The 137239-nt window shown below is 45.8% G+C and overlaps 2 long non-coding RNA genes across 2 annotated transcripts; both read right to left on the bottom strand.

Moving 5' to 3' along the window:
• Positions 1-8560: 8560 nt before the first annotated feature.
• LOC127215499 (uncharacterized) lies at positions 8561-16592 on the bottom strand. Its single transcript, XR_007833968.1, has 3 exons — positions 16468-16592; positions 9960-9983; positions 8561-8627 (listed from the first exon to the last, which is right to left on the bottom strand). It is a non-coding gene; the product is annotated as an uncharacterized LOC127215499 (long non-coding RNA).
• Positions 16593-71044: 54452 nt separating this feature from the next.
• LOC127215498 (uncharacterized) lies at positions 71045-131644 on the bottom strand. Its single transcript, XR_007833967.1, has 3 exons — positions 131411-131644; positions 71763-71837; positions 71045-71130 (listed from the first exon to the last, which is right to left on the bottom strand). It is a non-coding gene; the product is annotated as an uncharacterized LOC127215498 (long non-coding RNA).
• Between the last annotated feature and the right edge of the window lie 5595 nt (positions 131645-137239).

Genomic DNA, 137239 nt, shown 5'->3' with positions numbered 1-137239 from the left:
CATGATGTGATACATTCAGTAGAATGGTCTAGTATGATGAATGTAGATAATAACAAAATATAAAAGTTTGTGAGTATTTTAAGAGCAAAAAATGACATACAAGGTTGTTTTCATTCCTAGTTCTAAAATTCCCATTTGTTAACACATTTTCTGATATATTTTTCTTGGGTGTAAAATTATTGTTGAGTCCAAGACTTGTGGGAGAGCCAGGTTACACCCACAGACTTAAGACATGTGACCATCATGTGCCCCAGAGGGGCTAGAGACAAAGGGTGAGACTTCTAAACCAAGCTCTCAAAGCCTGTTTATCCTATGGGAACTATGGATTACTAAGCATTGCATTGTTCTGCCAGTATTCAGTGAATCTGAGAGGCAATGGCTTTTGAGTGTAGAGCCAAGCATACTGGCTATCCATGGCACTGCTAAATAGGCTGGGCAGTGGCCTGCCAAGAACAGCAGCCAGCAGGTATCTCTGGAGGAAAACATTTGTATCACACTCCACATCCAGGGATTTTCTTCATGTACAAAAACCAGGGCTGAAGAACACTTGACTCCCAAATCCCAGAGAGTGAGGCAAGGGAGGAATGGAGCAGCTGGGTCTCAGCACAAATCCACAATGACCATGAAGGGATTTCGGGATGATTCAAACTTGAAAAGTCCCACAAAGGGGACAGGGAAGCAAAGCACACCAGGAAACAATACATGCTACCTCCCAGCTGTCTTGAAGCTCTGAACACCAACCACAGTCTAGACTTAGTCCTCAAACAGAGCAAGGCTTTGTCTGCAGGCAATCTTCTTAGTGATGTCCATGCAGGGCAAGAGACTTGCCATAGACCCAACCTACTTAGTCTGAGGTAGGTCCAAATGCCAAGAGTCATTTAGGGAGTTTCAAAAGTATCCCAAAATAAGGAAAGAGAATACAGGCACTTCCTAGGACAATGTAAGGAGCAGAAAAAGACAGTTACGAGGAAGCAAAGCAGTAAAGCACCTCAAATCACATCCAAGGAGTCACTTATGCCAAGAGCACCAGGACCCAGAACCCTAAGTACAAGATTCCTGCACAGGGCAAGGTCACCTTCTGTCATCGCACATGTCAATTTGGAAGAAGATACAGGCCAAGAAGTAAGAAGACAAAACAAACATTAGGAAGGACTGGGCACATCACATCACACAGCAAGTCAGGAAACCCAACTCTTTCTTAGTTTCATTTCTGCCATAATGCTGAGTTTCCAATTCCCCTGTTAAACAGACTCTGCAAGAGTATGCAACTTGAAGCAAAAGAAGAAACTGTGAATCCATACCATTAGTGGTGCCTCATCCAGGGTCCAGGACCGTCTAAAGACCTCCAGTGCCTCCTCCATATAGGCATGTCCCTACACACTTTCCTTACACTCGCTACTGCTCTGTGAACACAGGAGTAGACACATGGCCATGTTATCCTGATGAGAAATAGTGCGAGGAGTGCATCAAACTTAAGATTCTAAGACTCCTTCCTGCATCCCTACTTTCAACCACCTGGAGAAAACCCTCCTTAGTCCAATACTTCAAGGCCAGGAGAAAGTCTAATGCTCCGTAACTGAGTGGTTAAATCAGAATGGCAGCAGCACTCCCTGTAACAGCAGCTCCCAAGACCTTCTGGCAGCAGTGAGTCCTTCCAAATCAAGACTCTGGCATGATCCTACCATCCGTCAGAGGATAGTTACCATCTGCTTATGGGGAGAAATGTTAGTACTTCCCAATTGTAATCAAATAGGCAAATCACTTTACTGAAGTACCTATTAACCAACTTTAATTAACAATGGAACAGCCCTGTACAGCTCCCTGTCACCCACGTGGCCCATTAGGGCCACAAGCACACATCTCACTGATAGATGAAAGAAAGTCATTGATGAAGCACTGATGGCATTATGGGAAGTCCAAGCCATGTTTCTTGGCTCCTTGCTTCCCTCTAGCTTTCCTCCATCCATAGGCTTTAATGTTTACAGAAGTGCAAATGAATGACAGTTTTTCAATCTGGGGGACAAACAGAGACTCCTTCTACTCCGCGTGTCCCCAAAACCAGGTGTCCCAGGTTGTCCAAATAGAGTTACTAAGAGGCAGTTTTGAAAGCCATGTTCAAAGGGTATGGAATTCAAAGATAACTAGATAAGGCACTGAAAGAAGCAAGCTGGTCTGTTCACCATCCAGCTGCATTACCCAGACCTTCCTAGTTCCTCTGCACTCACTGACTCTATAAGGAAGCAGAACCAGGGGACCTAGGCAGCTCTAGACACTGGCTTCCTACTGCATGCCTCAGATCTCAGTTTCCTCATCTGCACAATGGAGGCATTTCTCATCCTAAGGGAGCCCCAAATCTGTTTTCCGTTATCTGAAACTATTTGACTGCTTTCTCTGAGGGAACATCAGAAAACAGTTTAGGGAGTTGACACTTTAATTATCTCTGAACCTCAAGTGGTCATGAAGGAAAGAAGCAGAAGGTGGACACAGTTCCTCTTGAAGTGATTTCAGCTCATGTGGAAATCAGAGGTGTGTTTCATTATTGCTCAGGCAAGACAGCACTTTACCTGGTTGGTGTTCTAACAAGAATGTGACATGAAGATGCCAGGTGCACTGGGAATGCTCTCATGAGGGCAACTGACACAAAGGATGGAAGCTGTAGAGAGGGGTTGCCCTAACCAACCACCAGAACGTCAGCTCTCTTTTCTCTGAGCCATGGTTCCTCCTGACATGGGAACCCAGCCAGATCATAGTCCCAGTCTCCCTAATATCTAATTTTAAATTGGTGAGGACAAGCTTGCCATACATTCTGAACTCTCTCTCTCTCTCTCTCTCTCTCTCTCTCTCTCTCTCTCTCTAATTCTCTTGTATTTCTGTGCTTCCAATAAAGAACAGCTCCTGCCCTGAGCCCCCACAGTACTCACCCTAACCAGCCTGGCCACCCCAGGATTTGGCAATCAAAGAGTGAAGGCCAAGCACAGTGGGGAGAAGGTTCCAAGAGCCATGCTCCAGTAGAGGTCTGTCTGATTGGTTCTGTCCCAAGCCACATAGACATTTCTCTCACAGATCAGCTCCTGCCAGGCTGAGGCACTGTGCTTCATCAGTAGCAGCAGAGAGAAACCCCTTGGGCTATGCTCAGCATCATTTAAACCCTTATGATTCCAAAAGAAGATGAGCTCTGCTCTCTGAGGCCAGACTTTGATGGATGAGCTGGAAGTCATTAAAGAGGGGCTCAGACATTACACTGGGTCAGGTCTAGCAATACCTGACTAAGATGCTCATCGTCCATAAAGTGGGTACCGTCCGAATCCATTTAGGGACACCTGGTGAATCAGTAGGTAAAAGGCAGCTGAGTGAGAGGAAAAGCATGCATTTAAACTAAACACACAGAGCAATGCATTTCTGCAAATATACTCAAATATATGGCAAGTATAAGTCTACATGGGGTATTTACAGAGATGTCTACATGTAGTCTTACACATATATCTGGAAATATAGAAATGAGCCTCTAAACAGTGCTATAAGTTAGTGGGAGTACTCTAATTTAGCCATCTAAAAGATATGGAATTTTTTGGGGAATTGGCCCTTAGCAGAAGGGTTGGTATTTAAAAAATAGCAGCAACGGGGCAAAAGATAACATACACAGGGAAGACTGGGATGAGAGTATTGGCAGGTGGGTGCTGGGCCTAGGCCAATAGGGCCACCCATGAGAAGGGTGGGAACAGGGTCAGAGGTGGTAGTGGACATGGTGTTCACATATCTGCCATTTCTAATCTGTCCTAAGAATAAAGCACTCAATGAAATATAAAATAAAATCCTAAATAGTTTAAATAGTAGGAATGTGTGTGGTTTCATCCATTTGTCTGTGCATTTGTCTGTACATCTTATTTCTCAGAAGGTAATGGAGATCATTTCAATTGCTTCTCCAGTATCAATTGTGTGCTATTGCCTGTTGCCCTCGGGGCACAGATGGCAGGGAGTTGTGCGTGAGAAGCTTCCACTTTTCTCCCACTTGAAAAGTCCTCAGACTTCTAAATTAGTCTAGACTAGCCCTTTACAGAGTTAATAAACTGTTTTTTCATTATTCAAACTAAAATAAACAAGGCCTGATAGATTACAGAACCCAGAGGCTAGAAGGAGAAAAGTATGGATTCAAAGACTGTCTGGGTTACATAGCAAATTAGAGTCTAGACTGGGCTACACAGAAGACCTTCAAAAAAAATTAAGCAAATGAAATGCATAAAATGGATGCTGCTCATTTCTAAGTTCAAGCATCAGTCTGTCATGGTTTCTTGGATGTGGGCTGAGTGATTGCGGGTTCTGCCATGTCGTCCAGTCTAGGAGGACAGACAGATGAAATGTGAGGAAAAATGAGAGTGTACTGTAGGCAGTGTGTAAGTAGGACACTTTTACTACCGCATACTATCTGAAACAAAGAGTCGGGGGCTATATTTCCGAAAGGACATTAAAGGGGGTTGTAGGAAGGCTAATACATTAATAAAAGAAATAGGAGGGAAATGAAAGACATGGCAACCCTTCCTAATGCTGTCCCTAGGATGTATATCCCAATGTCCTTAAAGGTAGTGTACTATACGCTTGGACACCAGCCTCTGGCACTAATGGTAAGTGGCAGAACCTTGATGGGGTCAAGCCTAAAAAGGAGGAAGCTAGGTCAACAATATGACTTGAAGTAGATATTGGGATCTCAGTCTCCTTCTGTCTTTTTGGCTTCCATGCCACTGTGAGGTGAGTACCATGCTCTCATCACAATGATGACTGAGCATCAGGAATTAAAATCCTCAAAACCATGAGTCCAAAGTAACTTTTCCTCCAATATGTTGATTCTCCTAAAATATTTTGTCAAAACAGAGGGAAGCTAACTAACTCAGCCAATTACCCACATATCACAGCACTCCGCAACCCTAAAGCTAAGTAAAGTATTTTTAACTTACACTAAAGAAAATAGAGAGGCTCTGAGAAAGTAAGGGAACCGATGTAAGTCAATGAGAAAATATGGATTCCCAATTTCCAGAATTGTAATTTCAAGCCTGAAAAGAGAGTGTATGTAAAGAGATGTGGGAGCCTTCAGAAATGCATGCTGTCACTTCCTCCTGGGACTATGGCTGTTCAGTGGCATAGCTCTCTGATACAAACTTGACTGGCTTTAGAATCACCCAAGAGATTGAGGCCACCCTTGATGTGTCAGTAAATATGTTTCAGAAAGAACTGAGGAAGAATAACCCACTTAGAATATGAGTGACATCATCCCATGAACTGAAGGTCTAAAAAGAGGGAATTAATATCTCCATCACAGTGAACTGAGAGGTAAGGGGCCCCTGCCATCTGTTCTCACCCCCATGAATTCTAAGTCAGAGCCTCCAACCATGATGAACTTCAAAACAGTAATAAAAAAAAAAAATCCTTTGTTAGTGATCTGCTTGTGTAGCAATTAAAATTAAGTGTAACGCTCATTGACAATTAAAAATGTGATAAAGATCAGAGAGATGCAAGATTAATTCTAAAGTGTACCAGTCCTGAACACACCATTTCTCTCCATTTGCCTCTAGCTGCGAAGTTGCCTATTTTAGAAAAAGGAGATGTTTTATTTCCACCTGTGAGGACACATCCTCCTTGACACACAAGACTAAATACGACAGCTCATCCTGGAAAAGGAGATCAGGGGCTGGGAGATGGCAAGGACAGCTGAGAGGAGGCACCGCTCTGGAATGGCTGCCTAACCATCCGACATGGGACACACTGTTTCAGAAACAGGGTGACAATTAATAGGAAAAATCTGCTTTCACATCACTGCCAAGCCTGTTTCAGGGTCTCAGCTGCTGGTATGCCTCCTTGGGTGAAGAACAACAATGCCCTATTCTTCCTTTCAGTCCACATCCTAATGTTTTCTGTGGAGAAGAAGGAAAAGGGTTGCAGAAAAAATATATAGTATCAGTGCTCATAGCCAAGGGCCCAAGGATTACCCAAGACAGAAGACTTTGAGTCACTCAGCAGCCATCCCATCTAAAACCTGGGGAGCTCTCATTTGACAAAATGGTAAGTGCTGGCAGAAAAAGTGTCTTCAATCAAAGTGCCTGAGAGTAGTCTGGACTTATTTGAGCCATTAAAAAACCTATTTCCTCTTTGGAAATTACCAGCATAGTATTTCTCTGGTCAAATATTCAAATTATCATAAACACCGGATGTATAATTCAAAGGTAGAACCATTCCATGAGACCTCTAAAGTTCAATCCTGAATGCCACAAAATAGGAAGAAAGGAAGGAGATGAGGAGGAGGTAAGGGTAGGGAGGAACAAGAGGAGAGGAGGGAAGAAAAGTTAGGAAATGAGAGGATGAAGAGAGGAAGGCAGAGAAGGAAAAAAAAACTGGCTTGCCTTCATCCATGACATAACCCAACTCATCAAAAGCAAGGAGTTCAGAGGCAGAAGACTCCAGGACCACCAGTCTCCTCTGGCCCCACATTTCAACCTTTAGTCATCTCTGGGCAGCTCTATATGCTAGCGCTCCTAATTTTAAGGGAGACCTAGAATCTTGAGAATATAATTAAATCTAGCTCCTTCACCAAGTACAGCCACTCAAACATTTCCTTTTGCACTTGAATCCATGAATGCTGTTCCTGTGAATGTCACTCATGTTCTCTGTTTTAACTCATGAGCCCCAAGGCCAGCACTTTGCCACAGAAATCTAGCTTCTAGTATTAAAGCCTTAGGAGTTCCTTTATCTGGATTTCATAATGTCACCAGTAAACATCAGCATGAATGTTAGCTTAGGTAACCTTTAGATTCTCTCTCCCTGCCCACCTCTGCCAACATCAGCCATGCAGTGGCAGCTCCAGCTGGGAAGACATCTTGAAAATGTGGTTTCAATTTTGATATCAGTAGTACCCAGTTTCTTTCAAATCATTTGGCGACATCCACTTGAGACTATGCAGGTGGATACCAATTCGCCTGTTAACTCCTTTCATGCCAGACGTCTCACAGGAGCTTTGGCAGAACACTACATCAAGGCACTCCACATCTACCATATTGGGGTCCCATACTCTATACGTGGAAGCTGGCTAGCAGATTTACAAACTGTGTTGTTTTGGCATCCATTCCCGTCTCTGTGAGAATTATGGCTAAGCTCCAACAGCACAGGCAGCTTTTCAATACCAGAGTTCACTGCCCTGCATCTCACTGTGCTAAGTCACAATATGATTCTAAAGATAGGTACAGGACAAAAGATTTCTCAAATGTGGTGTCCCTTAGATTTCCACTAGTGAAAAGAAATTGCCATTTGCCTCATAGCCAACTTCCTGCTCAAACTGTCCTCATCACCAAGTCCATTTGAGCAACCAGTTTTCAGCATCCCTATTTGGTTCCCATAGATCCTAACACGTCTTCAGCCCATAATTACCCAGAACAGGGTACAGAGAGTGATCTCCACCGGGACTCCTGGAGATACAATGACCAGAGACAATTTCAGAGAAGATAGAAGTGAAAACAGCATCTTGATGAAAAGGAGCTATGTTTCCACTACGGAACTTTTGGAACTAAAATGTGCCACCTGCACCTTCATTCCAAATCTTCTGACCGTGTAATGTACTTGTTGATCATGATAAAGAGAACCACTAGAGCACACAGGTAAAGGCAGTAAGTCCGACTGCTATGGATACCTATTAGGAATCAAACAGAGATGGTCAGGAGCAGCGAAGGAAGCCTCTGAGCCTCTAAAGTAATGCATGTGCCCAAGAGAAACAGTTTCAGCAGAATAGGGTCCCCAAAAACATTTGCTACTGAGGTTCTTTGCAACTTGACATCTAAAGCCACAGGTAACCAGGAGCAACAATGCATAGAATAATGCCATGGCAAATAGCAAAATATTGGGCAACTCTGGAGGGAACTCTTAGAAGTGGTATGAGACTCTAGAGAACTTTAAGACTTTTCTTAAAAAGTAAATGAATAAGCTTGGTTATGGGAGGTTCCCTGATTCAATACTTGAGCCCTTCTTACCTGGAGACTATTCTATGAGTACAGCAGAAAGCTGAAAGAAACTTCTGTCTAGGGTTTTAATTAGCAAGAAATTGGGTATCTTTTACACTGAAATCCTCATGTAGTATTTCTACTCAGAGAGGTCTAGGAGTTTTGGAAACAACAGACCCTTTCTTCTTCTCCCCAGGAAAACCTCAGACTTGAGACACACACGGGAAAACCGTATCCAAAGAGATTCTCTGAGTAATTTGAGGTGGTGTAGAAGGTTTGCCCAGTCAGTAGGCCTTGCAAGCCTGCTGGGCCCGGCTCACAACAGACTGGGAATTTCAAACTGTTCTCTTCCAAGCCCTAGGGCTTTGAGCTGGTCCTTAAAGGCCTCTTCAAACAATGAGGCACCCCCATCAAACAAGAACAGTTCAAACCACCTCAAAGGAAATTATCCTCACTGTGCTTTTCTTTCTACCACTGGTACTGAGGCTCCAAGTAGGAGACTTATGTGGGAAAGTTAGCACCTGGATTGAAGCCTGAAGAGGGTTCTACCCTTCAGTATTTTCCTCTTAATCAGGAAGAAACTCACCCCAAAAGTGTCTTCCTCTGGTTTGTGGGTCACAGTGATAGGGGGTGTCGGGCTCGTATCAGACTCTGAAAAGAAATACAAAGGAGAAGATGGCAGTTAGCTTACCACCCTGCCCCTGTCCTGGGAGGCAGGTCCCTAGAGCCACCCTCCTAGCTGAGCAGTCACCCTCGGGGACTGAGGGAGTCCCAGGATAGCTACCTGCCCTCCATGTTTCAGTGCTACCAAAACATCTCAAAAGAATGCAGACCTCCTAATCCCGGCCCAGAGAACACACCACCCTGAATTGCATGACAGGAACGATGAAAATGGCTTGGAATCCTAACTAACATGGTGATTAGATTTTAACAGTGGCAGCAGCCATCACTGACATTGTTACTCCTTGTTTAGGGTACCTCTTCCATTTTCCCCTTCCTGTCTCATCCCTTCCTTCTTTCACTCTAACTCTTCAGTGAAAGCCAGACTCACATCTTAATGAACAGTCCTCTAGCCATTCCCCCTAACACTGATTTCAGAACACAATGGCAATTAGAATTGAACAACATTCAATGGACCAGAAAACACCATTGGGGGTCATCCTCTATCTGCCATCACATCATGTAAGAAACGGTCCCAGCTCTGATTCTCTTAAGGGACACCTGTGGGATTATACGATGCTTTTCATGACCAAGAACAAGTGAAGGAGTCACAGTTGGCATTTACACTTGTGCCAAATGGCCAGGCTATTCCTAAATAGGGTTGTTCTACCATTTCTGTCCAATTTCAGGCCCAATTGAACAGAAATGGCAGTGGCTGCTACGGCTCCTATCATGGGGGAGTAATCAAGAAGAAAGAAAAACCCCAACTCCTTCAAAGATTGTCCAGAGTTCTCCTCAACTCTATTATAAACTGGACTTCAATGATGCCATTCAAGGACATGTGAGCTCCTGAGAAACACTTCTACCCAAGGTAGGTTCTAGCCAAATGCTTGATCTCTTAAGGCGGGTGAGAAACATGAGCAAGTTTACAGGCTTTACGTTTTCTCTGAGGGGTGACCAGTGGGGGTCTACCTAGGCACTGAAATCTATTGGTCACCTTCTGCAGCCTCTTTTCAGCCAGGTAGAGAGATTGGCATACCTTACAAAAATGCCCAGAGTGGGGCAAAGTGGGATAGAGTTCAGCTTTAGAATACTGCCTAACCCTGTATTTAATCCCTAGTACAAAATGAGGAAGTTGGTAGTCCTCTAGGAAAAACTATGATCCAGGGAAACTACCCAGGAAAAGTGGGCCTAGAACTTCAAGATATGCCAACACCTTCAACTGCCAAGGGGCTGGAAACATTAACTAGGCAAAGGGCAATCTGAATTTCACAGGCCCCAAACTATCAGGACAAAAAGAGTTTCAAATCCAAGCAGACTTACCAAAGTCAAAGAAATCTGTGCTTTCTGAAGGAGGGAAAAAGAACAAAGAGGTAATTAACAAATATAATAATAACAAAAAAAATCAGTTGTAGTATAGGATAGCCTTCTAGCTATGACCTCTCCCACTTACAATTCCCATTCCCACAGCAAGGGACACCTTAGAAATCCTTCCTAAATCACCCTTTCCAGCCACTGCACAACCTCTTCAGAATATTCCTCCAAATGGAGGCTCTACAGATGCAGCTGGTGGCTTCAATGAAGGAAGGCCACCTGCAAGCTAACAACCAAGCTAGTTTCAGTGTGAGGCAGAGAGCTGAAACCCTAGCCACTTCCCTGCCCACAGCTGTCCCTCCCTTCAGGTACTAGAACACTGGAGATGGCACTAGGGAGCAGCTCCAGCTTTAACACTAAATTTCCTTCCCTCAATATGTGGTCACTAAGAAGCTTGGGGAGACCACCCCGCAACAGCCACCAGAATCTTATCATCCATGTGGACATGTGTTATATGCACTTTGACTCAGAGAAATGGCTCCCCCCAGTAATGAAAGCTAACCCTCAACTGGGCATTAATTATGAGCCAGGGCCTGTGTTCAGTGCTTCCGGTGTTACTGTCCTTCAAGCCTTATGAAGAATACCCGAGTTGTAGAGATTAACTAATTGAGTACCATTCATCTAGAAAGAGATTGGAGTTGATTCTAATCTAAGACTAGGCTCTTAAGCACTCTACCAGCACTGCTCATACCTTGAGCACAAAATAGAACGAATCACCAGGGAGGTGACTGGGCACCACCCTCCACTAAAAGGAATGAGAATTTCTTATAGGAATGGACAATTTCATATATGGGACAGGAAAATAAAAGATGTGCTTCACCAGAAACAAAGTGCTTGAAGATATATGGTCCTGGGAAGAGAAAGTGGGCAGTGATGCATGGGTGAAATGTTTGCTAACATGGTGTGGTATGGACCGGCATCATGTTGCCTCACAACACATATGACTAAGTTGTAACTCCAGTACTTGAGGATGTTACTGTATTTGGAGATGAGGTACATAAGTGAAAATGAGGCCATTTGGGGTCCATATAAGAAAAATTAGAGCACAGATGTGCTCAGAGGGGAGGCTTAGTAAAGATGCACGAAAAGACACACCTACAAGCTAAGGAGAGAGGCCTTGGAAGAATGCAAGCCTGACAACAGTTGCTGTCAGATTCCCAATCTCCAGAACTGTAATAAAGTGGACCTTTTTTTGCTATTTAAGAAACACAGCCTATACCACTTTGCTATTACAAACCCAGACAACAAATACAGGAATCGCAAAAAAACACCCACAAGTGCTTTATATATAACAATGTGTAATTGAACAAATGAATGGGGGGAATCTCTTCTCACAGTAGAATTCCAGCTAATAAATGGAAGGTTGGAAGCAGAAACCACCATCATTTGCCAAATCTATAGTAATAAATGCTAAGGCATGAATCATCAATGAATGTTAAAAATTGTTGTAGTGAAGAGATGAGAAACAAGCTATTTGTGTCCTTTCAAATCATTATTCTGATAAACTAAGGGTAGAAATAAGGCACTGTGCAGTGGAGGACTTTGGCAAACATCATGTTGACCAAGCGATAAAGTTGACCTCACCACTGATAAGCCCAGTGTCAACATCCTACATTCTTCAACTGGATGGACCAAAAGAGGTGGAGAAATACTTCCATGTGTGTGGGGGGTAGACAGGAATAAAGAAAAGGAAAGTGGAAAAACTGGAATTTAATCATGAGAAATAGATAAGAAAAACTCTTGTAACAACTAGAGACTTTTCTTTAGAGATCACTGAGGGCCTATCACAGCATCAAAGGAACTGAGGTTATAGTGTGGAAACTAAATTTGATATCTAATCCTAGGTGTGATCCTACAAAACACGGGCACTGATGGGGCCTCTGACCACCTGTCAACAGTCTATAAATTAGATAATGCTGCTAAACCAATATCCTGGTTCTGAGACCCAGGTTGTGGCTGGATGGAGACAGTGACATCTGTGGAGGCCCAGTGAAGAGAAGAGGGAGTACTTTGCAGCGGTTTTGTAACTCTTGCCTTTTTTAGAGCCCAAGTTATTTCAAAGTGAAGTGAAATCACATGAGGACTAGGTCCTTAACCCAGAGTTTCTGATTCATGAAGTCTGCCTGCATCTTGAGAGATTGTAGTGTGTTGCTGAAGATGGAAGGCCTCACACATGCTAGGCAAGCTCTCTACCACCAAACCAAGTTCCCCATGGCCCTGGTGCTATCTAAAGCAAACCCTCTACTGCTGAGTCATATATCCATCTCCACACTGATGCAGTCTGAACAAGACCTCTACCACCGAGCCATGTCCCTAGCCCGGAGAATTTGCCCCAATTCTCAGGTGATAATGAAGTTGCCAATCCCTCTGGAAGGGAGCAGCCCCACACTACCACTTCCTGTCACAAGCCTACCAGGCCCTGAAATATAAGAACAAATCATTTACTGGCTGGCTCATCAGTTGCTTCGCTGATTCACTTGCTGTGGTCCTACCCTTGGTCAAGCTCCCTTTTTAGGAACTGTAGCCATATGAACTAGTAGGTACTTGTCTATCACTATTTTCAGGCAAGGGGTTGCTTCTGTGTAGTCCATCAGGAAAGGTTCACTTTCAGCAACTGTTGTCTGGCTGGATTTTTTGTTTCCTGTTCTGTGCAACTGTGGGGAAGATATGGCTTGGGGGATAATAGAGGAAATGGGGTTTTGTGCATAGGCTTCAGAGCATGAAAAGAAAGACGAGCCAGATTAATCAACAGTATCCACCTACTTTATATTTCTCAGCAGGCTCTCATTTATCAGAGAATATTTTTCCAGCAGCCAAATATTTTGGCCAAGTGTTTGAACCCTGTGAATCTCAAAGTCAGCCTACGATTTTGAGCATAAATCACAAGTCCTTTGCTAGAGCCAGGCAGCATACACACATGCAGTAAGCACATGAATTTTGGAACAGGGAGACATGTTGGCTGCTCTCTAACCTTAGCAGGAATTCCCACATTTATACAGGGGGAAAAAAGATACTCAAAAATTGTCTTCTTATGACCGCTACCACAGGCTGGAACAAGGACAGAACCAGCAGGATCAGAACCTGGGCAGTGGATGGATGCATATGATTGCTATAGCCCCAAACAATAACTCTCCAAGAAACTCTCTCTTTCTCTCTCTCTCTCTCTCTCTCTCTCTCTCTCTCTCTCTCTCTCTCTCTTTCTCTCTCTCTCTCTCGTGTGTGTGTGTGTGTGTGTGTTTTACACACATGCATGCATGTAAGAGAAAGAATGCATGGCATGTGATGGGAGATGTCAATGTGCATGTATATATGATCTGTGTGCACAGTTGTGTGTGTGCATGTGGAAGCTAGATGGCTCGCTGAACAGGGAGCCCACCATTTCAGCTGGGGGTGGACTGCTCAGCAAGCTCAGGATCAGTCTGCCTTGTCGCTGCCTCCCCCATGCTCTGGGGTTATAGTCATGTACATCATGTCTGGTTTTTTAAAATGGGTTCTTGTATAGCTAGGGCTTTTTCCATTAGAGTAATTCTCCAGCCCCTCATCAAAACTTTTCTTAAATAAGATTTGTTTTCATTAGGTTTGTTTTTGTGTGCCATAGAGGCCATAAAAGGCCATCAGGTCCCACCCAGGTGGCTTTGAGACATGAGATGTGGGAGTGCAACAAGAGCCCTTAACCACCAAGCCATCTCTCCCGACACCTCCATCATAACTTTTGAGGGAGAAGCAAGTGAAATAGCTTGTCTAAGGTCACAGCTTACAAGTAATTGTACCAGCACCTGAACTCTGGTTTGCTGGTCCATAGTCACTACCCTAACCTACCCTGGAACTACCTGTTAGAATTTTCTACCTGGACTAAGAATGACTACTGACCTGGAACTCCTGAATTCTCCCTCATCTCTGCACCCCAAAACCATAACAAGAGCCAAAGCAATGAAGTGTTTTATTTGTCCCAGTATACTGCTGAATGAACGTCTTTGTTCTTCAGTGCAACCTAAGCAGGGGCTACTGTAATCATTCCCATTCACAGGCAAAGAAGCAGAGGCATTGAGCAGTTTCTCCCTTGCACAGAACCCAGAGAGCTGTCCATGTGCTAAGCCAGTCTAGCATCCTGGGTTACCTATCTGAAAGACTAACAGATGTATGGGACTTGTATCTAAATCTGCCCAACCTCAGAGATCTGGCTCTTAGCCATAGCACTTGGCTGCTTGGGAATGAGAAAAATAAACACATGATAAATAAGATGCCTTAACACTCTCAGGCCAACAAAGAAGAGTGGGATCCACAGGCTGCTGTTGCCGCTAGCACAAGGTTGAGCTGAGAGGGCTGTAGGTTATTCCTGCCTGCTCCTCCAGATAATTTACTCTTCTGAACACTGAGATATCTTGTCACTTGACATGGCTGGCCCATCTTTTCTGCCACTGCCCTTTCAATCATCCATCAATTCCTTTAGCACAAAGGTTCATGAAACAAGCAAACTTCTCCCGCAGAGGGGTTCATCCTGAATTATGGACAAGCTAAGTGTGCCACTTTCTTTTCCAGCCTCTCTGGGGTTCTGTCCTCACTGCTTCCCTCCTCCTGGGGTTGACTTGCCAAGAGGGCTAATAGTAGCTGACTGCGAAGGAGGGATTGCCAAAGTCACCTGGGGAACTGAAAACCCTTCTCTACAGGACTCACCCCTGAGTCTCTGATTCATGAGGATGAAGGGAGACTGAGAATTTGAATTTAACTCATCCCCAGGTGTTACTGACTCTGGTTGTCCAGGAACCTTGATAACCAAGCCTGGGACACATTGACAACCAACTATGGTGAATATACCTGTGGGCAAAGGAGGCTGCCTACATGGCTGGAGGATACTGAGGTACTGCTTTCTCCTGAGAGAAGAGAGGGGTAAAAGGAAGACTACACCCCTCACATCACCCATTGCCCCTGCTGCCCTGTACCTTTCAGAACACTCTCTGCAGGAAGGAGCTCAAAGTGGCTCACCACCATTTTTAATATTCTTGAGCTCTCTCCATGTCCCAGGAGCTTCCCTTGGGAAACAGAAATGCTATTTCACTTTACCCATCGTGGAGTAGAGATGCAGATAGGTTATAGGGGTCATACTGGCTCTTGGTGTCAACAACTTGTGGGCCTTGAAAGCAGATTATCTCCATACAGAAAAGCCACTAATGCCACATTGCAGGCCAGGACTCTTCTTCCAGCCAAAAGAGAGCCCTCTGTGGTCCCTGGTGGGAAATGTCTTTAGGTGAGCACACTTGGGTGGTGTTGGGAAGATCAGGGCTTAGAGAGTGCTAGGGTCTCAACAATCCGCCCATTACCAACCTTTTCTGAGAATTAGATCATCATTCCCTGGACTCAGTGATAGGCCTTGGGGACACCATTTAGCCCCATGTCTCCCATGTCACTTGTGGGGCACCAATTTTCCTTCCCTTACATGTGATAAATAAGCTCCCCCACAGCCAGCACCCTGCAGTTATTTGTAACTATAAAATCATGTTCCTCCAGACAGACATCGTATGGTGATAGCTTTTGAGCCTCCCCACTTTGGAAGTGTGCGGTTCAGTCCTTATACTTCTCTTTGTCCCTTTAGGACCTCTCACCTCTGAGGATTGAGGATCAGGTAGTCACATAGTCTGTTTCCAGCACAAACCACAAAAGTCACCAAAGACACACAGCTGTGTGGGGCATCAGCTCCATAACCCACCAAGCAATGCTGCAACCAGCCTTTCTTTTCTTGTTTTGGACTTTTCTTCTCCTCCAACTTCTAGGAAGGTGTTTGGACAGATTGAAAGAGGCAGAATCACCTCCCCAAGTTCAGAGTCAGGGTGTGACATTTGCACCATCAGTATCTGGTAGCATCAGCAACTTCCCTCCTAAGTTACCATGGAACAAGAGGCAATTCCCAAGGCAAGCCTTGCTGCTGACTAGCTGACTGGAGCTTGAGAGAGTGATCTGTTAAATGTGAGGTTGATTTGAACCAACTCTGAAGTTCACTGCGATGAAGAATCACTGAGCTATTATAGCATATCAAGCCTCCATCTTAACTCATTCAAAAACCATCAAACACTTAGGGGAGCAATGCAGTCACTCTTGTGCCTATTTCACAGCTGATGGCATTGAGGCTTCAGACAAGCCCACTGTCAAGCCCAACATAGCATGCTCAGGTAAGACACTGAGTCAAAATTCATTACCATATTATCCATCTCTAAAATCCCTGGTTTCTCTACTATAAACAGGACATCTCTATATGTACAGCAGGTTTGGGGGTGGAATCCTGGAGGTAGTTGTGGTAGCCATGGAAAATGGAGGTTATCCTAGTTAGCACAAGGTGCAGATGATGTCTGCCCCTATCCCAGTGTGAGTTCAGTTAGTTAGGTAACTGTGGTCATCAGTGCTGCCTCTTCTTTCAAATTGCACCCCTTCCCCAGCTCCGAGAAGAAATGGGTGCATGTCTCACCTGGAAAGGGCTCCTTAAGGAAGTGTCCATTGATGGTCTGATTGGCTGTGCCCAGGGCATTCTTAGCAATGAGGGTGTAGTTGCCATTGTTGTAGTGGGTGGGCTTGTTGAAGAGCAGGCAGCCCCTCAGAGACCTCACCACTCCTGGTAGTAGTCCATGTGAATGATCTTGGACTCCCTCAGTGGCTGCCCATTGTACAGCCAGTGCAGCGTGGGTGTCGGAGTTGCCACGCACCACAAACTCAATGCAATGCTCCAGGCGTACCTCAGGCTCCACCAGGCTCACCACACGTGGGGGGTCTGTGGGGAAAAGCAAGCTGAACTCGAGGACATAGTCTCCTATGCACTGAAGAAGCCTTCTAGGAAGCAGGATGGGATCCCACTTCTCACCCTCCTCTGAAAAGGCTGGGTAAAGCCAAGTTCCCACCACCAGCCAAGAGAGGAGAAGAGACGTATGTCTTTATCTAAGCTCCCTAGATCTATCTTAGCTGGAGCTCCCCTCTTGAGTCTTTTCAGGGATGCCAACTGTAGAACTGAATTGCAGAGGTATACCATCCACTGAGGGTCAAAGAAATTCTTTCCTGGGTTTATTGTCCCAGAACTTATTTTTCAGTTTTGCCTTATGAAACCCTTACTGCCTTTGTTGAAAGACTAGGGTTGGGGTTCTAGATCAGGACCTACCAATGGACCTGCCCCCATCCCCAGCCTCCTCCTGGTACCTCTCTGTCGTCCATGATGGCATGCACTTACAGTAGACAGTGAGAGCAACACTGGCATTGCTCATGCCCACCACGTTCTCTGCAATGCACGTCAGGGTGAAACCATTGTCCTCGCTTGTCACATTCACCAGGGTCAAGTTGATGGCGTGTACATTGGTCCAGTTCAGATTGGTCTGAAAACCCCCAACCAGAAGATAATAACCAAACCATTTGTCCAAAAATGGCTTCCCTTTTCTAACCCCTAACACCTCCAGAAATCAAGCAAAGGGTGAATGAAATCTAGCTAATGAAGATACATGACCATGTTCTAGATTCTTTATAATTCAGTTGATCCTCACATTAATACTAGGTAGTAAGTGGGAAAATTGTTTTTTTTTTAATTTTTCTTTTGCTAAAGAAAAAACAAAGTACCAGAAAGTTGAGTACCACAGCAAAGACTGAAATGACAAGAAATCATGACATCTAGATAGAATCTGAGGCTGGGTTTCTTCCCAGAGGGACAAGGATCACAATTTCCCCCCTCGTCTTTTTAACTAAGGGGACCCGGTTCTTCATTCTTGCTGTCCCTGGTCTTATGATGCCTACCTGGTGGGTGTTGATGGACTGCAGACCAGTGACTATCCAATCCACATCAGGCAAGGGGGAGCCAGAGCCATTGCAAGTGATTACAGCATTGTCTCCTTCTCGGACGGTCAGGTTGACGTGGCTCAGCACTGATCTCAGGGAGGTCTGGGAGGATGGAGAGGAGAGGGAGGAAAAAGTCAGAAAACAGTACACAGAGAAGCTTCGCCCCTGAGCCCTTCTTGCCTTGCCCCGTGACAACTCTAGCACAACTTGCTTGAGCTCATGTGATAGTAACCTCCTGACCATTACTATCAATTTGACAAGCTCTAGAATCACCTGAGGGAGTCATGCCTGAGGGAATATCTAGGTTAAGTTAACTGAAGTAGGAAGACACCATATTACAGGCTGGGTCCTGAACTGAGTAAAAAGAAAAAAGTGAGTTAAGCACCAGTATTCCTTCCTCTCTGCTTCCCCACTGTGAATACAAAGTGGTCAACTCCTCGAATTCGCTAGGTGGCCTGATTTCCCTGCCCTGGTGGGCTGTACTGTCAAACTGTGGGCCACAAACAAACTCTCCCTTCTTTAAGTTGCTTTTCTAGGATCAATGTGAAAAGTGATGACCATAACCCCATCCCAACCCCCTCCCGCGCTGGTCCACAGACCCTCCTCTGTAGACCTCAGAATGAAGCACATACACTTCTACACAGCGGGCTGTGAGTGCTGCACCTATTCATGGAATGCCATTGCAGCAACTGAACCTAGAGTTTCAACCTGTTGGGGCACTGAGTCTCACAAACTGGTGTGTGTCAGGATCCTGTGGGAACTAGGGATTCAATTCTCTAGTGTCTAGTTGGGCATAGGAGCTAGGCCTCTAGAAAACAGCTGGGAAGCTCCTGGTATGGGAACACCAGAGGCTGCACATTAAGACATGCAACTTCATGTTTGATTGGCAGGTGACTCGGAGAGAAAGGGAATCTGATCTGTGGACTCCTTTCAGCGTTCCCGCTAGCCTTCCCGCAGCTGGCTCAAGACAGTAACTATGACCAACAAGGGAAAGGTCAGTCTGATCCGTACCCACTGCAGAGGTCAAGGCTGGAGATGGCTGGGAAGGAGACCCTGGCAGGCCAGCCTCAGGCCCAGCCCTTTCTCTGGGGTGTATGCTGGCCAGACGAGGCAATGCTGCTGCTCACTCACCACACTGACTGATGTTCATGCGGAAGAGAGGGAGTTGGGAGCCATCAGCACTGATGCAGTAAAGACTCTGGCTGTCCAGCCGGGCCTCCCCCCCTGCTCCTGCCACAGCTGCATCCAGCGGATGTCACAGCTGCAGTTGAAGAAGTTCTGCTCCAGTCTCCTGTGGGCAAGAAGAGAGGGGAAGGAATCCCTGAACGGTGGATGACCTAGCTCCCTCCCAGGGCTGAGGCCAATGGGCCCCTACTGTTCCTCCTTGAAATAAGCCAGACTCAGACAATCACCAAGTTTCCTTGCATTCATGAATCCTAGACTTCATATAGATGCACAAAACCATGAGAGGGAGAAAGAGACAGGGAGAGGGGGAAGAGTAAGAAACTAGCTGGAGGAACAAGGGAGAAAGAGAAGGACATCTGGGAGTGAATATGGTCAAATGTATGTTACACCTGAACTAAATTATCTTAATGGGAGTCCATCACTATGTACAATGGACATACCCCAATAAAAAATTTAAAAATAGTAAAGGAAAAAGGCTGGGGAGGTAGCTTAGCTGATAAAGGACTCGACATTCATACATGAGAATGGGAGTTTTGATTCCCAGCACCTATAAAAATGATGTAAATGCCAAGTGGGCAGGGTGGCCAACCTGTAATCCCAGCACTCAGGAGGTAGAGACACCAGATTCCTAGAACAAACTCACTAGTCAGAATAGCTGGCCTCGGTGAGCTCCAGATTCCACCAAGGAAAGCAGTCAACAGCAGCCTCAGCACTCACAGGCAGGTGCACACATCCTCACATATGCTTATGCCCACATACATACACATACCCGTGCCGTGCATGCACACACACACCACACACACCATACACACACACACACACACACACACACACCACACACCATACACACACACACACACACACACACTCACACTACACATGCATGCAAATGAAATAAAAATAATAGCAAAGGAAAGAGGGGTTAAATGAGTTCACAAAAGAAGCAATAGAAATAACAAATAATAAATACATAGCATTAAGTCCATGCACTTAGTTTCAAAAGTAATAATTTCACTGAAAAGACACATTTTATCCTCCTTGAAATCACTGGACAAAGAGGCCTTTCTACATGTGTCAAGCTGAGATGCTTGTCTTCATCTTCTTAAAATCTCCCAGTGGCTTCCCTTTTTGCTGGAATTAAAAAACCTATGAAACCTGAGTTTCTCCATCGCCTTCCTGATGTCATCTGCTCCTTATCATCAGCAAAGCCATACTCAACCTATGCTTCTCCATCATCCTGGGATGTCACCTCCAACTTATCCATGCCCCTATCCAGCCACACACCTCCTGACTCACCTCACATCCAACCACACTAATCTTCATATGCTAACTAGTGTGACTGGTTTGGACCTGATTCAGGGCTTCTATCTGCCTGCCAATTTCTCTCCCAACACATCTGCAAGACTGGTTCCCCTCACTTCATTAAGAAACTGTAGGGCACTCTCTGACCACCATCTATATCAAAAGCTGCCACAACCCTGAAAAAATACTATTCACCCCCTCACCAGATGCATTTACCTGTCTAGAATTTATTACTATTTCATAACACTTTAAATATTCATATTAGTTTGTTTCTTTGTCTTCCCAGATAAAAAGTTAAGCTCCACAGAGGCCAGAGATGTAACGTGTTTTTGCATGGCTGCAATCACAGTACCTAAGACTGATCCCCAGACACATTTTCCCTGGGGGAATAGGTAGTTAGCTATTTCCAAGACATATTCCAAGGCCATTTTGGGACCAGCTTTATTCCTCCAAGAATTCAATGGGTCCTTAATGAGCACCTGTTCGGTATCTGGCCATGTTTGAATGCTGTTAATAGAGAGATGAATAAGGTAGTCCTTGTCCTCTGAGAGCCTTCACCCAGTGACAAAGAATGGCTGCTGGGGAAAAGAGTCAAGTCCAAAGCCCTTGTTCTCTGCAGAGTCTCCTAGTGCCTTAGAACAAGTCACATCCTTCCCTTCATTGGGTTGTTAGGAGAGTGATGAACAGTGCTAATCAATCCCCCAAACTCTCAAAGAGCACAAGGTAAATCTGAATGCCCAGATCATTAGGGGAACATGATTCTCTCACTGGTCTATTGAGGGATTGATCCGTTGGCACCTGGAGGAAAGGCACTTGGATCATTGAATATTTTTTAAGCACTGGGTATTTTTGACAACTGGCAAATTCTAAAATAGTTAGGCATACATCAGCATTTGTCAGCTTGCAGGAAAGGGAGGGTGCAGAGAGAAGAACTCTGTTCCTGGTCACTAGGACAGCACAGGTAGCATGTACAAACAGCCACACAGCTTATCATCCTCTTGGCCTGCAAGCATCCATGACTTCTCATTCTTTGGGATCTTTTGGGAAAAAGGCAAAGGAAGGAACCCAACCTTTACTGGGCATCTGCTTCTCACAGAAATCTTGAGAGGTAGCCAATATTGTCCCCGCACAAACAAGGAAGTCCATCTAATAATGTCTGAAGGGTTTAATGGTTAATCTTTTCTGTTAGCTAGATGAACAGATTTTATAGACAATATGGAGACACACCTCTGGGCATATAAGGACATAAATGAACAGGGGAGCCCCTGCCCTGAATATGGGTGGACTGAGAGAACCTGAACTGAGCTAAAAGGAGAACCGCAGGTTTAGCATCACCACTTGTCTGTTTCCTAACTGGATACAGTGTCACCAGCTGTCCTGTGATCCTATCATCCTAGCTCCCCACCATGATGGAATATACCTTCAAACCACAATAAACCCCTCCTTAAGTTGTTTTTGTCGGTTATTTGATCACAGAAATGAGAAACATAACGAAGACAGGGAGTTAGGACACATACTCCATGTTCCAGCCATCACACAAACCTGTCTTTATACTTCCCACTGCCTTTTTCCTGGGCAAATGCTGTAGAGCCTGGAGGCAGGGGAGGCACCCACAGTGCTCCCTTGACTCCTGGGGCTCTGTCCAAGGAGACAAAGAGGTAGAGGGAAGCTGTCAAGGAGAGCAAAGGGCAGCAAGATACAGAGGTCATGTCCAGGAGCACCTGAAGTGGAAATAGAAGTCAATGGTAGAGGAGTTTTGCCAGCACATTGGGGAGTTTGGAGTTTGTGCACAGAGAGGAGAGGAAAGCATGGGGCCACCAGTTATGATGTTTTATAAGTGTGGGGTCACCATGCACAGTTGTGTGGTCTGTGCACTTCTCAGAGTCCAGCCAATGCAATGCTGGAATTCAGACGCAGTGCTCTGAAATGGAGCTACACCACTCCTGAGAAAATACCTTCTCTATCTTGTGAATAAGGGCATCAGCTGGGTTGGCTGGTAGGTCCTAGGCCTGTGTTCTTGAACTTCTATTCTCCTGACTCCAGTTAACAATTAAACTTCCCCTGGGTGCCCCCAGTAGTGTTTGTGCATATGGGCTTTATCTCTCATTGTTTGCTATTTTAGAAATTGAAGCAGTCATTTTGACAGGTGAGATGAAATCTCAAAGTTGTTTTAATTTTTATTTCACCTTTTGAGATATTTCTTAGCCATTTCTTTTTCTTCTATTGAAAACTCTTTCAGTCCACAGCCCATTTTTAACTGGATCCTTTACCTTCTTGACTCTGTTGTTTTCTAATCATGTTCTTTGTTTATAACAGATACTAATCCTCTGCATGATACATAGCTGGCAAAGATTATCTTCCACTCTATGTGTTTCTTCTTCACTTGATTGATTCTTTCCTTGTCTACACAGAATGTTTTTGTTGTTGTTGCCTTTATGAGATCCTATTAATTGTTGGCCTTAATTCCCAGACTAACTAATGGAATCCTACTCTGGAGAAGAAAGAAAGTTCTACACCTAGATCCTGTAGAGTACTGCCTAATATTTTCCTAGCAGCTTTAACATTTCATGTTTCAAAACTCAGGTCTCTGGTGCTCTTGGAGATATTTCTGCAGGGTGGTAGATATGGGAATAAATTCATTCCTCTAAATGTGGACTGAATATTTTCCCAGTACCATTTTCTGAAGATGCTGTATTTTCTCTAATGTATGTTTTTGGGCTCATTATCAAATATCAGATAGATATAGTTATAAGTATTCATGTTTGGTCATCTATTTTGTTCTATTAGTCTACATGTCTGTTTAAATTCTAGTATCACGTTTTTATTACTATAGCTCTATAATATGCCTTGTAATTTTCAATAGCCATCCCTTCAGTATTGCTCTCTTTGCTCAGAATTGCCTTGGCTATCCAGGATCTTTTCTGAGTCTATGTAAATTTTAGAATTTTGTTCTATTCTTGTAAAGAATGCTATGGGTATTTAACTTGGGATTGCATAGAAACTGCACAATGTTTTTGGTAGGATGGACATTTTCACAATAATAATTTTACTAAGCCATGATCACAAGGTGTCTTGCCGTTTTCTATCATCAGTCTCATGTCTTTGGGAATTAGAAGTTTTTGTTGAGTTCTTTCACTGAACTCCTTGGTTAGGTTAACTTCCAGACATTTAATTGTCTGAGAATATTGTAAATTTGAATGTGTTATGATGTCTTTCTCAGCCTGTTTGTTGTTGGTAGATAGAAAGGCGACTAATTTTTATAAGTTGACTTTGCATATTGTCACTGTGCTGACAATTATTTTTGCTGATAATTGCTTCTAAAAGTTTTCTGATGGAATTTTGGGGACCTCTTATATATAATATCATGTCATCTGCAAATAGGGAAATTCTTGCTTTTCCTATTTGTATCCCTTTAATTTCTTCCTCTTGCCTTATTACTTCAGCTAGTGCTTTGACTATTATATTGGAAGGGAGTGAGGATAGTGGGCAGCCCTCTTATTCTTGATTTAGATGATTAGATTTAGATTATTTCACATGCTTTTTTCCATTTAGGATAATGCTAACTGTGCATTTGTCATATATACCCTTTATTGTGTTGAGGTGTGCTCTCTCAAGTTCTACTCTCTCTAGAACTTTTGTCATGAAAGCATGTTAAATTTTGTCAAAGGATTTTTCTGCATCTATTGATAAGACTACATGATCTTTTTTGTCTCTCTGCCTGTGGTAAGAAAGTTAGAATGGCTAAAATCAACAAGATGATTGACAACAAATGATAGCAAGGGCGTGGGGAAAGGGGAACTCTCATTCATTGTTAGTGGGAATAAAAGTTTGGAATAGTATTCTGAAATTAGCATTAATAATCACCAAAAGCTAAAAATTAAATTACCATATGACCAAGCTATACTATCCTTGGCATATGCCCAAAGGACTTGACATTTTGCTTCACAGATACTTGCTCAGCCATGTACAAGGCTGCTCACTTGACAATAGCTAAGAAATGGAAATAGCCAAACTGTCTTTCAACAGTTAGATGGATAATGAAAATGTAATATATAAATACAATTGGAATACTACTCAGCTGTAAATGAAAAAAAAAAATGAAAGTTGCAAGTAAACTCATGAATCTACAATGAATGTTACATTGAACGAAGTGACCTAGAGTCAGAAAGGCAAAGCCTTTCTCATCTGTGGTCCCTAGCTTCAAATCTTCAGGTGTGATACAGCACAGAGTAACTAAAAAAAATCAAGAAAGTATAACAGGTCATGTAGTAGGAAAGGAAGAGTTTAGAGGTAATAACGGGACAGAGGTGATATGAAAGGGGATAGGGGAAATGGGAAAGAAGCTGTAATTGCAAAACAGTATCGGAGTCAATACAGCAGGAGAAGGAAGGGGGAGGGACAAATAACACCCAAGCAAAGAATCATATCATTTTTCATTTACCCAAAATAATATATGTGTATGAAGTGAAGTTATGTCACCTATGCTGACAATACTATCCACAAGAGCTACAGACTATCTGGCAAAGCCCCCAGTAATAGGCATGAGAAACCCCATTAGAGTTGTTGATCAGAGACTCCCAAAATAATATAGACTCCTGCTGTTGCCCTTGGTTGCCTCTCAGAGGCTGAAGTTAAGCTCCTACTGTGGAATACACCAGACACTTAAGGCTCAGGACTTGCATTATTGGAGAGAGATCTAGTCCAGTGGTTCTCAGCCCTTTGGCGGGTCACATACCAGATATCTTGCCATCATATATTTGCATGACAAATCCTAACAGTAAAAAAATTACAGTTAGGAAGTACAGTGAAATAATTTTAAGGTAGGTGTTACCACATATGAGGAACTGTATTAAAGGGTCTCAGCATTATGGAGGTTAAGAACCACTGCCCTAGGCTGAAGGCCTCCTTCCTGTAATCTAACTAACATAATACCAGAAAGTTCTATGCAAGTTACCAGAGTAGGAAATCAATCAATAATCCTATACAGCTGTGATGCCTATCAATTACAACAGTAACCGGCATGACAAGATATCCCTAAAGATGCAATAGTGGCACTCATCTATTGGTAATAACCAGCAGCTGTCAAATTGGACTTAAGACCCACCAATCACAGGAAACATTGCCTAGTCCAAGAAACCTAGCTAACTTCCTGCGACTAATGAAGTCATAGGTCTTAGAAGGGAACCTACTACCCTTACTTTCTTAGGCTAGCCTAATTTCTAACTACATTCTAAAGCTTATCCTTATACCCACAGATAAGTATAGCTCACTCCTCACCAAAAAAAGCTCTTTACAGCAAATGGAGACCAACACACACACACACACAAAAAAAAAAACCCACAACCAGACACAATGTAGAAACCAATGAATCAATCCAACAGACACATATACAACATGACTCCTACACCTAAGGCCCATTACAGAAGAGGGGGTGCAAAGCAATTGTAATAACCAGAGGACCAGGAAATCTTCTGTGAGGTTGTGTCTCCTATAAATAGCTGTCTAAGCAAGACTTGAACAATGACTGTATGTATATACATATGTATATGTATGTATGAATGCATATATATACATATATACACACATACACACGTATGTACATACATACATATTAAAGCAAGAGGGAGAAATCCACCAGGCTCAATCCCAAGACAAATAATGGCAGGCAATTCACGATTGTTGAGAGAAAGGGAGAATTAGCCTCTCCTCCCCAGTTGCTTATCTAATATAGAGTGCTCAGATCTGAAATCACGTATACATGTAACAAAAATAGACTAAGCGGGTTATATCTATATGTTTGTACATGTACAGGAATATGTAACAATAATAAAAGACTAAGAGGCCACCAATGTAAGAGGGAGTGAGGGAAGGATCATGGGAGGGGTTGGGAGAAGGAAAGGGGAGCAGGGAAGTAATAGGATTATATTTTGTTTTCAATATTTAAAATAAATTATTGAAAAGAAATTGAAGGAATATGTACAGCACCATACTACATTATCACAGATTCTATTGCTCATCAAGGCAGTGTTGCTGCCCCTCAGAAGAGGATAAGAGTGGAGGGGACAGACAATGTCTCAGGGATATTAAGAGTAAACATTACCTCACCTTATACCTTCACTGAGAGGATCCTGGGGACTCTGCCCCAAGTCTCCCCTGGCCTACCATTTAAGGCCCTGGACTACAGTGACAAAAACTGGGGAGAGAGACCACAAGTCAGCGTCCTGCAGACAACACAAACGTAGCAAGAAGGAAAGGAAAAGAGTAGAAGTCAGAGGAAAGGAACGGTGAAGAGGAAGGAAACGCAGTATGAAAGATGGGCTGTTGGTCTCCAGAGGATGGAAAACCAGCAGTGAAAGAAATGGTTTGGAAGCAGAGGAGGAAGCATGAGTAGACAGGGAAAGATGGAACACAGCAGAGATGACAGTCAGGGCAGGGAAGGGGGGCTCAAGGGGCAGGAGAAGGAAAGGGAAGGGTCAATCAGGAAGTCTTGGAAGAACTGGACTCAGAGCCACATAAGATGCCTGCATAGCTGAGAAATGAGACAGAGAAGAGAAAAATGTAAACGAGCAACAAAGCAAGCGTGGAGTGTGGGGATGTGAACACGGGTCAGCAGGTGAAGGGTGTCTCGTGCAATCATGGTAACCTGAGGTTGGGCCCTGGATCCATGTGAAAAGGTGAGATACAGTGAGTGCTGAGCACTGGGAATCCTAGCACTGAGGTGGCTGAATCTGAATCCCTGGAGCCTGATTAGTGACTGGTGAGTTCCAGAAAATTGAGAGACCCTGGTCCACAAAACAAGGTGAGTGACACCTGGGAAATGACAGGCTGACCTCTGGGCTCCACGTGCACATTCAATATACGTGCACTTGATTCTACATGTATGCACACATGAAGAGAGTAACTACAATAGCATGTGTGCTATTCTTGCCATACTACCCTACACATATGACTTTGTTTAACCTTCACAAGGGAGCAGTGTAGGGAAGGCAGGGACATCGGATGACATCCTTAGGAAAGCAGAAAATCAAAATCAGTGTTGATTCAAGGTGAAAAAAAGGGTAGTGTTGGAATGGTTTGGGTTCTTCTCGCAGAGACCTGAGGAGAGGCCTGCAACCCCGTTGAATGGCGTTGAGAGTCCAGATGTGTCAAGATGTGCAAACTGAACCAGGTCAGCCTGGATTTCCCCCTGCTGCTCACTTAACACGATGCAGCCATTCATTATTAAAAGGATGTAATTTAAAACTACAAATTATTTACCTGCCTTGGGAAGGCTAGACAAGTGGGGAGTGTTACCAGTGTTGCCTCAAGCCACATAGAGCATAGTACAGCCCATCTTCTTGTTGGAATCCATGTGTGGGCACAAACCAGCATCCCAGTGGCTCAAAAGGCAAACCATGCCAAAGTGCCCCGAGGCTGGCACGAGAGTCAGCTGACTGCCTAAGATGTGCCACAGATGCTGCCAGGCACTGGCTCAGTAACAGCTCATATCTTTCCAAACTTTCTATCCCAGGCTTTGCTTATACAGCCTGGTCCAGCAGCAGAAGGGATGCACCTGAAGATCTGGTGCCTTGCTGTTAACCAGCATCTGTTAGGGGCTGCACAGGGGCCCAGTGGGCTCCTCTTCTTAGGAAGACAAACCTAGCAAAATGCATCTTAAGTTCCAAACAGAAGCATCCTGCATGTTCCATGGATCCAATCCACAATCACCTTTATGTCCAGACCCCCCCCAAAAAAATGTTGTCAAAACACAGATAAATGAGAGCCCTAGTTCTTAGCTGGACACTGTAGCTCTCCCATGCAATCAGGACTCAGCAGAAGAGTCTCAGCCATAGCTACAGGGACAGACTTGCCAAGCTTAGAGACCTGCTCTGTGCTCCTTCAATAATGCAAGAGGCCCCATGAATAATACAGCAGCAACAGCTTCAGGATACAGTTTGCTGGTGCCCAGCCCTGGCCTCAAGATGGCCCGAGGCCTAATCGCAGGGCCTTGGGGAGTTCCTGCAGATTAACTCAGCCTCATTCAGTCACAGGCAAAAAAAAAAAAAAAAAAAAAAACACTTTGCAGGATCAGCCAAAGCCATGACTCTGTGTTCAGAAAACATTGAATTGCCCTCCAGTCATCATTAGGGAGGTCTCCTTCTCCCCCCCTGTACCATCAGTACTGCCAGGTACAATCCTGGGTCCAAGCTGGGCAAGAGAGAGAGGAGACTCGTGTGAGCAAGGGCAAGGCCACTGCCACCAGACAAAGGCCACAACCTAGCCTTCCTCAAGAAAACAGACTTGTTAAAAGTGCATAAATAAAAGATGCAAGTTGAGCTAACTCAGTTATCCTGAGCAATGGGTTGAACTGTGCCTTCCAAAGAGCTATGTCCAAGTGCCAACCCCAGGACTCATGAATGTGACCTCCTTTGTTGACAGGATCAAGGTAAGATAAAGGACTGGGATCATTTATATGTGAGGTAGGTCCTGAACTCACCCAAAGGGACTGGGATCTTTAGAGAGGGTGTGGAGGGGGGCAGAGGAACAAGGAAGCAAGGAAGTCAGCCACAGGGGAGGTGGTAGAGGCTACAAGGGATGCTGCCACAAGCCCTAAAGCACCAGGAGCAGCTGGCAGCTGGCAATGTCAAGAAGGCTTAATTCCCAGAGCCTCGGAAAGGAGAGGGGCTCTGATGACATCCTGACTCAGACTGCTGGCCTCAGAAGGATGAACAAAAATATTTCTTGAGAAGGCAGCTATCAGAAATGGGACTGCCAGCAAATCCTCCCAAGACTCACCTTTAAAATCTGTAAGATAGGGATGAGTGTGTTCCATAGTGTTTCTCCACATTTGTGCCAATATGTGTCTCCATGTTTTGTGGATTAAAAGGGAGTCATAAAAAAAAGTCAGAAATTACCACAGCAGCAATAGCATTGCTGATGCAACTGCTTGGTATCTTGTCTGAGAGTTTTCAAACTGATCACAGCCAAGACTGGGAGGAAGGACAGTGCCAGGATCAGCTCAACCTTCTTCAACCCTGAGTTAGTATTTACCAAGTGGATTAAATCTGCAAATTATAATAGGTAATTATCACTTTGCTTTAAGAAAAGGAAATATTCCAGTCTATTTTAATCATGTTTGTTCCATGACTATGGGGTATGAAGAGAAGTCTGTTTAAGATATATTAATAATCCTCAGAATGTTTCTAGAGGGTTTCTATGTTGTGGGCTAAGGTGCACCATGGGGATTCAGAACCCAAGCATCTTTTCTTCCTAATTCATCCTTTATCTCAAAATCTTGCTGATTTTAGGACAGACAGTTCCAGTTTCAGGGGAAAGAAAATAGTAGCCTTTACCAGAAATTCCTGGGTACAGTACAAAGCCAAGCCAGACTCAATCAAATATACCCTTGAACTTCTGCTGGCTACTTCATAGCAAAGCTCAGAAGATACTCTCAGCTCACTCAATAAGAAGGGCTCTTCCTGAGCTGGAAGGAGACTGAGTCAGGCACTTGCCAAAAGCCCTCCCTCCAATCTAACACAAATAAAAGTACAAGAAGGATCTTGGCACACAGCTAGTGATCTGAGATGATTTGGGTTTTCCTATGACTCCAATCAGGGGAGCCAGGCCATCGTGGCTCCTGGAAGGACATGCTGAACATTCAGGTTATAACACTAAGTTAGGGACTAGAGGAGAATAGATTTTGGAAACAGTACCTTCAGGTGGTGGCCATCCTAAAAATGGTAATATTAGCCTCCGGATGACCAATTTTGCCAGCTATGTGATCCTGGTCTAGTTATTTGACTTGGCTCAGCCTTGATCCCTTTTGCAAAACAGGTTATAATAGCAACTCCCTTATAGGGAAGCTTCAAGGATGAGCCAGAATCCTGTATGAATTCATTACTCAATAAGTGCCTTCCTTCTACTTCCCTGATGGAATGCAGTACATATCCAACCCTTCTAGTGAGGAGTCTCAACTATGTCAACTATAGCATCAATTGTTACATCAAAGATCGTGCTTTGGGAGAGAGGTTGTTGGGGCATGGCAAAGACCCTCAAAAGAGCCTTCATGGAGAAAGGAAATGTCCAAGAAATAGCTAAATACCCCATTTACCCTGTCTGTTTCTGCAGACACTTACTGAAGCCTCGCCCACCTGGCTTGTGACTCTCCTGGCTACCACAGAACATTGAGTCCCTCTCCTGCCAGGCCAAAACTCTTCCTGATAACACCGGACACATCCCCAAACCCCATTCCACAGGCTCCGTTAAGCAGATCCTGGCAGTCTAGATGGCTCATGGCAGATGGTGCCATGTGGACTAATCAAGAAGTCAGACAAGAGAATCCTACCCCCTCTTCCATTTGCCAGGAAAAGCGATTGTTTGGATTTTAATCATAGCCACAGCTAAGAGCCAATGTGCAGCCCCCCTCCAGCCCAAAGATAAATTTTCCACTTTCAACATTCAATTCTTCCTCAAAAAATAGACCCCCACCAGGCTGATTGCTCCTTAGGGAAGGGCTTCTTCATCCACCAATATCATTTTTTTCTGATTTAACACTATGACAGAAATAAAATACTGTTTGGATATGGTGGCACTCACACACTGACTCACTCTGCAAGGAATGTCTTCATTCCTCCATAAGTTACGTCTAGCTCACTGGTATATTGATCCCAGGCAAAGATGAATGCAGAATCCCATGATCCTCTGGGAGAAATGTGACATTTTCTTTAAATATATATCCACAGAACAACTGTTTCTAAACCTCCATGAAGCAGGTCACCAGGCCAGCACACCATTGATTTCACATCCAACGATTTCTTGGAAAGAACACTGAACATTTTCTCAATAATTCAGCCTCTACCAGACCCTGACATCGTCTTGGGGGACACTGTCTCTGGCCTCCCCTATGTTAAGGGGCAAGGATTGTAGGGGAACTAGATGCAAAAAGACAGACTCTTTAAATCAGTTTGTGGTCATTATGCTCTGTGGTGGTTTTAAAAGAGGTGATTCAGGCATTTAAAAACTTGGTCCCCCTTTGGTGGCTGTTTGAGAAGAGTTAGAAGGTATGTCCTTGTAAGAAGAGGTGTGTCACTGGGATAGGGTTAGGTTTCAAAAGGCCACTATCATCCCCAGTATGTCCTCTTAGCTTCCTGGTGTTACTCTAGCGCTGTGGCTGCCTGCCTGCTCTCATGCTCTGAGCCATGCTGGTGATGTACACCTATCCCTCTGGGGCTCTAAGCCCCCAGATAAGCACTCCTTTTATAAGTTGCATTGCTCATAGTGTTTTTCTCAGAAAACTAGCTAGCACCTGCTTCATCTTCATTTTTAATTTGGCTGGATTCAGAATCACCTAAGAAACATGCCTCTGGGTATATGTGAAGGAGTTTGTAGATTGACTTAGTTGAGGAGATAAGACATGCCCTAAATGTGTACGGCACCATTACATGGGTTAGGGTCCTGGGCTGAGTAAAAGGGAACAATAAGTGGGCATCATCATTCATCTCTAGTTGCTTCCTCACTATAGAAGCATCCTCACACTCTTACTGCCATGACTTCCTCACCATGATGGATAATATCCTCTCAAGCTGTAAGCTGGCACAGACCCTTCCTCTCTTAAATGTATCTTGTCAGTCTTACTTCTACCCACTGGTCTGAAAAAGCAAGGTCATATTACCCATGCGACAGCAACGGAAAATGCAACTGATACAGAGAAACACTTAGCAAAGACTCATAGCCATTCACTTTTTGCAGAATATATTAAATAGGGTGAAAACGGCGGAGGACAGTTATGCACAGTGGTCCAGGCTTTCAGTCTGCACACCCCTGCTTATCTAATGGGTGACTTGAAACAAGAGTCTTCCCTTGCTAGGCAATTCAATGTCCTCCAATGTGGCATGGTAGTGAGAATTCCTACCTTACAAAGTTGTCTTAAGGATTATGTTAAATAGCATACAAAATTTAATAGATTACTGTCACAGTGTCTGGCACAAAGGAATAGTTTGGAAATCAGTGATAGTAATAATTATAGTGGCCATGCCAACTTACCCCTAAGGCTCTCCATTAAGTTACATTGAGTTCAAGATGGAATGAATAGAATGCAACAAGTACAACAGTCCTAACATTAAAGATCTGCTTGGGAGAATGTTTTATAAACATGAATTTATTTACCTTCCTTTTATTATAAGAGGTTTTCGGTGTCCATCTCAATCTCAACCAAATGGTACTAAGAACTCTGATCACTAGGCCTACTGATGCCCATGCCAGAATATCAGAGTAGGAGCCTGGCAGGGAGGTACACAATTATAAGAAGGGAAAGGAATATACAAAAATATTGTCCATTTTTTTAGACTAGTTCTCACTGTGCAGCCCAGATCGACTAGCCTGTAACTCATGTATCTCAGGCTAAACTAAAACTGTTGATCCTTCTGCTTTTACCTTCCAGGCATTGAGACAACCACAAATCCCAGTTAGCAACACCTTCAAAGTGGCAATCATCCCTGGGATGATTCTGGAAAGGATTCTGTGAACAGTCAGGCCACAAAGAGAAGGACATATGCTAAGTTTGTCAAGGGTGATGAGTTACTGGTATGCAAATAGTCTCTTTTCTATCAGGTGGTCTGAAAAACCAAGGTTATAATGTATCCATGAACATAGATCTGGGCAGGTGAAAAGAGGGGGTTAAAGGCCCATAGTCAAGGCAGAAGTCCAAGATCATTGCTTCCTGATAAATGCTAACTAAGATCACATACAAGAAATCTGGATCTGAGTCACCAAGTAAAAAGGAACACATGAGCAATCTCTCCAAAACTCATACTCCTTATCTCCATGCATGCTGAAATTTCTTTTCAATGTATTCCTTGATTTGTTTCCTCAACATAATACACTGTCCTTCATGCACAGAGATGACCCTGATGACTCACACAGCAACTTGAGTTATGTTCTCCAGTCTCCAGCAGTGGTCACGAATTTGCACTCATCCAGCCAACATCTGTTTGCACAAAATGGCTGGCTGGGGTAAGAGTGCATTGATCAACCTTGGAATGCAACAAAGCTAAGTAGTCTACACGCAGAGAAAATAAATATAAGCCCTCTCCCAGGGCCTAGACTTCAAGCGAAATAAGTTGATAGGATATCGTGAGCACTGTAAGGGCCGTAGTCTGAAGCTGGAAAGCCATGCTCAAGAATCAATTACTCAAGTCCTTAACAATGCAACTGTGGATGATTCTTGAGTGAGTTTCTAGGGCTTAAAAACTCTCAGTAAATGTCATGACTCTTATTATGGTAAACCTAAGATCATGTAAGCAAACCCATACCTGATAAAGCTACAAAGGTATGTATAGCAAGTATTATTGTTCAGAAATTGACTAATATCGTTATTATTAGGAATATTAAAATTGTTACTGTTGATTACCTACAGATCACAAAACAAAGGCTAATTAAAATATGAGATTCTGTCTTTTGACACAGTGTGCTTAGAAAAAGCACTGAAAGTCAAGTCCATGGAGGGGGTGGGTCACTGTCACTGATGCTCAATGCCATCCAACCCAAACATCCCAGCCACCGGGTAGTTCCAATGCTTGACACTCTTCCCCACCCCGACCATTACCAGCTCTCTGCCACCTGGACAAAGTCTTCAATTCCGAACTTACAATTCCCCGAAGACTCAGTGTCTGGAAGAGCTGCCAGGAGAGTGTAGTGAGCCGGTTACTTGACAAGTTTCTGCAAAAAAAAAAAAAAAATGACAAATAAAGGGGTAGTTAAAGGACAGATCCAGCATCAGCAAGACCCTGGATGGAGGCCTTAGCCATCTGGAGGCAGGCTTTTGAGTGCTTCTTTTCCTTCACCGTATTTTGCTGATGGTGTGTATCCTATAGTTGAGACCATGGGGCAGGTGTGAAGGAGATGCTAAAACCTTTTCCAAGGATAAAGTTTTACACATCAAGAAACAAAATGGTTCTCTAAGCTACTCCTTGTGCTGCTCTTTCATAAAAGCTCGGGCAGCCTATTTGAAGCAACCTTCTCTAGACAATAGTTCTGGGGATAACCAAGCCCATGCATCCTTTACCATCCACACAGGCAGGAAATCCTCAGGTTCCTTATAAATTCTTTTCACCCACTCCTCCCCAAGAACACATGCCCATTTCAGAGATCAAGACATCAGCCTTTTGTTCACACATCTCTTCTCCTAATGGCTATTTAATTGTTCTCATTAGGATGTACAGGGGAAGGGAGCAGCCATTAGTCTTCTGAATAAAAGAAGAAAGATGCCCACGGTTATTACTCCGCCAGGCTCAACAAACAACTTTTGATGTGATAACAGCCCTTAAAGGCAGTAGCTCAGCACTGCGAGAAATGAAGTGGCAACCCAGGAACAATGTACTCATTTGCTGATGGGAATGGATGGCAATTCTGGTTCCATCTAGATAAGAATCCATATACACATGAACATGTATATATTTGTATCTATTAAACACATAGGTAACTATACAAACACAGACTTTTGTTTACATACACACACACACACACACACACACACACACACACACACACACATGCTTCCATATGCATTTATATTTAGGTGACTTCAGCAGTAAGTAGAAGAGTCAAATATTGGCTGTGCTGAGGTCTGAGGCATAGACCATTGATAAGGAAGATGGAACCTTAACTTCAAATTATAAACAAATAAGCAGAAAAAATAATATAAACAAAATGACAAGAGTAATTGGGAGTGGAGCTACTTCACTTGGGTGCTTGAAGAAGAACCTTCTGAACAGTTAACATGGGACCTGGGAAAAGAAAGACTGATAATGAACTGAGAACCAGGAAGAAGCCCAACCAGAAACAGAGTTATGGAGACAGACAGGGAATAAGAAGGGAAAGGGATTCATGCCACATTTAAAGACCTTGGGAGGAGACTAGCATTACTCCAAAAAGCAGCCGGAAGCATTGGGTGGCTCTTAGTGGTGAGGTATCATAAACTAAATACCACTTAAAAAAAAAAAACTGGACACGGACAGGCTAGTTGGGGATCTTGCCTAGCTTCCAAGCAAGAAAAGGAAAAATAAGAGGAGGAGAGATGGGTTCAAGATAAGTGCTAGGGGGAAACATCATCAGAACCTACAACTAGCTCTGAGGAAGAAGAGTGAATTGAGTGGTGGTTACTGTGGTTGGAATATCAAATGCCCTCCAAAGATATGTATTTTGAATGTTTCTTCTCTACATAGTGGCACTGTTTTGAAAAGCCATAAAAATGTTAGGAGGTGGGACCTACCTAGAGGTAGATCACTAGGGATGAGTCTTGGGAAATATATTACCTCTGGCCCCTTTTGTAGTAATGTCTTACTCCTGTCTATCAAGAAGCAAACAGCCTTCCACACACCACCATGATGTGATGCTTAAGGAAATAACACCAAGAGACCATGGACTCTCTGAAACCATCAGCCAAAATATTTTTTATATCAAGTCTTTTGTCACACAACAAAGAAAGTCACTAATATACTGGTGACTAGTGAGGCATTTAGTAATATGAGAAGCCTACTAACAGATCACATTTGGGTAGTGGGACCAAACTGGTCCTCTTGGATCAAGTAACAAAGGAAAGGCAAGAGGTCTCATAATAATGGCAGATTGCTATAATCAATTCATATGTTATATGCATGTATGAAAATGTCACAATAAACCTGTCATTTACATGAGCAATATCAAGCTATTAAAAAAGTTAGTGTACTAACGGAAGAGCTCCCCACTTCTTGTAAACATGAAGTTTGAGGTGCCTGTTACATACCTAGAGAGTGAAATCAAATAGCCTTCTGGAGAGATGTGTTTGTACTGAGACCTATAAAATTGAGAATGTGTTCAGTATGAATCAGGAACAGATTCTCAAACCTAAGAATAGTTAAATAGGACATCCCACTTTTCATTAGATACAACCTATTTGTAATAAGATGGCTGGATCCTATACTGCCCTAAACCAGATAACTTTCTAAGAGAGTTTATGATGGTGTTGGTAATTCAACCCAACTCTAAGGGTACAGGAAACTACTATAATAAAGGAATGCAACTACATGCACATAGCTCCAAAGCCTGGTGCTCTGTTCTATTCCTTGTGTTTATTGCTGTCTCTGTCCAAAGACATTGAACCCACAAAGAGTGCTCTAGGATAAGCAAATGGGCCCATGCAGTTCCACACCTCTCTACAGATCTGAGAGTATTGGTATGATATTACATGTTCATTAAGAGTCATCTTGAGCCATTCATCATGTTCTGCTTTGTGAAACCCTGTGGCTTATTCCTACAAATGTCTACCATTACCCAGCTATCAGAAGAACTAGGGTCACACAAGAACTGTACCAAGATCATTCATGGAAACCCCCAGGGCAAGCTCCCCCAAAGCAAACACTCCTGCTCAGCAGAATACAACAATGAGTCCAGCAAATTCCTACAGAGTCACTGCCCCAATCTAACCAGAAGCCTTGAAGCTCAGAGTTTGGGATCAAAAGCCATGGGTTTCAATGCCAGTCTCTGCGCCTTGATTGCCAAAAGCCTGTGTGCCGTTGTAACAAATCTTAGTGCTTGGACCACCTAGGTAGAAGCCTTTATACTGTCTCTGTTTTTCCTGTTTGTTGTCTCTATACAACAGCATCCTTAGGAAACTTGAACAATGGGGGCTGAGGAGATAGTTCTGTAAGTAAAATGTTTGCCATACAAGAATAAGGACTTGATATGGAGTCCCAGAATAGACATAAACATCCAGGTATGGTGGAACAAGCATGTAACCCAAGCACTGGGGGATAGAAATATGTGGATCCTGCCAGTCAGCTAGCCTCTCCTAATAATAGAACTCCAGATTCCAATAAAAGATTGTATCCCATCCCCAAATAATGGTACAAATGGATCCTAAGAAATGAGACAACTGGCATTCACCTATTTGTGTACACATGTACACACACATACACACACACACACACTTAAACAATTCCTGAACTTCCAAATTCACAAGGGAATTCTGGCAGAAGTTTGGAAAGATTCCCAGCCTGCACCTTGAGTTCCTAGCTTCCTTCAGTGCTCCATTGAACAAAACTGATGCTTCAAAAAGCTGAACACTCGCAGCCTGCAGGGACTTCATGCTCATGGAGTCCGGAGCAGCATGCTCCCGATAAAGCACACCTCTGGTAAAAGAGGTTACTAGTAGGAACAAACCATCCTGGAGGCAGGACTGACCCAGGTACACTGGGAAGCCTGGCTCCTTTCTGAGAAAGGAACAGGCAGAAAGCCTTCCAGGAGTTCTGGGGAGCCCCCAGGCAGAAAGCGGGCTGCCAGCCACGTCCTCTTACAAAGGTCATGCTTTGCTACACCAGGCAGAAATGTCAAGAGAAAATTGGATTCTGAAAGAAAGAAAATCATAGGCACTCTGGGCAAATAAAGAATAAGAAATAGCATTATTCCCTCCTTATTGCAAGGGAAAGGCAGCTAGGGGCCTGGGACACCACAAGAGGTGTGAGCTTCTGTTCTTCCGCAGAGGTACAGCTTCATCTCCAGCCCACCCAACCCTCCTCTACCCTCCAAGGCCCACCTAGTAGCTTCTTCAGATTTCTCCAGCACATTATGAAGTGCCCACTACAGCACTCATATACTCTGTGTACACACATATACACCCTCACATACATTTCCAGATACAAAGACTCTGCTGCAGATGTCCTAGGAAATGTGCAATGTATATCATGTGCAGCTGGACCCACTGCACTGCCCTAGACACACAAAAGAAGTATCCAGGTCCAGAGACAAACGTACAATCCACAAACACAAGCAGGGTGTGCCTCTAGTCATCCTGCCCTCTTCGGCATTTCTATATTCCCATGAAATGGGAGAGATGGGGAAAACAGGTCTGGGGTTTGGATGGCATTAGCATCCAGATAGGCAAAACTTACTGGCCCAGTTTTCCTTCCTGCTGACACCTCACCTGTATCCATCTGTCAGCAGTTATTGATGATCTGATTATGTTGCTCATCAGACAAGAGTTTAATTAAGAGTCACCCTGCCTCGGGGCCCCAGGCAGCCTCCTCCTGGTGCCTACTCCCTAGTAGATCCATTGTCACCTGCCCCTGACATTTGCTTGGGTCAATGGCCAGTATCCAAGTCACCTGACCATCAAATTAGTTTGGTAAGTAAGATTTTACAAGATGAGACCTCTCTCTCTCTCTCTTTCTCTCTCTCTCTCTCTCTCTCTCTCTCTCTCTCTCTCTCTCATCTTAGACTCCCAAACAAACAAAGCCATTAATTTTGTCCTGCACAACTGGCTCTCCCCAGCCAGACTCTGGGGACCAGAAGTAATAACAGAATAAACAGTAATGATGGGAGCTTTGAAAGCAAAGAAATAGACACACATATGGTCCCACTCTGGGCCCCGTGGAGAGCTGGACTGAGATGGCCCTTCCAATATTAACTATGAAAGAAATAGGGATCCTCCAAGGCAATTTGACACTCTGTCTGGTAAACAGGTCCCCTAGTGAAGCAGCCTATGGGCCTCCCTAAGGGAAGCACCCATCTTTAGTAAGAGTGGAGGCCTCTATCACCCTCTAATCTAAGCCTGTTACCCCATGAAACGGTCAGCAAGATGACGGACACTGCTACCAGGAGAAAGAAAGCAGAGGAGCTCGTCTGTGGCCCTTAATACTTGGGCACGGAAACTTGAAAGGGAGATACAGTAAGATCCACCAAGGAGATCCTAAAGACAGAGGCCAGTGGATTTCCTGAATTAAAAATGGAACTAACTTTTAGAAGGGGTGCTTCTACTGGCAGGTACACTCAGTGGGTGGTGTGTCTTACTATTCCACTGTGTCGGGGATCGCTATGGAAACTACCTGTCTTCTTCATGCTTTTAAGCCATTCTGTTCCACCCATGCACCACTCACCCAGCCAATCACTCACAGCCTCACACACGCACATCAACATCACAGACCCCTCTGGCTGCTGGCTCCCCATTGCAACTCCTAGATGTCCATCCCACCTCTGCATCACCTCAGCCACTCTAACTTAGGTTTGGACATCCATGGTCTTGGGCTGAAAGGGTGCCTTCCCTACAAATTTCCATGTTGGAATCTTAAGGGTGTTGATGCTCTTCTGTAAAGGGGTGATTAAGATTACAGTCATTAGGCTTGGTCATAATCCAACTTGACCAATGTCTTTATAAGAAGTGAAGTGAACATAGCCACACTCAGAGACAAGACCATATAGAGAAACAGGGAAAACATAGCCACCAACAAACTAAAAAGAGACCTCAAAAGAAATCCAACCTGGCAAGACCCTTAATCTTGGACCCTGAGCCTCCAGAACTGTGAGGAAATAAATGTCTATTTTGGAAGCCACTCGAGCTATAGTGTTGTGTCATACTAGTCCTAGAAAATGAATACCCCTATCCTTAGCCATTTCATTTGACCTAAGGCTCTGACAACCAATTTGAATGCCCCACTGTAGTCCAGGAAGGACTCCAAGCCATGGTTTTCTGTCATCCCTCACCCTCTATATGCATGATCACACTGAGGAACCAATCTCCCAGACAAGTTCCAACTGCTAATATCCAATCTTCTATTGGTCCATTTGTTAACCCCCTAGGTATACCCTGGCTTCCCCCTGCAAAAGATTAGTGAGATAGAAAAACAGAGAACTGGAAAGATGTTCAGCTCAAATTCTGAATTCCACTGCTGCTGGGTTTTCCTGGAGGATTCATTCTGCAGCTACTGAAGGGCATTTCCTCCATGCATGACATGTTTTCTGTGCACTCAGCACTGCTACCCCGAAACCTCCTCCCAGTTCCACAGCACCTAGGCTGCAGCTTCATCCGTTGCAAACATCACAAGACAACCCTTAGCTATTTCTTGTACAGAGGCGTTTTTGGAAAGATGTGTCTCTCGCTTTCTTAAGATCTATCACTTTTTCCACTATCTGTCTGCCCTGTTCCTCCTCTTCCTCTCACTTTTAGGATTTTTTTAATCACATAAAAGCAAGCTACTTTGTCTTAGGCTTAATCCAGGTGAGCTTCTATAATAAAATATTATAGGATAGGGACCAGAGGGATAGCAGTCAAAAAAAAAAAAAATGCTTGCTATGCAAGCATGAGGACTTAAGTTCAAGCCCCAGAATCATGTAAAAGAGCTGGACCTGGTAAGACACACTTTAATAATAGCACTGTGGAAGGACAGACAGTGGATTCCTGGAACTCACTGGCTAGCAAGGCCAATGTAAAATACTGTCTCGAAGTAATAAGGTGGATAGCTCCTGAGATTGCCTCTAGCAATACATGTATATATGGATACACACAAACACACATATACACATGAACCATAATACACCAGCATGACAATTCACAGACAAACCATAGACTAGGGGGCACACAAACATGACAGATCTATTTGTATAGTCTGTGCATTTTTGGGATATCAAGGATCCAAGGGCAAGCAGATGAGTGGTAGCTTGTGGTGGCTGCTTCATCATAGGCTCTTCTAACCTCCCGCACCAAATAGATGCAGAGTCTCACTCAGGCTTTCTTTATTAGGGCATTCATCCCATTCCTGAAGGCATCCCTCCTAGTACCATCATGGTAGAGATGAGGGGCTCAAAAAATGAATCTGTAGAGCATTAACATTCAGACTACAGCATCTACCCCCACTTCACCCCCTTCCCCCCGACACACCACACTGGAATTCCTTTAAAATTCCTGAAAGCATAGGAGGAAATATCAAATAAGGAGAATCCCCTACTGTAGTGCCAAACCATAGACAGGGTTTCAGAGAAGGAAAAACTCATGGGAGAAAGATGGGGCTCATGTTCTACTGACCACTTGCTCAAGAACCAGGAATTCACACCCCATGGTCTTAACTCTGACTTCTGTGATCTGAGAGTTAAGAGGGAGGTCTTATCATCAGGACCTAATGGCAGCACTGAAGGAACTCCATAATCCATCCCCTCAAAATCCAGAGCCCATGACATGAAAACAGGTGCTGGTGTCCTTCTCTTTATGGCCAGGAAATATTTTCCTACATCACTGATATATTTGCTTTTCCCTCAATTAAATTGTTGTAAAAAGGGGTGGGGGTTAAAGCCATCCGAGCCATTTTTATTCAGCTAAATTACACTGGATGGCTCATTTAATGAACTTTAATGAAGCCCAAATGCTTTCTCTAATCAAATCTCAAGTGACGTGCCTGGAGTCTTGACCTTACATCAGGAGACTGGAGGCAGCTTTCATAAAATTGCCCTCTGCTGCACTAGGTCAGGGTTTCCAAGTGTGGGTCCCTGAGAATCTAAGTTCATAGTATCATTTCCAGTATTATGGGAGAGTGGGATCATAATATTTAACAAAACATTCTACTATGGAAAAATCAAAAGGGCTTATTTACTACAGAACTTTGCAGGATCTTAACTGGGGAAGTATCTATCTGGCTTACTTGGTCTCTCAAACTTACTGGACCACAGACCATTCTCTATAGCACATCCACCAAAACCCAACACCCTCTTCACATACTTAGAGAAGGCTATCCTAGACTGAGATTCTCCAAGCCCCAGCCAGCAGACTGGCAATCTGTTTTTGCAGCTTTATTGGAAAGCAGCCATTCCTGCTTGTCTTTGTGTTGCCTATGGCCATATTCTAAGCAGGATAATAGCCTTCCAAAGATACCCACATCCAGAGTCTGTGATACACACTGATCACTTTCAAACGAGGGGAACCGTGTAGAGGTGGTAAAGGTAACACAGGAAGTTACCCTAAGTCACTTTGTTGTCCAAGTATAGCCACAATAGCCTTTAAAAGCCAGATCCTGGAAACAACCTAGATACCCCTCAACTGCTGAGTGGATAAAGAACATGTGGTATATTTACATAATGGAGTAATACTCATCGATAAGAAACAATGACATCCTAAAAATCACAGGCAAATGGACAGAACTAGGAAAAAAAAAAATCCTGAGTGAGGTAATCCAAAACCAGAAAGACAACTATAGTATGAACTCACTCATTAGTGGATACAAGACATAAAGCAAATGATACCCAGCCTATAATCCACAACCCCAGAGAAGCTAGAACACAACTCCAGAAACAGATGGAAGCAGATGCAGAAATCCACAACTAACCAATGGGCCAAGCTCCTTGAATACAATTGAAGTGAAGGAGGATCGAACAAAGGAGTCAAGACCATGATGGCGAAACCCACAGAAACAGTTGACCCAAGCTAGTGAGTGATCACTGACTCAGGTCTGACAAATGAAAAACCTGAATAATACCAAACTAGACTCCCTTAATGTAGGTGATAATGGCGTGACTGGGACAATATATGAGGCCACTGGCAGTAGGTCCAAGACTTAACACTAATGCACAAACTGACTTAATGGGGCCCATTCTATAAGGAGAGATACCTTGCCCAGACCAGACACAGGGGTATGGGGGTGGAGAGGTGCCTTGGACCTGCCTCAATGAGATGATGGGACAGATTTGGTAGACTTCCTAGGAGAGGCCTTACCCTCTCCAAAGAGCAGTCAGGAGATGAGGGTAGTGAGGGGAGCAGGGGGAGAGGAGGAGAGGGGAATTAGGATTGGAATGTAAAAAATAAATTAATAGAAAGAAATGAAAAAGAGAAAGAAAGCACACACAAGGCCTGTGCAAGATCAAGCCACACAAAATTTCAAAATAGAGATGGGAAGCAGTCACTGAGTTCCAGCCCTAGGGGACTACTGGTAAATGGCACCACCTGCTAGGAGAGGGACAGTAGTTTTGTTTAAGGGAAGAACACAATTCAGTGGATGGCCACATACCCAAGAATATATACCCAGCACTATTAGACTGGATGCATTTTTAAAAGAAAAGGAGAACACAAAGTTGGGTGGGTATGGAATAAAGGTTTATCTGGCAGGAGTTTGGAGAGGTGGTGAATATGATCAAAATACAATGTGTAAAATTCACAAAGAATTGAGAAAATATGAATTTTAAGTAGAAGCAGAAAGCAGAGAGAAATGTAGCCAAGGAAGAGATGCCCAAGAAAATAAGATGGTGGCTTTGAAGATGAAAGATGGGCTGGGGGTCAATGAATGTATATCATCATTAGAAACTGCAAACATCAAGAAACAGATTCTCCCAAGGTGTCCAATAAGGAGCATGGACCTTCTAACATATTAATTCTAGACTAGGCAGATACACTGCAGAATTCTAAATCATAGAAGTATAAGATACTATATTTATATTGTTATAGCAGCAACAGATAACCTGATATAGGTTACATGTACATCAGCACAGAGGAATCAAATAGTTGCAACAAAAGCCCTTAAGTCCAAAATGCTATGTGGGTCCTTCACAGGAAAAGAATAACAACTTCTACGCTGTGCTGGAATTTTTTCCTTTTCTCTTTTTCTTCCATTCCCTTTCAGCCTGCTGTGTGTGTGTGTGTGTGTGTGTGTGTGTGTGTGTGTGTGTGTGTGTGTGTGTGTGTGTGTGTGTGTACACGTACATACATATGTGTGTAGGTACACTTGCAAATATGTGTAGATGCTTGTGGAGATACCCTCAAGTGTTCCTCATCATGGGTTGTTTACCTTTCTCTTGAGACATGGTCTCTCTGGCTTGGAACTAGACAAGTAGGGTAGGCTGCCTGTCCAGAAATCCCCAGAGATCCTCCTGTCTGCCTCCCCAGCACTAGAATTACAACCGTGAATTATCTGTCTGGTTTTATTGGAGTTCTTGGAATTGAAACCAGGTCCTTCTCCTTACAAGGCAGGTATTTTACCAACTGAGCTATCTCTCCAGCTCTTAGTTGGTTGGTTGGTGGTTGGTTGGTTAAAGTATATGCTACCATATTAATCTAAACAGGCACTTTTCAATAGAAAATAAACATAAGACCTATATGCCATTTGAACTTTTATATTAATGTGATTTTAAACAGCAGAAAGAATTGCCAATATATTAAAAATATCATCAATTCAACTTATCATCAATATCAAAAACCACCATTGAGATTTTTTTCATTCTTTTGTTGATATGATTTTGTAGTAAGTCTTTGAAATCTGTGTGTATTTGACATTCAAAGCACATCTCAATTTGGACTGGCCACCCTTCAAGTGCTCAGCAGCCACAGATGTCCAAGGCAGAACTCTATACCATCTGTGAAACTGTTGTTGACTGAAGCAAGAAGCTGTCAACAGCTGGAAGAGTATAGTCACAAGCTCACAAAGTCAAGTCAGGACACAACCTGTTCCAAATCCAGCTGTGATGAAGTTTGTTTCATGGAAAGTCCTCCTGTTGTCCAGTGCCACCTCACTGTGTACTTTCTCGGATCCCCACAGGCTAGTCCAGCCCAAGGCAGGCAGCAGGGGACCAGGATTTGCACATGCTAAGTAGTGTGGGGTGGGCCCTGGCTGCATACCTAGGACACCAGCTGGAAATAGAAAACTGGACTCTTTCAGAAAGGGTGTTCCTCTTAGTGTGAAGTCTATCTTATAATTCAACCGTGTCCATGAGAGGACTTCCTCCTGTTCCTTTTCATGGCCCATCTCCCTGCATCCTTTGACTCCACCCCATACAGCATCCTGAAAACTGACCGTGAACAGACTGGTACCTCCATGCTTTCTGTCCCTGACAGCACCCTCGCCCTTCTCCAGCACACCATGGCACCTTATGCTTCCTGCAGCCTCCATACCTCTCTTCCTCATCCTACAGATCATTGTCTATGGTCTTTCCTCAAGACAGCTTGTGTTCGCCATCCTGACATCTTCTCTGCCTCCTCTTTCCCCCCCGACTGAATTTTGAATGGGCACTGCCCACTGCCCACATCTCAGACTGTCAGCTTTGAATATCAGCTGTGTGTATGCTGTCACCCCCATCATACTGTTTTCATTGGAAGCAAAGAGCCATTTCTCTTCATCTCATACCCTTTACAGCACCAGAACCCAGAAGGTTGTTCAATAGATACATAGAAAATTCAACTGAAGTCTCTCAATGTTCATTTGAAGAGATGAATTTCCAAGGACATTAGAGGGAAGGAAGTTCTTCCTTCTCAGCAGCTGCAACGTAAGAACAAAGAGGACACAGCAAGGAGATGACCAAGGAACAAAGGCAATCCCAGCTGCAATACATATGGCTTCTGCTTCTCCCACATCCTTCTCTCACCTGCATACTGGTTTTGAGACCTCAACTATAATCTCCACTGCTGGGAATTCTTACAGCAGTTCAGACTGTCCTGGGGTGGGGGTGGGGGCGACCTTCCCCTGCCTTTGATGCAAACACATACATGCATACATAGGCATATATATGCACACATGCACGCACACAGAAGTATAGCACATAAACATAATGCACACATACAGGTACCACACAACACAAACACAAACAAACCTATATTCACAAGCAGGATTTGCACATGAATTTGCACGCTCACCCTCATGCTATCTCAGTCTGGCTCCACCAAAAGTAGATAACTCTCCTGAGAAGGATGAAGGAGCTCTTCCTCTTTACCCTTCCTTGCCTCTGGCATCCACAAGAGGGTCTTTCCCATCAGGAGACTAATGACAGCGCTGAACCTGGCTGGGAATTGACTCTTCTCAGCCTTCTGTTCCAAGCTGCCTGTCTGACATGGCCAGGATATCAAGGGTGACAGCACAGCAAGGCCAGGGCTGAGCCTGCCTGCCAGGATGTTCCCTGCATCGACACAATGCTTTCCTGCATCGACACAGTCTCAGTGTGGAAGGGTACGCTCAGAAAGCCAAGAAGCCACCTGGGCAGACCTCTTTTCCCTATGACTGGACACACAGGTATTGAAACCCAAGGGAGAATGAAGACATGAAGGTCAGGAAGTATCCCACCTCCTGAAACCCACATCAAGGCAGTTGAAGGGTTCTCCCTTCTCAACAGGTTCATTTCTGGTCCAGGGTGTGATGAGAAGGGACAGGTAGATCAGGGTCTTTGGCACCACAAGCAGTCTTGTATGCTAGTCCTTGCTTAGCAGTTCCCATTCCCTGGATCCTTGATTAATTTACAAAGTCTCTTGATCTCTTGGTACCTCAGTTTGCTCCCCTGTAAATGGGAGTGGCAATACTAGGCCTGAACTCACTGGAGTTCTGAGACGTGACTGGGGAGTGGAAAGCAGCTGTCACAGGCCTATCTTATGTTCCTTCCCTCATGGCACACTCTCCCCCTTAATGAGAAGACCCAACCCAATAAGCAAGTACCATGGCCCAGGCCATGATGCCCTACATGCACACATCACTTAATGTAGTAAAACATGTAAGTTCACAAAATAGCACGGAAAGCCCTTTAATGAGCCAGCTGCTCATGCCTACTGCCCCACAGGATAGGTCCCTGGCAGCATTTCTATACCATAGCCCCCTCCACTTGTGGGAGGAGACCAGATAACCCTGCCCTGCACCCATTGCTTGTGCAAAGTGGAGAAATGCATTCCATACAGCTCTGTCTCCTCAAACTGGCTACCTCACACCAGACTGAGTGCTGCTGAAGCTATTTTCAGGATTCTGTTCCTCCGAGTTTCTTTTCAAATTAACCAAAAGCTAATTGACCAGAAGCACGTGGGCTCTCTGGAACCCCAGGAAGGCACTGCGGGGACAGGCGCTGGACTCAGGCTCTCAGCCAGGGCCACCCACGTGGTGTATAAGCTGGGCAGTCAAGGCCATGGCCCTAAAGGGCTCCCGCATGATCGATGACGTGCATTCATTTTTTTTTTTTTTTTTAACTCAAAAGCTGTCGTGACCAGAACAAAACTAAGATACTGTCTGCAGAGCCTCTGAAGGTAAGATCAAGAAGCCCTACACAGCCTAAGGAGGGGAAAAAGGAGCCAAGGTCCTGAGAGCCACGCCCCAGGCTGGGGCGGAGCTGTGCGAGAGAAAACTGTTGCCCTTGGAAACCTGAGCCCAGGAAAGGACTGTGTGGGATCGACCCCACAGCAGCATGCTGCACTTCAGGTGGAGACGCTATTCCTTTTAGCAGGGCGAGCCACCTGCCCTCTTTCTAGCATCCACCTTTGAGCTAAAAGGAAAATCTACCACTGTCTTAAAAACATTAAAATGTGAGCACGAAGCTGCTTGGGGCTTCTTTCTGTCTTAGGATCTGATTCTCCAGCTCCTCGCAGAGGCTAACAGAAATACCCAAAGGCTAATAAAAACTGCATCACCCTTGGGGAGTTTCGGGAAAAGGTAGAATGGGAGGAAATTTGCATTTCTAAGAGGTTCTTGGAATGTTGTTCATGATCCTGTTTTAGAAACACACTTAGTGAACCACTGATCTGGTACTTTTTTTTTCCAGGATGAGTTGGCTGGGACTCCAATCAAATCCACACCCTGAAAAGCTGGTAGATCATACACAGGGCAGCTGGAGACTATGCCTTCTGGGACATGTGTCCTGATGTAAAAAGACACCTGTTGGGAGCCAAAGATGTCCTGCACAGGCTCCTAGGAGCAAATGCCATCATTAATAACTGGGAAGGGGTTTTGGCATACCCCATCAGAAAGTTGGAGGAGGATGCCCCCATTGGTTGGTGCCAGTATGCTGTTGAGGGGCTGGCATTGCACTGAAAACTAACAAAATTAGCAAGTTAAGACCTTACTGTTCAGAGAATATGCAGACAGGATATGCCTGTTCTCTGCTTGCATGTGCACAAGTACAGAAAGACAGACAGACAGACAGACAGACAGACACACACACACACACACACACACACACACACGCACACATTGTGGGGGCATTTTCACAGAGTGTTGTTGTTGTTATTGTTTTGCTTGTTTTGGCTTTGGTTTTAGGTTTCCAAATTCAGCCTCTGGGGTTTCCACAGTCTGGAGACCATTCTGAAAGCCTGTGGGAGAGCCCCCAGGAAAGATGCCTTTGGGAACACCATGCACTGGGGACCTAGAAGGTAAAAGCAGGGGTTGTAGACTAGAGACCATGAGAGGGGCCACCAGGAGGGTGTAGGAAGCCCTAAGACTGACATCAGCATAGAGAAGGGAAGGAAGGATGGACATCCGCGAGCCCAGGTGAACAATTGCAAAGAGGAGCACAGCACCCCAGCCCTCTGGCTTCAGGGTTGGTGGTTTTGTTTCCTCCTAGAGGCAGGAGGAGGCACTGTGCTACTTGGACTCCTTGTTTCTGGTTGTCTTCTGACCCTCAGCTGTCACCACCTCCAGGATAGTATCACACTGTCCCTCTCCACAAGCATATATACCTGCTTGGGCTCTGTGGCACACATCAGATTTTGGAGACAGCAGGGAAAATAAAACATGAAAGTCCAATAAAAAAGGCCTGGGCTGCCATGTCTTGTCAAACCCAGAGCCCAGACAGGGATCGTAAATGAGATCTGTTCCAGGCTCCTCCCCCAATGTTCAGGAGAAAACACCAGCATTGTAGCAAACATGGACACAAGGCTCGCAGAGGACTCCATCCCTGCTCAGTTTCTAGCTCTATGATGCTTACACAGCTCCATGGGCCATGCTAAGTCTCTTCTGAACTGGATGGCGTATCTCTGCCACATTAGGGAGTGAGCATCAAATAAAGCAGTATGGAGGGCACCCCACGGAGTCTTTGTCATCTGACAGGCACTGGGTGGTAAGGGATTGTTACCAGTGAGGGTGTACAAAGGGAAAATCTGATGAAACAACACCTCAAAAGACTACTGTGAATGAATGGGAAGCAGCCAGCAGGGAGGGCGGGAAGAAGGGGGTGGCCATGCTCGTGGAAGAAACAGGCGCATGGAGGGAGCCATCATCACAGGAGCAACCAAACAAGAAAACTTTCAGTACACAAGCTCACTCAGCAGACGCAGCTAAATGGTTTCCAATTAATTAACTGATTACATGATAGAACAGAAGGGGATTCGAAAGAGCGCTGTTGACCTTTAAGAATAATTAATATCATCAGGATAGCAAACTCATCCAAAGAAAATAATGAGGAACATTTTCATATTGCATCCGAAAGCCCTGAATAGTGAGGCAGATGGGCTTTATCTAAGCAAAGCCCAGCCTCCTCCTAGGGCTTCCTGTCTCCTTTATTTCATCACCCATCTCTCACTTCCGGGGAAGCCCCTGGAGACCTGTGTCCTTGCTACCACTGCACGTGGCTCTTGCTGCCTTGGCCAGCTCTATGGTCCTTCTGTCAGCCTAGGCAGAAAAGTTGTCCAAGGATGCTAGACACTGTACCACTGACTGCTGTAAGGAACACTGGAAGCCTCATAGCTAACCTGTTCTTCATTCTTGGAGTCTGGAAACTTGGAAACTTTTCCTTTGCCTCTGGTGCCTCTGCCAGGATTGACACCTAAAATGCAAAGCCCTATGCTTGCAGCAGCCCCCACCCCCGACTTTCACCTTATGCTGTCATCTTCCATAACAGCTCTGATGGATGGCATGATATTACATCTGATAACAATCAATCTCTGTGGTCTAGGGGTCAATCATCCATCCATCTTGATCATCATTCTATCCTTTGTATTCTGGAAATTTAGTGTAGAGGGGCTCATGGCTTGACACTCTAGCTCCTCCAAGAATGCCCGCCGAGTTCTTGAGCCTCTTGTGTGACTCCCTGATGCGACCTTCCTCTGGGAAGTCTTTCTTGACCACCACCTCTAAGATTACTAGTTTCCCACCTACAGCACCCAGACCACTTTATCCATCCCATTAAGTTAGCACTCATCACACTGCCATCTCAAGAAAGGTATCTGACTTCCATTAGAGAAAGGGGACCCTAAAATTCTAAATCCTGTCTTTTCTCTATGTACATAGATCCCTCATGCCTCCAAATATACCTGGAACACAGAAGGTCTTCAGTAAATGTCTGCTGAGTGGGCTTGAGCATATGTGAAAGTGACGTAAATAAAAAGTATAACAGAGATAATTCCAGGCACAGTACTCCATGTGTGTAAGCCCTGCACTCAGGAGCTGGAGGCAGGGTATTCCCAAACTCCAGGTCAGTTTGGGCTACCCAGTGAGTTCCAGGCTAGTCTGAATTACACTGCAAGATCCAGGCCCAAAACAGAAAAACAAAGAGAGATTGAGCCCTTGGTTGTCCTCCACATAGCTCCCAAGGACACAAAAGTAATACATCCAGTTAAGTACCAACGGCAGAAGACCACATACCCTGATTTGCCCAGGTAGTCCAGTTCACATCTGTTGTCCCAGAAACCCATTGTCTTAGCTTCCTTTTCACCACCAGTGCCCCACTTTGGATTTCATATCATAAGATCACTGAGTGCCTACTCTGTCCCACACGCCCTTTTAACTGCTGGCTCACACCTATGAACAAGGAAGGAGAGTGGATTCTCTAAAACGGTAAGCTGTAGTGTCAGCCTGCTTTCTCTGTATACAAAGGCTTCTCTACTTACTCCACATTCAATGTGTTCTCATTTGGTGGCTGTTCCAGGCTAGGAAATACCAGGCACTGGGTGCGCAGGGTGAATGAGCCATGGTTTTCTACAGCGATCTGTTGATTCACTGTGTTTCTCCATGGTCTCCACTCTTTGTTGACCCTATAGTGTGACAGCCTGGCCGGAGCATCCATATACTCAGGTATCTTTGCCCTGACATGCTTGCATTTGAATCCTTAGAGCAGGAAAGTCACAGAGCATTCTCAAGAAGGGCCCACAGCAAATTCAAGAGACCCTGGAAAACCATTCCCAGAACATGGTAACTCCACAGAATCCCAGGTCCACCCATGACCTCACCCCTCTCCCCCAACCCAAGACTCCCATCTGTCTTTACCAGAGCTCTCACACCCAAGCTTATGCTACTACAGAGTTTGAGACCTGATAGCAGTCTGTAGTGAGGTATTTCCTTTGTCCTCACCTGTGGCACAGACCACGCCCATTGGAGGTGGAGACAGGGAGGGAACTAAGTCTGAGGAGGGGGCTCTGAGAGCTCTCTTGCTTGCAGCAAGGGGACAGGAGTACATCCGGAGGCATCCTTGGGACCAGGAACCTGCCGGTGTTCATCTATGTTGTAAGTTATTTCTCCCTGATCTATTCGGACTATTTGTTTCTCCTGATCCTTATTAAACATCAATAGCACTCTTTCCTTCTAAAGCCCACACGGTTTAACGTCCACCAGAGTTCTCCTCCCTTCACTGTGTCCTGCTTGTGAGATACTCTGGCCTCCTTCTTCAGCCTCCCTGGCTGTAAGAAACTGCCAAGGCCTCTCTTCTGAGCTGCGGCTGTGGGGAAGGGCCTGCTGTCCTCCCCAGCAGCCCTTCCTCGTCCCTGATCACTCCCAGTGTCAGCTGATAGCCTCTTTTTCTCCTTTAATTATACTTCTCTGCTCTCTGTTAGTGGCCTCATGACTCAGGGCTTAATTTATTCACAAAACAGTGTCGTTATGCTGCTGTTTTCTGTAATTTATACAGAGCACAGGCTTTTGGCCTCTGTTGCCCAATTCTGGAAAAAAAAAAAAAATGAGGGGAAAAGCAATGTCCATTTTCCCCCATGGCAGCTCCAGAAAGACTTACAAGAGCAAAATAGCACTTTCATTCCTGTTGAACATCTGGAACACAGGACCCACCACCCCTACCCCACTGGGTTTCATTACCTAAGAGCTGTCTCTTCACTTCAGACTGAGAACTGAGTAGAAAATGCATTTGCGAGGAGCTTTGGTTTTTGTTTTGCCATTTAGAAAGGGTCTCACAGAACCCCAGACTGGCTTTAAACTTACTATGTAGCCAACCACACTATGGTACTTCTGGTCCTCTGATCCCTCCTTCTCGAACGCTGAGATTACAGACATGCACCACTGTGCCAGCTTCCTGTGGTACTGGGAACTGAACCCAAGACTAAGCAAGCCCTGTGTCAACTGAGCGCCATCCCCAGCTCGACCACACTTCTTGATTGTTTGGTTTGGTTTTTATTGGGGGGGGGTGAGAGGGTTGTGTTGTTGTTGTTGTTGAGGAAGTCTCCAAAAAGGATCTCTAGTCTGATCTTGAACTTGCAGTTCTCCTGCCTCTGCCTTCAGCTCTGAGATGAGAGCTATGTGACGCCGTGCTCAGCTCGGGACATCAGGCCCTCTGAACTGAACTTAGAGACATGAGGAAGGGAAACACAGGAGTTGGTGGGCTGGCCATTGTGGTGTGACCATGAACATCAAGATTTGTATAGACTACAATTCTGGCACAGAGGAGAGGCACATCTGTGCACTGATCATGCTAACTGCATGTATGCAAGCATGGTGGGATCTTCACTGACCAAGACAGCCAATTGGGATAATTCTTCTTCCTGCTCACTTCATTTAAGACCTTGAACTTTGTACTGCAGTGAAAACAATTAATTCACTTGCTAATCATTTCCCTGCTATGGGGACTTTCCCATACTTAGTAACAATAATCATGTGAGCAAACTGAAGAAAATTGGGATACAGAAATCATTTTGAGGGAACTCGAAATAACGAGCAACGTTTATTGAGTGCTTGTTAGGCACTAACTACTGTGTGCTTTAAAGATATTTCTTCATTGACTTTTCCTGACAACATTTTATGACCCGTGTTATTATAATGATTGGTTCTCATCTGACAGATAAAGAATCCATGGCTTAGAGGTGAGGTAGCTAGTTCAAGGTCACAAAGCTGGTAATGTTAAAACAGGGCCTGAATCTACTGTGTCTAATTCCAAAATCCACACACAATGTACATGCCATTATATTGTGTGTATATGTGTCTACACACATGTCTACATCTCCAAACTGGGACTCTGTTTTATAACATGTAAATGAAAGCCTTCCAAGAAGGAAGGAAGTCTATCACTATGGACAATGTAACTCAACCAGTTCTGTTAAGCTGTTCCCATAGTTTAGCCCCCTCTACCCATGCCTATGGGAAAATCTATGCCAAGTTCACTTGCTGCAGGCCCCACTTAACAGGAGAAACACAGAGGGCTCACCTTGGGAGCTTGCTCTGAAAGAAAAAAGACCATGGTAGTTCACAATGATCTTTCAGAATCCAATAGTCCTACTCTACTCCTCAGTTTAAGTCAATCTGGAGCCTACATCACAGCCTTGACCCACTCTGGGCTATCCCTGGGTAGGTGATGGGAAGAACTCTTCCCCTGCTTCCTAAAGATCTATGTCCCATCTGAGAGACTAGCAAATAGAGAACAATGTTCCTGTCTACTACACGTGAACAGCTCTTGGACATACAACATAGGGCTCAACATAGGACATACAACTTAAGGGCTCAAGTCAGCCACTGGCAGCTATGATGATGCCACAAGGTCAATAAAGCCTGGGAACCTGTATCATGAAGGAGTGCACTGGTACCCTGAAGGGAAAGGAGGCTTTGGACTTGAGCCCTGGCCATGGTGCTGAATCTGTGGGGGTGGTCACAAGAAAAATGATTTTTGCCCAAAGGAACAAACATCATCATACCCCTGTGCTCGAAGATGCTGGATTCCTGGGCAGGCTTGAGAAGGTCAACTGATCTTTTCACCAGTTACAACAGAGATCTGGAGCAGATGTTAACAGATATAAACCCATCTTTACTGGCTGTGTGACCATGGACAATTTAACCTTTCTGAGACCCACAGTCCCTTGCCCCTCTCCCAGCACTCCTTTGTAAAGCAGGGATAGTACTGGTTACACAGCTGTTGTTGGGAATGTGCCTTGCCTGGAACTTGACACAGTCTCTCCTCCACCCCCTGTTTTCCTACCCTGATATGCTTGTGCATATGGGCACACACTAACCATTCATTCTCTCCATCTTACTATACATTACTACAAATGTATTCTATGAACAAGCCTAGACCTTCCTGAATTCTTTCCCAGAATCTTGAGAGTACAAGAATCTCTCTGCCTGCAACGGTCAGTACCATCCAACAGATGGTGATATGTTTACGTCACTAGCTTAAGAAAACTAATTTTATCTTCCCAACTAAATTGAATACCCCAATTCCGCCTAGGACAAATCTTACCTCAGTGTCCTCAGGTTCTCTCTCCCACCCCAAGAGGCCGCCACAGGGAGTCATTTCCTAAGCACCTGTCACCTGCCTTTCATAACTGTCATTGCTGTGCTATTCATATAACTGCCTGATGGAAACTTTGAATTGGTCTTCAGTGTTTTCAAACTACTTCCCAGCAATTGCTCAACTGTCATAATATCACCATTGAAAACTGTTATGTGTTTTCTGTGTAGAATAGGAACAGAAAGAAAGATCAAGGTGGCAACTGCCCTATGCATGGTAACTCTCGAATCAGTACCAACTTCTTCAAGCCTAGAAAGCAGGTGACAGTCCTCCTGGGTGTTGGTGGTAGCTGACAAAACTGCCCAATGCACAAGAAAAGACACAAGACATGGAGTTGGAAGCCCAGGTCCCTAAACACACTGCACTAATTCTAGCTATGTGGCTTTCAGCCATTCACTCAGATTCTTCCCTGATGAACAGGGATGGTAGTAATTGCTACTTCATCTTAGTACTGCATATATAATGAGATGGTCCTTGGGATATGTGTTTATAAAGCACCACAGCCTGTTGATTAATGCAGCGTGTTACTCAAGTAATTAACCATTGAGCACTAAAGGAAGCATGCCAAGGAGACCCTCAGAGCAGCACGTGGAACAGAACCACACAGTATCACTGATGATGCCTGCTCTGTGCCCTTTTGAGACACCCCTCCCCGAAAAGATGCACCTGGTCTTTGTAGTCTCATCACCGTATTTAACAAGGGGTCTGGATCAGTCAAGGTTCATCAATGAAAAGCATGAATCCTGAGCAAAGGAAATAAGACACTTCCCTAGAATTCTGGAACAAGGCTTCACCCAGAGCTATAGAAAAGAAATGAGCATATTATATACCAGGAATTCAAATGTACTTTCCTCTCCTAGGATCTTACAAAAGCCTGGGGCGGGGAGGGACACTGCATTAGTTAGCAGGAACTTAAAGAGATTAAATGACTTGACCAAGGTCTTCCAGCTAGTCAGCAGTCTGCTGGAAACAGAACCTAGCTCAGCTCTGCTCCAATACTCATGGCATCAAACCAAAATAAGAGAGGTGGTAGTAGGACAAGAAAATGCTAGCACAGCCCCACACCCACAGAACTCAACCCTTAAACTGCACCATCCATAAGATGTTGGGAAAGTCCAGAGTGGGCATTGCATGCTGCTGACTCAGCCAACCAGGTTTTTTCAAGATGGCTGGGGGCTATGAAAAGGTCTGCACCAAAGAGGAAGGCAAAGGAGAGAAGGAACAGACATGGCTGGGATGAGCCAGGGACAGAGAGAGAGAGAGAGACAGAGAGACAGAGACAGAGAGACAGAGAGAGGCTGGAGCTCAGGGCTCAGGAACACAGTTATTAATATCCTAAATGGAGTTCTGACTGCTTAAGTTTTATTTAAGAACACGCCTGACTGTATAATTACAAGGGCTTAATTTGTTTTCTTTTCTGCACAATAAATAAGGAGTACACAGTAGCTCTTAGCAAACACCACCCTTCCTGGTGTCAGGAGGAGTTCCCGAGCTGTGGGGGGGATGTTTGGTACCTGGGATGAGAGAAGCAGGAACAGTCCTAGTGCCACCTGGGGGTAGGAGGAGATGCTCACTCTGAGTACAGATGGAGTAACCAGAGGCTGGAGAGGACAAAAAATATCTAAGTACCCCTTCACTCTGTGGAGACGTTGGTGTGATTAAGGACACTGAGGTCACTTTAATTCTGCTGTGGGATGGGTACTGCTGGTGTCCTAGTCTAAGAGGGAGCAAGAGCATCTTTAGTCAGGTTCAAAGGGCTCAGGATATGTGGAACAACTTACTTCCCATTGCCCTGGAGCTTTGCACAAATCCTTTGCCTCCTGGGCCTATTCAATTGCCTGGAGATGAAACTGAAGAAGGTACTAACTGAAGTGACCTGGGGCTGACTGAAAAATCCCATGGCAAAGAAGTGACAAGAAGTGACGTAAGTGCATCGAGGAATCTGGGAAGCCCAGAGTAGCCAGCTCAGAAAAGGCAAGGGAAGATGTCAGGGTGGTCCCAAAACGTTCTTGCACTTCTAAGGTGCTATCCCACCCACGTCTCTGCATGGGCCAGGCAATCACCTCAGAGACTGACACAGAGGGTTTAGAGCATATCTTAAAAACATCAGAGTCACATTTAGGAGGATGCTAGTAAAACATTTAGGTAGCAGAGGCTGACATAGAGAGAAACAGCTCTGGGGTAAGCCTTTGGGATGCTGTGAGGGGCTGGGTCTCTGGTGAGGAAGCCCTCCTTGTGGAAGGAGGCACAGAGTCACTACATGCATATGGCTGGCAACAGATGTGGCCATAACAGAGGAAGCTGCCCCTCTGCAGCCCTGGGTTCTCTTTGTGCTCAAAAGTGAACTGTTTGGCGACTACTTCAGTGAGTGGGTGTCAGATCACAGGGTCACCTGAATACTGAGTCCTTAGAGGCAAAGCAGGATAGTTTGAATGTAAAATGTGCCCTATAGGCTCCTGAGCTTCATCTCTTGGTCCCCATCTGGGGATGCTATTTTGGAAGGTTCTGGAACCTTTGAGAGGCAAGGCCTCGCTGAAAGAAGTGAGTTGCTGCAGGATGAGCCTTGAGGTTTTAGCTGACACTAGCTATCTCTCTGTCTCTGTGTCTCTCTCTCCCTCCATCACTTCCTTCCTCCCTACTCCCCCTTCCTCCTCCCTCCCTCCTTCCATCCATCCCCCCTCTATCTCAGCTTCCCAGTATTTCCAGGTGGAACAAGTCAAGCCACAGGCTCCTAACATTATATCTGGAATTACTTCCTGCTGTGTTTTAATCCTCGTGGTAGATGATAGACCACAGCCCCTCAACCATGAGCCAGAATAAATCTCCCTGCCTTATTTGCTTGCTGCTTTCAGGTATTTTATCACATTAATGAGAAAAGTAACCTGTAACCAAAGATTTTAATCCTTTCGCAGGACTGTCATTGGGGTCCATGGTGGTTCAAAAGAGAATGACCTCCCATAGCTCCATAGACTTGAATTCTTGGTCATCAGAGAGTTGCATTTGAAAGGATTAGTAGGAGGCACAGCCCTTTGGGAGCAAGTATATCAATGGGCTGGGCTTTGAGAACACCCATTCCAAGCCAGAGTCTCTCCCTTTTTGTTGCCTGAGGATTCGGATGCTGATCTCTTAGCTACTTCTCCAGCACTATGTCTACCTGTGCCTCCGTGCTCCCTGCCACGATGACAGTGGACCTCTGAAACTGTAAGCCAGCACTAATTAAATGTTTTCCTCTGTAAGAGTTGCCATAGTCATGGTGTCTCTTCACAGCAATAGAAACCCTAAGACAGGAGCACACTGCAGAATGGTTGTGAGTTGTGTTGACAGCCCCCATAGACATGTGGCCCTACAAACACATTGTGTCTCTAAATATACAGTATCCAGTGCCCTCTACCTAGAGCTGTCCTCCTCATTCCCCACCACAACTCTTCCTCAGATATCTATTCACAGACACCTATGGATTTAAGGGTATCTGTCATCAATCCAGGGAGCTGCCTCTGCTATAACTCTCTCCTTCCCAAAACACACATCATCTGTGTTTGCTAAATGATGTGGGGGATCCCAGTCCTCATCTCATTGTATCTTAACTGTCTCTACACTGCCATCTCTCATCCCAAACTCTTTCCATGGAGTCAATGTCCTAAACATAGGTTACTGGCATCCTTGTCTGAGGCAGAGAAGAACATCAATAGATGTCCTTGGAGGGGATTAATGCATTCATATTTCAAAAAGCACCACACAACTTCAAGGACTGCTGTGAGAGGGCTTTATAGTATTCTAAACCACAAAAGCACCAACTGCTAAATGTCAGGTTCTAGAGAAGGGAGAAGCCTGTCCCCAGGGAATGAGGTTGATGCCATTTTCATCAGCAAAATTCTTTTCAAACTCTTCAAAACTTGATCTTCAAACTGAGACAGTAACACACACTCATCAACATTTTTAGCCAAGTACAAGAGGACAAAGCATTTTAGTCAATATTCCCTAGAGTTGTGTGCTATGATGAGGAGGGGACATCTTGTGCATCATTGAGCTCACAGGAAGATAGGAAAGCCCAGGAAGATGGGTGTTTCCCTAGATCAACATTACCTATTCCCCCAAAGTGAACATAGTCTACAGCATAGCCCAAGATATCCTCTGTGGTGCTTGTCAAAGTCCCTTCCCATCAATGTTCACTCCATCTTCACAATGACCCTGGGGTGTGTGGAGAGTGACAGTTTAAGATTAGACCAATTTTATAGATGAGGTATGAAGAGGAGAGCCACCTGTTCACTCTTGACAGGGCAGGTCTATCTTTCTTCATTCCCCATGGCAATATGGCAGCCATCAACCAGGGCATGAAAGGCATCAGAAGAACCAATGTCCACACCTCAAGACTTGGATTCTGGATTCCAGCTCCCAAGAGGCCCACTGTAAAATTCTTAAGGACTCCTGGAGCTCCTATCACTTTGGAATTCTTGACACACAAGAAGTGACTCCCCAACTAAACTCAATCCTCAGTAAAGTCCCTAGCACAAGCAAGGGATATGCCCTCTACCAACACACAGAAAAAGGCAGGTGACCCTCAAATGGTCCCCTGAATCCCAGATCCTCTGAGGAATTCAGCCTGCATAGGCTGGCAAATCTGATGAGCGTTACCCTGGGAAGAGGGGGGAAAAACCACAGAACACACACACACACACACCACACACACACCACACACACACCACACCACACACACACACAACACACACACACACAACACACACACACAACACACACACACACAACACACACACACACACAACACACACATACACAACACACACACACACACAACACACACATACACACAACACACACACACACACACACACACACACACACACACACACACACACACGGTCAGAATCCCAGAAGAGCAAAATCAAAGCCCTTGTAGAGCTTACCAAGTTCTGGACTTGTGAAACAGATTGGGATAGAGGAATTACCACCTCTGGGCACACAGGAGAGAGTGTCCTGTGACTAGTACTAATCCCCAGTGATTCCAGAAAATCCTAGGACACTGTTCTTTGCCCAAGATGATAAGAGAAAAGAAGTGACATGGCTTAATCAAGGCTCATAACCTCATAACCTCATTCATTGTCACATTTTCCAGTCATTCATTTTTCAGATATTCTCTTATGTTAAGGAGACCCCGTCCTTGTCACTGGGACTGCTTGTCATCTTGTCATTGCTGTAGAGACAGGCCTTTCTGTAGGTTTGTTTTAGGGTCTGGGCTGGGCTTCAGAATCTTTAGGAAGACGGCATCTACAGCCAGAGATGAAGTCAGCCAGAGGTAATGCTAAGTTTACCCCTCTGGGAGGCTTGGGGCCCTTCAAGCTCAGGGCAGTCTCAACAGCTGGATCTCCCAAAAGACAACCCAGGAAAAGCAGGAGCTCTGCAGAACCATGGCAGTCCCTCAGAGGCAGAGGGGGTTAACCTGGGAGGAAAAGAGGCTTTTGCAAATTCATCAGAAAGGAACAACGGAGGAGACATAAGACACCAGCTTACTAAGGGATGAAGTAGGACTGAAATTAATGATGACTCCAAAACAGCCAAGGGACTAAACTCATTTTCTAAATCTGTCCTTAACAAGAGAAATGGACAAAAGAGATGTGGACAAATGGGAAGTAATGAAGCCTTAGGGGAGTGGGGGGGGGAGAGAAAAAAATCTATCAAGGATAATCAAGACTAGACAATATGAACACAATGTGTAACCCCCAAGGCTTGGAACCAGGCAGGGCAGAGGCCAGGATGTTTACTCAGCAGTGGGCTGAATATTTCAACATTAAAAGTTGACAAGGTTATATGAAAAGCCTTAATGGTTTGGTTCAGGGGATCCTGAGCCCCAAGATACCTGGAATCAGGAAGAATAGCTTCTAAGGTAACTTTGGGACTTCAGAGGGCTGTGCAGAAAAAATGGAGTAAGCATGCAGTGGACCAGCGAGAGCAGACCGTGGCCGTATTATCTAGGTCACAATGGTCCTGCCCTGAGTGCATCAGAATGCTGACCATAAAAACCGTAAACAAAGAGAAATTACCAGGGAGGACATGAGTATCCCAGACCACAGGAGACTGGAGGAGAGACACAAATGGACGTGAAAAGAGAAAATCAATTGAGGAAGCTTGCCACCTGCCTCACTAGGGAACAAGGAATAATTTCTACACAAGGCCCCAGGAGAGGCAATTGCCCAGTCAACTAATGGTGTCAGTGGACTGGGAATTGACTGTCTTTTCAGGCAGCAGATAAATGTGTAGCAGCTGAGAAATCCAAGTTAGGAATCTGTAGTTTGGTGAATTCTGTAGCACGAATTCATCTGGGGTTCTATAAGATGATCTGTTGCAAGATGTACAAAAAAAAAAAAAAAAAAAAAAAAAGATGTTCTCTGTGTTGTCAAATGTCACAGGGGCTGGACTGTGGAAAGAATGAAGGAAGGGACCCCCACCCATCTCCAGGGGTCACACAGCTTCACTGGACTGGGAAGAGTCAACTGTCCAAGCTAAGCACATAGGTATGAATTCACAGCACGCTGGACCAGCGCCATTGGCATTCCTCTTTCCATCTCCCATCACAGATGTTATAGCGGGGGTGACCACAGAAGCCATGGTCTGCCTGATGCAGGGTCCAAGGAAGCAGGAGAGAAATCAGCCATGGAAATGGGTAACTGAAAATCCGGGGCTCCCACAGCCACATGGCACAGAATAACTCATCGTCGACCACTGAGAATCTTTTACTTGCGGAGCATCCACCCAGTGTAAATACTGCTGACGGCCTTCAAAAGCCAGCTAGCAAGTAACAGGCACTGCCCACTCACCCATACCCTGTCAGTGCCAGGTAGGAAGCAGGAATTGGCTACAGGTGCTCACTGGGTGGTCCTTCCCTCCTCAGAGCCTGTTCTAGGGTAGGCGATTTATCATCTTCCTTCTCTCCTGAAACTGATGACAGCCAGGGCTGAACAGAGAGTGGAATGGGGCTATTATGAGGATGGGACCTACGGTCTCAGAAGCAGGTTGCCTGAGGCTGGCTTCTGGCTTTGCCATTTGGTGGCTGTGGGATTAGGCAAGTTGCCCAAACCCCTGTCTGCTTCAAATGGCTGTGAGTAAAATGGGGAGGGTGATTGCTTGCACATCCTATTATGAGCAGAGAATGACGTATACAGTGCATCAGTTACAAGCTTAGCTCACAGCAGTGGTTCCCAGAAGCCACATCCTTGGAAGTCACTGGATTGGAACTCTTGACCCTCCAGAGAGACAAGATAGGTGGGTAGAAGGTAGTGGGTAGGGCCAAAACAAACTGACAAGAGCTTTCCTCTTGTCCTGGCTCCCTGTGCTTCTGGCTGAGTTCCAGCTCAGACCTTTCTTCCAGGAAGAATTTCCCAAAATACTGTAAGGTCAAGACTGGGTCATCCAAATTGTGCCTGGATTTGTGAAGTGTGGAAACAGGCCTTAATAGGTTAAGTAGCTTATCCAAGACCACCACACGGTAGAGAGAAGCAAGGGAATGTGAGGCGTGGTTGCCCAGAACCACTGCATTGAAACAGTTCTTCTTACACACTGACAGCCATCCTCATGAGCCCCTTCCCACACTTGGCTCCTCTCCAGGCCACCACTCAGATACACTGCTACATATGGCCTGGCTCAATCTTCCTCATCAGTGGATCTGTGGAAATCCTATCCCATGGGTAAATGGCCCCATTTTCAAGTCCTGCTCCACTGGCAGTTCTTTGTGTTTACCTGAGGGCCAGACACAACAGCCTAGAAGCAGGAACACATGTCTAAACAGCTCTAGGAGAAAGTCCAAGTGGATACTGTTATGCATATCCATGGCAGCAGCAACCATGCCCTAAAGCAGCCTTCTCCCCTAGACCCAGACCCATAGTCCTTCCAAAGCCTGACTCCACAGTCACCTCCTCCACTTCAGACCATCTCTAACCAATAACCCCTGAGTTCTCCAGCGTCCTCCAGCACCTCCTATGGTGAGACACAGAGGACAGCAGCTGTCTGTGCAGCATGCTAAAAGTTGCAGAATTTAACTGAGAGAAGGCTCCGAGCCAGCCCTAAAAGACAGGCGCACCTTCTCTCGTCTTCTTCCCTGCATAGTGAAGGAAGGCATATAGTAACAATCAAGGCACCAAGGGTGGGGTAGGTTCCTGGTGGCCCATCTACTTCATGTACAGAGTAGAGCCACTGTCATTTATGGCTTCTCTTTGTCGTCTTCTAGTGACCACAGCACAAGTTTATTTCTCTCTCACACTACATGACCAGGGAGGGACAGCGATGGTGTGACCCCATCATCTTTACCACAAGACTCAGGCTAATGGAGCGGCCTCCATCTGCAGCATCACTGTGTTCTGCTCCATAGCAGAGTGAAAAGAGATAAAGCGGCCTCATGCAAATTCTTGAAGCTTCTGCCAAGAAGGAGCAGAAGGGGTGTGTGTGTGTATGTGTGTGTGTGTGTCAGTGTTTGTGTGGGGGGGGGCCTGTGTGGGCCTGTGCCTGCCTATGCATGTGCACACATGCATGCATGTACATGCACATGTACATATATACACAGTGTACAACTCAACAGGCTTCAATATACTGCTATATAATCCTTTACTGTGATAAATTTTAGAAAAATTTCCTTATTCGCAAGAAAGCCTCATACCTGGTATATCCTTAACTTATCTGACTATGGTGGAAACCATAAAGAAACATTTTTATGATGCAACATATATGTCATTTTCTAAGCCTATAATAGTTTTGAGTTTATTGGGGGGTTTTTGTTTGTTTGGTTGGTTGGTTGGTTTTTTGTTTTTTCTTGTTTCTGTTTAGTTGGTTGAATTTTTAAGACAGTCTTTCTTATATATCTCTGTCTGGGCTGGAACTTGAGGTATAGCCCACTGTAGCTCCAGATTCTTTGTTTTGCCTTTTTCTTCTTCTTCTTCTTCTTCTTCTTCTTCTTCTTCTTCTTCTTCTTCTTCTTCTTTGTGTGTGTGTGTGTGTGTGTGTGTTCATAAGTGTGTAGACATGCATGTGTGTATATGCATGAATTCACACATGCATTTATACCTGCACACACATGATGTTGGAGTGTTTCTCAATCATTCTTCTATCTTATTCTTTGAGACAGGGTCTCAGAGTCATGCCCAGAGCTCACCAACATGCAAGTGTCACTCACCAGCTCTTGGTTTCCCCCTGTCTCCACCTTAGGAAGCTGCTGTTACAGAGTAGGCATTGTGCCCATAAGGCATACACATGGAATCTGAAGATCTGAACTCTACTCCTTTTGCTTGACAAATGTTTTCCCTCTTGATCCTCCTGCCTCCACTTCCCAAGTACTGAGATTACAGAGGTGTGCCAGCACATCTGTTTTGTAAATGGCTTAACTGTGCACCTCTCTGGAACACCCTCCAAAGTAGCTCCTAACTCATGGAAAAAGGAAGTCTAAACAGCTCTGAAACTTTTGGGAAAACTGTATACATGTTTGGGGGAAATTGCTTCTCTGAGGATAAATATCCACATTATTTTGGCAATGCCAGGGATTGAACACAGGGAATTTACAAGCTAGGCAAACAGTCGCTACGCTATGTCCTCATTCCCCTACATTGGGGTAAAATCTATGGCTTTATTCACTCTCTCTAAAGGTTAAAATAAACACATGTGCTACCGTATTGACATTGGTAAATCTTAAGGACAGGGAGCACATCTTGTACATTGATCAACTGTCTGCAGCATGCAGCACTTTGAGGGGACATGAAGGCCTCCAAAATCATGATTCACCACATATTTATTAAGTAACATAAGAAGAGACTGGCCACCACTGTCAATCAAAAAAAAAAAAAAAAGAATAGCAACTAATTTATACTAATTCTTATTATGGGCCAGTCATTCTCCTTAATAATTGATAAAGCTTATTTACACTCTTCCTCTTGCTAATAAGCATATTATCCCCATTTTCCAAATGTGCATATGAGACACAGATAAGCAGGATGGTAAGATCCCTTTCCCAGGACACTCAGATATCTAGGACAGATCCAGAATCCAAGCTCAGTCAATCCATCTCAAAAACACATACTCTCACATGCTCATCAACACCATTCCCCTAGTAATGACATTAAATGAAGGCAGGAGATTTGGTGGACATACTTAGAAGGCAGATCTAAGAAAGCGCAGAGATGCACTATTCCATTGCATCTGTGCCCAGCATTGCAAGAGGGTACTGTTGGCTATGACCCTGTAGTATTCACTTTTGTTCATTCTGGTTATTGTTGACTTGGTGTGTGTGGTACGCTGGGTTGCATCTGTAGTATTGGGCATCAAACCAACAGCTTCATACTCCTTAAGCAATTCTCTACTGTTGGATTGCTCCCCTAGTGCCCACATTCTTAGAATGTCAGGAATTCACATGGATCATTATTTTTAAATTGGAGTACAATGGTCTCTGAGACATGGACTCTGGTGAGACAGGATCCAAGTCAATAGTGTAATGTGAAGGAAAGAATGCCACAGTGAGTACAGTCGTTGCCTTGCCCGTGCCCTCCCCCCCCCCCACCTTGGTTTTTAGAGACAGGGTTTCTCTGTGGCTTTGGAGGCTGTCCTGGAACTAGATCTTGTAGACCAGGCTGGTCTCGAACTCACAGAGATCTGCCTGCTCTGTCTCCCAAGTGCTGAGATTAAAGACATGTACCACCAACACCTGTGCTCTTACATGTGGAGATCTTGATAAGATTCATTGATCAAGACATCTTCTCAGACAGGGTAATCAAGGCAGACAAGAGCCACTCACCTTGTCCTAGGTACTGAGTAGGAACAGTGAATAATACCAAGTCTCCATCTCACAGATATTTACACTCTGGTAGAGAACATCTAGTACAGACTTACACAAATGACTGAATGGTTGTTATTTTTCAAAAAGTCAATAGTTAAAAAAAAAAGTTCAAGGAAACAATCAAGCCACATGATATAATAAAAAGTGATAGGCTTGTAAAGGCCACTAAGATTGGTCAGAGAAACCTTGAAAGAGCAAGTGACATTAGAGAAAATGGTGGGGAGCAGGGTTAGGCATGGAGATCGAGGCTGGAGAATTTCTGTGGGTCAGATGGATCGGCAGAGAGGAAAATGCACAAGGTGGGGGGATAAGCCTGGCATGTCCGGGAAGTGAGAGAAGGCTTGAGGCTACAGCAGAGAAAGCAGGGAGAAAGCACAGGGAATTAGACAGACATGGGACCATGACTTGAACCCTGAGGCCATAGTGAGGACTTGGGCTTTTACCATAAATAACGCAGAGAGTAACCGGAGGGTTTTAGGCAGAGGAGTGTTTATCTATGTGCTTAAAATATCACTCTGATCCAGGCATGAGGGCATACACTTACAGTCCTACTTTTGGGCATTGGCAGAGAGGGGGATTCTGGAGTGACAACCAGCCTCAGCAACACAGTGAGTGCAAGGCCAGCCGTCTCTAAATACAGATAAACAAACAAAGAAATCACCCTCACAACTTTACTGAGAGTGAAATGCAGCTGTGACAAGTGGAACCAGGCAGGTTGGGATGGACGTGTCCTTCCAACCTGTGAGGCTGGAAGACTTTTGAGTTTGGAACCAGCTTGAGCAGTGCAGTGAGATACGGTCTCAAAACCAAACAGTTGGAATCCCACTTTGGCGGAGCTACGCTTGTCATATGATTTAGCCACCTGCATAGGGGTTTGGAACAGACAGCCAAGAAGCAAGGCTGGGAACAGCAATAAGAATCTGAATTTGAGAATTGGTTCTAGCAGCTCTTCCAGGTTAACTATCTGTGATGGCTGAAACTGGATGCCAGTTTGGGGGAGGGTGCTGAGCCTTTCATAATCTGCTGAGTTAAGTTCTTTGTATACTTTGTCTTACTGAAGGTTCAGAACCATCCTAAGTAGGAGGGGATCTTACACTTCCTCACAAACTCACTGAAGTTCACTAGTTTCCCTAAGGTCAACAGTGTGAGTAAAAACCTCAGGTTTGGCTCTCCAAGGCCCTTGGTCCATTACCATCAGCATTATAGAGTATTCCATGGCTGCAACCTCCACATAGAACAGAGAAGGAAGGCCATGTGCATGGAGGCAGTAAGGGGACAAGTATGCCAGTCACCAGCCCCACTGGGACACAGAAAAAAGTCTCAGTGCAGAGGTAAGGGCAGGCAGGGAGGTGAGTGTTTATTATTAAAATATAAACCTATCAGCCTGGAATCCAAAATCAGGCTACTTCAACCTCTAGTGATTTGTAATACATAATAAATCAGCCCTGCCATGTTTCTATCCCTGTTCCTTCAGGAGAAATGAATTGCATACTGTCCAGCCAGTGACCAGGAAGGTGGGGCCTCCAGCCATTTCCTTTATCCCTATCCACCTAAACACTGCTGACTTTCTCTCCTTGAAAACGTCCAAATGGAAGTGTTCCCGCCTTATCCCTCCCTCATACCCAGGGTTCCCAGCTGAACAGATCCATTGAATTTCTGCCTACAGCAACTTAATGTGAGACCACAACCAACTCCGAGGGATTAAAGAAATTCTTTTGGTTTGCTGAAATCTTACATTAAATATTCTTGGAAATAAGTAGGCCATAGGCTAACACTATGAAATCTTTCACAATAAAGATATTCAGTTAGTAATACAACCATTGGTACAGGATCCGACCTCAATAGGGAAAGAAACTAAACAGCTTTCTCAGCCCAAGCTCTTTGAGGCTGGATGGTGCTAAATCTCCAGGGAGAAATTCCAGCTCTCTAATAAAAGTTTAAAGACCCCCACATCCCTCCCATCTGAAGCACTTGCTAAGAAAAGCAAAGAGGAGAAACACTCAGGGATGTCAGAAAGTACACAGACTTCAGAGACACAGGATGGGAGTCCTCAGTCTGACTACTCCACTAACTTACAGCATGACCTTAGGAGAAATTGATGGGACTCAGTGTGTTCATCAACGAAACGGGGACAAAGGAGCTCTCAGATAGACACTATGCAGAGTGACATGAGATGAAATCCGCAAATGCACTAGGTCCATTCCTTGTCTCATAGTAAATTCTTAATGAGTATTAATTAGCCTTTCCTTTTCTTTGTTGAGACGTGAGCATGTGTGCATGTATGTGCTTATGTGCATATGTGTATGTGTGCGTGCGTGCGTGCATGCGTGCGTGCATGTGTGTGTGTGTGTGTGTGTGTGTGTGTGTGTGTGTGAGCCTGCATTTGTGTGAACATACACCCATGTGCAGGTGAAGGACAGAGGCAAACTCCAATGTCATTCCTCAGGATCCGGTTCTGTTGTTTTTGTGAGATGGGCTCTCACTGGCCTTGGGTGGCTATCAAAGAAGCACAAGCCTGTCTCTCCCTCCCCGGTGCCAGATTACAAAACCAACATGTCTGGCTTTTTTACATGGGTTCTGGAGATCAAATGCAGCAAGCACTTTACCAGCTAAGCAATCTCTCCCCTAGAGACTTGTATTCTTATTGCAATTTGCTAAGCATCTGGTGATGGGGGTGGGGGTGGTTTGGTTGATTTGTTTTGGTTGTTGTTGGACTTCTCACCCAAAGGTATAATAGAAAGATTCCTGAGAAGAGACTCTAAGAACCTAAGCACGCTTCTACTTCCACTCCTTACCAATAAGACTCTCTGTGCCTATGAAACAAAGCTACCTACCATAACAGCCACCAGGATGGCTGTGAGAACTTGGTGAGATGAAGTATATGGAAGTTCCCTGGAAACCAGGAAGTGCTCTAAAAGGAAAGGAAACACCATCACTGGAACACAGACCATAGAACGCACCTACATCACTTTCCTCATGAGGACACCGCCCTGGAGATCCAGGCTGTGTGTGAGCCTCCCTACAGAAAACAACGTTCTTAAAGGGGAAAAGAACTAGCAACAGAAGTTAGTCTCAGAACATTTGGGGGATGGTCTGTATTCAACAGTGTTAGTAGATGTGGTCTCTAAACATTTAGAAATAAGAAAGTTATAGACTTACTCCTTGCTGAGGACACCTGGGATGAGCAGCATCTAGAGTGGTCTACATAGAGTCAAAAGCAAGAGAGACTGGGTAGAGAGAAGAAACAAATGTATCCAGGTTGACCCATCCACATTCAAGGAAAGAAGACAGTAGCTATTGAAAACAGGTATATTTCAGGCGCAAGGGTAGTGAAATGTGTGGAACAGAAATCTAGCTGTTCCAGGATAAAGATGGGTCAGGGAAGTCACTAAGACCATCTTATCCCTCCCATCGGGTTCTGTGATCAGCAACAGCAGAACACAATATCATTATCAGTAAGCATCATTTCTAAACTCTACTTGCTGGGCTAAAAGTCGTACTGAACATTAGCCATGTAGTCTTTGCCTAGAACAGGCACTGCCCTTATTCTCAATTTGTAACTTAGCAAGCCATTATTCCCATGATCAAGTTGAAAAGTCCTTGTCCTACCCTCAAGGCTCTTGGGATAAGCAAGAGGGTTAAAAAAAAATCCAGTCCTTCATAAAAGGTCTTTCTGAATGTATTCACCAATATCTCATCTGTCCAGATCCAGCAAAATAGAGAAGGAAACTGAAGTAGTCAATAGGAGACGGTCACTCAAGACAACCTAGGGTTCCAATGTCCCATTATGCTTGCTGCCAAAACTTGACCTTGACATCATAGGCTCATTTTCTGATGTGGGGAAGAAAGAATTATACTGGTGACAGGCACAGCTTCAGGGATGAAGGGCAGTTGTGTTGCCCCCATCAGATGACTGAAATGACTTGGGCAAGAATATCATTTCCTGCTTCTTATTTTGTACAGAGGGAAGAAGAAACATCTTCTCGGCCATTTCCCTTTAAAGGGGGGTGGTGTGGAGAAAGAAAGAAACAGCCGCCAAGCCAGGGCTTGGCAATTAGTGTTGGAGTAAGTGATCGCCTTGTGATTGCTCAGCTGGGGCCTGAAGACTTGTAAATGCATTTAGAAGACAGAAATAGAAGACGTTGTGAGAGAGCAGCAAAACCTGGACCATTTGCCAGGAGAAAATGTCCCAAAGCTGACGGGAAATTCACTCAGTAGGGATTTGGGGTGTGTCTTCATAAATGGATGAAGTTCACTCACAAAATCTATAGATGAGCCAGACTGTGTGTCTTGCCCTATGGTCTCTGCTATCTGTGACCTTCAGGCTCCTCTGGAGTCCCCACCATGTCTAATAGAGCCCTTTAAGTGGTTGCTGATGATTAAACAAACAAAAAGTCTGGTGACATTGGACTGCACCTCACATAACAGTAGTCAGCTGGAACTGTCACGTGGTTCCATAGCCCCAACTGTTCCCACCTGATTGGCCAGACGCATGTAGTTTCGGGGACCTCTGTGTGTTGTGAAAAAGGAGACGTCTCAGATATCACAAGCTCTTTCCCTTGGGAACTTTTACAATGAAACTCAAATCGGCAATAAAATAAACACCTGGAACATCTGGTCCAAGGCCCTTCTCTGGTCACAGCTATACCAACGGCTGAGAAGAACACACACATTGGGAGAATCATGCCACTGGGCGTAAACCAGGGCAAGGGAGCAAGAGCTGAGTTAGACAGTTCAAAGGGAGCTCTCAGCCCCCCATTGTTAGTACCTACGGCCCCCCAGCAATGGCCAGGGAGCTTGCTATTTCCAGAGGAAAGAAAGAAAATTCAACACAAAGCACAAGTGGCTGAAAGAGATAAATAACTATTCACCCTGTGCTTGTGAAAATGCACAGACCTGAGAGTACAGCCAGGACCTCTGCGAAAAGAAACCACTCCCCAACCATAATTGTTCGGGGTCTCTTTCGACCTCTACATCCCCTGCTCACCACTTCTTCACAGCATCCCATTAGAAGCTCTGCTTCTTTATAAGAGATTTCGACCCAGCAAGTTGCCTTCTGTCATCAAGTGCCAACTACAGTGGCCAAAGAAAGATTAGTCAACCTACCGGTAGGTCTTATGTTTCCATCCCACGTGCAACAGGTCCCATGCCATGGAGTTCATGAATACTTTCTGCTCTTTGGGGTATAACCCCTGAACACCCGTGAGGCTATTCTTCTTGAGAAAGAGCTGACCCAGACAAGTATACCCCTGTGGAGGCATCAGTTGTCTTGTTCTTGATCACATACTGTAGGCTTTCTTTCATGCTCCCTTGCTTCATAAGAAACGACTGTGTTCCCTCCAAATCTCATAGTCTACCTACCTAGATGTAGACTAGGAGAAGAAACAATTACATGTGTGATTCCACTCCTGCAAGGTCTATACAGAGCCACTACCTAAAGAATTCATTCCATGGCAAGGAGAGGATATAGAGTGAGGGAGGCACAAAAAGACAGATACCCATGAACATGTGCTCACTGTCTTAACCCAAATCAAGACCTATTATCTTATGCAGATATTTCCATTCCTCAAAGTTCTTCTGTATTGAATCTATGCTCTTCTTATACTTAGTCTGGTCTTGCTTTCCTTCCTGCCATCCCCAACATCAACACATACACACCACTACAATCTTACATATATTCTCAGAAGAGTCATGTCCATACCATATTAAGGCCCTGTCATTTATATTCCCACAAAGCTGCAAATTACCTTATTAAAAAAAGAAAGGTTCAAACTTGCTAGACAGGAGAATCTCCCACTCAGCCCTGGCTTCCTTCTACTAAAAACCTTTGAGATTACCAAATCCCAAATGTTCATGCTAAGGAGATAAAACTGAAGGCCTAAGAAAGTTAAAGGATTTGGCCAGGGACAACAAATACCACAGCCAACCTCATTGTCCAAGACTATCTCCATGCATTCACCCCTGCGCCTTCTCCCAAAATCCAGTTCTACTCACATATAACGCAAATGGGGGTTCTTGGCAAAGGCCCTGGGCTGGATGTTCCGGAGTCCAGAGTTCTTGATGGTCCTAAGTAGAGAGAAAAAGAAAGAAGGTTGGCAGAATCCCAGGGGTTACAGCCAAAAAGAAGGCAAACCCTGTGAGTGGGCTGTAGCTCTCTTCATCACTAGTCACCCTAGCTGGCCAACTGTGGGTTCAATGAGAGAGATAAAACCAATTCCTTTGGAGAACTAGATAAAGGTTGGAATATGAGCAGATTATTGATTGCAGCTACTCACTTCCCATCCTGACCAGTAGTTGAGAACTAGAGTTCCTGGTGCTCCAGAGACAAGGAGATTTCAGTGCCTTGTGCCTTCTCCTCCTCACACCTGGTGCCCCGTGTCTAAAGCTGAAGTTCCCTGCAGTGCTGAATGACAATCTGACACTGGGGATGCGGTGTAGGGGTTGTGCCAAGCACAGGACCGAGAAAGACCACAATCCCAGCAGGCACTGGGGGCAAGGCTGCCTTAAGACCCTAACCCAGGCCTGTTCAGACTAAGGTGGCCCCTGACAATCCCTAAATAGGTGATGCCAACCATTCCCAAAGAAAATTCCTGAGAAAAAGCACTGAGGCAAAAGTCTTCCCATTACTGCTACTTCACCACAGAAGATGACAGGCAGCAACCCAGTTGTTCCTTAGCAAGCCATCCCAGCATACTCACAGCTTCTGGAGTCCTGTGTAGAGCTCCATATCCACAGCATTAAGGGTGTGCAGGCCTCGCCAGTTCTCTATGTGTCTGCAGGAAGAGAGGAGAGGTCAGAGCACTGAAGCCAGGGGCGGGGTGCCAGCTTCACAGTCAGACATGAACTTGAAGCCTGGAGCATAAGCCGTGACTTCTGACAAATCACCAATTAACTATGAGCTCAGTTTCTCCCTCTGGATGGACAGGAATGAAGGACTCAGTTTCTAAGTGTGTAGCCTGAGGATGGAGTGCTCAGTATCCATCCCCAGCTCCAGAACATTCAACCCCATTGCTCAAAGTTTTGATTCAATTTACTTCCTTCTTATTCCTCTTCAAGATTTTCTTTTTCTTTCTTTCTTTTTTTTTTTAATTTCTTAATGCCTGCATAGCAAGATAATATAAATGACATGGTTTGGGGAATGGGGGTGTAGCTTATCTGAGAGCATGACTTCTGGGCAGACAGGATGAAGAGAAAGACTTACTTGGCGGCGCATTCATCCACCAGGACACAAAAGACCACTCTATCTGCATGACCACAGTTCATTCCATCTGGAGTTCAAGAAAACCAATAAGTAACTCCAGAGATGGGACCCCTAATGACTCAGAGATGCCACAGGGCAGTAGGAATAGGATAACTTAGAAACTCTGGGAAGCAAGTTCAGTTTCGTCTTTGAGACTCCAGTGCAGATTAGGCAAGCATTTTAACCAATTTGTGTCTCTTGTTTCTTTGTGAAGGAGTGGTACCCTACCACATCAGCTTCTCCTCCTCCCACCACAAGAGATCTCTTCCTAAATGCTCCCTCAAGTAATTTCAATTTTAAAGAGGGTTGTATCCAGCAAGACTATATTTACTAAGTAACAACTCATATTCTAAGATTAATCAGAGACAAAAAATCATTTTTATTGACGCTCTTTATCAACAGGTGCGAACCTGTGTGAACTGGGCCCAGGGCATAAACTCCAGCTCAAAGCAAAGATGGTCAAGACTGTTTTTATGATGAGAAGGCTGATCATGAATATGTGTCCACTTTTTGTTGTCCCTCGACACTGAAAAAGGACAAATATTTCTTCGCTGCTGATTTTAGAGTGGCCACGTTGAAAACCATTGCATCGCTAATTACCAAGACTTTTATGTTACTCTGATATTGTATGAAAGATGACCTCCCATGAGGTGCCAGAAGATCCTAGGAAATGATCCATCCAAGCCATCCTGGAACCTAACTCTCCTCGGTATCCAAAGGTTGCAATACGCAAGAGGTCTCAGTACCATTTCAGTAAAGAATACAGTTACCTAAGGCACATGCTAGCCAGAAAAATGACCACCACTTTTCTCCAGACAGCTCCTCCCTATCCCGACCACACCAATGGTTCTGCCATCTGCTGCCCAGTCCAACTGGAGACAAGAAGGCAACAAGGCTGTGGTTGCCAGGACTTCTGGCACCATTTCAGAGCCGCACAGCGACAAGGTATGCCAAGAGCCCATTTTGAAACACATTCTCCCAGAGCCCCTACGGAGCAGCCAGAGACACTGGCATTTGTTGGGGACATTAACCAGGTGGCCAGGTTGGCATTGGCCTCTAACTCTGACACCTTCTCTCTGGAAGCCTCATGGTTTCAAGGCAGTTCTCATGCCCCGGTCTCACCGAGGCAGGAGCACTGACAATATTTCAGATGCAAAGGAAAGCCAAGAGGAATAGGACCACCTGTGCTACTAAGCCCCCCTCCAGTGTATATTCCCTGGGCCATGGGCCATGTCAAATACCAAGAAGATCACAGTGTTTATACAGCATGTTCTTCGTTCAGGGGAGACCAGCTTCCTACATGGATCTGTTTCCAACAAGGAGCTATCAATCAAATTGTTTAAATAAATGAAATCACTTTCTTGGCCCCTATTAGCATTCCATAAATGGATTTTGATGATTGTAGAGATGCCAGCCATTGCATTCTGAAACTTCCTTCATTTCAGTCTTTATGATATATGCTTTCAAACAGACCCTTCCTAGACTTGCCACACACTGAGAAGTGGCAAATGAGTGACACGCTGGTGTAGAGTCCTCCAGGAAGTTAAATAACAGCCAGCCCCCCCACCCCCCCCCCGCATCCTCTTTTGCTTCTGATGCTCCTGAGTCAGGGAGCAGCAGTGTTGCAACCAGATTGCAGAGTATCAAGAAGTCAGTGCTCTGGCATAGTCACTGGCAAACTATGGGGTGGGGCCAAATTCAGCCCATTGTTTGCTTATGTATAGCTTCAAAATTAAGATTCAGTTTCATATTTTTAAAAGCAAATCAAAGGAAAAACTTATTTTGTGACCTATAGAAATTAGATGAAATCTACATTTCTGTGCTTATGATGTTCCCTGTCATCCATAGCTACTTTCAAGTTATAAAGCTGAACCATCACTGCAGAGACCACTTGGCCTGCAAGGACAGGATTTGCTCTCTGGCCCTTGATAGAAAGAGAAAAGAAAAAAAAAAGCTTGCCAGCCCCCTCCTAGAGCAAGGCTGCCAGAATGCTAATCCTAGCCCCAAGAACACTCTACCAAGGACACTCTGTCCACACCACATCACCTGTTTGTGCCTCAATTTTCTCAGCTGTCAAATGGGGATAATAAAATGTCTGTCTCATAACAACATGAAAATTGAAGGATGTATTAAAGAGCTCTTGAGGGACTGGGGGTATAGCTCCACTACTCATCTAGATTACCTGAGACCCAGACTCAATCCCAGTGCCACAAAATACTAAAAATAAATAACAACCAAAAGCCTTTGTAGAACTGGATACACAGAAGTCTTTGGAAGTCACTAACCATGGAGATTATACAAGAAGTCTTTTCTTGGTTTTCAAGTACAAATGCTAGAAGTTAACATTTCTTGGTCATAGTTAATTTAAAAAAAAAGCAGAAAAGTATGGTCATCATTAATTTTAATGACCCATTGTGGCAGAAGGGTAGGACAGGAAACTTACCATTAATGACTTCTAGGAAAACAACTTCAAGAAAGCATTCATGAGTCACCAGGTAAAGGACGCTGGTCACTGGGTTTGACAACCTGAATTTAATCTTTAGAAATACTCCAGATAAAAAAGAGGGAACTAACTCTGATAAGTTGTCTTCATGGAGGAAGGCTTAGTAGCACACACACACACACACACACACACACACACACATACTCTAACTCCTAACAACAGCAGCAGCAGCAAAAATAAATACTTATGTATATTTAAATAAACAGATTTTTTAAAGGAAGAAAACACCCATGGAGGGTGACAGTAGGGCAGAGAAGAAGCATGCCAGTTGAGGTGCTGCCTTGACATTTGCAAATGACATTGCCCATGGCCTGCCAAGTCTTCAGTGACTCACTGCTTGGTACCAAACAAGAGGAGTCACTTATGGTAACTCTGCTGGCTGCTATTAGAAGGCCACAAGTTTCAGTGGGAGAGGCTGGCTCTACAAAGTATAGTAAATGAATAGCATGAGGTAAGAGAGTACAATTGGCATGGTTTCATTAGTGCCAAATAGGGAAGGCAGAACCTAGTGCCAGTACATAGGGTTCTTCATGTCTGGTGCTTTTTCTGGGTACTCCAGTTCAATAAGTATGCATTTTTTAAAGGAAGGTCAGGGCTTAAATAAAGGATTCGTGACAAGAGCTAGATCGGTTCTTCCTGCAGATGTCTCACAAAGCCTGCTGTAGTGTTCAGAGGGAAAAGAGCTCTCGTGGTGATCGTAGGAAGATGGTGACAAGTAGAGTCCCCACAGGGACCCACAGCCTTTCATCCACCTGGAGTCACCTGTTCCAATCAAGGACAAGGAGGAGAGGGTAGAGAGATCCCAAAAGTACTTGGGTTCTCTCCCTTGCCTTTTATCAATTGCCTCCTGATGGGAGAGGTCATTCTGTATGTTTCTCATACTGGTTAATAATAAAGCACTGTTGGCCAATGGGAAAGGAAGATAGGAGGGACTAGGAGACAAGGAGGAAATAGGAAGTAGGAAGGAGGAGTCAAGACGGAGAGTCTGAAGAGAGCAGTATGCCGCCGGCTCCCCGGTAAGAGAAATACATAGATCAGCAGAAATGGGTTAATAATTAAGATAGAGCTAGCCGATAAGAAACTAGTAACTGGCCAACAGGATAATATCAAATACAGAGTCTCTGTGTATTATTTGGGGCTGGCGCAGCTGCCGGACAAGAGTGGCGGCGGGTGGAAAAAAAACGATACTCGTTACAGATGGTGCCCACGTGGCTAGTAAGAACTTCCACTTAAAATTTAACAAAAGCTTAAAAAAGGGTTTTAGAAACAAAAGAACAGAGACAAGCAAGGTTTCTTGGTAGCAGCATTTTTCTCAGTTGAACTCTGCTTTGCTAGAGACAAGCAGATATTCGCGCGGCTCCTTTAAGGGAAGGTTCCTGACTCAGCATAAACGGCAAAAAACCGCACAGCTTTTAAATAACTCTGCTAACAATTTATTGTTGTGTATGAGAGATGGCAATGGCAGTGACCACATCTCCAAGCCAGCAGCATGCTTTCTGGGTGGCAGCGCAGACCAAGGCGGTGAGCACAGCTTTCCATGCTGGCGGTAAAAGTACCCGCCACCATCTTTGGTAAACCGCGGCTGACACAGCTATGACTTTCATTTTAACAATGTTGTTTACCAGATAAAAGACTTGTGGCCAGACAAAGATAAAGGTTTACAGTAAAGACAGATTCATATTAAGAAAAACCTCTAAAGGTTTACAGTGTGTTTTAAAATATATGTAGACAAAAAAAAATGGTTTTAAAGAGACAAAGAGGAACTGGGTGTTGTAGCACACGCCTTTAATCCCAGCACTCAAGAGACAGAGGCAAGCAGATATCTGTGATTTGCAAAGTAAACCTGGTATGCAGAGTGAATTCCAGGACAGATAAGAGTTACACAGAGAAACCCTGTCTCAAAAAATAAAAAGTAAAAGAAACAGAGTAATAATAAAGCCACATAAAGATGAAAAGCTCAGAGAGAATCTGGTTACTGTATGCTATTGTGTTGTCTCTGCATTCTTTGACTACTGAGAAAATAACAACAATTGATAAAGGAAATGCTGCTGGATTAATTCAATTTATATATTCTAAAAATGCTTTGACTCCAACATTTAAGTTCAAGGACAAGTTACTGGGGAAAAGGATTTCTATTTTTGTTTCCACAGAAAATGAAAAGCTGTGGATTCCTTGCAGGCTAATGTGGTTTGAGCAAGCCAGGCCCCCTGAAACAGTCGCTGGTGATCCTACATTCAAAACAGCTGGACAAAGCAGCCATGCAGACTACTGCCATCTTCTCAGGATCCCCCCATGACAGCGCCCCCTGTCAGCAGGAAGTAGTTTGGAAAGAACGACGCCCAAATTCCCAAACATTGTTTATAAATGTTTGTTTTCATTTAAATGGACTTGGTTATAAATGGGTAATGATCACAGCCAATTATTTTTAAAGGTAAAAAGGGAATTATGGTATTGATATGATTACTTTGTTTTGGAATCGATTTTCATTTATTGATACAATTTAATGTCAATTTTGTGAGATGTGTATTTCTCCTCTTGTTTAGGTATTGTGTTTATATAGAAATATAATGTAGTACAGATTATAGATAATTACCTATGATAGTCAAAGCTTAGAGTTAAGTTAGTTAGGTTTTTCAAGATACACAGAGATGTATTTGAGATGGATAGGAATTCTTCAAACCTTTCAAAGACCTACAGAATATGGCATTTAAAGTGGTTTAGGGTTTTTGTGACAGAGAGACATAATTGCTCTTGGCAATACCACCTGCACCAGAAAGGAAGATGGACATCGAAGAAATGCATTATGACGTTTGCTTCCAATATGGCAAGACTAGCCATTTGGACAAGATACTGCTCTTGTCTGGACTGTTTGACTTTGTGATGTATAAACTGGACATGCAGGACCCACAGGAAAGTGACTCCTGATTCAAGATGGACATTGCTACAGAGATCCTGCTTCATGGAAGAGTCTTCGAGACAGTATGCAGGACACAGAGAAAAGTGACTGACAAACTGCCAATAAAGAAGACAGTTTAAAGTTTTCTGCTTTACTGGAGAGTCTGTCAGACATACTATGGCCTATGGGCTGAAGATGGAAGATTACAGAAGAACTTCGGGTGACTGAAAAGGCAAGATGTCTCTGTCATTTCTAGAGCTTATATATTATCCTTCTGTGGTCTTTGAAGGAGTTGAAGACAGATAGTTATAGTTATAGTTTTCCTTAGTATTAAAGATAAGTTACTTTAGACACACAAAGATAGGATAGATGATGGAATATTTTCTTCAAATCTTGCTAAATGTTAATGGACTAAATAGTGTTAACTGTGATTATTTGATAACTGTTATGTGATATATTTTGCTATGTTAAGGTTAAAACCCTTCTTTTTATTTAGACAGAAAAGAGGAGATGATGGGAGAGGTCATTCTGTATGTTTCTCATACTGGTTAATAATAAAGCACTGTTGGCCAATGGGAAAGGAAGATAGGAGGGACTAGGAGACAAGGAGGAAATAGGAAGTAGGAAGGAGGAGTCAAGATGGAGAGTCTGGAGAGAGCTGGACGCCAGCCGCCTCCCCGGTAAGAGAAGGCCATGTGAAGATACATAGAAATGGGATAATAATTAAAGGCAGAGCTAGCCGATAAGAAACAAGTAACCGGGCCAACAGCATTGTATCAAATACAGAGTCTCTGTGCATTATTTGGGGCTGGTGCGGCAGCATGACAAGACCAGAGGCGGCAGGCAGAAAAACTGTACTCGTTACAGCCTCCTCCTTAGGATGTTAACAGCAAAGCTCTCAAGAGGAGGTAAATTTGTCTCCCAAGGGACAGTTTTCCTATCTGCAGACAGTTTTGATGCTCATAACAGGGTAAATAATAACACTAACAGCTGGTTGGGTAGGGGACAGAGACGCACAGGACAGACTATAGGAAAGTGTCTGCCCCAGAGGTCCCCAGCTCTGAGATAGAGACCCTTTGTCTTCTCACATAAAGCACCTGCCGAAGGTGTCACCAAAGCTGGAAACCCACCGCTTAAAATGTCATTTTGAAAATGACTGCTTTGCATCAAACACAAGGAGTCTGTAGGTGGCCCCAAACACTTCCTGCACTGGTGAGCCTAGGAGAGCAACTCAAAAACATGGCTCTCAGGAGCCTTTCAAGCCAGGGGTGTGAAGGAGTTATAGATGATATCCATCTGCGAAGAACCTTTTCCCATATTCATCTCAATGTCCTGCCCCCAAACTTTCACATTGCCTCTTCAAGAAACTGCAAAACCACCACTCTGCCTGGACCTTGTACATACACATCCTTTTCTCCAGACAGTGTGACAAAATGGGATGCCCCATGACAACACAGACTACTAGAGCCTTATACATGTAGCTTGTAAATTCCAATGGCGTCAAGATGGATCTCATGGAACAGGGGTTAAATGGGCTATAGTCAAGCAGTGACCATTGCAGTCTCCTCCACAGCATGAGGAACATAGCCCTTCTCTATAATCCAAAAAAGCATCTCTGATTCCTACAGACCCAGGGTTCCTGATTCAGATCCTATTTTGGAATATGACAAAGCACAAATTAAGTATTAATTGGAGACACAAAGCCCTTTTGTGCTAGAATAAATTAGATGATACTTTGTCCCATAGCTTTCTCTTCCTCTTTCTGTTTCACTTGAGCCAATATGGAAATGACCTGGCAACATCCAAGCAACTGAAAATCAGTTAGGACAGACTGTGTGGTCCATATTTTAATTAAAAACATGTCATGTGTCATTTATAATCCCAGTATTTAATGTTTGTATTCTATATCCAGAAAATTCTAGAACATGGAGACATCTGCTGCCATATAGCTAGAGAAAACTAATGTGAAAAGAAACCTACAAGAGGGTCAGGGGACCCTCCCCCAGACAAAATTTCCTAGTCACTTGGATACTTGGCAAGGCAGGAGTTGGTGGGTAGGCCTTGGTATCACCCTTCCTGCAGACACAGTAGACCCAGCATGGCCTCTTTTCCAACCCTTTCCCTCTCCTCCCTTCCTGTCACATTGCTGTTCTTTTCAGTGTGACTTCACACAGCTATTAAGGAGCTGTTCTTCATAACCAAATTTTCCAGACAACTAAATTTAAAATAAAACCTTTGCATTGTCAAGTTCCTTGCTGTATTTTTTCCCTCTCCCTAAAATGCAGTCCTAATCACCTGACTTCTCCAGCACAGCACTCAGAGCAATAATCACTCTCCTGATAACACAGTAGCACAGTAGCAATGTCTGCTGGACTCAAACACCCTGAAACCTTCAGAGGCTTCTCCGGGTGTACAGAACTCATTCCCCTGCCTCAGACAGTCCTGCCTGTACACGATTTCTGATTTGAAGGGTGCCTTTCTAGTTCTTTCTTTGATATCACAATGGGGTCTGGGAGCTAAGCAGAGCTGGAACAGGCTCTTTTCTTCTAATGTGCTGTGGACAGTCTCCCCTGCATCCTCTTGGAGCACAGAAGCTAAAAGCTGATGGACAGGCCAACTAACAATTTGAGCAACTATGCAAAGGCTACCATAAATGCCCTTCCCGGATAGTGAGATCAACAACTAACTTATCCATGGAGCCCTCATCTAATACCTGTTGGAAACAGAAGCAAACACCCATACCTAAACACTGAGTCAAATTAGAATCCAGACGCAGATGGAGAGGACAAGACCAGGTTGCAGAAACACATAGAGACAGCTAACCTGAACAAGGAGGAGCTAATGGGCCCCCAGACTGATAGCTGGGAATCCAGCATGGGACTGACTCAGGCCTCCCTGAATATGGGTCTCAGCCAGAAGGTCTGAGCAGTCTAAGGGACCTCAGACAGTGGAACCAGGATGTATCCCTGGTGCACAAAAGGTCCTTGCAAACACATCCCCCATGGAGGGATAACTGCCTTATTCTAGAGATAGGAGAGAAGCCCTAGTCGCTACTTCAAAATGACCTGACAGATCTACATGACCCCACCTGGATGGCATTGCCCTACATGTGGAATTGGGGTGGGAGATGGGAGGAGAGGGTGGTCAGGGTGCATGTGAGGGGGCAGAGAGGGTAAAAGGGGAGGGAAGGAGGGAGGGAGAGGGGACTGGGATCAACATGTATAATAATAAATTAAATTTTTAAAAAAAGCTGACGGACAGAGGGAATCTGTCCTGTATGGGCAAGCATCTTAGATCTGGAAACTGAATGCCCTCAGGCCAGAGACTCAAGCCTTTGCAGCCCTTATGGGAAGCTGGCAGTATGAGGGTTAGAGGGGTAGTGTGTTTGTCAAGAGTAATATACACTGCTAGGGTATGATCAGGTAGTCCCATTACTAATGGAAGAAGCATATGCTAAATAAGACTAAATAAGATCTGGAAAGGGTCTCAAAGAATTTTTAAAAAAAAAACATTCACACATACACACACACACACACACACACACACACACACACACAAAACTGTACACACATGCACATAAGGTAGATACTTATTCATTGCTTTACTTCTCTTTCTAGATGATTCCAGTTACCACATAAATGGTATTTTATAGGAGGTGAAGTCATAATCCAATCCATGTTTATCTGGTAACACCTAAGTGTTCACCATCATTATGTTCATTGTAGCTACTCTTGACTTGACCTCCTGGCAAAAGGTAGTTGAAATCAGTGTTTCTACGTCACACACACACACACACACACACACACACACACACACACACACACGGCATAACATATATAATTATAATGCATAATTATATAACACACATACACACACACACACCATATACATATGTATATCCAACTCCTCTAACACAAAAGTGTAAGCAAGACAATAAGTGTGTGTGTGTGTGTGTGTGTGTGTGTGTGTGTGTGTGTGTGTGTGTACATCTACTCCTCTAACACAGAACAAAAATAACTTCAAAAACAAAGTGTTAGAAATACAGGTATCTCTACTTTCCAGAGTGTCCCCAGATAAGCCCAGGGCAACGATCAACTTGCTTAAGTCTTGTACTAAGAGGAAGGCCTCACCTGAAATGTAAGTTGACTGCTGGGGAAATAAGCCTGGGAGTCCTAATGAGTCAACATTAGAACCGACATCCATCTGTGTGTGTGTGTGTGTGTGTGAGAGAGAGAGAGAGAGAGAGAGAGAGAGAGAGAGAGAGAGAGAGAGAGAAAGAGAGAAAGAGAGAGAGAGAGAGAGCTTCTACACATACACAATGTACCATGCATTTATTTGACTTCGGAGCCTTATGAGGCAATGAGGAAACTGATTTGTTACCTAGGCATATTATGCATAGTGATTCAGATAGCAGCATTCGCTTTCAATTATCTGATATGTTTAGTATTATTAACAAACCTTCCAGAACAACAGCTCTATGGCATCAAGGCCCCAAGGGAGGCTAGGGCATAGCTGTCTGGGGCCATACTAGTCAAGTCACCAACTCTCTTTCCCTTTACAGCTGCTATTGGTGAATTAAATGCCTGGAGAACCAGACCGAAGAACCAGGGGCTTGGGGGATGGTGTGGGGTAATTGTTTGAGATGGTGACTCCAGCGTGCCAAGACATTAGGACACCAGCCTACAGGAATATGTATGCCAGAGTCCATGGCAAGCCAGCCCCACATCTGGGACCCACCTTCAGATACACAGAAAAAGAGCATTCAGCTCCTAAGGGGAACAGATGGGAGAGAGAGCATCCATGCAAGCTTCTTCCGGATCAATTCCAAAGCCCATGCCAGGAATAAGGAATGTATGTGTGCACACCTGTGCTCTTCAGGTGTTGAGACGCTATGTCCTAACAAGAAAAGATCAAGGGCACAATCTATCTGCCACCCTACTAAGAAAGACCTAACCCCACAGAGTGAGATTTTACCTACAAATCAACCTGTTCCCTTTGGAGTCCAGACTCTTCTGCCTACATCTTCTAACCATACTGCCCTCCCTGCCCCAGATCCACTGCTGTCATTTGGGCTGTTACAGGATATTGGACCCAGTTTGCCCATTATCAGCTTGCCAAATAACCACCACCTCCAGCCTCTTCCTGCTTTCATTCTTTTCTTTCATCAATCTGTATGCCTGAGGGATCAAAGCTTCCATGGCTTCCTCTTATAATTACAACAATCCCAAGCATCATTGTAATGACTCATAATGCCTTGCATGCACATGCCAGCAGAGCCTTTCCTCTGGATACACTCCCCTTGTTAGGTTGGCTCCAGCCATGCTGGCCTGACTTCTGTCCCTCCTATGAACCAGGAGTATTCCCAACTGGACCTTCTACAGGGAAGACTTCCCTGCCTCCATTAACCCTCCAGGTCTCCGCCCAAGTCCCCCATGTTCAGAGAAGCCAGCCCTCTCCACCTCTTTGCTTACACTTCCCCCTCCCCATCTCTCCTCCAGTTCCCTAGCACTAACTCTGTTTGTGTCCTTTGTGGCCTTAATAGCCATTTGTAATAGTCTTATTTAATTATTTTATTACATTTCTGTCATAAAGGAATCTACACTAGGACCATAATGCATGGAAACAGCAATTGGATCTGTCTTGTTTACCACTTACTTCCAGAATCTCAAATAGGGGCAGCTACCTCTGGGTAAGTACATACCTGGGCAGCCTCCAGGAGGGCACCCTACCTCCATACAAGATGGTCTCCATGATGGTAACCTGAATGGCCCTGATCTCTGATCCCTTGAATAGCCCAGAACTCATCTCTGACCCCACACCACCCTGATAATCCCCAGGATGGATGTGGCTTAGAGTATAGCCTGAATGTCTTAGATATGGCAAGCATCCAGGTAATCAATATGGAACTAGAAGCCAGAAAAGGATGTCCTGAAGCCTCAAAAGCCCCATATACACAGCTCCCTCTCAAGGCCATGTCTGATGCCATGGTCAGTGTTAAGAATAGGTACATAAAGAGACTCCCTTAGATCAATTAACAAAGACTTGGTCCCCGAGTCTATGGATTCCATTGTCCCCTCTATGTGACTATGGCTGCTACCAGATTATAAGTTTTTCCAAGGACAGAGGCTGGGAGCCTGCATTTCCAGTGTTGTACAAGTCCTCAAAGAGAGACATCTGAGTGAGTGAATGGAAGTTAATAAGTCCCACAGAGACTCAACAGAACGTGTTTAGCTGTCTAGCTGCCCTGTGGAATTTCTTCCTTGCCTTCAACCTTCTACCTCACCAGAGCAACTCTTCTTCCTCCTCTTCTTCCATTGTCCTCTCTGTCTTCTCACCCCATGCATTTCCATCAGTATAAAACCACAACCCATCTAAAAATTAAATCTTGATTCCCTGTCTTGTGGCAGCTCCCAATTCATGCCTATACCCCTCACTGTGGCAAAGAGTTTTCAAGCATTCAATCCATACTCACAGACCCTACTTCCTCACTGCCCTTTCATGTTTCAACGTAGTTTGTCTCTGTCTGCTCTATAGGAAGCACATCCAGTATTTCCCATGTTGATGACACCAACAGACTCTTCACCATTGTCTGGCTACACATTCTCTTCATAGCAATTCACATAGTTGATCACTCTCTTTTTCTTGAAACAAACTATTTCTGGTATCCTCAGCTGCACAGTCTCCTGGGTTGCTGTCTAGTCTTGGACATCCATTCTTAGTCTCCTTTGTTGATCCATAATGTCAGTGTCTGCTAGGTCTAACCCTGAATGTCCCCTTTGCACTATTCTCTTCATGGCCAAGATGATTCAGCCAGGCGCTTGGCTATAATACCATCTATATGATGCCAGCGCCTCAATGGCTGCCTCTAGCCAGACTTCCTTCCTACTTATTTCACAAGTTGTAACCCATCCTGTCCAATAACAGTCCTTGCTCTCTACTCCTGAACTTTCTGTATCTCAGTAAGTTGTATCAGCACCACTCAGTTGTACCATCAGAACTCCACCACCCCTCCCCTCTCACTATCTAAGCCTCCAGCAAGTCCAACTCAAGAGCATACACCACTGTCTCTCACAAATACCATTCCCTCCAAAATATGGCCACAGCTTCCACTCAGCCTGAATAAATCTGTCTTTCACACAGAAGCCTGCATGAGCATTTTGAAATTTGTGATAAATTTCAACATAAACAAACAGGTATACAAACCTCCAGCGATTTTATTTTCTGCACTTGGCAGTTGTGATAAAATTCACATGTCATGAAGGCCAACAATGTGCTATGTGCTATAACTCATACCTCCTCATCCCCAGCTCAAACAAATCTTCCTCCTAGTTTATGTACCTTTTTCCTCAGTGATGTCCATCTTTTTTCCAGGACCCCAAGCTCCCTGTCTCCAGCAAGGCCTTTGCATTTGCTATTTCCTTTAGCTAAGATGCCACTAAAGAGTCTCCTAAAACGTCACTGCCACTGTGGCCATTCCTAACCAGTCTATACATAATCACTTTCTATAACCTACTAAATGAATAGTCATCAAGCCAGGATGGCTGTGTCTCCCTGAAGACCTATGGCAATGCCTAGTGACATTTTTGCCTTTACTGGGGAGGTGGCACTAAAATCTAGTGAGTAGAGGCCTACAATGCATAGGGTAGACCCACACACACACACACACACACACACACACACAAAAAAAAAGAGTTTTCCGATCCCAAATGTTAATAGCACCAAGGCTAGACAATGTTGCTCTAGATATTTCCTTTGTCCCAGTAGTCACAATCCCGCACTTGTGTGATTTCTTATGCATAGTGCCTCTCTTGTGGTGGAGTGCAAGCTCCAGGAGAGCAGGCAAATTGTCAGTCTTGTTCATTATCAAACCTACAAGAGCCCAGGCGTACATGTCAGACAATATACAGTAATCAATGATTGCTACTCCTCAGAACATGATCCTGCATCAAATAGTGAAAAGACTACAACTACCAAGGTCTTCATGGGAACCAGCATCTTTTACAGCTATCTGGAGACTATGACATAGAAAAAACTATGTCTACTCATTGGGATTAGAGCCTGGAATTTCATGTGGCCCTAGGAAACAAGCTCCTGCATGAGGATGAGAGTCAATGTGTCGTTAAACTCTGGACCCTGCTAGACATCTTAGCTTTGAACCAGGACAGGAAAGAGCAAGACATTGACCTTGACCCTTCTTCTTCTTCAGTGAGCCCTAGGGGAGAATGCCAGAATGAGAGGATGAGTTTCATTCTGGCCCAAGCAGTTGGCTAAGAAATGTGACAATATGATCTCTGAGCCTAAGTTCAGCTGGCCTCGGGAGTTGAGAGCACTGACTTTCGGGTGGTCAATTTCCTTAGAAAAATATGAAATGGCCAGGCAACCCTTTACTGAATTATAAAGCACTTATCACTTCTTTAATAACTAACCACATGGAGGACTTAATTCACTCAATATGGAAGTTATAAAGGCGAATTGGTAAGTGAGCATTAGGCTCAAGTGCATTGCATAAAGACTTACGAGGGCAATATTTTCCCCCCATTAAAAAGGTAGATTTTCTCATTGCAACTGTGTCTCGGAGTTAATGTGGAGAAGTTGCTCTAGAGCTTAGGGCATTTGCATAGTTAAAGGGTAATTCCAGGTCACTGAGAAGAAGGGGGGACCTTGACTTTGCAAGAATAATTATAGCAGAACCTGAAAGTGTCAGAGTGATTAGTCAAGGTAGCCATCAGAAAGACCAGATGCCATTCACAGTTCTTGGCTCCCTGCTCTGCACAGATGAAGCTGAAATGTGAACAGGCTAGAGAGAAGAAAAGTCCTAAGGGTGGAACAAATAGCGGGATGGACTGGGATAGAAGAGGGATATACAGGACCTGCAAGAAGAAGGCAGTCCCAGAAGCCACCTCCTTTTAAAGTCACTAATTCTCATTCAGACTCTAGAGGAAAGGAAGTAACGTTAGCTTTTATAGTCTGTCAGAGAAGAAGTTCTATAATTTCTGAAGGTTCCTTGTAGGGGGTTTTGTTCCTCACCAAGTGAAAGAAATGCTCTTTGACCTTTTCCCTCCCCAGCTCCAGCATCATAACCACTTTCCTTTCCTCCAGCAATAAGCCATCTGTTCTTTCCCCCATATGTTCACTCTTTTGGAAATGAACTCTCTATTCACATGACTTCAATTACTACCTAATTAGAGATTAATTCCACTTCTGAATCTATACCCATCATGCCTAACCTGCCCCTTGTCCTATAGTTCTTGGTATCACAGTATGTATTCCCCCTCGACTCTGAAGGCAAATATGAACAAAACAGCCTGTTCTTAACCTTCTGAACTCTCTCAAATAATTCTGCTGAGTCCTCTGATTTACACAGTACAGTAGGAAACTTGAGTAGACCTAACATATGCACAATACCAGTGAGTTAGCAAGACTGTAGTGTTCAGGAATCTATGAATCTATGGTAGAAGTTATGATCAGCTAGTTATGTCTGCTATGATCACAATATATGGAGGAACACTGAGAGGAGCATTTACAAATCATGTCTATCCATGAGGCTCTCTGACATCTTTCATCTCAGACTAAAGGCCTGACAGACTTTCTCCTTCCTTGTAGTTCTGGTCTATTTTGTCTTTGTGTGCTCACAATCAGATAGTGATGTTTTAGCAGACCCTTAAATGCCCAGTCTTCATGTTCAAACCTGTTCCAGGCTCTACTTTCTCAAAATCACATTGCACATGTTCCTGACAGGCTCAAGAGCTCTCTGATAGCAAACAAATACCTCTCACTAAACTAGAATTTTTACTAAGAAGCTTTAAATCTGTTGGAAAATCTATAATGGGGGGAGCAGGTAAAGAGCTGTAGAGCCTTGGAGGGTAGTGACAACTTTTCCAGTTCCCTGCGTACCATGTCAATACTGAGGAAATCCCTGAAGTTCAGATCCAGAGTGAAGCTGAGAGAAGGTTGGATGCTAATGGGATTGTGATGGCTTCTGTGACTCTTATTCCATCCCTTTCTATATCTTCTCATCCTTCCATCACATTAAAAAAAAAAATCAAGCCACATGTCAAGAGAGAAATCAGCCTGCCCAAAACCTATTCTTGCCTAGAGTTTTGGGGGTTGTTTTGTTTTGTTTTGTTTTGTTTTGTTTTGTTTTGTTTTCTGAGACAGGGTTTCTCTGTATTGCTTTGGAGCTTGTCCTGGAACTAGCTCTGTAGACCAGGCTGACCTCGAACTCACAGAGATCCACCTGCCTCTGCCTCCCAAGAGCTGGGATTAAAGGCTTGCGCCACCAACGTCTGGCTTTCCTGCCTGGACTTTTTGAAGAAGTTTGGTACAGTGAAAATTTGATGGTTTTTGGCACCAGCAGTAGACTTGACCCCTCACTTGCCACTGATTAATTAGGTTATCTCCTGTGGCTTTAGTGTCCCCTTCTGTACAATAGGAATAGTGGTGACAAGTCATGCAGGCATTATAAAGCTGAATTTAAGTGGTCCTGGAAGGAGTCTCATCATACCACCTTCAATATTCTAGGGTCAAAAAACATTTGTTTTCTCTTCCAGAAAGAAAACTGGTCCATGGATTCTGTAAGAATTAAAGTCAGGGATCGGGGCCACCACCACGGCAGGGAGAATGGCTATGTTTGTTATTTTTGGTCACTGTACCAACACCAACAGAAGCAACTGAAAAGAGGAAGGGTTTATTATGGACCACAGTTTCAAAGGTTCAGTCCATTGAGTTTGGGTCTGTACACTTGGACAAAACATCATTGCCAAGGCAGCTTGCGGCAGAAGGGTTTCTTCATGGTAAACAAGAGGCAGGGAAAGGGATGCTGACACTCTCCTGGCCTCACTTGTTTCCCTCTTTCATTCCATCTAGGCACATGGCCCGTGTATGATACCATCTACATTCAGAGCAGGTCTTCCTTCTCAGTTAACCTTCTCTGGAAAGAGGTGTACCTCCCCAGTCCCCTAGGTGATTCTAAATTCATTTAAGTTGACAGTAAAAATTAACCATTATGGTGACTCTGTGTGTAACTGCAGTGGCTGAGCTGTGAAGTGAATGCCATGGCACCTGCTTATCCACTTCTACCAACCTTCATCCCTCCCCTGTAAACCAGCCTCCACTTTACACATTAGCCAAACTAGCACCTGCTGCCCAGATTTGCCTTGTGTACGGTCCCTCTGTGCTATGCTCCTGATCCTGCCAGCCCTCGGGTTCTCAGGGAATCTCTGCAGAGCCGAACATCTTCTGGGATTCTGATATGCGCATCTTCCCCTCTCCACTAAGCTTTTATCAGCCACCCATCACCACCCAGATGTAGTGACTCAGTGATCCTAGCCTCACCCTCCAATTACTGGGAAATTATTTCTGTGCCGCTGCTGATGCGCGGATGTGATCCTGTCACCTGTGAGTCTCAGCATTATTTGCCTGGCTTCCCTCGTGAGAGCAAAATTCTCTGACAACAAAGACAGATGCATTCTATTTATTTCGTTTGCCCTCTTGTCTCCTGCACTTCTGTGCTCAGCTCAGCCAGTGTTCAGACCACAGAGGCAATCCTAGCCTGGAACTGAGTGGGAATGAGCTCCATCCTGAGGCAGAGAAGAGCTGTCCAAGGTCTGGGATTGGGCTGAAGATCGACATGAAGGAACAGAAAGGAAACACACACACACACACACACAACAAAGGACAGAGAAAAACACGTCCCTGACACATACACTTCTTGGGTCCTTGTCCTTCAAAAGTCATCCTAGATGGCCCTACCTTATAGCCTTTCTTGGGACCCCCCTTTCCATGCCACAAAACCCTCTGACATAGAGACAGTGGTGGCATCTAAGACAGGCATTATCTGGAGAAGGCAGGAGTGAGACAGACAAATAAGAACAAAATGTAATGATAAATGGGTATAAAAATATGAAATATGTTATTTTATATATATATGCTACTTTAAAGGAATAAAATACTATATAAGCACTGGCAAAATGGCTCAGCAGGTAAAGGTGCTTGCCCTCCAAGCCTGACAACCCAAGTTAAATCCTCAGGACCCACATGACAGAAGGAAAGAGCAGACTCATACAAGTTGTCCTCTGACCTCCACACATGTGCCATGGCACACATGTACATAAGTGAGCATACACAATAAATAAGTAAATTAAAAAATGGACTTTCTAGATGCTTAAAAGTTATTTTAGGAGCTGGAGATTTGGCTCTGTGTGTAAAATGGTTGCCATACAAGCATGAGAACCTGAGTCCAGGTCCACAAAATCTACCTAAAAACCAGGCAACCCTATAACCCCAATACTTCAGAAAGGGGCAGAGCAAAGATAGGCTCATTCATGGATCTCATTGGCTAACTGGTCTAGATGAATTGATGAGATCTAGGTTCAATAAGAGATTTTGCTTCAAAAAACGAGGTGAGCATGCAAATGAATCTCAGGGTTGACCTCTGGCCTCCACATCTTCATGCATTTACATGTAAAGACACCCACATACACACATATATACCTCCTACATGAACACAGATCACACACACACACACAAACAGAGGCTTTAAGAAACAGCTGATCTCTGGTGGAGTGCTAACACATGGTAAAACAGACTCTGCTTAACATGTTGGATCAGAGTCCCCAGAGTTTACTCCTAAGCTTTGTTCCTAAATCAGGTGACAGAGTGAGGGTAGGTTGGGGGAGGCAGCAAGGAGGAACCAATGATTTAAGTTTGGAGTACAGTCAACTGCAGGTGTTTACCCACTGCTGAGAAGGTAGCTTGATGCTTACAACGTCACAGCCTTAACTAGTGTGCCAGCAAATGTCATATCCACACAGATCAACAGTGTCTCATAGGACATCACGATGCCTATTGAACTTGTTAATGGGCCCATCGTCTTTGTGCAATTTCAAATGCTTACAGCAGGGGTTCTGACTTTTTAGCTCAGCATCTCCAGTGTCAGGCAGGAATCCTGACTGAATGTCCTTGCTAAATGTAGCACGGGTACTGCTCTGTCTCTCATCCCTGAGCTGCCAGCTTCACCCTTGCATCCTTAAAGAAATTGGTCAAATTGGCGAAGGAGGGTGGGAGGCACTCCTTGGGAGTCCACAGAGGGATGGGAATGCAGTGAAGACGATGAACAGCTGTAGTCAGGAGCTTGCTGGAACAGCACAAGCCTTGGAGGCTGCACTGGCCCTCTGCTCATGGAACAGAAACCTCAAGGTCAAGGTGATGGCACTTCCTGAAACTCCAGCATCTGGGAAACTGGGGAAAACCACTCTTGGGCTCTACCCTTGAAGGCACTCCCCACCCTGAGTTATACAATAGTGAGGCTCATAAGAAGGATCTAGGAAAGAGGCAACCCGGATATGCACAACCTGCTTCTAAAATGAAGTTCAGTTCCCTCAGAAGTGACTATGCCCCACTCTGAGTACATGAAAGGAAAACCTATAATTTAGGGAAAAGGGGGTGGGTTCAGACAGGCCATCCCTAGGAAATTCAAATCTCACCACAGACAGCTCCCCTGCCCTACTAAGTGTCTAAAGGAAGAAACACAAAGGCTGGCTGGCTAAGAGGGGAATGGAAGCTCTTCCTATGAGTCTCTGCCCACTAAGCTTATCCAGTCAGCCACTCTGGCCATGAAGTCCTTCCAGGCCAGATTCCTTCCCTTGGCTCCCTCCTGCCTGGCCCAGCTAGTATCTTAGGGAATCTTTACTCTGTGTTTTCACCTCCAAAGCCTGGGAAAGGCTGGTTGTGCCAGGCTGACTTCAGCAGCAGGACTGAGACCTCTACCCATCTCTTAGATGTGTGTCATCTTTATGTGCCTATTTGAAAGCCCAACTATATGACTGCTGTATCATCTTGTGTCTGCCTAGTACCCCAGGAGGGATTTCTCTTAGTTTTACCCACAAGTCAGAGCACTCCTTCCATGCTCATTTAACACCTCACTGTATGAAAGGGTGCTTAACTGCCATGACTGTGAGAAGCGAAAATGTTTAGCGCAATTTCTAGCTTCTCAGCCAGGGCCTTCACAAGCCAGTTAGCACATAGTATCCTTTTCCTGCTAAAAGGACATAAGTCCAGTATATATGTCCTCACCTCCAACTTGCTAATGGCTAACAGACCTGCCGTTGGAATCCCACATTATTAATTTTGAATTTAACAGCATCATAGCCCAGATCCACCATGTGCTGGCTCCTGTAGTTAGCCAGGCCAGCTCTGATCAGACCAACACCTCAATACCCTGACTGGCTGTGGTTATCACATTGACAAGAGAATGTGGCTACATGTGGGATGTGCCCAACAGCTGAGGCCAGCTGTGCCTGTCTCTGGATGCAGAATGCCTAGAAGCTATGTTTGTAGCCATGGAGACAGCTACCATCCATGGGCCCCCAAGGCCCAGTTTCTGGTATATGAGAGCACACTGGGGCTGGATAAGTCACCCTACTATATGCAACTCAATATTCAGAAGTCCACTTGTTGGATTCCCTGAAGAGGAAAAAGACCCACAGGAATAGTAACCTTCCCCCTTGTGGAGAGGCTGCAGCAGTAACCTGCCGGCTCTTAGGCACCCTTAGATGCCATGACAGTAAATAAATGGACCTTAAAGAGAAAAGTCCTCATTCATCCCATGAAGAATCAAGAGTGGCTTTCACCATCCTTCTCAGCATATCAGAGGTTGGATCTGATCATCACTGTGCTCAAACTTGTGAGAGATTAGCCATGACCACTGGGGATAACATGGAGGTCCCAACGATTCAAGACGCCAAGCCAGGGGCACCACCATGTCAAGTTTTACCTTATTGGGAATAGCCAATGTGCAACCCATGCCAAATCCTTTAGGCCTGTCCCAAGAGGCTTTTACTTTTAGGCTCCTGAGATAAACACTGGCATACAGCATACAAAGCTCCTAAAGGCAGCTTTGTAGCATAAATGGAACATGCTGCATTAAAATCACTCTCTACTCCCCCCCCCCCCGCCCGCCACTTTCGTCTGTAAAAAGTAGCACACTTCCAAGAGGATTCCTGAAAGGGGCAAAGCAATGCTTGCATTTTCATGGGGAAAGAGTCAGGGTTTCACAGACCACATTTCCAAGCACTCCTTAATGGTTTTCCCGGCAGCCAATGCCTTCTTCCTGGCCTCTGGTTCTTGCCACCCAGGTGCTCTACAATGACTGTGACCTAAACAAAGAGGCAGGATAGACTTTCTTCCCCACCAGTATGCAACTGGGAAGGCTTGCTCAGTGTCTCTCAACCTCACCTGCCACTGACATCTCTCTTCATTGAGTCTCCCAGCCTTTCCCTGCAGCCACTTCTCTTCAACTTCTGGAGAAATGGTGCCTCTCCCAGCTGAGGAACTTGAGGAAACTGAAATCAGAGTTGGCAGCCCAGACAGAGTACCCCATTTTCTAAAGCAGAATTCTCAAAGGACCTAAAGAGTGAGTCAGTATTTCGTTATACCCAACCAATGCTCAGCTATCCCCTCTGGACACTTGTTTATGAGAGTGACGTGAAGCATGCCTGTTCATCCTCAGAGTTCAACCAGTGAGGTGTGGGATATTTAATAGCACTGTGACTAGACTGTGTTGATTAAGTTAACTTAGAAGCAGGGTTCAGAACCTGGGATTCCAGATTTAGCCATGGAAAAATTAGGAACATGGATAGGGAAGACGAACAGGAAGGAGAAGGGAGGAACTTGGAATTCACATGCTCTCTTTGATCTGGGGCATTTGGAGAGAAAAGACACTGGCTGGGTCTCCAGTGAGAAAGGGAAGTCAGCTGGTTGCTTTTCCTCTGCTCCTTTGATCTATAAGGTTTTCACCTCAATATCTGACTCTCGAGATTTTATTGTTAATAGAACAATTTAGTGAACACAACACTGAAGCCTGTTCAAAGGCCACCGCATATCCTCTTTCAGCGTGCTTTCTCACAACAGCCTGTGCAACTGTGTCTAGTTTTCCTCGAGAGGTTGTTGCTGAGGGGGGCACCCATAAGTGGGTCTCCAAGGGGCTGAGCATTGTCCAGGTGTCTGGTATTAACCTAAAAGTGAAGTCCAGAACTTCCAAGGTCCAATCATAAAGGCAAAGAGGAAATCTAACACTGACTATGAAACAAGCTTGCAAATGGCTATCAGGAATGTCTGAGAAACCAGGGGCTTTATAGATAACACCATGAGGACTTTCTAGCATAGACACTATGTGGACCTCACTGCTGGCCCTCAGAGTCTCCTATTTTATGATGTTAAGTGATTTACAGTAACCAGGATCTGCATCTCTTGACCTGAAGGGCCTCTGCGGGGGAACCAGAGGACAAACATCCCAGACCCTTTCCCATAGCTTCATTTGATAGGGCATCCCTGAACTCCTGGATGCTCACCTCTCCATAGAGAGATGCTGGTGAATAAACAGCAAAGAGTGTTGCTACCTACTGTGTACACTATCAGGGCTTCAGCACATTCAAAGACCAGGCACAAACCCAGCAGGGCCCTCTGATGTACCATGCATTTGATAGTTATTTCATAACCATCAAGATTATGGGATTGGCTGTCACAGTACCATATCACAATGCTCATGCTCAATGCTTCTGTGCTGACCTTACACCACAACCATGACCGAGTCATTGTTCTCACTGCATCTCATCACCCAGGGACTGTATTATCCCTCTTCAATACAAGAGAGGTGAATATACTACAGTATATGGTTATGATTGTTCTAGTTTATCATTAGTTGTTGTCAATCTCTTATTGTATCAGCTTCATCAATAGAACTGTCATATGTATGGAGGATTTGGTACTGTCTATGGCTTCAGACAGGTCACAGATTAACTCTAGGATAAACAAAGACTCCCAAACTGGTCACAGTGACATGATGCTCAGCTATCAATTTTGAATTCTAAGAAGTTGCCTGGCACTCCCAGTGCTGAATGGGGAAGGTGAACATGAAAAAACCTGGTGACTCTGATATATGTTTTCATGGGGGTATAGGATGGATGAAGGTACATGTGAACATGCATTGCAAGTGTATGAAGACCAGGAGTCTTCCTCAATCATGCACTACCTTGTTTATTGAAGTAGGAACTCTCATGTTTATCCAGAATGTTCAGTTACAAAGCTGGCTGACCAGAAAACTATAGAGATCCCCCCTCCCCTGTCTCCTCCTATCTAGCACTGGAATTACAGGTGCATGCTACTACACTCAGCTGTTTTTAGTGTGGGTTTGGGGGATCAAACTTAGGTCCTCATGCTTGCATAGCAAGCACTTTACCTACTAAGCCATCTTCTCAGACCCTAATTCACATTTTCTGTTACTGACTGATATCACAGCAAAGCCATGAGCCTTTTCTGTCCTCTCTGGTAAGTGGAAAGCATGATAGCTGGAGGCAATCTGATGGCAAATGAGTGGCATGCTAGAGTTGCTGAAAAGCCAGCATAGCCCACAGCACAGGCCAGAGATAGCAACTACAAGAAGCCCACCCCTAAAGCAATGAAAGGAGGGCCACCTACCAGGAGCCTGAAACAACATGGGTGGCCCAAAACAGATGCAACTAAGACCTACAGGACTTACTCAGACAAGATGACACCCAGAGCAAGGCCACCGGGCTTCTCCCTTCCTCCTTCCCATAACTCTCTATCAGCACTTTGCACTGGACAGACCCTCCCAATAGCAAAGAAGCCTGGGAGATGTAGTTTCCAGGGGTCAGACTTTGAGTTGCAGTACTCGATCTGAGGGCTCACATACAAATCACAGGTTCACTGGGGACTTCTGGCTGAAGCTTCTGAGCACGTCTTTCATCTTATGCCCTGGTCTAAAACTGTCTTAGCCTAGAGTAAAGCTCACCTCTTCAGACACTATCACTCAGAACCCCAGAAGGCTTCCAAGCAGGTGTTTCTACCTGCAAATAAATACCCCTTCCACCCCCTCCTGTGCTGTCCCTGTGTAAGATGAGGTACCAATATTTGAAGAATTGGAGGGAGCCCATGCTGAGGAAGGGGCTCCTCCTGGTCTAGAAAGGCCCAGGGTGAGGCAGACCACCTAACCGGTTCAGCAGCCTAGGAGCTCCTGGAAGGAAGAGTCACAGGAGAGGTTGATTCCAAACCAGCCTTCCGAGGATGACAGAAACTGGGATAAAATGAAAGCCCACACCATCCCAGCCTCAAGTTTAAAAATAAGAACCATGAAAGGGCTGCAACAGTGTGTCCTGATCTCAAGCAGTTCCTAAAGTCCTTTCTTGATTTTCAGTGTGTGACTTGGAACTGACCAGACTAGCCAGAAGCAGTTCCTCTGGGCAATGCCACTGAAGACCCCCTGCCAGCTCCGCCTGGGGAAAACTAAGTCATTTACAAATTCTCTCAAGCTCACTTGTGTGGAAAGCCACAGGCAAAGCTGAAGCCTGCTCTCACACAGCCAGCATCACCAAGCTCTTTTTAAATAAATTAAAAAAAAAAAAAGATTTATTTACTTTTTATTTTATATGCATTGGTATTTTGCCAGCATGCATGTCTGTGTGAGGGTGTCAGAGCGCCCAGAACTGGAGTTACAGGCAGTTGTAAACTGCCATGTGAAGGCTGGGAACTGAATCCAGGTTCTCTGGAAGAACAGCCAGTACTCTTAACCGCTGAGCCATTTCTCCAGCCCTTCCCCATTACCAACCTCTTCTAACACACCCATTTATGCAAGGCTCATGATGGAAGGACCTGAAACTGCAGTCCTATACAGTCACTGCCACACTTGTGGCCTTTGATGACACTGGAGCTATGGTCATCTTCAATGAAGGGCAGCTTTTAGACTGACCCCTAGCAATGAGAGAAGGAGGCTGACCCTTCTGCCCAAGCTAGCAGGGGCCCCAACACAAACTTTGAAGGATTTGTTTTTGTTGTTCTAGTTCTTTGCATTACACTCACTTACTTTTTTTTTTATAATTTAAAAAATTATTTTGCCTGCATGTATGTCTGTGCACCACATGCTTGCCTGATTCCTGTATATACCTGGTACCTGCTAAGGCCAGAAAAAGGGTGTTGGAGTGCCCAGAACTTGAATTACACACAGTTATGAACTACCATGAGAACACTGGAAATCAAGCACAGGTCCTCTGGATGAGCAGTCAATGTTCTTACCCAATGAACCACATCTCATCTCCAGACCCATAGTTTTTTAAAACATATTTTGGCACAGTACTTTTCTTTTATTATTGAAACAACATTCACCCAATGTAAAATTAGCTTGTAAGGTGTTTAAAATTTAGTGGCATTGAAATACATTCTCAATGTCACTCAGACACTTCTCTTTAGTTTCCAATCAGTTTTAAGTTTATATCCACTAGGTGTTCAGTCCCCTCTCTTCTCTACCCTAGAACTAATAGAATTATCTGTCCTGGGTATTTCACATGAGTGGAATCTGTGTGCCTGGGATATGTCACCGAATAGGACTTTTTGTGCTTCATCCACCTTGCAGCATGATTCAGAATTTTATTCCCTTTCATAATTGAATAATATTCCATTGGAAAACACATATACCATATTTATCCATTCATTAGAAAATGAACATTTGGGTTTTCCCACCTTTTGATTATTATTTAAAATAATGTTGCTATAATCATTCCATTTAAGCTGTGGTTTGAATACATATCTTCAATTATTTGGTGTGCACCCCTAGGAGTGCTATTTAAAGTGCTTGAGAGAACATGCAACACATACATAAAACAGAAAAAGTGGAGGTGGGGGTCGAAGCAAAATAGACCATTGTAGACCATTAAAGTGAAACAAAAGAATACATATCCACGGCAGGACATAACAAGCTAGTCCCTACCATCAAGCACCAAGAATACATGCATATGTTTCCTGGCAGCTAAAGTGAAAAGAGGAACAAATTGAGTTACACAAAGTCATTGGTAGAAATAAACATTTTTCTGTCATTAAATCCAGAAGGGCATCTAAGTAACATGGATCCCTATAAGAAGATTGTGTGTGACATTGTGGAAAATGTGTTTTCTCTATTCCTGCGAGAGAAAGAAATGTGCTCCAAATGAGTGGTTTTGGTCTTTTTTCTTAATCAACTCTATATGGATCATGAACAAACTTAAACTGTAATTCAATAAAGTCAATTCTGTAGCGTAAAGCTAAGAAAATACAGCCCGGATGCATTGCTTTCTAAATACCTGAAATGACACATGAATCAAAGTGAAGAATCCCAAAGAAACAGCCATGTAGCACCCACCAAAGGTCTCAGACAGCTCCTGTCTTCCCAGGTCCCCGAATGCTTAGGCCCCTGCCCCTTTGACAGGTGTAAACACTTCATGCACTGGTCGAGAGCCTTCAGTTTAGACAAGGGATGGGTAAAAGGTCACCCTTTTATCATTGTGGCTGGTGGTGCGACAGCCACCTTTCTATTGATGAGCCTCATTGCCACCTGTTCTGTCACACTGGAGCCTAAGCCTGGCTACCTCCAACCTGCCTGCTCTCAGCATTCCTCACCTCACATGCTGGGGCAGCTTTCATTATTTCCATTGCTGCGCCAGACCCTTGCTGCCTGCCCTCTACTGTGCCCACCTCCACAACTGTCTTGGGCTGAGCAGGATAACACCAGCAACTCCAGAGGCTTCTGTTGCAAGCCAATCAGAGGAGGAAAGTCAATGGGGTGAGACTCAACCCTAACCTCACTCTATGCTAAACCAGAGACAACTTGGACATCCCATCACAACACAAGCACTTGTGAGAAACCAAGGCAGGACAATGGCACACCCCTGTCCAGGGCTCCTGGCATCACAACAGTGCTACTTGGTTCTATCTCTCTAACTCTGAGCCATAGTAAAAATATTTCTGTTTCCAACACTGCTCCTCACAGCTATCTTTGCTATCTGAACCCTTCCCATTCCCAGGATATGGTAAAGAACAAGGAGACATTTATTAGCAGCCAGTTACCTGGGATCTTATGGAACTTCACAACATGTTCACACAGGCCTCTGACATTAGCATCACTGTTCCTACTTTACATGTGAGGACCTGGGACCCCTCATGTCTGAGTCACTCAAAGCCTTACAGTTCTTTCCTGGAGAGAAGAAAACTGCCCCAGCTAGCTAGAGGTATCGCTTAGTTGGTAGAGTGCTTGACTAATGTGCATGAAGTCCTGGGTTTGAGGCCCAGAATGATGTAGAATGATGTAAACCAGATATGACAGCTCACATTGTAATACCAGCACTCAGGGGGCAAAGGCAGGGGCCAAGAAATTCAAAAACATAAGGGTAGCCTGGGCAGTTGAGATCCTCTCCGAGAGAAGGCAGGGAGAGAAAGCAGGCCTGTTTTTAAAAATATGCAACCTGCCTCACCTCTTATCCTTGGAATCTGAATTGAGTAAAAAAGAGATATAGGGACAGACGCAAGAAAATGAGAACAAGAAGCCTGCACACCTAACAGCCCATTGCCTTCTCTAAGGACAGTAGACTGCAAAGCCCTAATACAAAACTTGGCAACTTAATACCACTTGATGTGAGGAGAGCTCTGGGTTCAGAGTGTAAATAGACTTGCAATAGTAACTCCAAAAGCAAAATGCAGACTGTGTGCCAGGCACTATAAATGCTATGTATTCACTGAGTGAGTTCAACCATATTCTGTCTGACAAAGAAGAAAACAAGACATGGAGGGATCAACAAGCATCCTCTAAAGTCACTCAGCTTCATGGGGACTGAATTGAGGCTATGTGACCAAGCATCCATGGCCCCCTAGACCGTGACATGGGCTCCTGAGGTTGCCATGTGTTGTGTCACCAGTTGCTCACTAGAATGCGTCTCACAGTTCTGACAGAGTCTGGAGTTGAAGTGTGAGTAGGGTCTTGTTACCTCAAAGACTTCAAGAGCAACCTCCCTTGCCTCTACCTCTCCTCGAGGTTTCTGCCCTTTCTTCCTGTACCTTGACTTGTAGCTCTTCACTCCACTCTCTGTTTGAGCATCCTATGTACATGTCCGGGCCTTCAAGCGGTCTTATGAGGCCTCAGATCATATGCTTGGGACTTGTCCCAGTACTGTATAGCCTCATCTTAACTACCCATAGCTGCAAAGATACCATTTGCAAAGAAATCCACATGAATATGAGCTATAGGCCACTATTTGATCACTGCAGTCCTTGGTACATACTGCACCTTTAAAGGGACATGGGTGTTGTGAGGAAATCTTTGCTCCAGTAAAGATAAGGGGATCAGCCAAGATAGAGAGATACAGGAGAAAAGCTTTGCCTACAAGTAGGTCCTTCTCTTTTTCCCCCAGCTCTTGGGGTGGGAGGAATGTGAGTCTGCCACCTTGACGTTATGAGCAGTGAGGTGCAGGTCTGCCTTCCACTGGCAAGTCAGCACCTGAAGGGTGGCACCCATGCCCAGTGGCAAGAAAACACAGTGGTAACAGAGAGACACTCCACAACAGGGAGAGACAAAAGTAGCACTTGGAAGGATTTCCCACTCCCCTGTCTCCTGCACCTGACTTCTCCATAAGTGAGAACTGAGAAGATCACTCGAAGACCCACAGTAGATTAAGCTAGAGCTCCTCTTGGGCAGAGGAAACGGTCACTCTGTCAAGGTATCTGGGTTAGCTCTCCTTCTGTCCCATTGCCTGACACCCAAGACGCGGTGTGTTTGCTTTCTAGCATTACAGCTCGAGAAGTCATTCTGAAATTTGGCAATGGAAGCTCATCAGAGGGAAAACATCCCAATTTGTTCACAGCTTCCCTGACAAATCCAAATTCAAACAGAGTATCACCCTTGGGTGTTGAGAAAAGAGAGCAGCTGGCACCAGGAGTGAACCAAAGCGAGATGTCCTGTCCCAGTGCAAGCACAGCCCCAGCAACCTGTTCCCCTTCTGCATCTTCTGCTAAGTGCAAGCAACGTGCAATTCATTCCCATACTACACTATGGCTGATGCTGTGCCCCCCCCCACCAACCGCACTTGCCCATCTGTCATCATCTGCAAATCGTTTCATATAAGAACTATGGGTCTGGTAAGGGCTTCAAAGACTCGGGAGAATGAGACAACCTCGGCAGCTTGGGGTTTGAAGTCGGTGTGTGTTCAGCAGGTAGCTCCAACGGCTCCAATGGCCTGCAAGCACAGGGAACCACCTGGCTTCAGCTTAAAGGACAGAACCACACTGAGGTCTCTTATGAAGAAAACATTTCTACATGGTTTCCCTAGAGACCTCCCAGGGGGAAAGTACCCAGCAATGGTCCCATGAGGAAGATTAAAGCTGTGGAGCCAGACATATCTGGACTTCAACCATATCTGCCACATACTAGCTTTGGGAGACTGCAGCACTTACTGGGTCTTTCTATGCTATACAGTTCCTCCTCTGTGAAACAGGGGCTGTTCCAAGGCTCAAAGTGAGTGCTTTCTCAGAACCATTCCAGAATAGGGACTCAGCAAGCGGGGCAACAAAGAAGAAGAGGCACCTGAGTTTTAACCACCATGTGTCGGGAGGAAGTCATGCCTCTGGACCAGAATCGCAGTCTGGGGCAGGGCCTGTGGTCCCCTAAGAGATATCCCCATGTACAGGTAAGTGACCATGCTGACTGAACCTCATACACACCATCTCCCAAGGTGTCCAAAAGCTCAAGGATATTACCACCAGCCTCAGAACCTGCATCGGCTGTCCTCCTACAATATCTGCCCCCACACTAGCTCTAGTGTGCTCTGGGCCTGTAGGATGACAAGCCTCCCTAGCCTGCTAATTCATTTTCATCGAAACCCACCTGTTTGCAACCTAGCCTATATGCCCAGTGAGGCCTTCCCCTTCCCGGTGGGGAAGACCATCTGTACCAAAAAGGACATGAGATCACCCACCTGGTCTCTCTCATATTGCAGCCTGTGTGACAGATGCCATAGCAACAGCCCTAGCAACGACAGCAGCCAACCTCTTCACCACAGACTGATAGGAGATTTGTAAACAACAGACAGCCCTGGATGGAAAGCGGGCTGCAGGGGGCCTGGGGACACTCACCTATGTGGGATGGCACCTGCTCAGGCACAGATGGAAGGACACTAACTGAGATGGCCCCTTTCTTCCACGTCACAGAAAAAAGCCAGCAGAAACCGACAGGAGAGGCCTCAAATCCCTCTGACCTACAGCCAATTAAGCTTTCTCTTCTCCAGCCAGCTGTGTGGCAACCACCGATGTGCTGCTGCTCAGTAACTGACAGTTCCTAAGACCCAGAGACAGAGGCCAGGCAGAGGGACTTCAGGCAGCAGCTAGAATGCTGCCTCTTATGGTAGGGTCCCTGGCTGCCTGGCTTCCCTGGTCACCAGCTCCTAAGCCTAGAACACAGGACCGTATGCTTCTCTCCTACTGTGCCAGATTCTGGATGCTGGCATTCTCCCTGAACAAAACTGACCAAACCCAGACCATATCAGCCCAGTTCTGGGGGCCATTTGCAAAGCAGTATGTCCCAGGGGAAAACTGAAGCTCTTGGAGTAGGTGACTTCCCCCAGGCTTCTGGGGAAAGTTAAGGTGGCCAGGGTAGAAGCAATGTCCAAGACACTGGGTTTAGTAGCCAGCACCGGGAAGAAGGTAATAAGAATGGGTGGTGTGTACCACACCCTGAGGGCCATCTGAGAGCCAGCCAGGCAGTAGGTATATCACATCAGTTTGGGTCATGTTCTCTGCACCTGTGTTCCAGTGAATCCAAACCCAAGGTCATGCAGCTCCGGGCTAGCAAACTTGGATGGCAACCTGGGAAGACATTCCTCTACCCAAGCCTTGTTCCCACCAGCCTGGCTAAAAAGGTATTTACTATCCAGAGGGGAGAACGTCAAGTGCCTGCAGAGATCCCTGAGTAAATCAGACTACAGTTAAATCTGCTTCACTTTAAAGGAAGATATATTCAGAAGACCAAAATACAGTAAGATAAAAGAAATGAAAGGGAAAGAAGACGTACACCAATTGCCAGGATGCCAGGAAGGGCCATGACTCCAGGCCACATGCTGGGCTGCTACAGGAGTCATTCCAACAAAGGAATAGTGTTTGGGGTGGCACTCAGGAGAACCCGTGTCAAGGATGGAGACAAGGAGGAATGACACTTTGGTAGAGGAGCAAGGGAGACCTGGCTCCTTCTACCTAGAAGGGCACCAGGGACTTCAAAGGCCACCAACCTAACAAGGAAATACCATAGTGTGCACACAGAGGAGTCAAATCCAGTCTCTGCCACTTATCTTGTGACATTGGGCAGTCCCTGGAGTCTAGTCTGGACCAAGAATGTCATCCTACCCCCCCCCAGGCTACGGTCATTTTAACCAGTTCTCCTCTGGACACCAAAACAGAGTTTGAAAGTTAGTCTGGCCATTTCATTTTACAAATAAGGAAACTGTGAGCCATGGTTGGTTTCAATTATACCTTCCCTAGTTTTAAAATTAGACAGACTCATTGAAAAAAGTGTATGGGAAGTGTGTGTGTGTGTGTGTGTGTGTGTGTGTGTGTGTGTGTGTGTAAATCAAAGCCACTAGCAATTGTCTTTCCCCAAGTTAATCACCCTGAGGGTAAGCTCTTGGGACATACTGGTCTTAATTCTTGCTGAATAAGATGTGATGGGTAGACAACTGGAACCCTAACTTGTTTTCACTTACTATTTTATCTTAAATATGTTATGATGTCACTAGACTTTTTAAATGAATGAAAACATAAAAGAAAAACACGCCAGAAAGGCAGAAAGTAAGAATGAACATCTGGGCCTGACCCAGATGTGTTGCTCACACACTGAAGCTCACAGTCCTAATGGCGAGCAGGGATAAGAAGGGAAGCATTCAGTCTCAACCCCAGTGAAGGAGGATGGAGAAGTCAGGGAGCATCGTAATTCAGTGGCTCCCCAGGCTCTGACTAGATTACAACAAACTCAAGCTAATGACACAGCTGTAAAGACCAATTAAGTCGAACAATAGTAAAAATTGCAGGGCTGTTTGGTCCCAACAATATGAGATTAATTTATCAATATGGCTTATGTGGTACTGAAGAGAAAACATCTCTCTTGTGAAGGAGGGGTTTCTTGCACACCTTATTTACATCTGAATCTCTTTTCTCCAGGAATCCCACAGTGTAAACTTCTCACCCACTGCATGAGGGATGCTGAGCTGCCAGGGCAAACTGCTAGCCAACTACACAGATCTGAACTCAGAGACTCTGGAATCCAGGAGTCAGTAGAGATCCTGCCACCCAACACTGACTGTGACAATGCTACATGTTGCTCCTGCTGGCCTGCCATGGAACTCATACTCAAGCCTCCCAGAAAGCCTTCAAGGTAGGTGTCATTGCAGTCCCCATTTTACAGATCAGGAAACAGGAGTAGAAAGCTGCTACTAGCAAATCACAGCCAGAGAAAAAAACTAAAGCAGACTCTCCAGGCTGTACACACAAACTCGAAACTGATTTTCAGCATTACAACTATAGTGCTTTTTTAAAATCATGTCCCCACTTTACCTGTCACCTTCAGTCTACAAACACATTCCTGTCCTGTTTGGTATAGACTCCAGGTAGCCATCCTGTGACCCACCCTTTGGATAGGTAAGAAAATTAATACACACAGAGCCCAAACACTTGCCTGAGATGTGTAGATTGTTCAAGATGAATGGCTGTCAGGTTGAACTGTGTAAAGCTGCCATTACTGCTATCCAAAGGTAGTTGTAGATGGGTTCTTTGGCATAGTTTACTGCTCCTGGAAAAAGTAATTCTAAGCAGTAACCAGAACTCCCACATCCAAGGGATGGAGTAGCAGATGCTATACACAACTTCCTTGTGAGCTAAGTGCCTTTATTGACAGCTGTCTTCATCACTCGGCACCGCTGTAACTGAAGACCACAATTGGGTAATTTAGGAAAACACTGATGTCCCATTGCTCTGGAATCTGGAAAGTCCAATACCAAGCTGCCAGCATCTTGGAAGTGTCACTTGCTGTATCATCCCATGACAGAAGGTGGAAGGGTAAAAGGAGAAAGCGATGGGAGGGCAAAAAGGGCCAAACCCATGCTTTTATAAGGAACCCACTCCAAAAATAACTAATCCACTTCCCTGGTAACAGTACTAACCCATTCAAGAGAGCAGATCCTTCGTGACATCATCACCTCTTTAAAGATCCCACCTCTAACACTGCCGCGTTAACTTTGTAACCCATGAACTCTGGGGTTCACATCCAAGCCACTGCAATGACAATAAATAATCATATTGAGGACAAGAGAGGCTTCATGGCTCAGCAGACATCCCACCATCAGGTAGCAGTTGGGTGAGACTAAAGGGCTGCCAGGAGACACACGGGACTCTTTGAGGCTGCTGGGATACCTCACTGAGTATCTGCTGAGCTCACATTCAGTGGGGACCAGCAGGGTGAAGAGGAGTGGGGGAGCAAGGCTGGGAAGAACAGGTGGAGAGGAGCTGGAGGCTGGCAGGAGGGCAGGCAGCAGCAAAGAGGATCACTTGCCTCTCTTAACCACCCTCCCTCCCCCAGCCAGAGCTGTAGGTGGGGAGGTTGGGGCTCAGCAGATGTCAGCAGCTCCCATTAGAACACCCCAGCACATGGGCCCAGGGCCCACAGTGACATTCTCCATACTCAACCCAGTAGAATGTCCTTGGCCAGCTTGTCAGAGCAAAGCATCACATTCAAGCCACCAGGGAAGTTCAGGAGCCTGAGTGGCCAAGCGTGAATGCTGGTCACAGCTGTGCCCCCTGCTGCCTCATTGCTCTGTTCTTCCCCAAAGCTCATCTCTACCCACGTGCTATGAGGCTGAAGGAGCAGCTGGCAGGCAAAAGATGGCACCTGGGACAGGATGGTAAAAGCCATGGAAATGAGAGCCAATGTACAGTGTGTTTCCCAAAGCAGGACCTGGATACACCCTGGTCCCTTGAAGCAGGACTCAGATAGACTTGAACTATGACAGCAAAAGAACCTGTCTCAAACAGTAAGATGAAGATCCAGAGAGACATACATAGGCCTCTAGACACCATATGCACACATAGAACCCTAGTAAATACAGAGCTCAGGCAGAGGGGCCACAGAAGTTGGGCTGTTGCTCACTCACAACCTCCACTTCTGAGAAAGCCATCTGACTCTCATGGGTTAGGGCACAGATTGTTCCAGGGCCGAAGACTATATCCATCTTCTCTGTTGTATGCCTACCTTGTCCTGAGCCAACTCTGGGCTGGGCTGCACCTGCAGCTAATTCGAACCTCTACTGATCCTGCTTCTGCCTGGGACCACACTCATGTCATCAGATGGCCATCACTATTGTCCTGTCTCACCCGGGAGATTCCCATCCATGTCACTGGAAGGATCTGGGACATGGAGTGTGAGATGTCTCTTCTGTGGAAAGTCCAAACACAGAACTTCCCCACTTTCCTCCCTTCTACAGATGCAACAGCTGCCTCTTTCATTTAATCAAAGCCTACTATCAAGTTAGAGCCACGAGCCTCCCACCACTACAGACTGGCCTGGCCTTCCAGGAAATACCAGCTTCCGTGTGTAGCCCTCACCCTCCTTCCAGCTTCTTCATAACATGTTGCCCCCCCCATCCAGTCAACCCTGCTCCTTCTAGCTCTCACCTAACATGCTCTATTCTCTCTACCAAAAAATACGTCTATGCCTCCCCAATACTTTTTTAAAATGCATTTCCAAATGGTGTGGTGACACTCACCTAAGAAGCTGAAGCAGGAAGGTTGAAAGATTGAAGCCAGGTTGGACTACAGGGTGAGACCATGTCTCAACAACCCAAGCAAAGACCATACAAACAAAAGGCCACACAACTTCCCTATCAACCTCTCATTGACCTTCCTGTGTGGAACTCCAAGCCCCAGAAGCTCAACATGTAACTTTGCTTGGAAATGGGACCTTTGAAGTGGTCATTAACTAAAATGACATCATTAGAATGGACCCTTCCACAAAAAAGGCAAAAGGAGCTCCTGCATACCAACCAACAAGCCCTCCATCAACATGGCAGCATCTGCACAAACCCTTCCCATTTCCATGCTCTTGACTCTCCTCCTGCCTCACTACTAACATTGAAAGCTATGTGACCATCCACCAGCCTTTCAGGGAGCTAGAGGTAAACAAGTGTGGACCACGAGGCTCGTGCAGACATCAAGGGGGAAGATGCTCTTGGGTCACCTCCAGGAGCTTCTTATTTTCCAAGTGGACACATTCCTTACCTCTCCCCCTTCTTAGCTGCTTGTTACCAGGACATATTTGCTGCAATAACTTTGCAATGATGGGTGTTGGGGAGTCAAGAAAATCACTGGCATGACTCATGACATGGTTGAGCTACTGGACCAACATCAGTCAAACCCACATTGTCCAATTTTCATCACACACAAAGAAAATAATAACAAACCCTTACACATTTCAACCATCAGAGTCAGTTTTCAGTTACCTGCAGCTGAATACAAGCTTGTCCATACACACAGTATCACATTCAACTCAAACTCCACCCTATTGCTTTTCAGATGAGAAACTAACAGTGAGATTACAGCCTTGCCAAACATCATAGAGTCTATCAATGGGGAAAATGCCTGCTTGAATATGTGTGAACACACACACACACACCAGAATCTGACAGATCTTAACCGGGTCTCCCCCTCCCTTATGTTTCCCTATATATTATTATGATGTTATTGAGTGGTTTGGTAAGCAGGAAGCCACCCATTTTATTGTAACATTTTCCATGTGACCTTATAGCAATGTTTAGAAGGGTTGTATCCTTCTCTACTGAGATGCCCTGGGCACTCTCCAGCCAAAGGAGAACACCCTAGTCCATGGCTAACACAAACTGTAACCATAGCTGTCAAAAGGAACCCCAGAGGGGTCAGCCAGTGGCTAGTCAGAATCAGATCGGCAAATAACAGACAATACCCTGGGGACACTGGCAGCCCTACATTCCTGCCCTAGCTGGTCTCTACACACCTGCTTATGGCACTTATTCACTCCCACCGCCCATCTGCACAAAATAAAGCAATCAATGGTACAAATATTTTATCTAGTTCACCACATGGTTATCCTATTGGAGGTGAATAAATCAATGTAGCCCAGGGAGCATGGAGCAGAATTTCTCATTGAACTGACATCGGGAACATTTGTTCCAGCTTAGAAAATCTAACCACATTATAACGCAGCTGGGGCACAGAATTGGGTAGCATGCACTGGTTCCTCCCGCTCTGAGTGTACCCTGGATGAGGAGGACAGAGAGAGCCTGGACTGGCAGTGTGCAGTTGGAATTGTGGATTCTGGGTACAGACTGCCTGGGTTCCCTTTGTCCTATTGATGTTGGTTCTGTGGCTTTGGGTATGCAAAACTTCTAAACAGATACTACCTTCTATGTGATTTCATTAAATTGACAAAGCCAGTGAATGGAAAATTCCCAGCATAGCTCTTATCACATAGCAGCCAGTGTAAAGTAATGCTGCTGTTAGAATTGTCCTTTCCATCACCATAGTCATCACACTGTAAGTCATTCTTCACTGAGGAGGATCCCCAGAGATGATACTATATTTTCTAAGATAATTCAAAGACTATTGATGGAACCCTGATCCTTCCAAGGTCTGTTACCTCTTCAAAGTATGTGTCATTTTGGATTCAGAGAACATGACCATGGAAGACTCACCAATATTGGAAATAATCCTGTTCACCCACTAATAGGCACCCTCACCTTCACCATAGAATGGACTAATCAAATTTAACCAGCCTTTCTCCCAAGATAGTAAACAGCTACAATGAAAATCATATGAGGATAGGTAAATAACTATCCTTTTATTTTCCCTGTTCATTATTAATAACTGTGTAACACCTAGACTTCTTTGCTGAAGATCAATTTTTGTTATTTGTAACTCTGTGTATGTGTGATGCAGGATGCCCTTCTGTATGCTGTGAACATGTTTCTCTTACTGGTTGATGAGTAAATGCTGAGTGGTCAGTAGGCGGGGCTACCAGATTAGGAGAATGCTGGGAAGAGAAAAGCAGAGGGCAGTCACCAGAGAGAGAGAGAGAGAGATACTATATAGCCGCTAAGGTTTAACATGCTGGAGCATTATAGGTAAGGGACTGCCTTGCGGCAATACACAGTTAACAGAAATAGGTTAATAATAAGAAAGAGCTAGCCAATAAGAAGCCTGAGCCATCAGCCAAACAGTTTATAATTAATATAAGTCTCTGTGTGTTTATCTGGGACTAAACATTTGCAGGACCGGGCAGAACAGAAACTCTGTCTTAATGGTGTATAGTGGGGGGGGGGGGGGGTATGTACACAAGAGTGCAGATACTTTCAAAGTCCAGACGAAGGCATCGGATGCCCTGGATCTGGAGTTACAGGTGGTAGTGAGCCACCCAACGTGCCACCCAGTCCTCCACTCTATTCAGCACCAATACCTTGGTTCTTCATACTACCTGCCTATCTCAGCTGTCCTGAGATAAGCCTGCAGCCAGAGACAGGCAAGATTTGCCTGTAGGACAGGCCAGCAGAAGGGTGGGAAGGGAAGGGGAATAGAAGCAGAGGTATGTATCAGTACAGGAAAAGGTGAAAAGTGTTTCTAGCAGATGTCAACTCAGCTCTCACAAGAGAAGCGTGTGGCCTGAAGGAAGACTACCTGGCTGGACAGCCATGGAGAAGGTTGCCAGTGCCATGGCAGAAGGAGCTCCCAGAACATGGTCAAGTCTTTAGCCTCTTCTCAAGCAAGCTGATCCCGCTGATTCACCATGGTAACCCACTTCACTAAAAAGGTCTCTGATCAGAAACAATGCACCCTGCTCAAGCCATGCCTAGGCCTCATGGTAATCCTCTCCCCCAAATACCAGCAACTCAGTGTCCCAAACAGAAGGCGCGGTTCTTTCCACATGGTCTAGGCCTGACGGCTCTTCTTTTCCTTCCTGGATTACAGCCCTCAGCATACAATCAGCATTGTTTGAATCTATTTGTTCATTCATTCATTTCTCCGTTCATCTTGCCCCCACCCGCATTGCTTTGCCCTGGGATTTGCAATGGCCTCCAGCTTTCTTACACTTGTGTGTACCCACCGCCTCATCAATCCATGGTGTGGTACAGATTACCCTTAGGATGCAAATTAAAAATATTTGCTTGGCGCGGTGGTAGTGGCACACACCTTTGATCTCAGTACTTGGGAGGCAGAGGTAGGTGGATCCCTGTGAGTTCCAGGGCAGCCTGGTCTACAGAGCTAATGCCGGACAGCCAGAGCTGTTACACAGAGAAACTCTGTGTTGGAAAACGAAACAAAAATATTTTCTTGGATGCATGTAAACACACACACACACACACACACACACACACACACACACACCTACATACACATATACAACATACATACAATAGTCTTCTCTAATTTGCATATTAACGTTATGCAAATTTAGTTCTGTGCACCCAGAAAGAGTGAGAAGGGAAGGTAACTTTCTTTCTTTTACACACTGCTGCTGCAGCCCTCCCATTCACTATGGTATAACTGACCCAGCTCGCCTCAGCTGCTGTGTGCTCGTCAGAGTGGGCACAGTTTGCAGTGCTCAACCAGGAAATAAAATGTTTTCAAAGGCTGCTTTTTGCTCTCTCTCTCTCTCTCTCTCTCTCTCTCTCTCTCTCTCTTTTGCTTTTTGCTCTCCCTCTCTCTCTCTCTGTGCATGCATGTGTGTGTGAGTGTGTGTCTGGACATATGAGTGATTTACTATTTTCCAATTTTCACCACTTTTTTTTTTTCATTCACAAACTAACAATCAAAAAAATAAATAAATAAACCTGCTTGAACTTTAAGACTGATCTGCTAACCCTCTGATGACTCCTATGATTAAGCCAACACGGTACAGAGGCTAAGCCTGGTGTTCTTGGCCATCAAGTGAGCCTCGGAGCTTACTGTCAGCTGTCTTAGTTCCTCAAGGTTCCCTACCCTCAGATAAACAGGGACCTTGCACCTCCTCAATCCCACCCACCACTTGTGCCGTGCACTACCGCTAAAACAGCCTTCCTTCACCTCCCTCCCTATTCAGATCCCACCTAGGCCCAGAGGTCCATGGCTACATTGCCTCTTTCCTCCGTTTCCCAAGCTGCCACCTCACCCCACTGCATACTGTCTCTGGCAATCTCTTTCTTTGCAGGTGCACTGGTCTCTTCAGCCTGGACCTAATCACCCCACCACCGTATCCTCAGAGGGTACAAAGCACCCTATAGATGCACAAATTTGGAGAAAGATAAGTGTAGTGGACCGGATTGAACCGGACTGACCAGCTGTGAGTTGGAATAGTTTGACTCGACCTTCAGTAATTATATTCCTTGAACCAAAGTTCTGGGAAATTTGGCAAACCGTTCGGTACTCAGGGCTTTAGTCTATTGGGGTTTTGTTTGTTTTTTGCTGATTGGTTGCTTGGTTGGTTGACTACCTGGCCATTTGCTCCTTGCTAAAGTTGGGACGCTGTCCTTTAGCCCCTTCATTTGAAAGGAACTATCTGCTGACAGGCTAAGTTCCTCCAGGAGTGACTTCTGAGAAGTTGATTTTCCATACACTGACCATGGGCAGATGGTCACCTGGAGCTATGAGAGGAGTTATGGAACATCCCAAGAAACAGACCAGAATCCTGCTAAGGACCAGGAGACACTCAACTCCAAGCCCTGCAGAGCTACTTCAGAGCAATCCATGGCAACCTTGCCCTTTGAGAGTTCAGGAAGGTAAAGGCTATTAACCCTTACTAAGCCCAAAGTCAAGGTCCACTCCCACAGCAGCGGGGCAGAGGGTGCCAAGCTGCCTGAGACCCTTGCCCTCCCCCAGCCCAGAACCAAAGTTTGACTAAAGCTCAGTCTTTGCTTTATAAATCTCTGCCTCTTAATGATGGCTTCAAGGCTGAGGGGAAAAAAGGACCATTAAACTCACTGAATAAGTTAATGGGGCAGAGAGAATCTATTTCGGAGCCACCCCAGGCTATTTTCCTCTGGTGCTAAAGCCTGAATAAGCAAAAGAAAAAATTAAAACCATAGAGCACATTGCCAATAAATAACCCCGGGTGTAATCTCTCAGCAGCTAGGGCTTTCTCTGGTGATATTAGAATGCAGATCTGTCGCAGAGCACCTCCATGTCAGAGCTCTACCTGCAGTTCTGCTGGGGCCCTTCCCTCCCTGTATATGCAAGGGATGATGCAATGCTACTTACTCCTCAGGCACCAGCCAGCCACCGGCCAGCCTGCCACTGTCCAGCCAGCCACCAGCCAGCCTGCCACATCCAGCTAGCAACTGTCCAGCCAGCCACTGTCCAACCTGCCACATCCAGCTAGCAACTGTCCAGCCTGCCACTGTTCAGCCAGCCACTGTCCAGCCAGCCACCATCCAGCCTGCCACTGTCCAGCCAGCCACTGTCCAGCAAGCCACTGTCCAGCAAGCTACCGGCCAGCCTGCCACATCCAGCTAGCAACTGTCCAGCCTGCCACATCCAGCTAGCAACTGTCCAGCCAGCTACTGTCCAACCTGCCACATCCAGCTAGCAACTGTCCAGCCTGCCACTGTCCAGCCACTGTCCAGCAAGCCACTGTCCAGCCAGCCACCAGCCAGCCAGCCACTGTCCAGCCAGCCACCATCCAGCCTGCCACTGTCCAGCCAGCCACTGTTCAGCCTGCAGGCTCCTTAGGGATCATGGAGAGAAGATGCCTACATAAAATCCACACAGAGAAACTCAAGTTGGCATTTCATCAAGACTATCTCAAGACCCTCCAATTCTCCTGCTGTAGAGATCACCCCCATGAAGGATGCCCAATTGCCTCCAGCTCTCTAGAATTTCCACTTTGGACCTGCCCTGGAGACCACAAAGCTTACTGTCTCTCCTTTATACCAAGTGAATACAGGACGTTAGTTTCTTCAACTTGGACACCTCCACTTCTTAAGGAAATCTCTTGCCTTCCTTCCTGTTCTCCCCCTCTCCCAAATCCCTGACAGTTTCCTACTCCCTCAGCTCAATGGGAAAGACCTACACTCCCCATTGACTCCCTAGAACATAGCCAGAAACCTGAGTCTTAGGGCAGGGAAAACACAAATAATTAAATAAGCCAGAATTCCTGTTGGTAAATGTTGAGTCCCACTAGACACACAGTGTTTACTCTTTAATATTTAAACATGTTAATTAAATCTTTGAATAAACAAATATATTTTAGCAAGTAGTGTTCCTGAGCTGGAATTCTGTCACCATGCCCCTAGGTACCTTTCAGATGGGGCTAAGTCTTCTAAACTATTTGCATGTGTTGACAAACCAGGTAGAGACCACTGACTATCCCATGAAGCCTTGTCTTCCAGCCAAGAGAAAATAGATATCACCCCTAGAGACTCCAGGATGTCCCTCAGCCTCCCTGACCTTCCAGAGGCCCACAAGTCTCCTGTCCCCAGTAGGTGCTCTGGTCAGACATGGTTTATCTATCCCAGCACTTACTTAGCCAGACACATCTAAGTGCCAGAGAGTTGGAGATAAACAGAACAAGACCCCCACCCCACTCATCAAACGTCTCACAATCATTTCTTTTGCTTTGTGTTTAGAAATTTCTTGTAGCCCATGCCAAAACCTTCAAGTAGCCGAGGGTGGCCTAAAACTCCTGATCACATTCCAAATGTTGGGTTACAGCATGTGCCACCAAACCTAGTACTCAATGCCAGCTCTATGAGAAGCCCATATTCAGCAGGCTTTCCATGATCTACCTGCCCCCTTCTTCTCCAGCCAGCATGGACTGCCATCAGCTCCCCAGGTTTCCCTTCCTTCCAGTTGTTCCTTCTACATAAAATAACACCCATCTCACCTGACCTCTCTGCGTGACTAATGTCTGCTCATTCTTCAGGTTTTTCCCCTTAGCTGTCTCCTCATCCACAAACATTTACCTGGATGAAGGCCCTTCCTAAGGCATCCCTTCACCCTTGCCCTTCTCTCCCCAGCCTGTGTGTTAGACCCATCTCCTAGGATAAAAATGAATCACCTCCTGTTTAACAGGGAAAGACCTCTGAGGCTTCCCCAGCTCTTCCCACAAGACTCCCAACTGAATCACTGGAAGAAGAAAACAATAGCCCAGGGGGGTTATCTGGCTTCCCTCTGGAATGCATTAGGGATCCAGCTTTGGTCTTTGGGTGGGGTGTGCAGTTGCAGGCTAGAACACACCTCCCCAGAGGAATAGCCCTCAAGGGGCCCTCACTGCCAGCCTGGCCCTGGCTTCCCAGTGTCAGAGTGCACCTAGGGGCTCCAAGAACACCAGTGTGTCTTGGGCTGGGAGTCTTTGACAGGGGCTCCCAACTACTTTCAGAATTCTGTCAGAATGGATACTGGCCCTGCCACCTTACAGATGGGCAAACTTAAGATGGCTGCCTTCCAATGCTTATCTGCAAGTCAAAGACTCAGTGGGAGTCCATCCAATGAGCCTCTCCTAACCCAGGTCAACCACAAGCTGTCCTGCCTGTCAACTGGTAGGACTCCTGTGGAAAGAGGCCAAGCCAAGCTGTGTCTTAGAGAGTGAAACACATTCATCATACATCCCAGAGATTCCCATTCCTGGGAAATGACCTGAGAGGAACAAAAAAAAAAAAAAAAAAAACATATGTTCACCAAAAGGCTCACACAAGGATATTCACAGTGGATCTAGCCACGAGTCCAAAACTAGAAGCAACCCACGGGTTCCAAAAACAGAACAGATAAACTCAGGTTGGTCACACAGTACAATACTACATAGCCATAAAAAGGAATCCAAAACTGTTATCCTCAGCGTGTGGATGAATCTCAACACCACACCATTCTTGTTAAATGTGAAGTACATGATTGTACCTGCATGAAGCTCTGGGTCAGACATAAGCAATCTATTGCTGACAAGCTCAAAATAGTGGTCACCCCTGAGGAGCTAATGGCAGAGGCAGACTTGGAAGGGACATGAAGGAACTTTCTTGGGGGCTAGTCATGTCCTTTGTCTGGATGGATGTAGGATCCACCAACACTACTGGGCTCTAGCTGAATGACATGCATGCTCAAACATTTAGGCAGCACTCACTAACATCCACCATTTCTCTGAAATACAGCAGGGAAGTAGAATGAAGCCAGATATAAGAGGCCGAGGCAAAATGAGTACTGGAATACTGGAATACATTTAAAAAAAAAAAAAAAAAACAAAAAACTCTGTCATAAAGAGTTTTATGGAGCCAAATCTAGCCTTAAACACCTGATCATCTTGCTTCCATCTCTCAAGTGCTGGATAGGTGTGTTCCACCAAAGCCAGCACTCAGACCATCAACTCTATGAGAAGCCTAAGCTCGCTGGGTTTTATGTGATATGTCTGATCCCTCCTTCTCCAGCCATGGACACACATCAAGAGAAGATCATGTGCTAGGTGGACATAGTGGCACCCACCATTTAATCCCAGCAATCAGGAGACAGAGGCAGGGGGATCTCTGAGTTCAAGGCAGTCGTGGTCTGCATACCAAGCAAGTTCCAGAACTACATTTTAAAAAGTCTACCTCAAAAAAACTGAAAGGGAGAGAAAGAGAGAGCGAGGGGAGAGAGAGATCTGGGAAGGAAATGATCCTGCTGACACCCTGAACTTGGATGCCTGGCCTACAATACTGTGGGAAAATGCATTTCTGTCATTTAACCTACTTATGTTGTTAATTTTTGTGATGTCAGCATTAACTAATTTCAATATTACTTCTGTTTTAAATTCCAAATGTAGTGGGTGTAATATTTTTGTTGCTTAGAGGTTCTAGAGTTTGATTTGTAATAGATATGCAAAAGGAAGAATTTCACAGTGAAAGTATCACCTACCTATCACCTAGAACATTGCCAATTGTCGGGTGATAGAAAAAAAAAAAATAAGATAAAATAAACAGAATAAAAAGCCAGCCTTTTCAACATAAAAGTCATCTCAGTTACTCAGGAGACTAAGAGAGAAGATTCCAGATTCGAGGCCAGCCTGGGTGGGACACAGTGTGAGTTAAAGGCCAGCCTGGACAACTGAACAACTTCATGAGAACTGGTTTCGAACTACAAAGTGAAAAGTGGGCTTGAGGATGTAGTGTGCTTGCCTGGCCTGCTCAAACCCTAGGTTCCATTCCCAGTACTACAAAATTAAAAGTGAGCACTACAAAGTAACATTAAGACCCTGGATATACCCTGCTTTCTCCTCTTTTCCCAGAGACCAAGGCAGTGGGGAAACTGGTTTATGCCGAGTTAGTGAGTGTGTTCTTTTGCCTGATCATAAACAGGAGTACAATGTAGCTGTTGTGATCATAAACAGGAGGTACAATGTAGCTGTTGGCTGTGATCGGTTACAGAGTTAGAGTTACAGTTGCTATGATGAAACACCACCACCAAAGCCAAGTTAGGGAGAAACTGTTTCTTTGGCTTACACTTACACATTACTCTCATCAGTGGAGAAAGTCAGGACAGGAAATTTACAGGGCAGGGACCTGGTGCAGGAGATGATGCAGAGGGCATGGGGAGGCACCGCTTACCAGCTTGCTTCCCTTGGTTTGCTCAGACTGCTTTCTTATAGATCCCAGGACCACCAGCCCAGGGGTGGTCCCATGTACAATGGACTGGACCCTCCCCCCATCAATCACTAAGAACAAGCCCTACAGGCTTGCCTACAGCTGAATCTTCTCAATGGGCATTTTCTCAACGGAGGTTGCCTCCCCTCCAATGACTCTAGCTCATGTCAAGTAGGCACCAAACTAACCAGCACACACATACGGTAGGTAGTGGTTTTTAATCAGCATGGTTTGTCAGTGATTTCTGTGTTACTATGTGGACAACAAAGTTTTCTCTCTACTATAGAAGTCCGTCATTTCACTATAACATGACTCACTTCTGGATTCAAATGTCACACGGAGATATCTCAGCTTAGTTCCTACCACTTCACTTTCACATAAGCCTCTACAACAAAAGTGGGAGCCCGGGTTCTACAGTGAGCCTGGGTCTGAACCTCCACTGCCACTCACACCTGTAGCCTTCCAGCAGTGTGTAACTCTCTTGGACCCACGTTTCCCTCATTTGTAACAGGAGAGCCAGCCTCACACATGTGGTTACGACGTTGATTAAGTGAGCTACTACGTGAACTGTGCCAGGTGCACAGAAAGCAGTCAATATGGAACAGCTGTCTTACCCTGCACTCCAGGGACTGGAAAGGAAGAACAATCCACAAACAGGGTCTGAAGAACAAAGAGAACCGAAGGGCCCAGAGAGCAGAAGGAAGGCCAGAGACCAGATTAGTCAGGAGAAGCATCCAGACCCAAAGACTCTGGACAGGAAATGTTTGGGAATGGAGAAGGAATGGTCAGGTTGGCCAAGAGCTCCCGGATTCCTGTGAGAGGATCATGGGAGGCAAACACCAGAGAGATGTGCTCAAACCCAAAAGGCTCCAAATGCAGACAGGACTCCAGTCTTCATCTTGGGGACAATTTGAAGCCAATGAAGCCTCTTGAACTACAGTTACACAGTGAGTTCCCCTACTTCCCAAATGAGGAAGGGCATTCTGTAAAACACAGTTATCCTTTTATATCTCTGCTATACACATCACACCACATAGGTCTAAGTGAATTCAGATCAAGCACAGCCCTGTGGGGGGGCGAAATGAGGGAATGTGGACCAAGGTCAAGATAGGGCCAGATACAATGTTTGGGGTGAAGAGAAAGGGAGAGAAGGAAGTAGAAGGAACCTGGCATCATATCCTAACCCTGTCAGGATGTGACAGGAAGTAGGCTGGTGTTCTCTGAAGAGGGAGGAATTAAGGCTTCTAACAGTTTGAGAAACTATTCACAAAAGTCTTAAGTAAAATGTAAAGGCACCATTGAACCACTTTAGATGACACAGCTTGAGAGCCACAGGAGTAAGCAGTCACGCTCCAAGTGGGGCCATGGCCCAAAGGCCTGTGCTCCCTGTGTTCCCCCACACTGCAAGGTCTTAGGCTAGCGGCTAACATTTGGAATCAGAAAGCCTGCACATGTATATATGTATGTACAAGAATTTGTATGTGTTCTCTCTCTCCTTCCCTTCCTCCTTCCTTCCAGCCTTCCCTCTCCATCCATCTTCTCTCTCTCTCTCTCTCTCTCTCTCTCTCTCTCTCTCTCTCTCTCTCTCTCTCTCTCTGCTGATCTTAAAATGTAAAGTAAAAAATGCTCCAAAAATCTTAAACTTGTTTTGAGCACTACCTGACACCAAATGTGGAAAATTCTGCAAGATGAAACTTTGGATCATGAACAAATTTATTAAAAATGCAGTATAAATAACCTTCAGGCTATGTGTAGTAGGCATATATGAAACATAAATGTATTTCATGTTCAGACTTGAGCCTCAGCCCCAGGATATCTGGTTATATAAATGCAAATATTCCAAAATCTGAAAGCAGTCTGAGATCCAAAGCACCTGTGATCCCAAGCTATTCGAAGGAGGGTGTGCATGGCTGTAATAACACCTGTCTCAGGAGGCTCTGCTAGTCATGGATAGGGCTTGACTAAGAGTACCCTTAGCCTTAGAAATGCTCATGGGACACAGTCACTCTCAGTATGCATAAATTCAAGTTTCCCCAGAAGATTTTTCCAGTAAAAGCAGAGCTCAAACCCATGGATGCAATGAAAATGGTACACCCAACATCCAGGAACAGGCACACGTACCACCACCACCAACACGGGAAGTCTTCTGGAGAGCTTGGAGACACAAAATGGGCCTTCTCTAGTCTATGGGTCTTTACTCCTCCGAGCCCACTACAGGGACAGAACAGAAGGAGCCATGTCGATATCATCTGTCCCATGAGCCCCCTGGGCAGGCAAGGATGCACAATAGGGGATGGTAGAATGGGGTCTGACACAGTGGCCTGGATTGTGCAAAGGACAGAAGTGTGACTGTTAAGCCAGCAGTCAAGGCCCTGGCATGGGTCTCAGGGATCAGTAAAGACTGGACAGTTACTTCCATCAGGATAGTAAATAAGTCCATAAATAATCTTAGATAGTGGTTGGGGAGATCTGTTCCCCTAGGGCTAAGCTTTGGAGGAGGGAAGGGACTAATCAGATTCACTCGGGCTACAGAGTGTACATGGGTGCTGGGAGAGGAAGCTGGAGTCCTGTTCTTCAACAGCACACAAGACCCATCTCTTCCTCCCATCCTATACCCTTCCCATCCAGACTCACCTCCACCCATCTGGTTTTCTGACTCCACACACCCTGTGATGGAATTTCTTCAGGAACTTGGCACTGAGGGTCTGAAAGGATATGCTGTGCCACCTTTGGCCATTTCCTAACCTTTAAGGTAGATCACAAGTGGCAGGATCCAGGGGTAAAGGCAAGAGACCTAGAGAGCTGATATTCAACCTTGTACATCCTAAAATGGCAAGGATAGCAGGCTGTGTCTCTTTATCCCTTGCCTTGCTTTCTCTGGGCTTCCACAAAAACAGCTGGCCCATCACAGGCCTTCAAACAACCCCATGCTGAATAAATGCCAGGAACATCTGTTTACCCAAAAGAACACAGAACACACAGGTCTTCAGCCCAGTGTCCCCTCTCTCCTTCTAGATGCCTGGGATTCTGGGATTTTCCTTTTAAGCAAGCCACTTGTCTTTAGATATTTGTTTCACATATACAGAGTGACAAGTAGAAATGGAACTCACCTTCCTTGTCTTTCTGAACTGCCATGTGGCTTCTGTAAGTGACAGCAGGGCCAGTGTACCAACTTTACAGCCAAGAGGTACCAATCTGGTATCTCACAACACTGATAACCAATACACACACACTTTCCTTTGAACTTTTCATTAGATGAGATCCTCTTTCTGAAGAGCCACAGATCATCTATCTAATTTTAAGATTCAAGAAGAAAAATAATGTTTACTTTCTCAAAGTTGGACCCCAAGGCTTTGCATCCTGTCAGGCCTGTGACAAGTGTCAGCTGCTGGGGTGACAAATAGTAAACTCCCTCTTTTATGCTTCCTACAGCTGGAAGAGCAGAGCTGTCCTGCTTCCTCCACTGTCCACTCTTCCTCTATAGCCCCATTTGCTAGGAGGCTCTGGACAATAAGGCAAGTGCCAGGCACCTGGGTACCACACAATCTATGCCCATCCCCAGTTCTGGCCAGGGTGTCAACATCAGATTCCATCAACTCTTCGTCTGCTGTGCACTTTGAAAACTGTCCTTATGAAAGATCCCTATCTGTCAACACCTACCCAAGAACAGAAGCCAGAAGCCTCCACAGAGCACAGAGACCGTCCATGAAAGAGGGAGAGATAGAGCCAGTGGCCCTAGATCCTAAAACCAGACACTTCCAGGTAGTCCCCCTTTCACTACTAGGGACAATGAGGGGCCCTTACTTCTCTTCCATGCTACTCCCTCCTGAATGCATTTGAGACAATGTGTCTGCCATGGGAATATAACTCCTTCTCCCCCATAGCCTTGCCCCTTCCCCCTTCCCTCATGTTATTTCCCACTCAGTGTCTTCTCACCACATTTGTTAAAATGACTGCCACTTAAGAGGTGGCAGGGAGTCAGAAACACAATCTGGAGCAAAGCTGATATTAAATAACTTCCTGAGCCTGCATGCCTGCCAATGTTCCCTCCTGAGTTTCAGGTGCATACATAAAGAGGTGAAGAGGGGTGGGAATCCAGAAGCATCCCAGTTCCAGCCTCAGGACCACTCCTTTACTCAGAGAAGACCCCTACCTTCTCTAGGCTGTATGCATCACCCGCAGAACCTGAGGTTCAGTGGTTATCAACACACAGCTTTTACCTGTATACACATATAGCAAAGGATATCCACACTAAGCCTGGAAGCCCCTTCTAGACAACCAGACCAGCCCCATTTTTCAGATAGAGACACTCAGCATAGGATCTCCAATCTCTTAGCCAAGACCAACCAGACATATTAAAGCTCCTCAAAAATATGAACACCTGCCACTGAGGGTGAGGGAGAGGAAGGGAGAGGAAGAAACACTCTAGGAAACACCAAAAAAGGTCTGAATATTAGATGCCAGAATTGATCATCGACAATAAAGTTAGTGACTTCCTCCTACAGGTCCAGGCATGAAACACCAATAACAGCTGTGGTCATGCTAACATCCTCAGCAAATCACCCACAGTACCCAGAAATTAAAGCAGTGCAAATCCCAGAGATGGATCCTCTGAATCCAGGATCATCACAATACCCAACACCTATCCAATACTTGCTGTTCTCCATTCCAGTCACTAGGTAGCGCTGCTTCCCCCAGTGGATTGGAACCACAGAACATTTAAAAGGGGGGTAAAATGACCCCATTGGGCCTACCAGATTTCTGAATTATGACCTAACTTCATCTTTCTTCCAGAAAAGGACAGGCCAGTCACTGAGAATCCATCATGTTACAGATTTTCCACACATCATGCAATTTAATTCCCAGTAACACCTCACCTTTCGTGTGTGTGTGTGGGGGGGGAGAAGTACACAGAGAAACTAAGTAACTTTATTCATTATTTAAACACACAAGAGCACAGATTGGAACCCTTAGTTCGACCACAAATTTAATGACCCTTTTGAACTGCACAAATAGACTTCCCTTGAGATCTCAGTCGGTGCAGTGACCTGTGGTTAAATCAAGCTGGTTGGCCATGACTTCAGAGGTTGCTGGCACCTGGGAAGAGACCAGGTGCAGTACAGACTTTGCTTAAAGGAGCAATCACAATAGGCTACATAGCACCTACACAGCAGAAATCGTGGTCTAGTGCCCTCTTGTGGCTTTACATGGAACTGGAGCAAATATACTTGATGGATATGGTTGGGCTGGAGGGGTTTCATGTTGCTACTGTCACATTGGATACCTAAACTATTCTTACCAGGGCAAGTCCTGGAGCCCCTTCTGTGGCTGGTTTAATTACAGTAACCAAAAGGAAATCCATAAGTGAATGGCAAATAATATAGGGCAAAAATAGCACTGAATCATATGGGATAATATCTACCAGAGGCTAGGTACTCCTAACTTAACCTGGTCAAAGATTTCTATCACCCAGAGTCCTGGGGCTGGACACGGGGAAGGCAGGGAGGGAAAAGGCTTTGCCTAGAGCCCTCTGACACTTGATAGGCCAGGTAGGCGTCATATCAGTAGGAACAATACTCTCCTGGTCCTGGTGACAGACACATACTTCAGTTACTTGTCCCATTCCTAAAATGTACACCTTGATGGCTCTCCAATCACCTCCTGCAGCTATTTATTGGCTACCCTCAACACTCAACACCCTTTAATCCATATCTTCAGAGCCCCCAAAATGTCACTGCTCTCCACCTCCTCCAAGCTTCTACTCTTCTACACGCCAGTCAGCCTCTGGGTTTCCCACCCTATGAGATGCACCTCACAACCCAACTGGCCCAATTTTTAGCTAAGCAAACAGTCCCAGAAATCCTGAGTGACTTGCCTGGGTCCAAAGGCAACAGAGGAGGGAAGTTGACTGAGCAAAGTCCCTAATCTCCTGGAGCTGCCTCTCCGGGGCACGGGGGTGGGAGTGGGGGAGGAAGACAACAGAAAAGCTGGGGACATGAGGAATCTTCTAACTGAACCCCCAAGAGAAGATAAATCTGTTAGGGAATGTAAAATAAACAAAATGTGGGAAATACCAGAAGTAGGAAGAACAGATGAAGGGCATGAAAATACCCTTGCTTGAGAAGATGCAGGTCTGGGATGCAGTGATGGGAAGAGGGAGGGAAGCAGCGTCCAAGCCTTCCCTGCCCATTCACATTCCCAGGGCAATCTTATAGCAACTCAGGCCCTTTTACTTATCACTCTTTTCATAGGAAGAAACCAAGGGTCAAAAAAATTTGCATAGCCACAGGTCACCACTGATACAGTGACAGGGCCACAATCCGGAGCTTCTGTTTGTAATTGCCATCCATACATGGCTCTTCACGTGAAAGGCCCCAGCTAGGGTAGAGGGCTATAATATTGGTCCATTCCTGCTTTTCAGTGGCTCTGCCTTGCAAAAATAATAATAAAAAAAAAAAAGAAGAAGAAGTTGGAGGGCAAAGATGGGTCACAAGAGAGAGGGCCTCATCTGTATCCCTGGGCCAGGCAGCTGTGGGTTGGCCATTGGGACAGAAATGGGCTCTGGGCCCATAGTCTCAGCACACAGGAGACAAGATAGTTTCTGGAGCTGGGGACAAGGTCCCTGGTGGACTTGTAAGCACAGGAAACCAAGCATCCTGCTCAATCCAGGACTGCCTAGAACAGAGAAGGACCAGTCACAGCAGACAACTAACAAGGGGATGTTTTCATACCCATTCCTTTATCTGGGAAAAGACTAGGGCCGACTATACAGAGAAACCCTCACAGTCAGAAGCTCAACCCTGACTCCTGGCGGGCTCCAAAAGCCCAGGCTGGCAATCCACTAGCCACTATCCCAGCTCCAGCTCTCTCCTAGTGAAACCACCAGCCGAAGATCGACGCGTGCATCGTGCTGCCCTCTGGTGGCCATCAGGAGTCTACACACAGACAATCTCAGCAAAGCAGGAAGCCGGCAGCATTAACGTTTTGTTTACAGAAACCTCAGACATGATGTTCAGGGAACAACACTGAGGAGAGGCGCATGTGCGTGTACGAAGACGCCCCCAGATGCGTACGCACAGCACAATATACTGCTCCAGGCAGCCGGTATTAGGACTTTGAGTCTAAAACTGCTCCCTTCGTTTCTCCCTCTCCAGGGAAACTCAGGAATCTTTCCTGCCCCTGCAATCCCTGAGCCTCTGGTGCAGATATTAACTGGCAAGGGGAGGCGACATAGGGCCTTAAGGCCCAGCATCCTTGTCTGTTTTGTGCTCCTAGCTCACTGGGCTGCAGCATATCAATTCATCTGTCTGCCAAGTTCTTCCTCTGAAAAACTGGACGTAGCCCAAATTATTCCCCACCTCTTCTTCCTGATTTATGATTCAAAGTCTTGATCTTCTCCCTAATTCAAATCCTCCCAGTCATCCAGAAACGGAAACAACCAACAGGGCACTAGTCTGATCACAGCGCCTGTAAAGGAGGTCAGTCATACCATCCATTTAATGACACCCAGTGACCTTGTGGGAAAGAGAGAGTTAGATGACCCCATTGCAATGGCAGAAACTAAAACCACAGAGGTTCTGTGACATGGCAAGTTCATGCAATCAAGAGGCAGCAGCAATAGGATTTGCTCAGCAATGTTTTTGCAGGGCCCTCCAGCTGTCTCCATGGGGACAGTGGGAGTCATCTCTCACAGTCATGGCTTACCCCTATAGGAGACAGATGTCACATCTATGAGCAAGAAGGATGGAGAGTCCAGCAAGAGGAAGGGGCTGGAGGGAGTGAAGATTACTAACTCGTGGAAGCAGGGAGATGAAGGCCCAGGGATACACAAAATTCCCCCTTCAGGAATGACACTCCCAACATCAGCTTCCAACTCTAGCTGAACCCCCACCACACACGTGCTGCTTGCCTCCAAAGACAGCTCTGATCTCCCAAAGCTCTAAGAGAAGTTACCCAGCCCTAGCCAGGCTCTCTGTCCATAAGCTTCATGAACACTGTCCTGATGACCAGGCTTCAACCCAGAGACAAGATGACAACTGCCCAGCAAGCAGCTTCCTGAATCCATGCCAGCCTCAGCTTGCACCTGGACTACTGTGCTGTTTGGTAGATAGACCTCAGAGGGTAGGACGATGCAGGGAAGCCAAGGGTGCCTGGAAGAAGGATGGGTTGGGATACAACATCCAGGGAGGGCAGTACTTTGGGAACAGACCAGGAGAAACCAAAGCCTCCATTTCTATTAGAGGTCTGTCCAGGGCTTTGCTGCTGAAACACCATACTCGCCATATTCCACTGGTCTTCCCTGTAATACGAGTCAGGGCAATGCTCACCCAGGGAACTAGAAGGGTATGAAATACAGCCTTGCGGACCTTGAGGACCTCCATGTCAGTCCTCTTAATAGTAATTTGTCACAACAGTAACATATTTGCATATGTGTATCTGTATACCTATGATGTAATCACATACATATATATAGCATCCTGAAGACTATGGACAAAAAAACTTGATATTTATAGCAGACTGCCTAAACATTTAATGGCTGTATGAAACCCAGCTCCTTCTTTAGATCCCGCCTCCCTATCTGTGAACAAGACCAATGTTTATTTAATTCACATAGTTGGAACAGTGTCTGGGATATAGTAACTGTTGAATAAATGGTGGCTATGATCAGTTATCAGGTACTTAACACTGTGGCCTGTTACTGAGCACTCAGTAAAAGCTGGCCCCTGCTAGTGATTGTATATTGACAGCTTCCTCATGATCAGGCAGTGGCATGGGACACTGAGTTTTAACAGTGCTGCCCTATGTTAGTTATTATTATCTGTATCTTGCAGATAAGGAAATTAAGGCCCATGGAAGCAAAGGGCTCTGTCCACAGCTACAGAGAAGCCAGGCTGGGAAGAGCAGCAGAAAAGAGAAGTTGCCCAAACCTCCATGTCTGATGATGCCAGCTTGGAGTTAGACACCTGAATCTTCAACCACCCTAAACCACTTTGTGGTGGAACAAGCCAGGCAGGGGCACTGGGGACAGAAGTTGAGGCCAGAGAAAAGACTTCCAAACCTGCTGAGTGCCCTTTCCCCAGCCATCCATGTAAATAGCTCAGCAGGGCCTCGGGCCTCGTTGAGCTTATCTCTAATTGGCGTGGGCTGCAGGCTGCAAGGAGCCCCGGGGCTGCCAGCTTCACATAGTTGCTGCCTCTGGGGACCCTGAATTTGGAAACACTGCCCCAGAGGGAGACACAGGCTTGGGGGAGGCTCTGGCTTTGAAAAAGTCCCCCAAGCAGGCAGCAAGGTAGCGCGGGAGGGAGTGCCACTGGGAAAAGAGATCTCCCACTATTCTGGGCAACTCAGCTGGGCCCCTTGTTCTCAAGCCCCTGAACCCCTGGGAACATGAGGAAGGCCTGCTTACAGCCTTCTAGGCCCTTCAGCTCTAACTTCCAAAGAGCTTTCCACTACACTCAAGAGAAGCAGAAACTCTGGGAATCCTCCTGGGAGGACTCCAGAGAACTCTCACTAAAAGAGATCACTTGAGGTCTCCCTCTGTCTGGCCATCAGAAAGAAGCCTGCCCCATGCCTAGCCACCGAAAAGTGTTTCTATTCCCCAAAGCAGAGGCCAGAGTACAGCTCAGACAAAGACCATGGACTCTGACTGAGCCATCCCAGCAGGTTACCAACAGATCTGGGTAACACAATCTCCATGGGCCAGAAGCACTCAACTACCCTCTCCAAGTCCCTCGGAAAAGAGCAGTTCTGTAATGCTGCTCTTTGGTCAAAAGAAGCTGTCCGGAGGAAAATCCTCCATGTTTCGCTTTAGAGAAACAGGCCATAGGATACTCAGCTAAAGGTTCACCCCAAGGGCAATGGAGGCATAAGAATCAGACCGGCCGGGGAGGTACACTAAGGAAAAGCTGCTGCTATTCCAACACCTCTGTTTCTTTCCATTGGACAAGCCATGGTAACTCCATCACCTAAGACACTGGCTCTGCTCTTGTTTTTGTTTGATAATCTATAAAATGGGAATAATCAGCCCTGCTCATATAACTCAAATAGTTCTTGTAAAAAAAAAAAAAAACAGTCCCAGCAAGTCTGGGACTCTTGATAAAGATGATGAGTGGGACTCTTCATAGAGATGAGTCCCCTGCATAGGGCATCATTTGAGTGATGGCCTGGCCCCTGGGAAGGGTGTTATTAGCATTGGAAATTGAAAGAGGGAGCTGGAGTACCCTGTGCCCGCTGAGCCTGTCCCATCTTACATTCTATGTACCCATACCAGCTAACAAACCCCTCCATCAAAGCACCTAGTGGAAGAGCCAAAGACTCCCAAATCACCTCTCCTGTTTAATCCCCTCTCAAACTCAGGGGCCTCCATTCATAACAGGGCATCGTGTTGTTCTGATTATGCATGGTTTAGCAATAAAAAAATTATCTTGCAACCCCAAAACACTCATATTTACTAAATTATTATATGCTTAGATATCTCCAGTCCATACATTAAATATTAAATATCTTCTGTTATAGGCAAGAATAATTTGAGATAGATGTTCTAATATTTTCCCACACCCAGTGGGAGGCCTCTCTCCAACAAAAGGATGACATGTTTGCATGGATGGCTCTTCTAAGCCTGAGCCCTGGGGGGGGGGGACGGGCAGGGCATGATGGGAGTCACAGAGTCAGTTGCCCAACCTCTAAGGAAAAGCCAGCGACCCTAAAATAGTCTGAAGTGTGGCATTTGGTCCAGGTAGTTGATGACAAATTGTGTCCTGTGTCACAAATTCTGGCAAGTTCTGGGTGACCTGACTTTTCTAGAAGTGGGAGAGGAAGATGGGGAAATAACAATGGCTCGCAGCCAGTATGAACTCGCCTATGCCCTCCTCTTGATGGGTATCACAGAGTCATTACAATCCCCCAAGAGGGACCCTTAAAAGAGGCCTGGTTAAGCCTCCTGGGGGGATGTTTCCTGGCGCTGAGATGGCAGATGTCCGAGTTGGAAGGGACACTCTGACCCACAGCCTGGATTCATAGTTAGATTTACAGGCTCTGAGTGGCCGCAGCCCTCCAGGACATCTCGAGGCAGATGGGGAAAAGCTAGGCTATAACTCACTGTATCCTGTTCTTTTCTTACTCCTAGCCTGCCACTGTTCTCCAGAGGCACATGATCCCTGCAAGAGCCACTCAGTGGAGCACTGAGATGGGAGCCCCAGGTCGCAGTGGAAATGTCATGACACCGGAAAGGGCCATGCATACACGGGAAGGGCCATAGTTGCTCACATACCACATACCCAAGACTCATCTGAACAGGGGGCCAGCATCCTTTCCAGACATGAAGGGTCAGCTGGCAGAGTCTGGCAGGGCAAGGATTAGGGTTTCGAGACAAAGAGAGCAGCTAGAACCCAGCAGGACCCTAAGGAATCTCCCAGCCTTCAGCTCAGCCCTCCTGGCTCACCATATAAGTACTCTCAAAGCCACAGCCAGGGTTCCATGGGATTTGCCCAAACTATCATGTTCTCAGCTTCCAGGTAGCCTTAGAGCTGATGTCCTTGGCCCGAGAGGGTACTGTGAAAACTTAGTCTCCTGAGCATACTGGAGTTGAAGATTCTAGGTCATAGGAGATGCTGACACGGACCAGCAACCTGACCTCAGTATGAAATCCTGCTGCCAAAGAAGCCCAGGGTTCCAGCTTCCATCCTCAAAATCACTCTATCCAAGATCTATAGCCTCTTCCCTTTCAAACCACACCTCCAAGGCATGCTTCAACTCCACCTATCTATTTCTCAGGCTTAACCCCAATTCTGGGACTCTGAACACATTGTGCAACCACTGGAGCCTTTAGGGCTTGGCTCATGCTTTATCTAGGAGTCCAGTTCTCACTGGCCTTTGTCAAGGCTGGGTCACCCAGCTCAGTCCTTAGAACAGAACCGAGGTTCCTAGAGAGCAGAGCCCCCAGATGACTCTTCAGTCATCAGAGAGTCTCCAAGGGAAAGGGAATACAACATCTAAAATCCTGCCAAACACCTGGAACCCTATGGCATTCAGACGGATATACAAATGGCGGCTCAGTGCCTCAGCCAAGAGTACATGGTCTTTGAAAGCCTGGGCAACCAATCTCAAGAATATCTGACTCAGTGATGCCACTCTCTGTACCCCCATCTTCTATCAACCATTCAAAGGGCACACTATCCCAAACCAACACAACCCTGGTCTAAGGAGGCAGCCTCGGCAACCTATCATCTTGGCCACTACCCTCTCGCCTTTGTGTCGTCAGAGCCTGGTTGGGTGTGGCTGCCCATGAACCCTTATGGATAAGTCTGTGGTATATTAAGAGCTACAATAGCAAAAAGATTACCCCTTTGAACAAAAGGGGACAAGAAGGAGGAAGGAATCTGGAGGGAGGGGGTTCTTTGGAGCAGCTGGACTATGACTGGATGAAGGCAAGACCCCACTGCTTCCCTGATGCCGTGAAGCCGATTTCCTTCTCATATTAATGGGGTGGTCAAGGGTGTAGAGTCTACCCAAAGCTCTAGGTGGGAACAGCCACCACTTGGAGTGGCACCACAAGAGAGTTAGGGCTTCAAGAAAACAACCCTTGTCTGTCTAAAAACTGTGCACAAAAAGTTCAGCTATCTGAGGAAGGATAGCCTGAGCTGTCTGTCCATGCCCAGAATCTGTCCAACTGCGTGCCATCACCCAGGGTGACAGGCTAACATGCAATGACCCTCCTGACCCTGTATCTCTAAAAACATATCTGAAGGACACCTTTCCAGGCCACATTAAGGTTGGACCCTGCCCTGCTCTGTGTTCCTCTCTGCCTTCAAGCACCCATCCCTTCCAGTAGGCCTTGGGTTGGGGATCTGGGACATATGCTGAGCAGACCAGTATTGGATGCTAGAATCAGATCACAGGCCTGGGAAAGACTACCTTTGCCCTTAATCTTCCATTTCTTAAGGGGTAAGATGAGAACAAGGGCATGTTCATCCCTGAATGAGCACTTCTCTCCCATCTTGAGGCTCTCTGCCTCTGGACTGAAGTCTGGGCCCTTGGTTTAGTCAATACCAGACACACACATAATAGGACACTGGGGGAAAGATGGGGTGAGAAGGGGTCATCCAACCCCTGACCTCTGACCTCCGCCACCACCCCTGTGGTGTCAGGTGGATGGATGTAGGAGAGTCCAACACACACAGAGGGGCTCCCGATGCACTCCCTCTCATATCGCCACAGGCACTTTCCTGGGATGCTCTAATGTCAGAAGGGAGCAAGAGGCCACCTGGGCCCCTTCCCCCTTCCATCAGTGTCTCCAGGAAAGGCCAATACTACTCTTCCCTATGGAACTCCTTCCCCAAGCCTCAGTTTTAGAGGTGTGACACCTCTGTGTGGCCATAAAGAGCCTATGTGATTGTGATCAACCCTGCCTCCCTGAGGGTTCCCAAAGATATACACATCCTTGGAGCAAAGAACAAGCCAGACACAGCTCACCAGCTCCCAAACTCTCCAGTCCTTGGCACATCCAGTCACCTGAAAACCTCTATGCCCAGCTCCTGAGCACAAGCCACTAAGTGCCCTCCATCCATCCCTCCACCCAGGGGTGCACTTCCAGGTCCAAGCTTCCCTGACAATTCCCCTCCAGACCTTGCCCCAGGCATTCTCAGAGATGGGCAGGCACCTTGGCCTACATGGGGGTAGAGGCTCTTCCTTGTCCTCCTCTCCCTTCCCCTTTGGTTGTCTTTCTGGTCATCCTTGGGCAGGCTGGAGATGGTAAGGAGTAAATAGCAGAGCTAAGATATGGGTCAGTCTTGTCTCCTGGACCAGGAGTCAGGGATATCTCTTGGGGCTGTCCATCTCACTTAAAGTATAAGCTTTGTAAGAACCAAAGCTGTCTCCCTTAAACCAAGAAAGCTGGTGGGCTCTAGAGAGAACAAGACTGCGGTTCCTTCAGGCTTTGTAGCCCTGAGGCAATGGCTGGAGCAAAAAGAAGGTGGACACTGAGAGGGAGGGGGCAGTGTCCACAGCACACTGGGTCTCTTCTGCTCTAGTCTGTCCCCAAGGCAAAGAGCTACCCTAAATGCCTCCCTCAGAGCCTGGCCACTATCCTATCCATCCTTTAGAAGCCCTGGGGCAGAAAGCAATGAGGGGTCCTCTGAACATCCCAGGGCCACCCACACCCTTGGGGATGTGGGAGGGGGCAGCCGGGTAGAAGGGGTGGTGGTCACCTGGCTGAGGGATGAAAGAAAGGCTGTGCTGGCTCTGGGTGCCTGAGCTCTTCCTTTCTGTCCCTCCCAGGCCTCTGGCCCCTGTCCCTACCAAAGAAACATAACAACAAAAAAGAGCAGGCCACCACCGACACCGCGGGGCTCACTCAGACGGGGCAAACCAGACAAATGCCAGGCAGAGTTCAATTTTTGAAATAAACAGAACCGCAGAACTGTGGAAAAAATCCCTTTCCCAAAACATGGGTCCTCCTCCCTTCTCCCTCCAGCATCCTGACTCAGAATTATCCTGGGCAGTTACCGAAGCCCAAGCCAGGAAAGGGTCTGTAGGAGCCCAGGGTGGGAAGGAGGGGGGGGTATCTCGGAAATGCCCAAAATGGGATGGAGAGGGCGGCAGGGGGGAGCGAGAAAGGAAAAGCAAAGAGGTAGGCGTCCATGACGGCCTGAACACGTCCATGTCCGTCCGAAGTCTCCTCGGGAGCAGCCAGCTCCCAACTTGTTTATTTATTGGCATGTTTTGCTGTCTCCAAAAGGAAAGAGTTAAAAAAAAATCTCGACCGGTTCTTAAGCAGTCCCTATCAGTCACCTTCCCTCCTCAGCTAAGCATTGCCTCTGCCACCGCCACTATCTGCCACCGCCTGTCAGGAAACCGAGCCGCCTCTACTTTATTCCACTTGAGCGTGGCCAAACTGTTGCTATTTAGTGGGGGGCAAAGAACCCAATTCGCACCCTCAAAACGAGCCGGCAAGAGGGTGGAGGCGAGGACAGGAGCTGGGCCCCAGGTGTCCTCTGCCCGGAAGGGTCCTCTCTAGGGAGAGGGTACCCACCAGCATCATCGGATCACGCCTGGCTGAGGCAGGAGTCACCTGGAACACGCAGCCCTATAGCATCTCCCGAGCCAGGGCGAGCCTGACGCGCGCCCGGCAGGCTGCGAGCAGAGGCGAGCTGGGGGGAGCGCAGGGCCGGTTCCCGGGCCGCGGGCGGGCAAGAGGGAGGCACGGAGCTGGGGCGTGGAGGGGGGGGGGCGGGCTGGGCGGCGGCCGCCTGACTTACATGGAAGTGATATTCCTTGAGATGTCCGTGATGTTGATACTGGCGTTCCCATTGCTATTCCCTGAATCCTGCCCTTCCAGGAGGGGAAGAGGTTCCCATCGTCCGGCCGCCGGCAATTGATCTCAGTCTTGCTGCAGACACAATTTGCAGGGCAAGCCAGCACCGAGCCCACATAGTCCAGCCAGACGCTTCCCAGCAAGAAAATCCGCCAGAAACTACACTTGGCTGGGCAAAGAGAGAGCATCCATCTCCGATCGCTGCTTCTAAAAAAGAGGAGGAGGAGGAGAGGAGAGGGGGGGTGGGGGTGGGGGGAGTGGGGAGATCAGGGGGAAGGAAACAAAGACGACGAGGGAGGGGAAGGGGGAGGGGGCCTCTGCCTTTGAAACGCCGAGCGATCAGATGCAAAATCCTTCAGCGTCGGAAACCATCGCGGCCGCCGCTGCCGCCGGGTGGGAGCCGCGGGGAGCGCCTAGTGGCGCGGTCTGCCGGGCATGGTGGCCGGCTCGGCGCTCGCCGGCTTGCGGGGTCCAGGAGCTCTGGAAACGAGGCGCGCTCTCCGACTCCGAGACTTTGCAGGGTTGCCACAACAGACGGTGGGAAGGCGAAAATAATAATAAAAAAGGGAAAAATGGTGCTAAAGTCACCAAGTCCCACCTCCTGGGTAGAATTAAAACGGACACACCTGCAAAACACACTCTCACACACTCACATACACACGCGCGCGGAGCAGGAGGAAGGAGGAGGAGGAAGATGCAGTCAGAGCTGCAGCAGCCGCCGCGAAAGGCTCGCTACGCGCCTGCAGAAATGTACAAGTGCTCCGAGCCTTACGAAACGCACGGGTTATCGGAGCGTCTTCCTCGGCTCCCTCCCTCCCTCCTCCCCTCCTCCTCCCCTCCCCTCGTCGCGGCCTCCTCCCCCCGCCCCCGCCCGGGCTGGGAGGGCAGGAGAGCGGAATCTCCCCCCTCCCTCCCCTCCCCACACCCCCTCTCTCTCCCCGCCCGTCCTCTCCCTCCTGCTTCCCCACCCACCCACCCACTCGCCGGCTCTCGGCTCTCGCCGGTACCGCCACCCGCAGCCGCGCCGCTGCCTGCCCGCTCCACGCCTAGCGGCCCCGCGACCGCTCGCCGCAGCCGAGGGGAAACCAAGACGGAAGGGAAAAAGTTGCAGTTGGGATTCCGAGGGTCGACGCTGGGGAGGAGAGTTGGCAAGCTGGATGCGCGACACGAAAGGCGGTCTCCTTTCCACTTTTGGCCCTCGTGCTGCCCGGTTTTGCTGCAATCTCCTCCGCGGGAGGAAGCGAAATGAGCGCGGCCGAGTGACCGGGGTGCTCCTCAGCCTGGGTGAGGGGCGCAGACTCGCGGACAGTGACCAGGCACAGGAGCTCACAGGAACCCGGAGCGAGGCAGCCAGGGACGCCGGCTACAGACGTGCCTAGATCTGAATGACACTCATTTGGGTAATCGAGTCCTGGGAGCTGGGCTCGGCTTAGGAGGGGATTGCGGGACATGGCACGCTGGGTGCTCCTTGCCCACTGCTCCTTCTTGGCAGTGCGTTTTGGGTTCCCGCCTTGGGCAAGCGGGAGCAGAGAAGGACGGAAGGGGGAAGGAGTGCCTGCAAGACTGCGCTGGAGAACCGAGGTGGCCCTGGGCGAGCGATGCAAGTGAAAGAAATTGAGATGCAAAGGGCATTATTTGGCAAGCGCCACGCCAGCACCGTCAGAGGCCGACTTCTTGGGCTCAGCCCTCGGGTGCGCTGAGCTGGCAGCCGGGTGAGGGGGGGCGGGGCTGCTTTCTCCGGATTTGGGGGCGCAGAACCTCCCTCTTTCCCCTCCCCCGCAAACACCCCTTCCTGGTAGGGGCGAAAAACAGGTGCAGCCTTCCGGAGGCAAGTTTAGACTCGGTCGGAAAAGAGTATATTCCCCGCTTTTAGCCTTGATAGGATTTTTTAAGATAAAAATAAAAATAATATGTAAAATGGGAGCTATTTCCTGAAAAGCCTGAGATTTTGCTGTGGGAAAGGAGAAGAAAGGGTTAGGGAAGTCCGAGCAGGCAGACACATACAGCATTCACACACAGAAGAAAGCGGCGCTCTCCTCCCCAAGCTTGGGTGAGGGCAGGCTAGGAAGCAAAATACATTGAATTCAACTGCATCCAGGATCTGAAAGGATTCTCCCCCCGCCCCCCCTGTGGATTCCGATGCAGGTCATGCAACTTGCAGGCAAGATGGGGGAAGGGGTATTGCAGTGCCACTAGCCTGTCCCTGGTGCCACGGACAGACAGACCCGATGTCTTATGGTGGCACTTTTTGCAGGGAGTAAACTTGGATGAAAAGAGGGAAAGAAAAAAGAACATGCCTATAAAAGGCAGCTTTTCCGACTTCGTATTACATCTTGCCTTCCTTTGGCCTCAAAGGCTTTTACACCCTGTCGCCATGATGGCCTTGTCCCCAGAATGGCATTTTGCCCTCCCCGCCAGCAGGAGGGGACAGAGTGGAGACAGCCTTAGACTCTTAAACCAATTCCTACTGGCCCCAGGCCAGTCCCTGGTGTCCTTGTCCACTGGGAATCTCCCTGACACTTCAAGTGCTATTCTAAGTGACTTTGGGGTTCTCTGGGAAGCAGAGAGAGACTTAAGGGGTAGCCAATACACTGAGCTTGGCATCTATCGGGATATGGCAGAGAGGGGACCAGGGAGCATTTCCCAGAACACCCAAGGCCAGACGGAGTAGTGATTGCAGAGTGGGTTTAACAGAATTCCACTGTGGAGCAAACCATGGTTGTATCTTAAAGAGTGCCCTAACCATGTTAGACAGAGATGATTTTTAACTCTTCCTGCAAGAAGGGTAGGATATCAATATGTCAGCATTTAAAAACAAAACTTTAGAAACCTCTCCAGAGAGGGGAAATTCAGGCTGTGAGTAAGGGATCCTGATGGTTCCAGAGGTCTTTCCTTCTTATCAGCAGGTAAGAGTAAGTTAGGGTGCTAGGGTCTCCCAGGAGCTTTGAGTCTGCTCTGGAAGGAAAGCTTAAAATGAAGAAGGGCCTTCTTTATGTGGACTGCAAGTGGGAGTAGCAGGGTTCTACCTGTGATCCTGGACAAATGGATGTAAGATGCTCTGGGCCTCAGCTTTCATATCCATAAAGTGACCACATTGAACCAGACCTTTGCTGTCCTCTAACTGGTGGCATCCACAGTCCTGAAAGCTTGTGATGACACAGCTCCTTAGGCAGCACCAAAACTTAGTAAAGGAAACATTTTAAGAAGTTCCCCAGGTGACTGACAGGCATTGGGGGGTGGGGTGGAGGCTTCTGAAGCACTCCAGCTTGAATCATCTCTGGTTCTATATGAACCCTGGGTGAAGGGACACTGGAAAGGAAGAGGGGTTGCATGTGGGTTCACAGTAGCATCCTCTTAAGAATAAAATGAGCTGAGTTGCTTGCAAAGATGGAGTTTGGGGCTGGCAAGATGACTGTCATCAATAAAGTGCTAACCACACAAGAATGAAGACTCAGCACCCATTTTTTCAAATAGATTTAACAATGTATATTGCTAGGGGAGTGTAGAGACCAGAGGGTCTCTGGTGAATGCTGAAACAGCAAGATTCAGTGAGAGACCCTGTCTCAAATAATAAGATAAGGGAGGGAAATCAAGGAAAGCATAAGACATCAACTCTGGACTCCACGTCACCCACACACTGTACAGACACATAAACATGTACACACATAGACCTTTAAACTTTCACTGCCAATGCAGCTCCCACAGCCCACAGAAAAGCAGCCAAAGAAAGCCAGAGTTGGGTGAGGGAGTAGGACAAAGTCTCTGGCATAGACACCTTCCTCTCAGTCAGCAGGTACCCAGAGGCATTTGGAGTATCTTAGAGATCTTGCTAAGAACATCCTAGCTGACAAGGAAGGATAACTTGTCATATCATCCTGAATTCCCAGTGTGTGGCCTCTGTGTCTTGGAGATATGACTCATCTCAGAATCCAGACAATCAGGCTAATCTGTCCCCATCTCCTCTGCTGCCAGATGGAGTTTCCTAAATGAGGAAGCTCACCAGTGCACCCCCCCCCGCCCGCTGACCAAGAAGAGACAAGAAGGAACAAAGTTTGTTTGTTTGTTTCCCCATGCAGAATATAAAGCTCTAGAAAGCTTTCACATCAAGTCAGATGCAAGGGCTTAAAGAAGACTCCAAGGGCTTCCAGAGGCTCCAAGGAAGTCTTCAAATACTTAGGCCAGATAGTACTGCCTAACAAAGCACAGCAGTTCTAGTTCCAATATAGCTACCAACATCAAGCACACGGCCCTTTCTTAAAAGAAACTTCCCCAGATGTGTGAATGACTGAAACTTCTGCTTGACTGTCAAGGAGGGATTCAGTGTCTCAAAGTCCCTGCACCTAGGAAGTAAAAATCCAGAAAGCAAAGGACATGGCAGGCTGACCCCAGCAACCATTGCTTTCCTGGACTTCCACTCACAGCTGACACCTATGGCCTACTGGTCATCTTTTTCATCTTTCCACATCTCCTTTTCCAATGGACCCACACTTCTGAGTCAGTGGCCTTATTTCTGGGATGCAGGCCAGACCCAAAGTATTGTGGATCCACCCACTATGTCTTACTCCTACGATATCAGACTGCATTGAGGAGCTTTTATGCATAACTTTCTAGCTTGAGCAGATTTAGGACCCAGTTTCTAAGTGGGAGCTGGGGAAGGAGCTGTGGTCCTGAGTGGCAGCTATGAGCTGGCTGGCTAGAGTCCCTACAAGAGAAGCACCTGAGAAGACAGTGGGGGACTGGGCTCTGAAGAACTTGCTATTCTGAAGATCTGGGTGGAAGTAACTGGGCTCATCTTGTGCTCGAAGAAGAGGGCTACTCAAAATGCTGGTGCAAGAGGTCTTATTGGAGGCTAAGAACATGAACTGCTATCCACAAGGCCAGAGGCCAAGGGGGGGGATTTCAGCTATGCCAGGATGCTGAAAACAAATGTGTGAAACTGAACAAATTGAGCATCAGAGTCACCCCACAAAGCGGGAAAATTTAAGCACCAGACACCCAGTTCATACCCTGATTCAAGTTTAAAGATCTTATACAAGAATCTGTGGGTTGGAGCTACCTGCTAATCAGATGTGGGAGTGCCCTTGTCTCTTGTTCCTGTCCATTTCAGAAGATTTCTCAGTAGATTTCTTGATTTGCCTACTAACATCTGGGTGAGCCTGTACCACTGGGCTACCTACCCTGACTGTCAGACCCATAGCCTATCTTGGCTGAAACAGACCTCACACATCACCCAAAGCCACTCCACTCAGTACAGAATTTCCTCCAGCAGCACACTCCCATTCCCAGACCATCCCTACTTGGCTTGGGACATCCTCAGGGACAGGATATTCAGTGTCACCCAAATCTCACCTCCCACTTGGTTTCAAGCAGCCATACTCCTTGGATGGTCTTCATTTTGAAATGGTAAGAGCCAGCCTCTCTCCAGCGTCCTCACTGGTACTGATGCTGAACCCACCATCTTTTCTACAAGACACAGGGCTAACTGCCTCCCTGATACCTCTTATCTGAGCAGAGAACCTCAGTTATTACCTATACTTCAAAACCATAACTTTCTAGCCTTCTCCACTCTGGATGTGGCAATGCATCCAAGTTCTTCAATAGCTTTAAGTCCCACAGGCTTCAAGTGTTCTAACTCTGCGGACCCAATTGAGTCAGCTAAATATAGCATCATCTCACTGAATGAGAGTTTAACTTAGCTCCCACAAGTGTCTGGGGCATAGGCTCTATGCCTCAGTTTCATTTCTGCAAGCAGTCTTTAACTCACATGGTGGTC

This window comes from Phodopus roborovskii, unplaced genomic scaffold, assembly GCF_943737965.1.
Source record: "Phodopus roborovskii unplaced genomic scaffold, PHOROB, whole genome shotgun sequence".
Classification (NCBI taxonomy): Eukaryota; Metazoa; Chordata; class Mammalia; order Rodentia; family Cricetidae; genus Phodopus; species Phodopus roborovskii.
Note: the sequence above shows the minus strand (reverse complement) of the source record. Positions and strands in the feature narration are given on the sequence as shown.